General features: G+C 46.2%; 5 protein-coding genes across 7 annotated transcripts; 2 read left to right on the top strand and 3 right to left on the bottom strand.

Annotated features, from left to right (window-relative positions):
• Positions 1 to 29,480: 29,480 nt before the first annotated feature.
• On the bottom strand, positions 29,481 to 58,126 carry MISP (mitotic spindle positioning). The gene is made up of 5 exons (XM_078154180.1): positions 55,380 to 58,126; positions 36,347 to 38,567; positions 34,756 to 34,889; positions 34,429 to 34,467; positions 29,481 to 33,526 (listed from the first exon to the last, which is right to left on the bottom strand). The coding sequence occupies exons 2-5, from the start codon at positions 38,433 to 38,435 to the stop codon at positions 33,437 to 33,439; spliced, it is 2,352 nt and encodes a 783-aa protein (XP_078010306.1). The 5' UTR covers positions 38,436 to 38,567; positions 55,380 to 58,126; the 3' UTR covers positions 29,481 to 33,436.
• A 475-nt stretch (positions 58,127 to 58,601) lies between these two features.
• Positions 58,602 to 89,783, bottom strand: PALM (paralemmin). Of its 2 annotated transcripts, XM_021008955.2 has the most exons (9): positions 89,328 to 89,782; positions 73,804 to 73,852; positions 71,192 to 71,272; positions 70,538 to 70,668; positions 68,413 to 68,554; positions 67,412 to 67,433; positions 66,698 to 66,757; positions 64,280 to 64,411; positions 58,602 to 62,712 (listed from the first exon to the last, which is right to left on the bottom strand). In XM_021008955.2, the coding sequence occupies exons 1-9, from the start codon at positions 89,330 to 89,332 to the stop codon at positions 62,180 to 62,182; spliced, it is 1,155 nt and encodes a 384-aa protein (XP_020864614.1). In that variant the 5' UTR covers positions 89,333 to 89,782; the 3' UTR covers positions 58,602 to 62,179. The 2 variants fall into 2 exon arrangements, with proteins under 2 accessions (XP_020864614.1, XP_020864613.1); XM_021008954.2 differs by lacking the exon at positions 64,280 to 64,411 and having other exon boundaries at positions 89,328 to 89,783.
• Positions 89,784 to 110,268: 20,485 nt separating this feature from the next.
• On the top strand, positions 110,269 to 115,040 carry LOC110223498 (serine protease 57-like). The gene is given in 6 exon segments (XM_021009078.2): positions 110,269 to 110,419; positions 112,729 to 112,803; positions 112,806 to 112,881; positions 113,367 to 113,511; positions 113,782 to 114,045; positions 114,657 to 115,040. Coding segments are annotated over 6 exon segments (780 nt in total). The 5' UTR covers positions 110,269 to 110,352; the 3' UTR covers positions 114,810 to 115,040.
• Positions 115,041 to 115,785: 745 nt separating this feature from the next.
• Positions 115,786 to 122,576, top strand: LOC110223497 (serine protease 57-like). 2 transcript variants are annotated; one of them, XM_021009076.2, is made up of 6 exons: positions 115,786 to 116,118; positions 116,652 to 116,841; positions 119,820 to 119,964; positions 120,871 to 121,131; positions 121,509 to 121,584; positions 122,254 to 122,341. In XM_021009076.2, exons 1-6 carry the CDS (start codon positions 116,058 to 116,060, stop codon positions 122,256 to 122,258), a joined length of 738 nt encoding a protein of 245 aa, XP_020864735.1. In that variant the 5' UTR covers positions 115,786 to 116,057; the 3' UTR covers positions 122,259 to 122,341. The 2 variants fall into 2 exon arrangements, with proteins under 2 accessions (XP_020864735.1, XP_020864734.1); XM_021009075.2 differs by lacking the exon at positions 121,509 to 121,584 and having other exon boundaries at positions 115,790 to 116,118; positions 122,254 to 122,576.
• A 1,141-nt stretch (positions 122,577 to 123,717) lies between these two features.
• On the bottom strand, positions 123,718 to 137,988 carry FSTL3 (follistatin like 3). Its single transcript, XM_021009094.2, has 5 exons — positions 137,751 to 137,988; positions 134,528 to 134,713; positions 125,838 to 126,053; positions 124,999 to 125,226; positions 123,718 to 124,785 (listed from the first exon to the last, which is right to left on the bottom strand). The coding sequence occupies exons 1-5, from the start codon at positions 137,815 to 137,817 to the stop codon at positions 124,733 to 124,735; spliced, it is 750 nt and encodes a 249-aa protein (XP_020864753.1). The 5' UTR covers positions 137,818 to 137,988; the 3' UTR covers positions 123,718 to 124,732.
• Positions 137,989 to 142,128: the final 4,140 nt, after the last annotated feature.

Below are 142,128 nucleotides of genomic sequence, written 5' to 3'. Positions count from 1 at the left end.
GTGGCTATAAAACCATGCATAAACCATGCATACTCTTTGACTTAGCAATACCAGTACTAGGTCTGTATCCCAAAAGAAATGGAAAAAAAAAGACAAAAAGGAAAAGGACCTGTGTGTATAACAGTATTTAGCAACTCATTTCTGGGGGCAAAGAACTGGAAATCGAGGGGATGCCCATCAATTGGGGAATGGCTGAAAAAGTCGTGGCATGTGATTATGATGGCACAGTTCTATAAGAAATGATGAGCAGGAGGCTCTCAGAAACACCTGAAAAGACCTGCACGGGCTGATGTAAAGTGAGATGTACTGTGTACAAAGTAACAGCAATATTGTAGGATGATCAGCTGTGAATGACTTAGCTATTCTTAGCAATCCAAGACAGCTCTGAAGGACTTATGATGAAAAATGCTATCCATTCCCAGAGAAAGAACTGATGGTGTCTGAATAAATTGAAGCATGCTTTTTTTCTTTATTTTTCTTGAGGTTTTTTTTGGTCTGTGTTTTCTTTCGCAACAAGACCATCATGGATATGTTTTGCATGACTATGCATGTATAAATTATATTTAACAGCTTGCTTTCTCAATGGCGTGATAGAGAGGAAGCAAGGGAGAGAATTTGGAAGTCAAAGTTTTATAAACGTATGTTAAAAATTGTTTTTATGTGTAACTGGGGTAAAATAAATAAATTTTAAAAAAAAAGAAATCTAGAAAAACAAAAACAAAGTGCAGGTCTGACCATGTCACCCTTACCCCCCCCACTCTACCCTCCTCCTCCCCCTACATTCCAGAGGTTCCCTATTACCTCCAGTATCAAATATAAAATCTTCTGTTGAGCTTTTAAAATCATAATCTGACATGCTCCTATCTTTCTAGCCTTCTTACACTTTACTCACTTCCCATGTCCTCTGTGATCCTATGGCACTGAGCCTCTTTGCTTTTTCTCATACAAGACCCTTCATCTACTAACTCCAGACAGTTTCACTACCTTTTTCTTATTCCTAGAATTCTCTTGTTCCTCATCTCTGGCTTCCCTGACTTCCTTCAAGTCTCAGCTAAAATCTCACCATCTGCAAGAAACCTTTCCAGATCTGCCTGTATCACTAAGGCCTTCCTTCCAGATTACTTCCAATTTAACGGGTCAATAGCCTGTCTGAACATAGTTGTTTGCATCTTGTCTCTCCCGTTGGACTGCGAATCCTTTGAAGCCAGGGACCATCTTGCCTTGCTTTTTCTCTCCAGTACTTAATGCAGTGCCTGGCTTCATAAATGCTCGTTCACTGACTACGAGTAAGACAGCGACAGGGGAAGTGCACTCCTATCCACTGGCCTTACTACCATGAGGGCAAAGATAATAATAATAAAAATAGCTAGCATTTGTACAGTCCTTTAAGGTTTACAAAGCACTGTTACGTATATCATCTCATTTTATCCTTACAGCAACCTTAGGAGGTAAGTGTATATGTGTGTGCGTGTATGTGTATGGACACACACATGTGCCCACATATGCCTCAGTTTACCCAGAATACGACCAAGATGAGAGATCTAAGTTTTCTCAAACAAGATTAGCTTTTGCAGAGGCAACTGGAATATTATTAAATACTGTGGATCATGCTATAAGTATCATATCCTCTGAGTGTTCTGAGACTAGATGCATTTCCACAGAGAGCCAGGCTGTGTAGGAAGCCAAATGTTCTCAGAGAGTGTGTCTCCAACCACAAATGTCTTGTTATCTCAATGTTATATGGTCGAGGAGGCCTTTTTATCTCCTCCTCCTTCCTGGAAGTGAGAGGTATCCAGCCATTATCCATAATACACATTTTCCAAATGCATCAATCAACTGGGTGGATATTTTTCCCCTCCCTTACACACCCCCATGCACATAGGATCCTCAGGGATTGGTCAGGTGAGGTGAGGGGAGTAATGGAGAGGAGGAGTGGAGGTGGGTGAGGGAACTAAGGGAAGGGAGGGAGTGAAGTGCAGGTGACCCTTAAACTGCCCATGGCACCCTCTCTTGACTCTGGGGAACAGGGAACTCAACCTGCCTCCGTAGGTGGCCATTATTAACCCCTTTTCCATAAGGAAACTAAGGCTTACTAGTCAAGTAACTTGCCCAAGGTCATATAGCTAATAAATATAGTTTGAACTCAGGTCTTCCTGATTTTAGGTCTATTACTCTATCCATTGTGCTCTAAGAGATAGCAGAACTATATGGTACAAGAGAGAGATCCAGAATGGGATGACTGCACTGGAGCTCAACACAGGGAGATTGAAAATCGCCTAAGAGAGCCCTGAGTATTCCCTTCCATTCCTCCCCCAAACACACACACGCACACTTAGCCTCGAGACAGGCCTTTCCCTGAGGAATTTCACTACTGGGACCTTACCAGCTGAGCACTGCAGCAAAGGATGTCAGGAGCCAGCTATGGAGAGGAGCAGGCAGGACGGTGCCCAGAGAGGACAATGCCCAGGACAGAGGAAGAGCCAATGTAGGAAGAGGTGACAATGAGCAACCTTGTGGTGCCACTTGCTGGGCCCCCAAAAGCCTCAGGAAGAGCCATTTTTTGAGGGGCCACACTAGAGGAAACACCTGCGGGAAATCCAACCTATAAATGGCTGAAACTATATAGACCTCTGGGAATCTACTGTAATATTCCATTAGCTTCATGTTTGGCAGTCCATTCCCCAGCTGGTGGGCACTAACTGTGGTTTCTTAGCTATTCCCAAAAGTGCTGCTATGAATATTTTCAGGGGATATAGGACTTTTTTTTTTTCTGTCTTTGGCCTCTTTGGTCAAAAACTTTTGGTCAAAAAAAAACTGTGGGTACTTCATTAAAAAAAAAAAAACAACCAACAACTATCTCATGGCTGTTTTCATGTCACTCACTAAATGAAGCCAGGGTCCAAACTTGCAGAAATTCTAAGACTAGGCAGGGTATGGGAGTCATCAGTTACCGTCCTGCTTACTTGTGTGGCAATAAGGTGAGGTGCGGTAGGGAGAGTGTAAGAGCTGGCATCAGGAAGACCAGAGTCTGAAACATGTCTTAGATACTTACTAGCTATTCGACCCTGGGCAAGTCACACTGAATCTCTCCCAGCCTCACTTCCCTCCCCTGTAAAATGGGATTAATAACAATACCTCCTCAACAGGGTTATTGGGAAAATCGAATGAAATAACACATATGAAGAGCTTTGTGAACCTTAAAGCCCTGTACAAATGCCAGCTGTTATCATTCACGGCAAATCCTGGGAAATCTCTAGGATCCTCAGTGCATATGACTGGAGACAATGAGCTTTGTCTGTTACAGGCAAGGTCTGTCTCTGTGGGAACTGGAATACTTTCTGCCCTTAGATTCTGCCTGGAAGATTCCTCTCCTGCTATATAGAATGTATGTCATATTCTACAGGTGTTTTCAAATATTACCAGCAAATAAGAGTTCTTGTTTTTCATGAGCTCTGGTGTGACCCATTGGGTTTCCCTGATCTGTAAATAAACCTGTTCTTTCCTTGAGCTTCACCAACCATGAGTTTGCAAAAGAAGTTGATGAAAGTAGAGTGGACGATGTCAGATGTCTGCTTAGGGGAATGAGCCAAAGTGAGAAATCTCCTAAAATGTACTTGGGACCTTCATATTATGTAAGAACAGGAGGATACAGGAGCCTGCTTGAACTATTCTCTAGAGCCCATGGTTAAATTTTCAAGGTGAGCGTTGACACCTTGGAAATCAGCAAATACTATAAATCGGGATTTTTAAAAATTGATTATAAATCAATAAATAAAGCATTGAGTAATAAATAATCAGTAAAGAAAGTAATTGAGAAAATGTTAATAACATGAATTAACTTAGAAGTGCATCATGTGAACATTTTTTTTTCAGAGAGAGGTTGTCTAACTTTTATTATCACAATTTATGTGAGAGCTGGAAGAAGCTTTACAAACCATCTGCTTCAGCGTTTAATTTCATAGATAAGGAAACCTCCACCTTCAAAAGGGGAAGGGGCTTGGCTTATCTCTCTGACTCTAAAATTTCTATGTCCATATCTCTGAACTCAAATAGCTTTCATTATCGTTCTCATTTCAGCTTTCAATTATAAATTTTGATTATAAATTTTTTATTGTAAATTTGATTATATGCTTATGTATGAAACTGTAGTCTATTCTTAATGTATTTTATGAAGTTTGAAAGATATTTAGATTTCCCCATAAACTTGTTGATGGGGATGGGATCTGAACCCCTAAAAGGAAAAGATCATGTCTTTGGGATCTGGACCCCAAAAAGGAAAAGCCCTACACTTTTCCATGTGGCCAAATCTCTGGCCTTCCCCTGAATGTATAATCCTATCAACGGGCCTTTCATTATTGCCTATGCCCAATCTCCCAATTCTCTGTTACCCTTAATCCTACCTAAGCTCCATTCTCCCTTGGCCACCTGGTCCAGGTCTCTGGCATTGTTACCTCACAGCCACCCCAGACTACTTGGCCACTCCTAGATCCCTCCCACATTCTTTCTGTATATAAGGTCCATCTGGCCTCCATTAAGGTGCTCTGATTCTTAAGATCTAGCCCCCTTGCATTAGCAATACAAATGCTTAGATTCCTTAAGATTCTGGCTAATATGGCAGATTTGGATTCTTTAAATCTCACCGACCCCTGATCAATGTTCTAATAAACCTTATCTTTGGCTGAAAGAAGGCTTGGGTCAAATTCATTCCGTCAGGATCTGCATGTTGTGATTTTGGGGTCCCAGCACCTATAAACCTCAACATTGTGACAAATATCTCAAGTTTGGGCCATTTAACAAAAATTACAGCTCTGGCATGCCAATGCCTTACCTACCTGTCTCAGTTTCCATAATGGGGGTTTCAGACAGAAAGATTTGTAATGGTCTATCCAGCCCTTATACCCTATTCCCTAGGCCATCTTCTAGTGCTTGATAATCTTATGTTGCTTTTTTTTTTTTAGTGAGGCAATCGGGGTTAAGTGACTTGCCCAAAGTCACACAGCTAGTACCTGTCAAGTGTTTGGTCTGAGGCTGGATTTGAACTCAGGTCCTTCTGACATCAGGGCCGGTGCTCTATCCACTGTGCCACCTAGCTGCTCTGATAATCTTATATTTCTCAAATTCCAATCCAACCCCGTTGGGCCTGGAGGAGTAGGGAGGAGACGAAAAGGTTTCAGAAATAGTCCTTAAACAATGAATGTACCATGATGTGTGTTGGTTCCAGCTCTTGGACGTTCCTGGAATGTTTGGAAACAGTTGCACACCACAGTGCCAGTACTATCTAGCAGGAGTGAACTCTCCCAATCAGAATCAAAGGACAGAAAGAAGAAACTGACCTTGCCTTGCTTGTAACAAATAAAGCCCATTGTCTTCCTACTATATCAGGCCTCCTGGAAGCTTTGCAAGATTTGCTGTGAAATAACCAGACAATAATGGGCAAGTCTCTAGACCAGGCCTTGGGATTTCTTCGCGTTCATCAGGTGACTTTGGTGAGTTATCTTTAAATTGATTAGAATGAGATTATTATTATTTTTTTTTAGTGAAAAATTCCCCACTGTGAAGCTGAGACACCGAAGAAGTCAAAGCTAGACCTTGAGTCAGGAAGACCTGAGTTCAAATGTGGCCTCAGACAGTTAAAAGTCAGGAAGACCTGAGTCAGCAAGTCACTTAATCTCTCTCTGACTCAGTTTCCTCACCTGTAAGGTGAGGAGAATAATAGCACCTACCTTCTAGGATTGTTGTAAGGATCAAACGAGATAATTATTTTAAAGTGCTTAAGGTACGGTGTAGTAGGCACTATATAAATGTTAGTTATTATTATTATTATTATTATTATTGCAACTTTCTTCTGACTCCATGTGTTTTCACTGGCTGTCCTCCATAGCTGGAATTCTCTTGCCTATTGGCCTCTGTCTCTTGGCTTTCCCAGCTTCCTTTAATTCTTACTTAAAGTCCTATCTTCTGCTAGAAGCCTTTTGAGATTTGCCTTAATCTTCTTACCTTTCCTTCTGTGATTATCTCTGATTTATCTGGTCTATGTCTTATTTCCACATATTTGTTTGCATGTTGTCTCATCCATTAGATCATAAGTTCCTTGAGGGCAGAGATTCTTGTATTTCCCCTCCCCTGCCCAGGTAAATAGTTAAAGCTTATTGCGTTGCCCTGACTTGATACCTAAAGATAGACTGAAGGAATGGAGGGAAGGGAATAATAACTATCTTCAAGTATTTCAAGGACAGTTATATGGAAAGAAAGATTTGACGTATGACAGTAGGAGCAAAGGACAGAAATAGGAGCAGTGAGGCAAAACAGATTTGGCATTAACATAAGGAAGGCATTTCTTTTTTTTCCCTTTTTTTTGGGTCTAGGCAATGGAGGTAAGTGACTTGCCCAGGGTCACACAGCTAGTAAGTGTTAGCTGTATGAGGTCAGATTCGAACTCAGATCCTCCCGACTTCAGGGCCGGTGCTCTATCCACTGTTCCACTTAGGTGTCCCTGGGAAGGCATTTCCAATACTGTGCATTATCCCACTGTAGAATGGTCTATCTCAGGTAAGTAGGAAGATCCCCATCACTGAAGGTGTGTAAGAAGGAAGTGGATGAATTCCGATTAACTACAATGGGAAGAAGATGCCTTCAGATCTGAAATTCTACAGTTTTACATTTTGTACTCAAACTGCCAATAGTTGAGCAAAGAAAGAGTCTTTGTCCTTATCCAAATAGTTAGTGTTGCTAGGAACTTTTCTCCAAAGTGGCCTTGAAATTTTTTTCTCACTTGCTCATTGCATCCAATGAAGGTCATGTCATGCTTCCTGTTTGCATGAACTGTGGGCATTGCAAGTGTCTTTGTATCAATGTTGTGCAGAAAATGTTAGCTGTAGCAATAAAAGAAGAAAAAGAAATTGAAGGAATTAGAATAGTCTATAAGGAAACAAAACTATCACTCTTTGTGGATATGATGGTATACTTTAGAGAATATTCAAGAATCAACTAAAAAACTGGTTGAATTAACAACTTTAGCAAAGCTGCAGGATATAAAATAAAACCACATAAATCATAAGCATTTCTATATATTACCAACAAAGTTCAGCAGCAAGAGATAGAGAAATATCATTTAAAATAACTGTAGATGGGTCAGCTACAGGGTGCAGTGGCTAGAGCTCCAGCCTTGGAGTCAGGAAGACCTGAGTTCAGATCCGGCCTCAGACACTTGACACTTGTTGTGTGACCCTGGACAAGTCACTTAGCCTCAATTGCCTCACCAAAAAGCAAAAAAAAATAAATAAGATATCATATATAATTATATCTTATTTGTAATATATAATGACAATATAAATATAAATTTACATATAATTTATTATATATTAACAGTATAAATATAACCATATAAAGTTGACAATATGAAATATTTGGGAGTCTACCTGCCAAGACAAACCCAGGAACTATATGGACAGAGTTGCAAAACAACTCTTGGCACAAAGAAACTCACATCTAAACAATTGGGAAAACGTCAATTGCTCATGGGTAGGCGAAGCCAACATAATAAAAATGACAATTGTTCCCAAATTAATTTACGTATTCAGTGCCATACCAATCACACTACCAAAAAATGTATTTTATAGAGCTAGGAACTCTCTAATTGATTCCAGTCTAGAGTTTATTAGCATTTGAGCGCCCTCTGGTGGCATCAGTTGAGCCGGGCTTTTCACCTAATCAAAGGCACATTAGCAAGTAATCATAAAATCTCAGAACCAGAAGACCCGAGAGGTTATCCGGTCCAACCCGGATCACGTCTATAAAATTCCACAAGTGGGATCATCATGCCTCTGCTTAAAGATCCTCAAAGAGAAGAGATGCAGTCCGTTCCACTTTTATACAGTTTTCATCGGTAGGGAGTTTTTTTTCCCTTTTGTTAAGCTGAAATTCACCCGCGATTCTTCCCCACGCTGTTCCTCCTTCTGCCCTCTGGGGGCCAAGCAGAACAAGTTGAATCCTTCCGTGGAATCGCAGATTCACAGAATGAGAAGGGATCTCTGAAATCACCTACATAAACCTGGCGCTGACTAGCAATCCCCATATCTTTAGGGCTGTGGGAAGAGTGCCCAACTTGGAGTTCTCGGACCAGAGTTCCAACCCCAACTCCGCAGCTTACTTCCTACTTGACTTCAGCAAGTCACTTAACCTCTCTCTGCCTCAGTTTCCTCAGCTGCAAAATGGGAGTTGTTGGACCAAATGCCATCTATCCAGCTCTACCAGCTGAAAAGAGGCAGCGGCAGACTTGGAGTGAAGAAGTTCTGGGTTCAAATCCCATTCCTGGTACAGTCAACCCTCAACAATCAGGTGTTTAACTTTTGAGACTTCAAGCATTCTCATGATTTTATTGGCAAATTCATTTTCACTTTGCAATTGACAACAGACACAGTAGAGGGGGAAAAAATGAGAGGCGAGCCGTGTGCAAGTTTGTGGAGCGGTTGGTATCACTCTGCATGCATTCGTTGCATATTTTCATTGTTTGCCTTTAAAACTCAAGTTTTGTGTTGCAATTATGCCCCCAAAGCACACTGCAAGTCCTTTGGGCTCTAAGGCCAAGCATGCAAAGTCAGTGATGTGACTTAGTGAGAAAATGCAGGTGTTAGATGAATGTCTGCAGCTTCTATTGACCTAATCAACCAGCTGCTAGAGTTATTGAGGTTGTGATCCCATCATTGATTGATCACATAGCCTAAGGTTAAAAGTCAACTCTGATATGTTTCCATACTCCAAGACCATTAAGGATCTCAAATAGTCCACAAATGTTATTGAGGGATTATTTCAAGCTGGTCCATTCTTCACAATCTCCAACGCCATCCACCAGCCATAAAGGACAGTGTTGGAGGTGATGCTGAGACCTCAACAGTCTCTGTCTTCTGACAACAGTAACTAAAGTCCTAGCAACTTCTCCCTTGGTTTTCAGAGGGCGGCCAAGGTAGAGAGATTTACAAAATGTAGTATACAGTACAATACCCTTGTACCACCATCTGACACAGTGGAAGGTTAAGATTCAGGTTTTTAAATGTTTTAGTTTTTAAATTTTTGTTGCTGTACAGTATTTATGGTGCTGTAGATTTTATGTGCTATGAAAAATGAATATTGTCTGAAATACATTTTTTAAATTGCTATATGAGCGCAAAAGTTCACAGAATTCTAAGGAATTACTAGAGAGAAAAATGTTTTGCATGTTACCAGTTTTATTTTGTGTGCTTCACCTTATGGGTTATCTCATGATTATTATGTTAGGAAAAGTACATATTATCAGAATTAATTTTTTTAATGTAAAGAATTGCATGCAGAAAAGTGTATTTGCAGCAATCTGTAGTGGAAGATTACTGTTTCTCATGGTCACGGAAACCTAACCCGCTATTTCCCGTAGGCTTGATGTGTCAACATTGGCTTGAGTTTTGAGCAATTTTCTAAGAATGTTACCCCTGTGAAAGTTAAGGATTAACTGTACCTGTTAGGTAGGTGGTGCACTATTTAACCTTTCTGAGCTTCAGTATCCTCATCTGTAAAATGAGGATGATGATATCACCTTCATAGGTGACCATGACTAGACCTGCAAGTTTGTAGCCTCTAAATCAATCAGTCAATTTATTAGGTGCTTCCTGTGTGCCAGGTACTTTGTGCTAAGAACTGGTTATATAAAGAAAGACAAAAGATAGCCCTTCCCCCCCTTTCGAGAGTTTAAATTCTTTTTTTTTCTTAAAGATTATTATTGATATATTTTGTTTTTAGATCACCTACATTTCTTTCTATATCTTTCTCCCTTCTGGAGAGCCATTCCCTCTTTAATTTATATACATACATAACATAATGCATATATATACATATATTTATATTTGTATATATTCTAAAGATGGAGAAAAAATTTCTGCAAAACCAATTAACATGTAAAAAAAAATCTGGTGTTATGTGTAACAGGCCCCCACTTCTGTAAGAGAGCAAGAGGTGGCATAGGTACCCACATCTCTTCTTTGGGACTAAACTTGCTTGTTGAGGGTGGTGGTGGTCCTTCTTTCTCGAAGAGGACCAATGACATAATGAGGGTGAGGTCTTGACTTGGTGCACAAAGTCATCAGCCTCACTCCCTCCTCCAGAGTCCTTGAAGTCCAGTGGCAAGACAAAGGTCAAGATGGCCCAGGATGCAGCGGGTGACTTTGGCCGTCCTAAATTAAGATCCTAGGTCTCAGTTTGTCTGAGGCCACACCCATTCAAGATGAAGGCTTGGGTAAGAACTGAGACAAAAGATGGCTCAATTTACCCTCACAGAGATATCAGTCTGGGAGGGAAAGAGTTTCTGGCCGGAACAGAAAACAATTGCTATTTATGCTCATTAAGGAGGCTAGAGTTGGAACTAGTAAGGGCCATTCAATGAAAGTCAAAGTGATTTGGATTTTAAGGTGGAGTCAAGTAGCTCCATTTAAAATACAATGGGCTTTTAAAAGTCTCTATTTCAAGAAATCAAAAATGAAAACGAACCTGACAAAAAGTAAATTTTCCTCAGCTTTTTTTAAAAATAAGTAATAAAATGAAGAGAGAAGGAGGAGGAGGAGAAGGAGGGGAAGGGGAAGAAGACATAATAGCAGCATTTCCCATTATATGTCATCATGATTCTCTCAGCAGCAGACTTCCCAGACTTCCATGTGGGGAAGAGCATTGGATATCAGTCCTCTGCTACATAAACAATATATCAAAAAAGACTGACATTGCATGCAGTACATCACACTGACGGTCCCATCTGCAAAGAGTCTGGGAAAGGAATCATCTTTACATCTCTCCTTTGGTTGGGGCCAAGGTCGGCCATTACAATTTCATGGCATTTAGTGTTAGTCATTTTTTGTGTTGTTTTTTTAATTTACACACGGCTGTGCATATTGTTTACCTTTCTGGCTTTGCTTCCGTGTATTCATCTTCTTTGTCTTTTCTTTTTTTGTTTTTGTTTTTGCTTTAGGCAATGGGGGTTTTCTTGACAGAGGTACTGGAGTGGTTTGCTACTTCCTTCTCCAGCTCATTTTACAGATGAGGAAACTGAGGCAAACAAGGTTAAGTGATTTGTCCAGGGTCACACAGCTAGTAGGTGTCCGAGGCCAGATTTGATCTTGGAAAGATGAGTCTTCCTAGGCCTAGCACTGTATCCACTGTGCCACCTACCTGCATAGAATGCCTGGAAGGGAATAAAGTTTAAGGAGACTGGAAAGATGGGAAGGGGCCAGACAGGCTGTGAAAGACTTTAAATGTCAAAAAAAGTGACTTAATTTATTTGTTAATTCATTTTATTATGAACTTAAAAAAATAAATAAAATGGGTATTTCCATATACATAATATATGGGAAAAGAGACTCTTACTTGAAACACAGGATCTTTATTATATACAGTTTGCTTTTCTTTTAAAATATATAAAAATATTAAATATATAACTAGTAAATAGTTAAAATATATAAAATATAAAAAACCTCTGGCTTTCACAGTTGTCCTGCTTTTCTGTGATTCTTTCTGATCTTCCTTCTGTTGTCTTCCGGGTATTTTTAATAAAAATATCTCATCCCTCTTCTTCTCTTCTTTCTTTCATCTTAGCCCTACTTCTGTCTTCTCCCCACAAGACCTCCAAATTGGGAAAATAAACAAATAAACACCCAGAGCCCTTGTAAAAACTATTCAGTCAAGTAAAACAAATTCCCCACAGGTTATGTCTGCAAACCTATGTCTTGTGCTACATCACTTCTCTGTAGGGAGGTGGGTAGAACGCTTCATTATCAGCCCTCAGGAATCATGCTTGCTCTCTGCATTGGAGAGAATCCTCCAAGTTTTCAAAGGTCAGGCAATAACTCGATAACTGATTCTTGACTTTCTTTAGGACACTAGTTTTCTTTCAAAGCTCAGCTCAGGATGGTAGGGCTCTTTTCCTCAATTTTCCTGTTTTTGTGTTTATTTGTATACTTGTCATATCTGGTGTGAGTTCCTTGGAGGCAAGGATTTTTGTCTTTTTGTCTTTAAATATCCAGTACTTTGGGCAGCTAGGTGGCACAGTAGGTAGAACACTGGGATTAGAATCAGGAAGACTCATCTTTATGAGTTCAAATCCAGCTGCAGACAATTACTAGCCATGTGACCCTGTGCAAGGCACTTAACCTTCTTTGCCTCAGTTTCCTCATCTGTAAAATGAGCTGGAGAAGGAAATGGAAAACTACTTCAGTATCTTTGCCAAGAAAACCCCAAATAGGGTCATGAAGGGTCAGATGTGACTGAAAAATGACTCAACAATGACAATCCTGTACCTTGGGGCAACTGATAAGGAGCTGGTCTTGGAGTCAGAAAAATCTGGATTCAAGTCCAATCTCTGATACAGGCCAACTGCGTGCCTCTGGGCAAGTCACTTTCCTTTTCAGTGCCCTGAGGCAAGTCTTCTAGCCTCTAAGTTATAGAGCGGAAGCCTATATGCAATGCTGTCAGGTGTTTCCTCACCTGGGAGTTCCCCTGAGCTCCTCCTTAGCAGTGGTTTCTTCTAAGTACCAAGTGTCTAAAAGCCTGGCTTAGACCTCATTTTACTTGAACTCTATGCAGCTTTTGGCCTAGTTAGTCATTCCTTCCTACTGAACACATCCTCTTGACCTTCTATTGCACTACTCTCTCCTGGCTCTTCTACCCCTTCGCCCACTTCCTAGTTGCCTTTGCTGGAGACTCCTTTGCTCAGCTCTTTCTCATCTGCTAAATATGGGCATCCCTCAAGACTCCATCTTGGACCTCTTTCTCTCCACCCTGTACTCTCTTGGTGGTCACATCTGCCCCCAGGGCTCATTTATCATCTCTATGCAGATAACTTCCAATCTATCCACCTGGCCCTAATCTTACTCCTGGACTCTGATCTCACATCATCAACTGCCTTCTAGATCTTTCCAGTTGGACTAGCTGTTGATATCAAACTCAGCTTGTTAAAAATAAAGCTTCCCCCCTAAATCCATTCAAACTTCCCTTTTCCTGTCAAGGGCATCACTATCCTATTAGACCAGGAATTTGTTTTGGGGTTGTTGTTTTTTTTGCTTTTTGGTGAGGCAATTGGGGTTAAGTGACTTGCCCAGGGTCACACAGCTAGTAAGTGTCAAGTGTCAGAGGCCAGATTTGTAGACCAGGAATTCTTAACCTGAGGTCCAAGAACTTGCTTTTAAGAATATTTTTGGGGCAGCTAGGTGGTGCAGTGGATAGAGCACTGGCCCTGGAGTCAGGAAGACCTGAGTTCAAATCTGGCCTCAGACCAAACACTTGACACTTACTAGCTGTGTGACCCTGGGCAAGTCACTTAACCCCAATTGCCTTAAAACAAATTAAATTAAATTTAAAAAGAAGAATATTTTCACCACTCATATTATTTTAATATTTATTGCCTTATTTAAAACAAGATTCTTGAGTATTTACTAACCACAGGATGATAGCAAGTTCTTTGAAATTAATGTCCTATCTTCTAACTTCCTATAGCACCCAAAATAATTCTTAATTTGAATTAGCCATTCAATAAATATTTATTTGAATTTGTTGGGAAAAAAAGAATATTTTCATAACTGTATTTCAATCTAATTGGTTTCATTTGTAATTCTATATATTTTATTTATGTATTTAAAAACATTATTCTAAGAAAGGATCTCTAGGCCTCACCAGACTGCCAAAATGATGCACAAAAAGGTTTAGAATCCCAGTTCCAGACACCCAGATTTGCAGCCTTGGAGACATTCTAGACTCCTCTCTTTCCGTTACTCCTCATAGCCCATCAGCCTTCCAAGTTTTATATATTCTCCCTCCACAGCATTACTAGCACCCTCAGGGCCTTCTCTAGTTGTCCTGATCTATATCTCTCTAGACCCAGATGGCTCTGGAGGAGAAAGTGAGGCTGGTGACCTTTCAGAGCCCTCCCTCACTCAAATCAAAGTCAATTGCAAGTCATGTCATCATCTCCCTGATGTCATGGTCCTCTTCAAGAATGAAGGACAAGCACAAAAACTAGCATCTGCTCTCTTCTCTTCACTTACAAAGCCATAATCCTGCTTGGTCATCACCTTTCGTTTCTTTTTCATTTTTTGGAGGTAATCAAGGTTAAGTGACTTGTCCAGAGTCACACAGTTAGTAAGTGTCTGAGGCTGGATTTGAACTCAGGTCCTCCTCACTCCAGGGCCAGTGCTCTATCCACTGTGCCACCTGTCACCTATTCCAGTACCCTTCTAATTGGTCTCCTTACTTCTAGTCTCCCTTTCCAATCCATTCTCCATTGCCAACTTAATATTCCTAAATAATAATAATAATAAAATTCCTAAATAATAGTAAAACTCCATCCATGTCATCAACTTAATATTCCTAAAATGCAGGTCTGACCATATTATTCTCTTGATGAAAAATCACTGGTGGCTCCCTATTGCCCCAAGATAAACTGAACCGCAGTCGGTATTTGAAGTCTATCACAATCTGGCTCCAACCTAGCTTCCCAGATTTATTGCATACTCTTCCCCTTCATCCTCTCTCTGTTTCAGCCAAACTAACATACTAGCTGTTCCAGGAATTTGACATTCCAGTCTCCTGTTTCCAGGCCTTTGCCCAGGCATGACTGGAATGCACTAATTTCCTCATCTCTGCCCTTAAGATCACTAGTTTCTTTCCAGGCTCAGTTCAAGTATTGCCTTCTAAATAAAGCCTTTCCTGACGACTCTGGCTGTGACTGGTTTCCTTTACTCAAACCATATTGTATCTGCTTGTAAGTATACACACTCCTTGTAATGTATGCTCCTTCAAGGCAGGGGCTGTTTCACGTCTGTCTTTCTATCCTCAGCAACAAGCCATGGACTTGCATGAAGTAGGCACTTACTTTTTCATTTTTAAATATATTTTGATTTATTTTGTTAAATATTTCCCAATTACAAGTAAAAAAAAATTAACATTAATTTAAAAAATTTTGAGTTCCAAATTCTACCTTTCCCTCTCACTCCTCCCCCCACCCATTGAAAAGGCAAACAATATGATATTGATTATACATGAGAAGTCATACAATACATATTTCCATGTTAGTTACGTTGCAAAAGAAAACACACACATAAGAAAAATAAAGAAAATATATAAAAAATAAATTAAATGAAGAAATAAAGGGAAAAAGTGTGCTTCAATCTGCCCTTAGAGTTCATTAGAAATTTACTTTGAATTGAATTGAAAAGCTGATGGTCTCTTGGTATGCCTTAATAATAATTTCCTCCTTCCAAATGTGTAGAAAATGGGAAGGGGATTGTTGCTGTAGAGCTGATTCTCATGAAAAAGAAGAACTGGTTTCTGGGGAGGAAATTGTAAGAACTTTGGAAGATGATGAACATACCAGCTTAGAATTTATAACAGGGGAGAGGAAAGCAAAACAAAATCTGACGTCACCCTAGTTTGAGAAGGAAAGATTTGAAAGGGATCACGGATCTAAAACACGAAGGTAACTCAGGGACCCTAAGGTTCTAGCACCCTTCTTTTATAGATGAGGAAACGGAGGCACAGAGTGGTTAAATGACTTCAAGTCTAGCACCGAAGGGATAGGAAGCTTTAAGAGTAGAATTCTGAAGACTCAAAGTAACAGAATTAGGGTTAGAATGTCACTGTGATAATTTTCCAGCCAGGGGTTTTAGTTAGCTGAGTATAATATCTGAACTGTTTACCTTGTGATGCTTTTACCTGAGTCATCAGTCCAATCTACCTCCCTGGGTCTTAATCTTCCAATCAATATTAAGTCACCACATGGAGCCCTTAGGGTGAGCCCTGGGCATTCAGGAATAAGGACCAGGTGCTGTTCATTTAGCACTGAGTCCTCATCTGCTATTCAAACCATTCAACACCAGAGGGTGCTTTGGGGTAACGCTCTTTAATTCTCAGAGTCCGCTGTCTGTCTCTCCTTAGCTCCACCCCTTGAGTGGGTGGTAACACTTGTCTCTAAGGGTTCGGTGTAAATTTATTCAGATCATGGCTCACTAGGCAGGCACCCATCCTACTGGCCCCTTGTATTTGTTGCATCACGGGCTGGATTTCCATTAATTGAATCATGCACATACATTAAGCACACAGGTAGCATATGTCCCAAGCATATCTACTAAGCATACATTCAAGCTTTAATTACGTTAGACTTTGATCGGCACTTAGGGGGTGTCTAAAACAAATCTCATCTCTGTGAAACTGGAGGGGCCCTGGAATCTTCCGCTGGGGAATTAAGTAATGACATATTGGAAGTGTGACTGCCCAAGCACATACTTGGAGCAGGGACAAATCCAAGCAAGAGGTCAGATGACTGGTCATATAACTTAAACCTTCCACCCTTTCCCCTTCTTCTGGTTTTTATTGTTTTGTTTTGAGAGGCAGACTAGCAGCTTGCCATTCCATTTCATTTGATGATGCCAGGAGCAGAGAGCAAGAGAGAGGGAGCTGCTGGTGAGGCAAGCAGCCGCTGCTGGCTTCCACAGATCCAGTGAAGTCTGAGCTTTGGGTGAGGAAGAACCAGCTGGATCAGAGCCTGCAAAGGCAGAGCTAAAACCAAAGTACTGTGGGAGTGAGACAAATCAGTGAGCAAAAGTGGACCGGCAGCTCTGAGGAGCTAGATGCTCCTGGAGGGCAGGTTCTGGGTTTTTTGGTTTGTTTGTTTTTATCCCTATAACTTCGAACAGTGCCTGGCACGGTTGTTCAGTCATTTCAGTTGTGTCCGGCTCTTTGTGACCCCATTTGGGGTTTTCTTGGCAAAGATACTGGAGAGGTTTGCCATTTCCTTCTTTAGCTCATTTTATGGATGAGGAAACCGAGGCACAATGGATTAAATGACTTGCCCAGGGTCACACAGCTGACAAGTGTCTGAGGCCAGATTGGAACTCGGGAAGATGAGTCCTCCTGGACTTCAGGCCCAGCACTCTACGCAAAGAGCAGGTCCTTAATAAAAGTTTATTGACTTGAATTGAATGACATCTCAGTAGCTGGTAAGATCAGCTGGGAGACAGTTATCAACCCTAACAGTTTCTTCCTATTTCTCCATCATTTGAAGAGCAGTCCCTGTGGTTCCAAATATTCCACCCATTCCTTGGTCTTTCTCAGGACCTGCAAGTGTGGGAGGGCGTTCGGGTGGGGGAGGGAGGGGGACACAAATCAGCAAAGTATCCCAAAAGAGGAGTGCCTGACAAGGTTTTTTGATTTTTTTACTTTAAGACTACCTATAAGTGTGTGTTGGGGGTGGGTGGGTAAGGGATGCCATTGAATGTCAATGCTCATGCCTAATGTCCATGTAGAGGTGAGCCTCCTTCTAGAAACGTGTGATGGAGGAGGTCTTATCCCTCCCTACGTCAGAGTGTTTGGAAGTATACTCTAATTGTTTCCCGTTGGCTTACTGTGTGATTACAAAAAACCTTTTATGGACTGCTGAGCCAGAACCGAATATGCAAACAAGAGTCTCAACCATAAAAACCCTCTTGCCCAGACGTGAACAAGGCAAGAACTGCAGTGAGCTGCTAGATGCAGGAGCCCCCTCCCCTCACCTGGCCACCATGAGGCCAAGAACTCATGGTGCCTCCACGTCTTCTATTTCTGTTATGCTTGCCTGATCTTAGAGGTATGAGCATTGGATAGGAAATGGACCAGGTTATGACCTTGTGAGCTTCAAAAGTTTGGAAATGTTAAACCAGAAGCAGTAACAGCAGAGTCCAGCGAGGAGGTATCCCTGAGTAGCAAATTGCTTGGCGCAGGTCAGAAGAGAATCAACCCAGCTAAGACATCATGTCCTACAAGCAAGAGAGTGACTATCCATTGACTGTACCACATCCAAAAGTGAACTGGGTGGGGACTCCTCAAAGACAGAAAGGGACTCTGGAGGCCAGGAAACTTTTTTTTTTTTGCAAGCCCTTTATGTTTGAGTTCCCTGTCCCTGGGACTGACTGGGGATAGATGTCAGTTTCGGAGGTTGCACTTTGGTCCTGACTATACCTTCTTAGTAAACATACTTTTGTGAAATCCAAGTGGTGTCAATTAATTTGGGGGGGAACACCCTGGATAGGGTCCTATGAACAACAGTACTGGAGAATGCCTTCTCTCAAACCCTCAGTTACCCCCCTGAGGGGAGTATTAGCCCGCACGAGAAAATATCACTTAGTAGATGCTTAATAAATGCTTATTGATTACTTGTAAAGCACTTTGCACATGGGACCAAATTTGCCCTACTTTGGGATTTTGATGGGAGAAAGCAAGGTAGTGGCAGGTGTATTAGGAAGCATTTCTAAAGTGCCTTCAATGTGCCAGGCACTGTACTGAGCACTTCACAAGTATCTCTTTTGAGCCTCATAATAACTCTGGGAGGTAGGCACTCTGGTTATTACTTCTATTTTACAGTTATTATTCTTTTTTTGGGGGGGATTTTTGGTGAGGCCATCGGGGTTAAGTGGTTTTCCCAGGGTCACACAACTAGTAAGTGTTAAGTGTCTGAGGCTGGATTTGAACTCAGGTCCTCCTGATTCAAAGGCCAGAGCTCTATTCGCTGCACCACCTAGCTGCCACTACAGTTATTATTTTGCTCAACTGAGGCAAACAGATTAAAGTGACTTACCCATGGTCACACAGCTAGTAAATATCTGAGATCACATTTGAATACAGGTCTTCTTAACTACAAAACCAGCTGTTTGTCCACTGAGCCACCTGGGAGTTCCTGATTAATTGAGTTCCTCTCCCAATCCACTTGAAATTATAGTATGTAAGGGGCAAGTAACAGAAACAATGGGGTATAAGGTTTTACCCCTTTGGGCCTTTAATCAACTATATTTGTATGATTTAAAGGCCAGGTAACAGATAATGAGATATAATGGTGTCCTCCCTGATTGGCTCATTTATACCTCATAAAGAATGTGTTACTTTCAGACATAGAATAATCCATTTGATTTGAAAGGACTGGACGATTTGGCCAGAGACTAGCAGAGATAATGGACATGCCCCTTGATTGGGGGTAGCTTCAGAGAGAGTTTAAAAGCAGCTGGCAGAGTCGGTCAGCCAGGTATGGAGAAAGATATCTTTTGGAGAGTCCAGCAAAAAAAGGGAGGAGATTTCTCTCTCTTAGACAATGGCACCTTCCAGTGCTGGAGGAGAAGGCACTTTGGTAAGACAAGGGAGTTAGAAAGGCTGGGAGAGAAAGGGACCGAAAAATGCTAATGAGGTGAGAAGGTGCTAATGAGGTGAGAAGGTATTAAGGGGGTGAGAAGGAAAGTGACAGCGTTAGTGGGTCAATATTCCCCAAAGCAATTTGCCTCTGGAGTTCTTCTGGGGAGCTTCTAACAAGAATGACAAAAGACTGAGCTCATTTCCAGCAAGTATGGAGAGCAGGGGGAATTTTGCGATGACCTTCTTAGATTATTCAATGTTTATGTTTTTGCCAAAGTCAAGTAAATGACTGTCACCTGAGACTGTCACTACCATGAAGCTGGTGACAGTGTCGGACTTGCAGTCAGGAAAACCTGGGTTCTAATCCTATCTCTGATAGTTATTGTCACTGGGATTATGGCAAGCGATTTAGAATCTATGAAATTCCATAATTTCATCAACGCATCCAGGAAAGATGTGTGATGTGTCAGGGGACTATAGATGTGGAAACTTTCTCCACCCAAACAGAGAAGATCTGCAGCCCTTCTTAAGGACTTAATAGACAAGTTCTAGGAAGTTGTCCAAAGGTACATATATGTAGGTTGTGACTTCTCAGTCTAGTTGTAAGCATTTGCTTTTCTTGTGAAAAAAAGAGAGAGATGCTTGGTAAATGATGGTACGTTACTCAGACTGCTTAAATTGCCAGTCCCAAGGAGCAGTCTTTAACAGACCAATGTAAGCTGGAAAAGAGGTCCCTACAAAAAAAGGAAAATGATAAATGTTGGAGAAGACGTGGGAAAATTGAGATACCGAGGCATTGTTGGTGGAGTTGTGAACTGATGTAACCATTCTGGAGAGCAATTTGGAATTATGCTCAAAGGGCAACCAAACTGCGCATACCCTTTGACCCAGCAATACCACTACTAGGTGTGTACCCCAAAGAGATCCTAAAAAAAGGAAAAAGGACCTACATGTGCAAAAACATTTACAGCAGCTATTTTTTGTGGTGGCAAAGAATTGGAAATTGAGGGGATGGATGCCCATCGACTGGGGAATGGCTGAACAAGTTGTGGTAGATGAGCGTAATAGAATACTATTGTGCAATAAGAAATGATGAGTAGGCCGGTTTCAGAAAAACCTGGAGAGACTTGTATGAACTGATGCAAATTAAAATGAACAGAGCCAGGAAAAACATTGTACACAGTAACAGCAACATTGTGCGATGATCAACTATGAACGACTTCACTCTTCTCAGCAATGCAATGATCCAAGACAATCCCAAAGGATTCATCATGGGAAATGCTATCCACATGCAGAAAAAGAACTGACGGAGTCTAAATGCAGATTGCAGCACATTATTTTCACCTTTTTTTGTGGTTCTTTTCTTTTAGTCTGTTTTTTTCTTTTACAACTGTGTCTAATATTGAAATATGTTTTACATGATTGCACATATATAACCTATATCAAATGACTTACCATTTTAGGAAGAGGGGAGGGGCAAGGAGGGAGGGAGAAAAATTTGGAACTCAAAATCTTGTAAAAATGAATGTTAGAAGTTGTCTTTAAGGGGCAGCTAGGTGGTGCCGTGGATAGAGCACTGGCCCTGAAGTCAGGAGGACCTGAGTTCAAATCCAGCCTCAGACCAAACACTTGACACTAGCTGTGTGGCCTCGGGCAAGTCACTTAACCCCAATTGCCTAAAAAAAAAATTGTCTTTATATGTAATTGAAAAAGAAATACTATAAGAAAAAGAAGAGAGGTCCCTAGAGGACTGCCTGGGCTCTGTGCTACTTAGCATTTTAAAAATGCTAACAGAAAAACGATTTGAGTGAATGCATAGGCCAAGTTGATCAAATTTGTAGATGATACAAAATTGAAAGGAATATAGCTAACCCCTTGAATGACCAAGTCAGGGTTCACAAAGATCTTGACAGGCTAAACATTGGATCAAATCTAATAAAGATAAATGCAAAGTCTACACTTAGGCAGGTAGGTAGCACAGTGGATAGAGTGCTGGGCCTGGGGCCAGGAAGACCTGAATTCAAATCTGACCTTACTAGCTGTGTGACCCTAGGCAAGTCACTTTTCACTTGAGACTGTTTGCCTTAGTTTCCTCATCTGTAAAATGAGCTGGATAAGAAAATAGCAAACCACTCCAGTATCTTTGTCAAGAAAACCCCAAATGGGGGTGATGAAGAGTCAGACACAACAGCACAACAGCCACACTTAGGCTCCAAGAAGTGACCTCATGAACAGAAGACAAGAGAGTTATAGCTAGGTAAGAGTTTGTCTAAAGAAGATCTGGGGGTTTTAGTAAGCCACAAGCTCAACATAACGTTGTAAGTCAATGGGATGATATGGATACCGTCCAAAAGGTAATATGATCTGAAGCTATATTAAGAGGAGCACGGTGTCCAAGACTAGGGAAGTTACAGTCTTGAGCTCTGCTCTGGTTGGGCCATGTCGGCAGTGTTGTGTTTACTTCTGGGCACCCTATTTTGGGAAGGTCTTTAATAAGGAAGGCAGTCACAGGCAGTGTGCTAGGTGTTTTGCAATGACTGTCTGGTTTGATCCTCACAGTCTTGGGAGGGAGGTGCTGTTATGATCTCCATTTTAAAGCTTAAGGAAAATGAGGTCAGAGGTTAAGTGTCAAGCCCAGGGTCACACAGCTAGTAAGTATATGAGGCTAGATTTGAACTGAATTCTGCTTGACTCTAGGCCCGGCAATCAGTCCACTAGCTGGGAACTGGAAACCAAGATGGTGAGGAGGAGTCTTGGGAGAACAGTGGAGGGAACTTGTAATGTTCACCTTGGAGAAGACTTAGAAAGTACATGATGGCTGTCTTCAATGTATATAAAGGGCTGTCATGTACAAAAGCAATCAGACTTGTTCTTGGGTACAGGAGGGTAGAATGAGCAGCGATCGGTAGCAGTAGAAAAGAGGCAAAGCTGGGCTTGATGTTGGGAAAACATTCCAGAATGATTCGAGCCAGCCACCATTACTCAGCAACCTGTCTTCCTTTGAGGTTCATGTTGTCCAAATTTATTACCAAGTCCAGCAGTTATCTATAGACCCTAAGACATGCTCCTTCTTTTCTCCCTCTCTCCTTTCCCCCTTTCCTTCCTTCTTTTCTTCTTTTCTTCCTCCCTCCTTTCCTCTCTCTTTTCTTTCTTTCTTTCTTTCTTTCTTTCTTTCTTTCTTTCTTTCTTTCTTTCTTTCTTTCTTTCTCTCTCTCTCTCTCTCTTCTCTCTCTCTCTCTCTCTCTTTCTTTCTTTCTTTCTTTCTTTCTTCCTTCCTTCCTTCTTTTCCTCCCCACCTTACTCTCTCCTTTCTTTCTTGCCTCTCTTCCTCCCTCCTTCCCTCCCTTCTTTCTTTCTTCTCTCTCTTCCTCTTTCCCTTCCTTCCTCCTTTCCTCCCTCAATGAGTACCTGACTTAGAGCCTTTCTCTCTACTCCAATTCCCACCCTTGAACAAACAGATTGATGCTCCCTCAAATACTCTAATTTCCCAACTCCTCAATCTACTCAACTCCCACGATTGACTCTTCTCTTGCACCTCAAAAATATACTATATATATTTTTTCCCAAAAGGCAGAAATTAAGATCTCTATTTCAAAATCTGAGTTATGGTTGACCCCTTTACCAAGTACTAATGGTCACTTGCCACACCCACACCAAATTATCTGTTCATCCAGTTAATAGAGTCTGGCCATCAGATGGTCATATATGTCATCACACACACATGTACCACTTCCATGGATTAACTAATTCTGAAATTCCTTTATCTTACCATGACATTTTTGTCATCCTTTCTCTCCCTACACCTTATAACTTATATAGCCCATCCTTACCATGATCTCCACCCCTCAATTCTTTCCTAAGCCATCACTGGTGACACTCTCCTCCCTTTCCTATCTTGAACCCTTTTTGACCTCTTGTCAACCTTAGGCACTGTTGATAACAACATCAATAACAATAATAATAGCTAACATTTATGTAGCACCTACTATGTACCAGGCACTGTACTAAGTACTTTACATGTATTATCTCATTTTATCGTTGCCTACCACCTTCTTCTCTTGAATATTCTCTTCTCTGTGTTTTTGTGATATTTCTCTCTCCTAGTTCTCCTCTTACCTTTCTGATCACTCCTTCTCAGTCCCCTTTGCTAGATTTTCATCCAGGTTATACCCACTAGCTGTGGGTGTCCCCTAAGGCTCTGTCTTGGGCTCTCTTCTCTTTTCACTTTATACTATCTCACTTTATCTCACCAGCTCCCATTGGTCCAATGATCATATCTATGTAATGCATCTCATTATATAACATGGTCTTTGCTTGGAAGGTCATCTCTCAAAGAGGAATGCTTATATCTTAGCCCCTTGCTGATAGGACACAAGGAACTCTTCTGATAAGGACCTAAACTAAGGCTGCCTTCTGGTGATTCATTGGTGGGGGCTCAAGGGGATGCATTTTTCTATCTGTGACCTGTAAGAGAGAATTCTAAAAGTTTGACCCTTTTCATCCTAAGAACCTGGACCACAGGTACTTTTTTTGAGTATGATGGGGGTCTTGGGGATATGTCCAGACTGCTTGTGATGCTGCTTTGGGAAGAATTGTGATGATGGATAAGGGGCCAGCATGATATTGGAGAAACTAAAGCACATGTAGACCAGAGCTGGTTTAGGTCAGCTAAGTGTATAGAGAAGGGGAGATTCTCCAATTGGTTTTAGAAGCGTTCAGAAAGGCCTGTTAACTTTGGCTATTGCCTCTTGGCCGCCTTTTGCCTCTGTCTGATGATATGATGGCATCCCACAAGAGGCTGTGCTGTAAAGACAATGAGGCCTTCTTCTCTGCTGAGACCATATGGTCCTCTGAGAAACGGAGTCTCCTTAGCATATTTCATTCATTCTCCATTTTAGAATCTCTGACTATGGAGGTTTCAAAAGCTAAGAGAACAAATCACCCTAATCTGGACATCAGAATCCAGTCCATATTTGTAGGCAATGCTGTATTGATGCCCCAAGGAGCAGTCTTTGGGAGTGACCTTTGGAACCTCATGTTAGCAGAGGGACTCATTCAGCAGTGATGCCAACTTTGGCCATGAACTTGGAAGGACCAATGGTATATGGAAACCGAGCTAACTTTCAAGCTTAATTTTTCTCCCTGCACCACCCTCCATTGACCAAGGTGGTGTGATGGGGTTTGGGTGGAATGTTTGTATATCTGTTCTTTCTATGTATTTGAAGTAAATATCCTTTTGTAAAAGTTACTCAGTGTTAAGTGGTTGAATGGGATGGGGGTGTTAGTCATTGGTCCCCTTAAAATCAGGGGAACATAGTTGGTGCAAGCTTGAGCTGATATCAGTAGAGAAGAGATACCCACAATCCCTCCACATATTCTGGAGACCTAAGGGGAAATACAGTCCTGAGAGAGTGGAACCATAGTGTCCACATTACATGAGCATAAGTCAGAGACTAGTAATCCTAAGAATGAAAAGGGGAGGTGAGGAATAACCTGATGGATAACCCTAAATTCAAGAGTTTCCAATTTTTAGAGTTCCTGAATTTAAGAATCTGACACTGAGGGGCAGTTAAGTGGTGCAGTGGATAGAGCATGGGCCCTGGAGTCAGGAGGACCTGAGTTCACATGTGGCCTCATAACATAACACTTACTAGCTGTGTGACTCTGGACAGTCACTTAACCCCAATTGCCTCACACACACACACAAAAAGAATACGACACTAACCTCTCAGAGAATTTCTCAGTAATGTGTAATATCAGAAGAAAGAGAACTTTCTCACAGATGGAAGTTTTGAAGTCATGCCAAGAGAAACCAGGATATCTTGATCTTGCTAACCCTCCATGACATTTCTGTGAGTTGTTCAGATGGTGCTGGTCTGAGATAGATGTGAAATATTTGTTCAGCAGTCCCGCAAAAGTTCTTTACCTTCAGAAGGGCCTCTAAATGTATCTAAAGCCCTGCTTAAGTGATCCATGCTTACGTATTTGTTCATGGTATCGGTTGTGGGGGGCAGAGAAGCCCTTTGCATTTTAGGCATTTTCTATGGTGGAGGAAGGAAAGGCTACTGCATACTTGATACTCATATTGTACATTGAGTGCCTGGGTAGGGGTACACACTATTGCTCACTTTTGAGGAAACCTAAACGTGAACCATTTTTGTTGTCGTTCTTCAGTTGTTTCAATCATGTCTGACTCTTTGTGACCCCATTTGGGGTTTTCTCGACAAAGATTCTGGAGTGCTTTGCCATTTCCTTCTCCAGCTCATTTTACAGATAAGGAAACTTAGGCAAACAGGATTAAGTTGACTTCTCCAGGCTCACACAACTAGTACATGTCTGAGGCCAGATTTTAACTTAGGTCTTCCTAACTCCAGACCCAGCTCTCTATCCACTGTGCCACCTAGCTGTCCTAAAACATGAGCCATACCTAAGTTTTATTTTAGAGATATGGATTAATTCAGGTAAGGACAATGAGCCAAAGAGAAAAACTGACCACTGTGGGGTCAACCTCTAGGATCCAACCAGAGGTATTTGGGACCTTGGCCATGTGCATGTGTAAATATTATGTATTCATATGTATGTACACATATAAATATATGTGTATTATGTATATGTGTAAATATATGTATGTATGTATGTGTGTATATATACATATAGAGGCATTAATAGATGTGGAAAGGGAAGGAAGGGAATAGGCATTTATATAATGCCAACTATGTGCCTGGCACTGTGCTAAATGATTTTTACAAATATTATCTCATTAGATAGGTAGATGGATGGGTGAGTGGATAGACAGATATTGAAATAGAGGAGCCTAATCCTTCCCCTGAACTCTAGTCTCACATTTCCTTTTTCTTTTCGTTTTTTTTTTTTTTGGTGGGAGGGCTAGGTAATGGGGTTAAATGACTTGCCCAGGGTCACACAGCTAGTGAGTGTTTTGTGTCTGAGGCCGGATTTGAACTCAGATCCTCCTGACTTGAGGGCCCATGCTCTATCCACTGCGCCACCTAGCTTCCCTTAGTCCCACATTTTCAACTGTCTGTTGGACATCTACATGTGTATGCCATAAGCATCTCAAACATGTTAAAGACAGAACTCAATATTCCCCCCATCCCTGCCCAATCCATCCTTCTTCCAAATTTCCTTGTTTCTATTGAGAATACCACCATCTTATCAGGCACCCTAATTCAAAATCACGGAGTCATGCTTGACTCTTCGATCACCCTCAGCCCCCATATCCAATTATCTTCCAAGTTTTATCATTTTTATCTCTAAAACATCTGTCTCCGTCTTGACTTTCTTTTTACATGACCTCTACCCTAGTTTAGGCCACTATCGCCTCTTATGTGGACAATAGCCTCCTAAATGGTCTTTCCATCCCATTCTTCAAATAGCTCCCAAAGATCTGACCAAAAATCTCTCCTGGCTTCCTTTTGCTTCTAAAATAAAATGCAAAATCTTCAGTCACAACCAGTGTATACTCCCATTTCCCTTTCCAGACGTTTCATATTACTCTCCCCTTCCTGAGCTCTTCATTCCAGTAAACCTGGCTTGCATACGTGACATTCCCCTTCCATCTTTGTGCCTTAACATAGATGGATTCCATTCCATCCAGAAAGTATTCCCTTTTTGCCTTTGTTCAATATAATTCCTGTTGCTGTTTAGTTGTTTTCAGTCATTCTTTGTGATCCTTTTGGGGTCTTCTCAGCAAAGATACTGGAGTGGTTTGCCATTTCCTTTTCCAGCTCATTTGACAGATGAGGAAACAGAGGCAAACAGGGTTAAGTGATTTGCCCAGGGAAACACAGATAGTAAATGTTTGATTCCAGGCCCAGTGTTCTATCCACTGCGCCATTTAGAAATTCCTAGCTTCCACCAAAACACAGCTAAGGAAGATAAAGCGTGGCTTTGTGGAGACAATGCTGGACTTAGGAATAACTGGGTTTAAATGCCACCTCTGATACTTACTAGTCTTGTGACCTTGGATAAGTCCATTAATCTCTCTGTGTTTCAGTTTCCTCATCGGTAAAATGAAGGGCCTGGATTCAGTGGCCTGTAAGGTCTCTTCCATGAGCCTGAGAGATGTCATCTCTAACAAATGGGCTTTCCTGACTTCTGCCCCTGGCCCACCTTCCACCTCCCAGTTGTGAGTGCTTACTCATTCCTGAAATTACTTTATATTTTATAGCTATATATATACTGCTACACTTATTTATCTCCATATATTCTATTCATCCAATGGAATAGAAACTCCCTGAGGACAGGACTGGTTTTTTTTTTTCTTTGTGTCCCTCGTGCCTAGCCCCCAGCCTCACACAAAGCAGCCAGGTAGAAAATATTTATTGACGTGAATTGAAGCGCCCCAGGGCCAAGGACTCCAGTTGGCATGATCCTTAGTGGGAGCTGGTCTGCCTTTGATACCCAGCCTCCCCCTCAGTGGGACCCCCATGATTGGGCCCACTTCTTTGCATTCTGTTTCTAAGGAGGGCCACGCCTGTCTCCTCCGCCCCGGCCTTCCAAGGTCTATTTTGGAACTTATCACATGGGGGCTCCTTGTATTCTGTCAAAATTCTTTAAATAGCTCCCAGCAAGGCCCTGACTGCCAGGAGAGAGACATGAGACTCGTCGGAGGCATTTGCCAGGGCCAGAAGGAGGCATTTTGCAAGCTGTTTCTGAAGGGTTTAATTAATGCCAACTCTGAGATAGGGCTGCCCGCCCATCTGGGGAGGGGCGCCCACATGAGGCACTGGCATCCCAGCCCCCACTCAGAAATGCTCCTCAGGAGCAGCTTCAGAGACCCACCAACCGGTGAGGAAGAGTCGCACAGATAGGACAGAATAAAGAAGCTGGGCTGGCAGGGTCAGGAGACCTGTGTTCAAGTCCCCACACTCCCCAGCTAGGTGACTTCCCAAAGCAGGGCACAGGGACCTTCTGTTTCCTAATCTGTAAAATGGGGAAGAGAAACTAAGGCCTCACAGCCTCACTCCCAAGGCTGCGTAGATCAGATGAGATCAGAGGAGCATGATGAATGACCAAGATAGAAATCAATCTACCAGCCAGCAAGCATTGATTAAGCTCCTACTGTGTGCTAACACAAAGAATGAAGTAGCCCAGAAAGGTTACTGCCCTGATAAGCAGGCACCAGCAGAGAGTGGGTACTCAATAAATATTTAAATCATTTCATTTCACAAGCATTGTGTGACCCTGGGCATTCGGTAAAACTCTTAGTGCATCGGGCAACTAAGTCTAAGGTTCAGAAAAGGCTCACAGGAATGCAGGTCTGGTACAGGAAGGGTACCACAGGCCATCTAAACCAACGCCCTGAATTTTATTGATGAGGACACTTGGACCCAACTAGTAGAAAGAGCCCTTGGCCGTGGAGTCAGAAGATGTGAGTTCAAATCTCACTTTGATGCTCACTGCCTGAGTGACCTTGGGCAAGTCACTGGATCTCAGTTTTCTCATTTATAAAATAAGGGGATGGGGCCCCCTTGGAGCTCTAGAGCTATGATCCCGGCTCTCCCTCTCATAGATGCTGGGTTTGTAGGGCATCGTATCTGCTAGAAAGTAAGTTCCTTGGGAGCAAGAAGTATTTCTCATTTCTGTCTTTGCATCTAGTCCCTTTTATTTATTTATTATTATTATTTTTTGGCTCGGCAATGAGGTTAAGTGACTTGCCCAGGGTCACACAGCTAGTAAGTGTTATGTGTCTGAGGTCACATTTGAACTCAGGTCCTCCTGAATCCAGGGCTGGTGCTCAATCCACCGCACCACCTAGCTGCCCGGATCTGGTCGCTTTTAGAGGGGGCACTTCATTGTTTGCACAATTGAACTGAAATGGCCACAAAGTGGCAGCACAAGAAACTTCTGGCTTCAGACATTAGCCCCAAGATCTTAAGGAGGGGAGGCAGTCAGCGGTCAGGAGTCAGTTTCAAATTCTGTATCGTCCTTTGATGACTCTGCTTACTTGGATAGAAAGAACCCACCAATAGAGCCCAAGTGAAGGCAACGTTTTTAAAAATGTTTTAATTTTTTTTGAGGCAATCAGGGTTAAGTGATTTGCCCAGGGTCACACAGCTAATAAGTGTCTGAGGTCAGATTTGAACTCAGATCCTCCTGACTCCAGACTCAGTGCTCTATCCACTATATCATCTAGCTGCCCTCACCTTTTAAATAGTGACTTTGAAAACCAGAAGGTGGGCACTTAGCCTCCCTTAGTTAAAAATCTTATACAAAGCTCACCTCCTCCAGGGCTCCTTCTGTGATTGTTCTCATGGGTCTTTGCCAGAGTTACTACAATTAGACGTGACCTTTTGGATAGTGGAAGGCCATGTCTTCCCTTCCCAGCTCCAGGAAGGGCTTAGGCCCTGGCTATCTCCTAGGAACACGGCTCCTTCCTCTTCCCACCCAGTCCCTGACCCGGGACATTGCCAGAATGATTGGCAGACCATGGCAGATAGAACAGAATATCTCCAAAGGAAAATGTGACCATTTTAGTTTATTTTTTTCTTTTAAAAAAGACAGTATTTGGCCTTTAGAAGGAGGAAACATGTATAAAGATGAGACACCTATGTGCTTCCCAAGGTAGCATTCTAGGCTCAGAACCCTGTCCTGCCTTTCCCACCATGGAGGGTTATTAGAATCACAACATGTCAAAACTGGGAGGGCTCTTGGAACATGGAATGTCAGAGCTGGGAGGGTCTTTAGAACAGGGAATGTCAGATCTGGGAGGGTCTTTAGAACACAGGATGTCAGAGCTGGGAGGGCCCTTAGAACAGAGAATGTCAGAGCTGGGAGGGCCCTTAGAACAGGGAATGTCAGAGCTAGGAAGGCCTTTAGAACACAGGATGTCAGGGCTGGGAGGACACTAAGACACAGAACGTCAGAGCTGGGAGGGCCCTTAGAAACCAGAATATCAGAGCTGAGAGGCCTTTAGAATATAGGATGCTAGAGCTGGGAGGGCCCTTAGAACACAGCGTGTCAGAGCTAGACAGGATCTCAGGATGTAGAATGTTGGAAGGCCCTTAGAGAACATCTAATACAACTCTCTTGTTTTACAGAGGGGGAAACTGAGGACCAGGGAGTAGAAGGGACTTCAATGGCTCAATAAATATTTAAGCTCGCACAGGGAATCAGTGACAGAAGCAGTATAAGAACTCCAGGCTCCTCATTCCAAGGTCTTCGCATTGCCCTGTGGGGCTCCTCAGTCCAGGGAAGAGACCTTTTCCAACCATTATCTGTTCCAGGCTGTTTCCTGCTGAGAGACAAAGGGGCAGCCCCCATCTCCACTACTGTTGGAAAATCCTGAACAATGACGGTCTGTTTTCCCTGGGAACAATGCCGGTGCCCTGTTCCAGTCCCTTGCCTTTGATCTCTCACACTCTAAAGGGACCAGGCCCCAGCCGACCCCACAGTCTGTGTCCTGGCCTGGCCTCTGTCCTGTCTCAGTCGGAGAGCTCCAAAGGATGATTTGTAACTGTGTCTCCCCCCAAGACAGGCAGACAGAGGGTAGGAGCTATGTCTCCATCCTTGAGCCAAATTAAATCTGCAAAAATCTTTGGAAGCTCCCCGTTTGGCCTCTTTGTTCAAATATAGACTTCTCACCCTGGCATTTAAAGCCCACCATAACGTGGCTCCTCCCTACTCAGTTTACTCTTCCATAAAATGAAGGTGCTGGAGTAAATGGCCTCTGAGCCCTTCCAATCTTGGATCTAGGTCCCCCTCACCCTAAGGTAACTTGCCAGATTTATTCCATGTTACTCTTCTTCTTGGACTTTCTCCTCGAGTCAAAACAGCCTGCTAGCTGTTCCTGTTCCATCTCACATGTGTGTACCATTACATAGCTGTCTCCCTACCCTCATGCCCCACAATGTCTGGAATATACCGCCTCCTCACCTCTACCTGGTAGAAACCTTTGTTGTTGTTGTTAAGTCTTTTTCTAGTTGTGTCTGACTCGCCATGACCTCATTTGGAGTTTTCTTGCCAGAGATACTGGAGTGGTTTGCCATTTCCCTCTCTAGTTCATTTTACAGGTGAGGAACTAAGGCAAACAGGGTGAAGTGACTTCAACCATAAAAAGTATGGAGTTTCATTAGTTAGCCTCAAAATTCCAAAGCATACAGGGATTTGATTAGATATCTTACATAATAAGATAATCATTTGATAATTATCATTAAGATAATCTAATCATTTGATTTGATATCTTACATAGTAAGCACTTTATACATATTTGTTGAATTCAGATCTTCGCTAATCAAGGAGAGGTTAATAGCAGAATTCTGGAGTGTTGAGGAAAAAAATAGATCCTCAAGATGAACTAATTCAATCCATCAACAAGGATTTCTAAGCACCTACTATATGCCTGGCACTGTGGATAAAACAGACAAAAATAAAATGGTCCCTGCCTCAAGAAACTTGCATTCTGTTGAGCATGATGGACTGTATACAGGATACTGCACCCAATTCTGGCTACCATACTTAGGAAGGACATTGACTGATACAAACAAGAGTGACCAGGACAGTTCAAGTGACTAGAGCCCATGTGCTGTACAAAAAGATTGGTTAATGTACCTGGGGATGGCTGGCCTAAGAGAAGAAAAGACTGAGGCATGGGGATGGACATGACAGCTGCTTTTCACTATCCAAAGGGCTGTCGAGTAGAAGAGCTCAGCTTTGTTCTTCTTGGCTCCTGAGGGTAGAACCAGGAGCACCAGAGAGAAGGGGCAGAGAAGCCAGTTTGCCATAAGGTTAGCTGTAAGAAAGAACTTTCTAACAATCAGAGCTGTCCTGAGATGGAATGAGCTGCAGCAGGGTCCCCTTCCCTGGGGGAATTCCCCAAGTGGAATTTGGATAACTGCTTGTCTTGGACTTTGGAGAGAGGATTCCTTTCTCAGTGTGGCATGGGTTAGATGGCATCAGAGCACCTTCTGCACTCAGATTCTAGGATTCCAGAAGCGATCCTGACCTACCTGATTGGTCCTGACTCTGCCTCACTTAAAACCAATTTGCTTGAAAGTCAAGACATCACTCCGTGATGTCATTGGTCCTCTTTGAAAATGAAGGATGAACAACAACACCTTATCCTATTAGCTTTAGGACATGTAAGGAAACTAGAAGATGGGGAGATGTATGAAGGCACTGGTAGATGGCATGCAGCTCCCTACACAGAAAATGTAGAGCTGGGAGGGCTCTTAGAACATGGAATGTCAGAGTCAGGAGGGCCCTTAGAACATGGAATTTCAGAACTCAGAGGACCCTTAGAACATGGAAAGCTAGGGCCGGGGGGATCTTGGAATGTAGAATGTCAGAGCTGGGAGGGCCCTTGGAGCAAAGTATAAGCGCCTGAAGGGATTTTAGAACATGGAATGTCAGAGCTAAGAGGGACTATAGGGAGTATTTAGTACAACTTTTACATTTTATAGATGAGGAAACCAAAGACCAGAGAGCAAAAGAGATTTGCTCAAGGTCACACAGCAAGTCAGCGGCAGAGCATAACTAGAGCCCAGTGGAACCAAAGGTTGTAGGCAATCCTCTGTGCAAAGAGGAAATCAACAGGCATTTTATTCCTTCAACTTAAAAAAAAAAAGTGAAAAAACTCAACTGCAAGGAAAAAAATGAATATATATATATATATATATATATATGTGTGTGTGTGTGTATACACACATACACACACACATACACGTATATCTGTTCCTTCTGATTTCAGCACCTGATTTTTAAAAAATTATATTTTTTCAAATTACATGTAATAACAATTTTTAACATTCATTTTTTTAAAGAATGTTTTTACTTTTTTCTCATTTCCATGTAAAAACAACTTTTAACATTTGTTTATAATGTTTGAGCTCCAGATTCCCTCCCTTCCCCTCCCCCTCCTTGAGAAGGTAAGCACTTTGATACAGATTACACATGTACAATTATTTAACAATCACTTTTTAAAATTTTGAGCTCCAAATTCTCTCTCCGCTCCCCTCTCCTTTCCCCCATGAGAAGGCAGGCAATTTGATATAGATTATACATGTGTAGTCATGCAAAACATATTTCCATATTATCGCCACCTGATTTTAGCTTCTTTGATTATATAAAAACAAGTCTCCAAGGAGGAAAATCTTTACATGCCTTCAACTCCCTCCACCAGCCACTTGCTGATTGATGGTAGGATCTTGTTTTAGGATAGGGAGGGATAGTCAGGTGGGGAGAGAAGGCCTGGGCGCCATTTTCCCCCTAGCTCTACGCTGGCTATCGCTTAGCGTGTGCCTGGCCTAGACTTGGGGGCTCAGTCTTCCTCCTCACTGGCATATATTCCAGCTTCCCAGCGAGTAGCTATAGCATTCTTATGTCGGGTCACCTTTGTGGCTTCCACAATCTGCAAGAGAGAGGACGGAAGAGCAGAGTCAGTGAGAGGGGGAAGGTTAGCATTTGGGGTAGAGGAGGAGGGGAGAAAGGAGTCCTCAACCTAGCACAGGGCCTGGTTCATAGTAGGCACTTAGTAAATGCCTTAATAAGAGGCTAGAAGAGTAATAACAATAACAGTAATAATAACAATGATAATAAAAATATGAACTTCTCCACAAGCCAGGGAAGGGAAGAGGCCGGTGCTAGAAACCGCACAGAAGGAGCCAAGATATCTGAGTCTGCAATCTTGGATTGATTCTTGAATTGTTGAGTTCAAAGGACCTTTAATGACCCAGTCTAAGTCCCACATATTAAAGAGGTGCAGAAAATTGTTTATTATTGCACAGTAAGTTTGGGGCTGGTATTTAAATGCCAGGGTCCTGCTTCCCAGCTCAGGGTTCCTTCCACCAATTCAGGTCATCTCCTTCAGTCTGTGGCCTGATCGGTCCTCACACGGGGAGGTCGGGCCCTCTTACTGCCTTCTATAATGTTGATGTAGTAGAAAGGTACTAGATTTGGAGCTGAGAAGATCTGAGTTCCAATCCCAGTTCCACTACTTGCTGGCTCAGTGATCTTAGGCAAGTTACTTTCTCTCTCCATGCGTTTCCCGCTTTTTTGTGAAATGGAATTTAGTCATTTTTAATCCCTTCTAATCCTAAATACAATGATTCTCTGTGACTCTAGGCTCTGAAAGCTGAGGGAGAGATTGATTAGAAGAATGAAAGGGGCAAAGGTCCATTACTGGAGAAACTGTCCTTAAAGTCAAAGGGAAGCTGGTGGATGAATCTTGGTACTCCAACCCAAGGCAGCACCCTGGTCTCTGTTCCCTTCTCCCATAGCCTAGGTACTACACCAGTGGAGAGTGAGACTTACCTCTGTGTTAACAGCATCAGATGTGTCCAGGCCTGCATACTGTAGGGGAGACAAACAGAGGTTTCAGGCCCAGGGAGATGTCCCTCAGCCCTGAGGGGGCTCTTGGTTTCCCCAGACTCTCCTCTCCCCAGAGCCATCCCCATGGCACAGACAGATGGTTGACCAGGTGGTAGGTCAGCAAGAAACCCCAGCTCTGAGCCTTTCCCTCAACTCCTTTCAGCACAGATGCTGGCAAGCTAAGAAAGAAGCCTTGTGGTTGCACACTGGAAGCAATTCTCAAGCCAGAGAGGTAAAGCAGGGAAAAGCCTCTCCTTGCTTACAACTTACCCCTCCATCCCTCTTCGTCCTCCAGCGCACACCTTGTCCGGGTGTCTGCTCTGTCACCTTCCACACCAAGCCTGAGTGGAAGTGGACAGGGGAGAAGGTGGGCGTTTCAGACACAGAGTAGCTTCCTGTGATACCTGCAGCAGACACGTAGGAGGAACTGAGATTAGCCAAGATCTCAAAGTACTGTTGTAGGCAGATTTCTCCCTTTTCACCCTACACCTCTCTCGAGTTGATCCTCTGGGAATGAGGCCAAAATAATAACACTAGTTCTCCTTTCTGCAGTATTTTAAGGTTTACAAAGCATCCCTTTTCTAGCAATCCAGTGGTGTAAACTGAGTCTAGGAGAAGGGAAGTGATTTGCCTAGGGTCATACATTTAGCAAGTAGACCCTGAGAGGCGAGGACAGCTTCCTGTCTTCAAGTCTACTCCAAGGAAGGAAGGAAGAAAGGAAGGAAGGAAGGAGGGAGGAAAGAAGAAAGTATTTATTAAGCTCCTATTATGTTCCAGGCACTGTGTTAAACAACTGACAGATATTATCTCTTTTCGTCTTCATAACAACTTGTGAGGTAGGTGTTATTATTATCCCATTTACAGTTGAGGAAACTGAAGCAGACAAAAGTTAAGTGGCTTGCCCAGGGTCACAAAGTTGGTAAGGTCATATTTGAACTTACGTCTTCCTAACTCTAAGCAGAGTGGTCTATCCACTGTGCCATCTAACTGCCTCCTCATCCACTTTGTCATTATTCAGTTGTGTCTGACTCTCTGTGACCCGTTCAGGGTTTTCTTGGCAAACACACTGGAGTAGCTTGCCATTTCCTTCTCCAGCTCATTTTACAAATGACGAAACTGAGACTAACAGGGTTAAGTGACTTGCACAGGGTCACACAGCTAGTAAGTATCTGAGATTGGATTTGAACTCAGGAAGATGAGTCTTCCTGACTCCAAGCCTGGCACTCTATCCACTGTGCCACCTAGCGAAGGAAAACTCATAGTTGGTCTTACCCTTTTACTCCTACACAAACCCTCCTAACCAGTCTCAGGAGAAATTGGTTTTACAGAAGGGGGAAACAGAGGCACAGAGAGATGCAGCTGCCTACCTGGACTCAGACAGGCTCTCCTAACACAGTCTTGGGAAAGGCTGATTTTTCTGAAGGGAAGTAGAGGAGCTGAGAGAGAGAGGCAGGACCTTACTTGGGCTCCTATAGTTTATACATGAAAGGGCCCCTAACAGAATCCAGGGATGCTGTCTCCTGTTGCACGTTTCCATGGGCACACGCACACACAGACACTAAGCCCAGACATCTCCCTTCCCAAGCCTGAGAACAAGAATGTCACAAAACTAAAGTGACCGGGCACAAGGCACTCTAGGTGTTTGAAGTTGAGAGGAAACAATGAAAAGTGAGCCGGGAACCCACAGAACTCAGGAAAACAGAGAATGTGAAGGAAACAGGAAATGGGGGGTAGCTGAAATGCAGGGGAAAGGCAGAAACCAGAGTGAAAAGTTAGGGGATAAAAGGAGTTCCTGATGGGGAAGGTTCAGGCCTGGGGGATGATGCCTAATGCTTTACTGGGAACAAGGCCTGCTCCTCACCTGAAGCCATAGATGAGTACCTAGAATTTGGATTTTCCCATTCGAATGACTGGTCCAGCTCTGTAGCAGGGGAGAAGACTTCTGGGAACATGGCATTCCTGCGCTCTTCCTCCAGTTCCCTCTCCCGTTGCAGGACACTTTGGATCTCCATCTCCAGAAGGCTCGAGGACTGGGACTTCAGAGGCTTGATGTGGATGGCCACCTCTTCAACACGGCCCTTGGGCTCCCAGGCACGGTCCTGCTGGGGAACATTCACCTCCTCTGATTCAGGGGAGCAGCTGACCTTGGCCTTCATGGGCTGTAAACAGAAGTAGCTTCGAGGCACCACACCCTGGCTAGCATTGGCAGCATCCTGCTGCTGAGCATCCCAGGCCTTTCGAGTGGACTCTTGGTGTGGTGACCTCCACGCCTCCTGCCTTTGAATGGTGGAGGCCTGCAACTTCCATGGCTGTTCCCTGATCTGCTCCCCATCCCAGGATGCCTTCTGTGAGGAGGGTGGAGGTGTGGCCACACCTTCCTCCTGCCCGGAGCCCATAGTGTGGTACCCGGAGCCCAGTGAGGAAGCCTGTTTGTAGGAAGAATAAGATGGGAATTCCATCTTAGCGCTATGTGGGCCCAGGTAAGGCTGGTAGGCCTCCAATGGAATGCGATTAATCTTCCTTCCTTCCAGGGTGGCCTCCACTGGGTGGGTGTCTGAAGTCAGACTCAGAATGGAGTCAGAGCTCTGCACTCGTCTCATCTCGGGGGCTTCTTTGGGGATCTCTGAGTCTCTGGCCAACTGACATGGTGTAGAGGCTCTAGTGGCATCATTGGTGGGCTCAGAGCGCCCAACCTGCCGGCGGTAGTCTTCCTCACGCTTTGTGTCCAGGGCTATCTCTCTCTGTATGTACAAGGATGATGGCCGCCCCATCTCCTTCACTTTCTTGGGGGTGGAAGTGATCAGGGTTATGTTGGACAACAGCGGCCTGGCCGGGACCTCCACCAGCTCATCCCGGCTGCCTGATCGCTGCAGCCCCCGCTGCTGCCGGAGATCGGCCTCCCGCTCCTGAGCCCGCCGGATCTCTCTCTCAATGGGTGTCTCCTTTGGCCCCTCATCAGGAAGAACCGATTCTGGTGACATCTCCTCAGAGCCCAGGGCTTGGGCACCATCAACAGATGCCCAGGATAACTGGCTCACAGAGCGGCTATAGGAGGTCGGGGCCAGAGCCAGGCCGGGCCTAGCTCCCTCAGCACCGTCCTTCCCCTGGCCTGTGATGGAACCGTTGGTCAGGCCAACCCTACTAGACCAACAGGATCTGGAGCTTTGGCCAACATTAGCCGGGCCTACTTCGGGTGATGCCCTTGTGCTCTGCATGGTCCTTCCCATGGGCTTCTGAGGGGGTTGGGAGTTCAAGGTCAACTTCTCTAAATTCATGAACTGCTTGCGGGCAGCCAGGAAGTTAATCTGTTCGGTATCTATGACATTCTCAGAGTCAGAGGCTGAGGTGGGGGAGGGGTCCTGGCCAAAGTAGATCTTATCCAGCTCCTCTTGGGAGCTCCAGCGAGTGGCCACCGTGGTGCTCCTCTTCACCACCTGGCCCCGGATGACCGCCTCTCGCTCCCGTTCTAAATCCTTCCTCCTCTTTGGAAAGACGTCTTCACCAGGGCCCAGGTGGTACAGCTGCTGTTCCTTCTCCTCGTCCTCTCCAGAGTACAACTTCCCAGGGTGCCGCTCCTCTGGGCAAGCTCGGAGGGTGTAGGTAGGTCCTGTCTCCACCACCTCTAACTGGGACTTTTGCTCCCAAGAAGGGTTCCACTGGTTGACACTATAGTTTTCAATCAGGACATGCTGCGTCTCCTTGACCAGGTGGGGCATGGGGACAGTTTCCTGAGTGACAGTCATCATCCTCAGGCCTGACGTCTCCTCTGGGCCAAATATGAAGCTTTGGCCACCAGAATTCATTCTAACAAAGTCCTCGTCCCAGCCCGGAGACACCGACTCTACTTGAACAACGTCAAAGGTGTAGTGGCTTTCCTGGTCACTTGGCAGGTCACTGACCTTGGATGAGTGGGGAATGCTTAAGATGGGGTACCTGGTCACTCGGTCCATCTTGTTAGGAGCTTCTGTGTCTGCCGGTTCCTCCCAAGTGCCTAGACCCTTTTCAAGGCTGGCGTTTTCTCTCACTTCTGGGGTGGTCCAAGGACTCTCTCTGTCTAGAAGGGATGGATGGCTCTGAGCTCCCTGTGTGACCAGAGGAAGAGGAAATCATTTGTAGGAACATAACATATGGGGACACTCGTGCCTTTTTAAAACACCCACCCCATTCACAGAACCACCAAATGCCAGAGTTGCAAGGGCCTTGAGAATCCAGATGAGTTTGTATTTTATACTAGACTTGAAACTATCTTAGGACTTGGATAGAGCACTGGCCTTACAGTCAGGAGGACTTGAGTTCAAATCTGGCCTCAGACCACATACTTGACACTTACTAGCTGTGTGACTCTAGGCAAGTCACTTAACCCTAAGTGCCTCAAAAAAAAAAATATATATATATATATACACACACACACAGCTAGATATATATACATATATATGCATACATACATATATATACATACAGCTATATATCTATATCTATATCTATCTGTCTATCTGTCTATCTATCTATCTATCTATTTATCTATATATCTTAGGACCTAGAATGTCAGAGCTGGGAGGGCCCTTGGAACAAAAGATGTCCGAGCTGGGAGGGACATTAGGACACAAAAGGTCAGGGCTGGCCAGGCTCCTAATCCAGTCATCTGATCTCAATGCCAAGGTGTAAAGGTCCTGTCCTTACCACCATAGCAAGATTTCTCACCTTTTCGAATGAGTCCTTCATCTCCCCATTCTGACTGTAACCTGGTTCACTCATTATCTATAGCATTTTAGTATGTTCTTTGGAACCCCTGCCCTATTTCTCCCCATGCTCATACTTTCCAAACTACATTCCTCCTCTCTCCTTGCTTTTCACTCAAACTTTCCTGGTTCCATCCTGAGGACACCACACCCCAATGGCAGCAGCTCTCCCCAGTGGCGGCCATGCCTATGCCTGACTCAGAGCACCAGGAGGATGGGCAGACTCACCCCTCCTTTGGCCCTGCTGCCTCCAGACCTTCTCTCTACCACCATTCCTCAGTCACCTTCCCACTTTTTAAATCCATTCAATCCATTTTGATTAAACTCCTCATTCCCTTTCCCTGCCCTCCAAAACTTCTACTGGTTCTCCTTTTTTCTCTGTGGCCAGATAATAAACATCTGCCTCTGTCTGGCTTTGAAAGCCTTTCACAATCTGACCATGGTCCACCTTTCCAGATTTATCCCTCATATGATCCCCTATGTTTAGGGAGGCTTCAGCTAAGTCAAGTCACATCAACAAGCTTTTATTAAGCACCTACTGTATGCCAGGCCTGCTGCTAAGCACTGGGGCTACCAAAAAAAAAAAAAGAAAAGAAAAATTAAAAAAAAAAGAAAGAAAAGAAAAGAAAAAGGCAAAAGACAAGACAAAGTCCTCATTTGCCACGCTTCACTTTACTCCCTGGCCATCTTGCCATCTTTCTGCCAACTGTCATGCCAATACTCTCCCCCTCACCCACAGCTGTCCAGATCTGGAGTCATACTTAAATCAGTCTTGCCAATACTTAAATCAGTCTTGCCACTGCTGCTGAGAAGAGTGTGTTAATCTACTCTTCTATGGCTCCACTCACCATCCCTGTAACTTTCTGAAACAAAAAGCCTCTCTGTCAAAGGGCTGCACTTGAGGACCTAGAGGGCCACAGATTCTCCACCTCTGCTTTAGTACTTGCATCCCCAGCACTTAGCATGATGTCCTTAACAATGCTTTTTCTTTCATTTATTCATTTATTCAGACTCTTCCCAGTGGTTCATTGTATGTTATGTTCCCTCTCCCATCTTCCCCTTCCATGCCTTTTTCCAGATGTCCTCCATGCTCTGTCTCCTTACCTCCACCTCATAGAACACCGCCCCCACTCCCTTCGAGGTCTGTCCCTTCCTACAAGAAGTATAGCTGGGTCCCTCCATTGCTAGTGTCCTGGTTTCTCTCTCTCCGACACTACTTTGCATATGTTTTGTTTACATGTATCTGTGTTCATCTTGTTTTCCCCCAATAGAACAAGAGGGCAAGCATGGTTTTGGTTTTGCATTTGTATACCCAGTGACTAGCACAGTGCTGGGTACATATTTTGGAAGAATGAAGCTTTGTTGCTGTGGTAGAAGCATCTCTTTTAATTCATTCTCCCAACATTTTCAATGAGTCCAACATCTTCTTATTCGTGATCTCTACCCCATCCCAAGACTCCTCTCCCCAGTGATTTCAATATTCACACCTGGCCCCTCCACCTCTCAATTACTCAACCTCTTGGTCTCCAATGACCTCTTCTTCTTTCTCCACCCCCCCTTCCCACCATAACCATCCTGTGAATCTTCATACCTTGGTAACCCACAATCCAGTTTCTCTACTCCTACATCAAAGCTATTGGACAAAACACAAAACACATTGATCTGACCTACTCCAGACTCATGACTGGACCCTGACTTCTCTTATCAATCCTTCTGTTCTACATTTATTGCCTCCTTTATCTCATTGCCAGGCAACAGTAACAACAATAACAACAGCCAGTATTTCTACAGCATTTGAAGATTTGCAAGCATTTTATAAACATTATCTCATTTAATCCTCACTACAAACCTGAGAGGCAGATTGTATGAGTAGTCCCATTTACATATGAGGAAACAGACTGAGAGGTTAACTGACTTGCGCAGGGTCTGAAGTAGGACTTGGAATTCATGTCTTCCTGAATCCAAGTCCAGTGCTCTATCCACTATGCCAACCCTCTTGCCCAACAAGCATTTATTAATCAATTTGAGAGAAATGATTATTTCTCTCATATTAATAACCAATTACTAATTGAGATTGAGAGTTTCCCTTTTCTATTTCCTCATTCAGAAATCAGCCCTTTGTAGGTTACCCCTGAAAAACAGGGCTGATGATGAGATTGGGTTTAACGTTCTCTTCAATCTTGTTTGAGACCCCATCCAACTGGGGAAGTTTAGCAAAAAGAGTAAAAAGAATCCAATCTAGATAAATTCTGGCCCATTGTGTTTTATTCAGGCAAGCTTTGGGGAGGAGGATAGATTCCCTTGCCCTAGATTGTCTGGAGTTGGGGTGGTCTGGGAGCAAGAGTGACATAATCAGTCAGGTTCCCCAGCCCCTCATTAAAATAGGTCTACCTCTCATTATAATATTCATTTTCTCATTAATTGTTAACCAGTCAGAGTTGATTGCTGCCTGTCAGGAACACCCACTCTTCCAAGAGAATATAGGCATTGATTCATCTTTGGTTTACAAGAGAAGGCCAAATGACATCCTTTTATTAATGTTTGCTGGCCATAATTAATAAAATGATAGCCCCAAAATTATGTCTTTCAAAGTTTGTATACATCATGAATATCAATCAATAAACATTTATTAAGCACTTACTATATATTAGGCACTGTGCTAAGTGCTGGGGATACAAAAAGAAGCAAAAGACGGTCCCTGCCCTCAAGGAGCTTACAATCTAAATAGTCCAAACAAATATATACAAAGCAAGCCAATCTATATACAGGATAAATAGGAAATAAATAACATAGGAAATGTACTAGAATTAGAGGGTTGGGGAAGGCTTCCTATAGAAGGTGGAATTTTGGTTGGGACTTAAAAGGAAGCCAGAGAGCCAGAGTGAAGGAGGAAGAGCAATCCAAGCATGGAGGACAGCAGAGAGAATGCCCAGAGCTGAGAGATGGAGGGTCTTGTTCATGGAACAACCAGGAGACCAGTGTCATGAGATCTAAGAGTATGTGTTGGAGAGTCAAGTGTAGGAAGACTGGAGGGTAGGAGGGAGCTAGGGTATGAAGGGCTTTCAATGCCAGGCAGAGTGTTTTGTATTTGTTCCTGGGGGCACTAGGAAGCCCTGGAGTTTACTGAGTAAGGTGGTGACATGATCAAATGTGCCTTAGAAAAATCACTTTAGTGGTTGAATGGAGGATGGATGGAGTGGGGAGAGATTTGAGGCAGGTAGGACCCCTCCACACACACAGACTCTTGCAATAATCCAGGAGTGAAGTGATGAGGGTCTGTAGTAGGGGGTGGCAGTGTTAGAGGAGAGAAGGGGACATATTCGAGAGATGCTGCAAAGGCAAACTCAGCAGGTTTTGTTAACAGCTTGAATATGAGAGGTGAGAGATAGTGAAGAGTCTAGGACAACTCACACTTTGTGAGTCTGAGGGACTGAGAAGATGGTGTTGCCCTCTACAGTAAGTAATATGGAGGATTGCAATGGAGGACTTAGAGAGAAAGATGATGAGTTCAGTTTTGGACCCATTGTGTTTGAGATGTCTACTGGACATCCAGTTATGGATGTCTGAAAGGCAGTTGGGGATTTGAGATTGGAGGTCAGCAGGGATTAGGGCAGCGAAGGTAGATTTGAGAATCACCAACACAGAGATGGTAATTAAATCCATGGGAGCTGATGAGATTACCAACTGAAGTAGTACAGAAGAGCAGTCTGGGACAGAATGCTGAGGGATACCTCTAGTTAAAGGATGTGATCTGGAAGAGAATCCAGCAAAGGAAACAGAGAAGGAGTCGTCAGATACGTAGGAGGAGAATCAGGAGAGAGTGTTCTGAAACCTAGAAAGAGGACAGCATCACAAAGGAGAGACTGACCCACAGTGTCAAAGGCTGCAGAAAGGTTGAGGAGAATGAGGATTGAGAAAAGGTTATTGGACTTGGCATCTAAGAGATCATTAGTAACTTTGGAGGGAGCAGTTCCAGTGGTGATGAGGTCGGATGTTAAGAGGAGAGTGAGAGGAGGGAAAGTGGAAGGTCCTATTGTAGATGGCCTTTTCGACATTCTTTTTTTTTTTTTTTGGTGAGGCAATTGGGGTTAAGTGACTTGCCCAGAGTCACACAGCTAGTGAGTGTTGTGTGTCTGAGACCAGATTTGAACTCAGGCCCTCCTGACTTCAGGGCCAGTACTCTATCCACTGCTCCACTCAGCTGCCACAAAGGGCAAAAGAGATATAGGATGATAGTTAGCAGGGACAGAGGAATTAAGTAAGGGTAGACATGTTTTTACTATTACTGTTTAATCATTTCAGTCATGTCCAACTCCATTTGGGATTTTCTTGGCAAAGATACTGGAATGGTTTGCTATTTCCTTCTCCAGCTCATTTTACAGATGAGGAAACGGAGGCAAATAGGATTAAGTGACTTGGCCAGGTCACACAGCTAGTAAGTATCTGAGGCCAGATTGGAATTCAGGTCTTCCTGACTCCAGGCCCAGTGTCCTATCCACTGTGCTACCTAGCTGCCCCATATTTTTAGGCAGTAGGAAATGAGCTACTAGACAGGGAGAGATTCAAAATTAGTGAAAGAGTAGGGATGGCAGAAGGGGCAATCTGTTGGAGGAAATGGGATGGAATGGAATCACTTGAACAAACTGCCTGGTAACCTTGGTAAGGAGTAAGGCCACTTCACCACATGAGAGAAGGGTGGAGGAGGAGAGAGAGGAAGAAGGCACCTGAGTGATGGGAGATGAGGAAGAAAGGATAAGAGGAAATTCATGGTGAATGGTCTCAATTTCTTCTGTAAAACATGAGGCAAGTTTCCCCACCAAAAGAGTCAGGAGAGGGAGAGCCCTGTGCTGTTTGAGGAGGGATGTGAAGGTTTGGAAGAGCCACTGTGGAGAGTGGGAGAGTGAGTTGATAAGGGAGGTATAATAGGATTGCCTGGTTGAGGCTGTGAAACATAAATTTATACTGAGCCCAGTTAGAACCGTTGAGGGGATTATCTCCACTTTTGTTCAGCAGCACATGTGTAGCCATAAAGGTGACAAACGGTGGGAGGGATCCTAGGCTGAGCCTTGGCTGGGCGAGGGCTAGGAATTCAAGAGAGGAGCACAGTGTAGAATTGAATTGGTCCACCAAGGGGTCAAGATGTGGAGAAGAAGAGAATGTGCAGTGCAAGGGAGATGACTGGGAGAGAATTGAGAGGTCATGGGATTAGAGGTCACAGGGCAGATGAAGAGTAGAGTTTTGTAAAGGAAGGCTGAGGGAGAGGCGAAAAGCCAATAGATGGTGATCTGATAAGGGGATTTCAGAAAACTTCAACATGGAGGCAGCACATTTGTGAGTGATGGCAAGATCTAGGGTATGACCATCTTTGTGTGTGGCTAATGTGGGTTGGAGGAATAGGTCATGGAAAGTGAGTAGGTTGAGGAACTGAATAGTTAGGGTATTTGAAGGAGAATCAATATGTATGTAGAAATCCCTTAGTATGAAGATGTGTAGCTAGGGGGTGCAGGGCATGGAGTCAGGAGGACCTGAGTTTAAATCCAGTCTCAGATACTTACTAGCTGTGTGACCCTGGGCAAGTCACCTAACCCTGTTTGCCTCAGTTTCCTAATCTGTAAAATGAACTGGAGAAGGAAATGCCAAACCACTCCAGTATCTTTGCCATGAAAACCCCAAATTGGATCCCAAAGAGTCAGACACAACTGAAAACGACTAAACAAGAACAACGTGCCCAGTACTTAGCGAAATGCTTTACAAATATTACTTCATTTGATCCTTACAACTCTGCTATTATTATCTTCATTTTACAGCTGAGGAAAGTGAGGCAGAAAGAGATTAAATGAAATGCCAAATATCACCGTTATTAAGTGTTTGAAACAGAATTTGAAGTCCGCTCAATCCTGACTCCAGGCCCAGCGTTCTATCCACATCAGATCAGAAAAGGGAGGCCTATATCAGAGATGTTGAGAAAGTAAAATTGATAGGACTTAACAATAGATTGGACATGAAGAGTGAGAGAGGGAAGTGAGAAGAGAAGGATGACACTTGGGTTGGGAGCTTGAGGGACTGGGAGGATGGTGGTTCTCTGAATAATAATATAGGAGTTAAGAAAAGGAGATTTTGAGGGAAAGATAATGAATTCTGTCTTGAACATGTTGGATTTAAGTTGTCTATAGGACATCCAGTTTTGAGATGTTGGAGATTCAAGATTTGAGGTCAGAAGAGAAGTTGTTCTTTGGCTATTTTCAGTCACGTCCAATTCTTTGTGACCCCATTTGGGGTTTCCTTGGCAAAGATAATGGAGTGGTTTGCCATTTCCTTTTCCAGCTCATTTTACAGCTGAGGAAACTGAGGCAAACAGGGTTAAGTGACTTGCCCAGGGTCACACAGCTAGTATTTGAAGGCCAGACTTGAACTCAGGTCTTCCTGACTCCAGGCTCCAGATTACTTTAAGGGGTCATCTGTTGGAGAAGATGGGATGGAATGAGGTCACTTACACATTTTAAGGAGTTTGCCTTGGCTGACTTTCCAGGAGAGTAAGGGTTGAAGGAGAAGATGGTGAAGGAAGGCACCTGAGTGATGTAAGCTGAGGAAGAGGGGAGAAGTGGGAGCTCTCAGTAAATGAAATGGGAGGCAAGGTTTTCAGTAGAGAGGGGAGGGAGAGGGGGCTGCCCTGGGAGGTTTGAGAAGGGATGAAAAGGTCTGGAAAAGATTCTGCAGTGTGTGAGTGGGATGGTGAATCCATTAGGGAGCGGGAAAAAGATTTCCTTGTTGTGGTAAGGGTCCTATTGAGATTCTGCAACATAAAGAGAGAAACTGAAGATTAGTGGGACAGTCAGGGTGGCAAAAGGGGCAATCAGCTGCAGAAGACAGGATGCAGTGGTCCCTTCCAGCCTTAGGTCTAAAACTCTCAAATAAAAGTCACTAGTCCAGGGGCAGCTAGTTGGCACAGTGGATAGAGCACCAGCCTGAAGTCAGGAGGACAAGTTCAAATCCAGCCTCTGACCAAACACTTGACACTTACTAGCTGTGTGACCCTGGGCAAGTCACTTAACCCCAACTGCCTGGAAAAAAAAGTCACTAGTCCTAACCTCATTTCTGTGTCGAGGCCTGCTGTTCCAAATCCCAGAGAGTTAATTCCACCTGGATGTACTGTAGGTTCTTCTAAGTCAATATGTCTAGAAGGGAATGCATTCTCTCTTCCCTCCTTTTGAATTCATAACCTTGAGGTTTATCTTTGAGTTTTCTCTCTTCACCTCTCACATCCCCACCCACCCACCTCAGATTGTGAGCTCTCCAAGGGTGGGGACTCTCTTTTCCTATTCTATGTATCTTCAGGGCTTAGCACAGAGCCTGGGACATGGTAAGAGCTTAATAAATATTTATTGACCAGCTGACTGGCAGTGACCAAGTCTTATTGACTCTAACTCCATAATATTTCTCCCATCTGTCCCTTCCTTTCTATGGATACCATCACCACTCCACTTCAGACCCTTATTACCTCCTACCTGGGTGTGTCCCTCATTCCAATTCAACCTTTATAACGGGGCCATCATCTTTCTTATGCATACATCTAGTCCACTCACAGTCACTCCTCTGCCTCAGAAATGGTCAGCAGCTCTCTATTGTCTCCTGGGTACAATTTGACAGGGGAGAAGGCATTACTAAGGGGACTCTTGTGCGGTAATGCAGGATGACAGTTTTTTAAAAAAAGCATCTCTTGGGGCAGCTAGGTGGCACAGTGAATAGAACATCAGCCTTGGAGTCAGGAGGACCCGAGTTCAAATCCAGTCTCCGACCAGACACTTGATACTTACTAGCTGTGTGACCCTGGGCAAGTCACTTAACCCCAATTGCCTCACCAAAAAAAAAAAAGCATCTCTAATTTGGAATAGCATCTCTGAGAGCCATAAGGCTCACTAGTGGTAGGCTGCCACTGCCACTGCCTCTGCCCCTGGCCCTAGACACATCCCTTCTTCCTAGCCCACCATGTTCACATTGGAGATCCATATCCCCTGCCTGTTCAGCCAGGGCACCACTGATACTCCCCAGGGACTTCAGAGATGGATAATAGAATCATGGGACCTCAAAGGACTTGGCGCGTTCCTATAGGCCCTCCTCATTTTTTTTTATCAGTTCTGAATTTTTTATTAGTGTAAAAAAAATCAAGGCAAAATATTAATATATTTTGGATATAAATTCACAAACAACAGCACTCTTCATACTGTACTAAAGAGGTCTCTCATATTTGGTAATATGCAAAGGCATGGAAGCATCTTTCCCTCCCTTAGACCAATATGAAATATTTTGGCCATCAATGAGTTTCAACTTTAAATGCCTATGTTTTTCAATCCATATATCACAGAAATTCACATACAGGTTACAACTTGAAACACAATATAGAAGAACTCTATTGTCCACCATAATTGGGGGAAATGACAAAATTTTTTGAAGTCATAGAATTTTTACATTAACATAAACCCAAATATGGAAGATTGATTTAACTGAATAAACCCTCTCCTTTTTAATAAAGGAAAGATCACAGAAGGTTCCAGGGAAGTTAAATGAATTACTCAAAGTCAAAGGGACAGTAAGAAGCAGAAATGAGATTTGAAACCAGGTCCTCTGAATCCCAAAACAAGGCTCTTTCTACTGTTCCATAATGCCTCCTCATAGGGCAGGGCAATCAATCAGACAACTCCCCAGATAGGGAAGTGACTAAGGATGCAGATATTCTTCACATCAAAAGGAGGTGTGATGTGGTTAGAATACTAGCTAGCTTTCATAGAGCTGCAAAGTGCTTTACAAGTGTCATCTCTTTTAGAAGATGTTGACCAAATCCAACGTCAGTCAGTCTTTCGGAGGGTCATCTCTCTTCCCCTTCTTCCTCCTTCATGAGGTTCCAACAACCACCCAGGCTACATCCATGGTGGTATCCTTCATTGCCCCTGTTTCCATCCCTGGGTGGCTTGGGTTAGGTCTTAAGAAGCCAGAGGTAAAATATATCTAATGCTTGACTGAACATTGATTTAAAAAAAACAAAACCCTCCTTAAATCTCCAGATTACAGAAGCAAATTAAGACAGCTCTAGAGAAGAGAAATCATTTACCCAAGGGCATATAGAGAACTTATGAGAGAGCCAGGACTAGAATCCAGGTCTCCTCACTCCCACTTCTGTTCCTTTCCACCTTGAATGGTGGAGCCTTGGGTATAACCTTATACATAAGTGTGAACCTTATCTTACCTTGGCCCTGTTCCAGAGCCTCTCGGGGACATTGCCCTGTTAGAGACAGGGAGGTGTGATGATGTAAAGCCCTACTTTATTTTTCACTCCGCAACCTCACCTGTAGTTTTGTCCAGAACCTAATTATGACTCGCCAACTTGTCTTCTTTCTCCAAGGTCTGCACTACTGCTCTCTATACCTGCTAAGCATGAAAATAAGCTAATTTGTGCCAACAGAGGGTACCAGTGGAAATCGGCCCTCCCTTTCTCCCATGCCTGCCCCTCCATTTTACAGATGGAGACAGAAGGCTTGAGCAGGAAAGCAGAGATAAGAATGACTAAAACTTACATCTATATAGCTGTTTGAGTTTTTAAAGTGAGTTTTAAAGTCTCCTTCCCATCTTGATCCTTCCCTCCTTTTCTTATCCATCTGTCTGTCTCTCTCATTCAATCCTCAAAATAATCTTGGGAGAGAGGGAATAAGAATTGAGGTGGTGGAACTGGGAAGAGAAACTCTTCTCTGGGTCTCAGTTTACCTCCCAAGGATGAATGACTATAGTTGGAGATCTCTGGTGTCCCCACACAACTGCCCCTGCCCTCCTTCTTTGTTCTTCCTCCCACACAGGAGCAGAAGACTTGAGGATCCTGAGAGACAGGGCAGGAGCCAACAGACCTAGATTCTTTTCCAGCTTTGCCCAACTCAATATGTGACTGTAGACAACTCAGTTCTCCAGTGTGAGTTTGTTTCTCCATCTGTCAAATGGTGCCAGGGTTAGAAATCTGTCTCTTTCCTTTCCAGCTTACCCAAAGCCACAGTTGACTACTTTTTGCAGTCTAAGAGTAAGACTTGGCATGTATTCCTATTCAAGTCCATTATACTAGACTTGGCCCATCATCCTAAGCTGTTGAGACTTTTTTGGATTCTGACTAAGTCTTCCTTTGGTCTCTGCAAATTTGATAAGGATGCCATCTATACCTTTATATAATTAATTGACAAAAAATGTTAACTAACACATGGCTAGAGCCAGAGCCTTAGGACTTTCCACTAGAGACATACCATGAGGTTGATACTAATCCATTAATAATTTTGGCCCAACCAGTTCCATAACTCTGAATCCACCAAGCCACCATCTAGTCAATTTCCAGCCCATATCTCTCCACTTTTACTGCAAGGTTATCATGGGAGTTTGTCAAATGTCTCAGTTATGTCTATTGTATTTTCCTTACCTACCAGATCAGTAACCAGATTAGAATTAAATTATCAAATGAGATAATATCTATAAAGCACTTAGTGTAGTTCACAGCACACAGTAGGCCCTTAATAAATACTTGTGTCCTTCCCCTTCTTCAGAAAACAAAACAAGGTTTGCTTACTATGTTGTTGTTGTCCAGTTGTATCTGACTCTTGTGACCCCATTTGGGATTTTCTTGGCAAACATACTGAAGTGATTCTCCAGCTCATTTTACAGATGAGGAAAGTGAGGTAAACAGCGTTAAGTGACTTGCCCAGGGTTACAGCTGGTAAGTGTCTGAGGCCAGATTTGAACTCAGAAAGATGCATCTTCCTGACTCTCTAGGTCCAGTTCTCTGTCCACCATGGCACCACTTAGCTGTCCACTGCTTAGTATGACTTGTTCTTAATGAACCTATATAGGGTCCTGATGACTGCCACTTAAAAAAAAATACACAAAACTTTTTCAAATTCCAGCATAGACTCTAGCTCTGAGTAAGCTCTTCTAAAATCACACCCAGTTTCTCATCACCCAGGGTCAAGTCCAGGGTTGAAGCAACTACAGAGGCCAAGGAGGTCTGCAATAGAGTAGATGGAGTCCAAGGTGTGAGTAATAAGAAAAAAAACTTCCTGGAGGAATTGCTACATGAGTCAGACTATTAAAAAGAAAGAATTTCTGTAACTGAGAAAGAAACTGATAGTGGGGAAACCCTGAATGAACACAACACCCCATATCTCTGCCTTTGTACAGGCTGTCCCCAGTGCCCTTCCTTCTCTCCTCTGTCTCTTGGCATCTCTGACTTATTTCAAGACCTGGCTCAAGCTCCCACCTTCAACGGCAAGCCTTTTCCTGGTCTACAGGAAAGAAAGGAGGGAGGAGAACAGGAAGGAAGGAAGAAAGGAAGGAAAAAAGGAGGATGAAAGAAGGGAAGGAGGGAAAGAGGGGAAAAGAGGGGCAGCTAGGTGGTGCAGTGAATAGAGCTCTGGCCTTGGAGTCAAGGGGATCTGAGTTCAAATCCAGCCTCAGACACTTAACACTTACTAGCTGTGTGAGACCCTGGGCAAATCACTTAACCCTGATTGCCTCACAAAAAAAAAAAGAGGGAATAAGAAAGGAGGTAGAAAGGGAGGGAAGGAGCGAAGGAAGGAGGAGAGGAGGAAGAGAGGAAGGAGGAAGAAGGAAGGACGAAGGGGGAAAGAAGAAGGAAGAAAGAAGGGAAGGAGGGAGGGAGGGAATAAGGAAGGAGGAGGAGGGAAGGGAAGGAGGGAGTGAAAGGAGGGAGGGAGGAAGCAAGGAAGAAAGAAAGAAGGAGGAAGAGAGGAAGGAGGTAAGAAGGAAGGGAGGGAGTGAAGGAGGAAAGAAGGAGGAAGGAGGAAGAAGGAAAGGAAGGGGTAAAAGAGGAAGAAAGGAGGATGGAAAGAAGGAGGAAGGAAGGAAACAAGCATTATTAAGAGCCTACTATGTGCTAGGTACTATGCTAAGCACTCTACAAACATTATCTCATTTATCTTTACAGCAAGCCTCAGGCGCAGGTGTTATTGTGATCCCCACTTTGCAGCTGAGGAGACTTGTCCATAGTCACACAGCTAGTAATAAGTACTTGGGGTTGGATCTGAATTCAGGTCTTCCCCACTCCAGGCTCAGCACTCTATCCACTGTGCCCCCCAGTTACCAATGGTGCTATCCATCCCCTAAAATGCCTTTCTATTCAATATATATAGAGAGAGATATATACGTGTGTGTGATATTATATATGTGTTATATATGTTATACTGTATATACTTATATATACTTTTTGTTTGTTTGTTTTTTTTTGCTGAGGAAATTGGGGGTAAGTGACTTGCCCAGGGACAAATAGCTAGGAAGCATCAAGCGTCTGAGGCCAGATTTGAACTGAGGTCCTCCTGACCCTAGGGCCGACGCTCTCTCCACTGCACGCCACCTACCCACCTCTATATACTGCTGTATACATGTTGTCTCCCTCCGTTAGAATGTAAGCTCCTCGAAGGCAGGGACTATTTCACGTTTGCCATTGTATCCCTGGCACTTTAGCAGAGTGAAGGGCACATAGCGGTCACTTAATAAATGCTTGTGGATTGATGGGTTGATGGACTAATGCCTGCTCTGTACTTGGCCCTTGCCTGGGCTCGGTTACACTGAGCAGGAGACACAGGTATCAGCCTTGGCCCTTGCCCTCAGGGATCTGAGTGGAACCATGCCCTTCCTTGTGGGAAGCAATATTCAGCAAGTTCCAGAATCCCAGAATCTGAAAATAGAAAGGGTCCCTAGCACCCTTCTGTCCAATCCTAAATACCAAAGGAATCCCTGCTAGGACACACCCAATACATGGTTTTACAGCCTCTGTCTGAAGACCTTGAAGGAAGGAGAACTCACCTCTCAAGGCAAGTCATCTCCTTTCTAGAAAGAACTACTTGTTAAATGAGAGTGAGGTCAAGGCCTAGTTGCCCTAGATCCTCTCTTACTGATACTGGGTCTGACAAGTATTTATGGCCCAAGGGCCATATTTCCAAATCTTTATCTCTCCCTTGAAACTGGCCACCATCCAGGAAGGGTCAAAGGTCTCTTGGGAAGCCATACCAGGATGCCAACAAGTGCCACCACCCAGAGAAACTCTATATAGCCATGGCCTCTCCCTCCCACCTCTCGCCCTGCCCCCCCCCAAGACATAACCTTGGAACCAAGAAGAATAAACACACTAGAGATCCACCCAAAGACTCATCTTGGAAACTAAATGGCCTTGGATGTGGGATCAGCCCATTGGAATTCATCCTCTAATGTCTTCCTAGTCAGTCCAGGACCTCCTCTCCTCCCAAACCTGCTTTAAGTTTCACCTCTTCAAAATCGAAAACAAAAACAAAAAAAAGCTTCACCTCTTCCAGGAGGCCCTAGATTGAAAGCCGGAATGGAACTTGGAGGAAGGCTTATCAAGGAAGAGAATGAGGCCCAGAGAGGTTAATTTACTTGTCTAATTGCACAGCTAGTCAGTGACAGCGCTGGGATTTGAATGGAGTTCATCTGATGCTCTTGGGGGCTAGGTGGTGCAGTGGATAGAACAGCAGCCCTGGAGTCAGGAGGACCTGAGTTCAAGTCTGGCCTTAGACACTTACTAGCTGTGTGACCCTGGGCAAGTCATTTAACCCTGACTGCTTTCCACCACCACCCCACACACAAAATCTAACGTTCTTTTTCACTAAGTATTTTCCTTCTCCCCAAAGGATACCAATACTTCCTTCTACTGACTCCTGCTGAGGTATCTTTGAAAGAACAGTGAACAAGAAAATCTTTATTTTTCAAAAAGAAAAATTAGAAGAACACTGCGGGGAGGGAGACAGAGAAGAGAGAAAAGGGAAAAATGGATTTGAAATCAGAAAACCTAGTTTGAATTCTCAGTCTAAATCTACTTGTATGACTTTGGACAAATCCTTCAATCTCAAAGTATCTCAGTTTTCTCTCTCTGAAATGAGGGGATTGTATGCCTGCTCTTTTTTCTTTTTTTTTTTTTAAGGCAAACAGGATTAAGTGACTTGCCCAGGGTCACACAGCTAATATGTGTCTAAGGCCAAATTTGAACTCAGGTCTTTCTGACTCTAGGGCCGGCACTCCATCTACTGCACCACTTAGCTGCCCCATGTCCACTCTTTTTTAAAAATTTAATTTTTTTAATGAACAAGCATTTAATTTTCTCCTTATCCCCCTCCCCCATTTGTGGGGGAGGAAGGAAAAATAAAACCCTTTAAAAATGAAGGGATTGTACCACAAAATCTACATTTCTTTTTAGTTCCAAAAGCTATGATTCATCACATTAACCCCAGACCTCAGTCCCAACCCCAGACCAGTCCTTAGCCCTGACCCTGACTGTGTCTTGACTCCAAGCCCCTCAGAATCTCTCTCTCTCCTCTCTCTCTCTCCTCTCTCTCTCTCTCTCTCTCTCTCTCTCTCTCTCTCTCTCTAAGCTGCAAGACTTTGGATAACTCACTGTGGCCTTTACCTTTTGCTAAAGCTTACAACAGATTGGCAACCCCAACCTGGTTTCTCAAGGACAAGGCCCTGCATTTATGGAGACATCATTCCAGCCACCAGAGGTTGCTGCTCAACCAGAGTGAGTACCAGTTCACAAATCTGGCCAAAATTTCACGGACCATCTCCCCCTGCCTTGCCTGGCTCACCTCACCAAGTCCAAGGAGGGATCCTGCCTACAGGCCTATATGTTTACTAGTGAAGACTGAGGCCAGGAGAGGGCATGAAGGGTATGGGGGGATGAGTATGGATTTAGGAGCAGCTGGGCTATGCTGATAAGCTACTGCCCAGAAGACAAGAAGGAATTCCAAGAACCCTTTGCCCCTTCTGGCCCCCAGTGAAAGGGAAGTCTCAGTTTCTTCATCTTTAAATGGGCAAATCCTACTAGATGACTTTTAAGGTCCCTTTCAACACTTACATTGTGTCTTCTTTGTTTTAATGTCTTTTGAGTTTTTAGATTTTTTTTAAACTCTGACATTGTGTGTTCTGTGTCTTGAGAGATCTTTACAGCTCTAATATTTTGTAGCCTATGTTCTAAACTTCCTCCCAGCTCTGACATTCAGTGTTTTAAAGTCACACTCTCAGCGCTGCTATTTTGTGTCCTAAACATCCTTTCAGCTTAGACATTCAGTATCCTATCACAGCAAATCCCACAGTCTGAAGGGCCCTCAGAGGCCTTCTGGGTCAACCTGTATCTGCATGAGGTTTTCCACTAGAACCTATCCACTAAACAGACATCCAGGATCTATCTGATGGAAGGCCATTGGTGAAGGGGACTCCATATTTTGAAGCAGCCTGATCCACTTTGAGATATTTCTCCCTGTTGGGAAGTTTTTCGTCATGTAAAGTGGATAGGGAGTTTCTGGCCTCAGAGCTCAGACAACTCCAGGACAGCCTGATGGGGAAGGAGGCAGGGGGGCAGAGGAGAGACATGTAAATCCTGCCCAGACCATACAAATGCTCAGCCAGAACAGTATGGTACAGTGGATAGAGCCCTGGACTTAGAAATCAGATGACCTGGGGTCTAGTCCCACATCCGGTACTTACTACCTCTGTGATCAAGCCCCTTCCCCACGCTGGGACTAAATTTCTTCAACTGTAGAATTAAAAGGGTTGGGCTAGACAATGCCTGATATCCTTTTCATTTGGAAGTCTATGACCTTACGAATCACGTACTCCCACTTACACGTCCAAGGACAGCCCCATACAAACTCTCCTATTTACACAGTGTACTGTCTTCTTCTACACCCTTCCCATACAATCTCACACTCAGAAATGTGTTTATGCAGATGCACTCTCCAAATGCACCCTCCCCCACACAAAGGAACACATTTACACTCACAGTCAGAAAAACCGGTTCACTCCATGCACAGAATTAGGAAGTTTAGAACTGGAAAGGACATTTAGCAATCACGAACTCCAACCCTTCAGGTACACAAAGATGTACGCGCGAGTGCGCACACACACACACACACACACACACACATTCTCTCACAGAAACACACAAAGAAAATCTATATACTACTAGCCATACAAAGACAATCATACGATCTCACCCTCACAGGCACACACAGAAACAATCACGCAGACCTCACCCCACCCCCTCCATCTCTCCATAGCCCCATTCCTCCAGGGCCCCCTTCTCCCCTTCAGAAACTCACTTACCGTCCCTGAGCTGGGTCCTTCTGCTTCTAAGACACCGCTGGCTCAACTTCCCTAGGCAGAAATGACCAAATGACCGCTCCCAACTTGGCCCAGCCCCAACCCACCTCCCTGGGCCCCGCCCAGCTGCTCAGGTTGCCAGGGAGGGGAGCAGGTGTGGCCTGGGAGCTTGGTTCCCCGGTTCCCTGGCCCTGCCCCCCTCAAGGGCTCCTGAAACAAAGTCCAGGTCCCGTTGGGCAGGAGGGGCCAGAAAGATGATATCTTCCCCCCTACTTCAGGTGGGCAGAATTCAAGGGCTGGGGCGGACAGAATACCCAATGCCAAGGCTTCCCAGCGGCTGGGGCCCTGTGGGGTCAGCCCTTGCCCCTGTAGGCCCCAGGCGATTTTATCCTCTCTCCTGCCTCCAGCTTTGAAGAACAGGGTTTATTCATAGCCTCTCAGGGGCTGAATAATACTTAGAAATTGCTGGGATCACATATTCTGAGCTAGAAGGAGTCTCAGAAATCATGTAGTAAAACGTCCTGATTTTATAGATGAGGAAGTAGAGGACCCAGAGAGAAGGGGATTTACTCAAAGAAACTCTGACTCAAAAGCTCTCGAAAATCCAGGGTCTTTTGAGTCCCAGAATCACAGACCCAGGAGGACCTTAAACAATGGAATCCCGACCTAGATCCCTGCACCAGAATTCCCTTGAAACCCCTGACAAATGACCCTGCAACCTCTACTTGAATACCCCTAGTGATGGGGAACTCACTACCACATGAGGCACCCCATTCCACTTTTGGATATCTCGAATTCTTTGTAAGCTCTGTCTTATGAGCCTACATATTCCTCTTCTATCCATTTCTCATGAGTTTGTCTGCTGAGGCCAGACAGAACAAGTCTGAGCCTTTCCTACAAGTGTTTCCTTAGATACTTGAAAAGAGATTATGTTCCTTCCAGACTAAGCCTCTCTACCCATCCAGTGGACCTGCCTTCCCCTCTGTGGACCTGAGTCCCTCCTTTCCCACTCAAAGCCACCTTCTTTCTCTCTAACCCTCTGTCTGTGACACTCATCTGGATTCCTGCAGGTCCCTCCTGGACCAGCAGAGAGGACAGGGACTCCAGCTGACTTTGGAGACTCCTAGAAGCCAACACTGGGGTGGGGGAAAGAAGACTCGGGGACAGGGAAGTGTAATTATTCTAATTTTATAAAGGAGGTCCAAAAAGAAGGGATTGTAGTCACTCAGCAAGTGATCAGCACAGACAGGCCTTCCCACTTCTAGAGGTCTGAGCATGGGGAGTGTAGGGTTCAAGGAATCCAGGCGGCAGAAGGGATCGTGATTTTGTGGCTGGTGGATGGTAGTGAATAAGGTATGGGGGGGGGAAACAGTGGGGCTCCTACCTGGATCCTGATCATGGTGCAGAGCACCTGCCACGGACGGGGGTAGCTCAACTTTGAGGGGAAACGGCTTGGGCTGGGTCTAGATCAGGTCAGGGCCAGTGGGCACCCAGGGCCCAGGGATCAGTCTGGAGGAAGGGGACAAAGAAGAATCCAGGGTCTGTTTTCCATACCTTCTCTCATTGTCTTTTCACAACATCCCCACAAGGGAAGAAGGGAATGAGAAGTAGATCCCCCCTTTGCACTCTCCATGACCAACCCTTTCTGAACTGTCCACTCCTTCCCCATTCTGGTTCTTTATATTTAAATGTTTCCACTGGTTTCTGGTTTGTGGACAGGTGCAGTTACCCTCATTTCACAGATAAGGAAAACTTAGGTGTTGAGAAGTCGCTCTGTAAGCTATAAAAAAAAATGTGACACTAATAACAATAGCGAACATTTACATAGCACTTACTATATGCCAGGCATTATGCTAAGCACTTCACAATTATCTTATTGGATCAGGACTCCTGACTCCCACCAATGGGGGCTCTTTCCTACATCCAGTATTACCTCCTCAAACACCTTCCATCACCACCAATCCTTGATCCTTATGCCACGTGTAGTATCCCAATGATCTAGGATGGGAGGAATGACCAAACAATCTGGGGAGACCCAGAATAAAGGGACCGGATCCCAAGGGGATGCCTAGATTCCCAAAGCAAGAAGGAACCTGATAGGCTGACTTTGTCCAGCCCTTCTGCAAACAGGCATCCACCTCACCACTCTGGGCCTGTTTCCTCATTTGGATAACCAAGTGGATGGACCAGCTGACCTCCAAGGTCCTGCATAGCTTTAAATCTATGGCCCTTTAATCCTAAATCTCAGTACAATTCACTCTTCCCTCACCCAATGCCCTTAGCTCTGCCCCCAGTCCCACCAGCTCAAGTCTAACCAAGACCCTCCCCCTTTGGTTCTGCCATCTTCTCTTCCATCATGGCCAGGACACCTTCTCTAAAAGCCAGCTGCTTAGAGGGATCCTCAGAAATGTTTTCGGCCAGATTTTCTCCACCAGCTTGGCCCTTGCCCATTTTCTTCCCTATATAACTCCACCGGCACCGTTCTCCTTCAAAACAGGAACTGAGGCATTCCTTTCCCTATAGCAACAGGTGAGAGTAAATCCTGGGCAAGAAAGCTACAAGGAAGGAGCTGGGGGAAAGGGACAAGGACAGAACCCCGTCTGGAACTCAGACACTGCCCATGGATGGGGCAGGGAAGCCCCAGGGAGAAAATGTCCCCCACCTGGAATCTCCAGACAATATTGATGAATAACTTAGGCAAAGTTAACAAAAAAATCAGGAAAGATCCTATTCTTCTCCCGACCCCTACCTCACTGCCCCGCCCTGACCCCCTGCCAAATCCTCCCAGGCCCCCGACTCTTCACCCTGGGCCCCATACTCAGCCCTTCTAATTCAGGTGAAGGTTTGCTTTGCACAGGGGAAGTGGGGCTGGAATTCATGGCTCAGGTCTAGACTCACCTCTTCCCAGACTGGGCATAAGCTGGGGCCATTCTAGGAGCCCCATACCTGTACCCAGCTCCCACTTGGAAAAGTGAGACCCCAAAATGGCCTGGAAGAAACTTCCCCTTGGGATCCTGGAAGTTAGTAGGGCCTAAAGGGCCCCATGGATCTTGCATCAGCAGCTATAGCCGTCAGCCACGTCTTTTTATGACTTAATCACCCAGGCTTCATGTGGACACACCCACCAGCATGGGGCCCCAGGTGCCAGCTGCCCAGGGTGCTGCCTCCTCCAGGAAGCTCCTCCAGATTTTTAACCCTCCCCAAGAAAGAGATCAGGGAAGCTGGTAGGGGCAAGCTGTTCACACTGTTTATTTGCATCTCCAAAGGGGGAGGAAGGAGAGTTTTGTGGGGTGGTTTTGTCTTTACAAACAGTGAGCAGAATTCATAAGGGCCTTTTCACTGAAAGAGGGCAGAGAGAAGGAAGGACACTTACGGGAGGCACAGAGTTGGGGCAGACCTGGGGAGGGGGAGAATCAGCTGGAATGACAGAATAGGCAAAGGAGGGAGGTGTGAAGGTGCCCACACCTTTCCTCCCTGCTCTGGTCTGTGGGCTGAGATGGAGTAGTGGAAAGGCATTGTGGGGATGCTGTACCCCTCCCATATCAGGGGCAAGGGCAGGGACCTGCCTGGAGGGAGCCCACCCCCACTGGGCCCCAGGGGTCTGTTTCAAGACATGGCCCACAGGGTCTCTGGCTCATGGCACTGAGCTGGGGGCAGGGAGAGGTCTTGGGAATTCAAAGCCAACATAGATTTGGGGACATGAGTGTGCACACGTGCATGTATGTGTATACGTTGTATGTGTGTGAAGAGGGCACCCAAAATCATTCCCACAGACAACTCTGGGTTAAAGAAATGGCTCCAAGCAGTTGGGGGTGGGGATATTTCTAGCATATATATCCAGAATTAGGGGGAGGGGTGGCAGCAGTCAGGGAAATGTTAGATCAAAATAAGAGGAAATCATATCTATTTTCATACTGAAAAACTGCCACACAAGTATCCTGGGTACATACATAATTTCATATTTAATATTTTGGAGGGAAAAATATCACTAGCATTGAAATCCTTATGTTACCCCTATTCATACCACATGGGACACCAGTTAGGACTGCCAAAAGCAGGGTGGTTAAGGATGGCCTCTAACCTTCCATGACCCAATAACCCTGTCAAAAAAGGAAAGGAGAGGCTGGCAGGACTTCATCTTAGTGGACTCATGCTGGCTCCTGGTGATCACCATTTACTTCCATTTCTAAATACTTCCAATTCCCTAGAATAAAATTTTCCTGGGCACTGACATCTAGCTCAGTAGGCCTGTAGCTTTTAGAATTCACAAAATGGGAACTACTTGACCATGGGGTCATGGGTGTGAAAGAAGTGCTCTTCCTGGTAGTGATTAACTTGAGCAATCACAAGGGCAGGGAGGGAGTCTTTGTCCCCAAACTCCTTGGTCCACTAAAAGAATGACCACAGGCCAGCCTAGACTGGCCTTCATAAACCAAACCCTGATCCAGAAGCAAGCCAGGGAGAGCCGGCCTCACTTCAGCAAGGACATGAAAGTGGGCCAGGCTACTCCAGGGGGAGGGGCTCACAAAGAGCCCAGCTCCCACAGCTGGGCCTGGGCCCCGGACCCAGCTCCAAGACTTTGGGTCTTTCTAGACCATCCTGGGCTAGAGGCAAGGGTGTATCCTTTTCTTCCCCACCAAGCCCAAACTGGCCAGCAAAGCAGACAGGAGAAGTTGGCATAGGAGAGGGAAAGAGGAGTCTCTTGGCAGCTCCAAATCAAGTCCCCTCCTACCCTGGGCCTGGCTCAGCCAAAGAGAGAAGCACCAGATGGAGAAGGCCCAGGGGATCAAGGTGGGGAGAGAGCACGATCAGCTAGGAGGAAGCATGCTAGGGTTACCCACAGCAACAGACGGCCTTGGGTCTACCTTGGGCGAGGTTGAGTGCCTCTGGTGGGGAAGTCACCCGACCTTTCTGCAACTGCATTCCCCTCTGTAAAGCAAGGGGTTCCAAGGTCTCCAAGGGCCACTGCTGTGATTCTGTAGGGGCACCTGCTGCCCACAGGTGGGAAGAGGGCCTTGCCCCTTGCCACCCCATGTCCCGACTGCATCTGGCTCACCCTAATCTGGTCCCAGGGGGAAGCTAGCATTTGAGGGCAAGTTTGGTCCAGACTGACCATCTCAATAGCCTAGCCCTGGGAGGCTTAGGTCTTGTCCCCACTTTGGGAAATGGAACATGGAGGTCTAGACTCACCAGCAGGTTCTAGACCTGGCCTCTGTACCTGACGAAGGCCTCAGAGTTCAGAGCAGCATCTCCAACAATGTCCCTACATTCTAGAGCAAAAGTTCACCAAGCAAAACTCAAGACAGCAAGGGCTTTGGGAGTCCTTCTGCTGAGGGCAAGGAAAGGAGCCCCAGTTTTCACTGAACCAAAGCCCATCATCCATGCCAGGAGTGTGTCCAGGGAAGAACTGTCTTCCCCTCCACCCCCACCCTGGAGCTGAGGCCTCATCCACACAGTCTCATATATCCAATTCTGGTTCTCCATCCCAACCTCCCTCTTCTCAGAGGGTTAGAGGTTCACAAGCGCCAGAAAGGAGGAAAGTTCTGCTTTCCCACAGCCCTCCCTGAGTCATCACAAATAAGCAGGGCCAAAAACAACTAGCTCCTAGGGAGAGCTGGGGGACCCTGGGAGAAAACACCCACACTGGGAAGTTCTTAATCCATTCACAGGCACAGAGCCAGGGAGGTACAAAATCCCAACAGGGTTTACTCATCCCCAGGAGGACAGGGACCACCACTTGGATCCAGTTCAATACTTCAATGACATCCCTCACCTCCCAAAGACAGGTGGGAGAACAGGGCCAGAAACTCAACCCATCCATCCTCTTCAAAGGACAGGACCAAAGATCTAGAGCCGGAAGGGACCTTCAAGGCCATCTTATCCAACACCCTCATTTTACAGATGAGGAAACTGAGGCCAAGAGAAGTGACCTGCCCAAGGTCACAGAGAATAAGTAGCAGAGCTGGGCTGTGAACCCAGGCCCTCTGCCTCTGAATCCAGCGCTCACTCGACTGGACCACACTTCAGGACAGAAAAGGAGACTTTGTCGTTGACTCCTTCTGCAGGCTCACATTCCCCACCCCACCCCCCCGCTGGCGTGGGAAGCGGGCACAGGCTGGAGGCAGGGACTCGGGAGGGCCGCCGCTGCTGCTCCATCAGCAAGGCAGGGTTGTGAACCCTTTACAAACCGCACAGTCCTCGTTCTTGTTTAAGAAGGGGGGGAGGGAGGGAAGAGTACATCTGTGTGTTTGCAAATGAGTTTAGGGGACGGCGGCTAGGTTGGGTATGTGTCGCTTGGATTGATATCTCTGTCTATCTGAATGTCCGTGTGTCCGTATGGATGCACTTGTCTGACTGTGTATCTGGAGTGCTTCCCTGTGTGTGTGTGTGTGTTGTAGGTCTGTGTAATCTGGTCCTGGGTCCCTGCATACAATATTTCTCAGTGTCACCAAATATCATGTGTGTTTCTGGAACAGTGTGCATCATCATTCTGAGTTGTGTCTGGGTGACTGGGCATCATCGATCTGGATGTGTCTCTGTGTATGCACATGGGTGCAAGTGTGTTTATTTCTGAGTATGGGTGTGTGGGTGTTGTTAGGAGTACGTTAAGGGTTGCAAGAGAAACAGGTATAAGGTCTGATTTTCTGTTTCATAAAGGGATTTTCATGTCAATAAAATCTGGCGTGTGTGTGTGTGTGTGTGTGTGTGAAGACGCTGGGCCTTGGCAGTATGGCCAGCATGGGCACGGCACAGAGTGGCTCGAAGGCGGTGTCAGGGCCAGGGGACAACGGGTCCTGGGGGCCTCACATTACAGAACAGCATCGACAACGATGTTTCTTCATATCCAGGTCTTTGTCTGCGCTGGCTGTGACGTCTACTGGAGGGCTCTGGAGATCTGGCTTCTCCCCAACCTGGTTCTCTTCCTTGCCGTCTGGGGCAGCGGTGACCGCAGCGGCCGATGGCTCCTGGGCGCTCCCGTTGGGCGGGGCCGGGTCCTCGATCACCACCAGCTCAGCCTTGATGGTATCCTGTAAGCCCAGGACTTTCTTGGTCTCGGCCTCGTCCTCCACATTCTGGTAGCCCATGAAGATCATGGTGACTGGCTGCTCCTGGCTGGCCTCGGTGCCCGAGGCCTCCCCCGGCTGTGCCTGTACTCCGGTGATCTCCCGCCGGGGGGTGGACCTGGCCACCTCGGGCGTCCCCCGGGCTTCGGAAGCTGCTGTCACCGTCACCTCGCTCAGCGTCACCTCATCTGCTTTATGGATCAGCTCGTCCACCTCTGAGGAGCTCAACTGGTGGACGCCATTCTCCGTGGTGCCGTCCACTGCGTGAACCACTGTGGGGGGCAAGAAGGAAAAAAGGAAGGGGAGAGACAAGATACGAGACTGTGAGACTGAGTGATCTTGGGAAGGAGGGCTGAACAGAGCTGCAGCCAGTGTTTGAGCCGGGAATACTGATTCTGCCCTATGGTAATAGGCAAAGGTGACCCTCGGGGCTCAAGAGCTGAACTTGGATCTAGGACCATTACATCTCTCCCTCTTAATGTAATCAGTAAGGGTCACTCTGTGGAGGCCAAGAGCTTTGACCTCATACTTGAGAGAACTACTTCTTTCCCTCCTACGCTAAGTAACTGGACCTGGGAGGAATGATGCTCTTCTCTCTGCGGTGGCCGGTAAGGGTGACTCTGGGGAACAGAGAGGTACCTGAAGGGTGGACAAAACTCTAATTTGGATACTCCTCCTTTTTCCTGCCTTGGGTCCTTGCACAAGACCCATCCCTCCTCTAGGCATCACTTTCCACAATGTAAAATGAGCAAGTTGAACCCAAGGGTCCTTGCTTTGATTCTAACACCCGTCTCCCCTCAACTGTGAACAAGATCCCCTAAAGAACTGGAAAGCCCCAAAGGCTTGGAAGCTAAGGAATCTTTTTGAGAACTTTGACCTCAGAATTTAAAATCACTTTCACCACAACTCTCTGGCCATGGCCCCTTTTTACAGATAAGAGAGGTATAGAGGAGGCAGGTGACATCCCCAAAGTCAGACAGCCAGTTCAGTAGGGCAGCTGGGGTGGAATCTCCCTGGCATCTAGCCCCGTGTTCTTTCTCGGCTCATGGACAGACAGTGTCGAGTTCCTGCAGCATCAGCAGCCTGGGAGCGAGGTCCTGATGGGGGGCCCCCAGCCTGAGCCTCCTCTGAATAGAACCAGGCAGGGCCAGGCCAGGGGGAGGGGTAGCTGCTGCTCTGACCACTGGGTGGCACCATTGCTCCACCCAATCTGGGCACTGGGCTGGCATGGGGTGAGGGTGAGGCCAGGGCACCAGGCAGGAGTGGGTGAAGAGACACTCAGGCTGCCAAGAGGCTGCAGTAGGGTCAGGGATCCTGCCAGCCCACGGCTGCCATGGAGACGGATCACCTTTCTGTCACCAAGCAACCTGGGTCCAGTTTGGCTGGCTCTGAATCCCCTAGGAACAGTGTCCAGATTATTGGTGGGAGGGCCCTCCGGTGGAAGTAGAGGGGGGAGGGGGGAATCCAGAAGCCTCCTTCAAGAGAAGCATCAGAAGGGAGCCCATGAGCTGTGTGCCCTTGGCCAAGATGGTTCCACTCTCTGGGCCTCATATCCCCCAATATAAAATAGGAGGTTAATGGACCGTATGCTCTGAGGTGCCTCCTAGTTCTAATATTCTTTGGTCACTAACACTCCCAGGGCACCAGTGCCCTTCAGCTAGGTGTCCTGGACTTGGAGATTTCAATCCCAGGCTGTGTAGACTGTGAACCAAGACAGGTTGTCAGGGGCTGCTGAGAGAAGAACCCCCAGGTGTAGGGGATCCTCCGCCCCTGGAGGGCTGGGTCCTCGCTCCTCCAGGCTGCATCAGGGCCTCATCCCGAGGGAGGCTGGCGGCCTACCTTTCATCTCGTCCTCATACACCTTCACCCCCTGCAGAAAGGGCTCCTGAGGGGGCAGGGTGGTGCTGGACAGAACCTTCGTCTCCCCAGTCACCCTATCCTTCTCCACGGTTATCTCCACAGAGTACATGGCTGAGACATAAAGGGGGACAGGAATTACCACACGAGCATCCCAGGCCCCAGCCCCGACCTTGGGCCAAGCAGAAGCGAGCAAAAGAGCAAGGCAGGTGGGCAGGTGAGCAGGTGAGCAGAAAAGAGAGGGTCAAGCAGAGGCAACAGTGCGCTGGCCGCACAGGGCAACGCTCCACTGCACAGGAAGGAGCTAGGAGTCGCCAACCCGGGCTAGAAATCCTGGCTCAGCTGGGTGACCTCAGGCAAATCCCTCCCCTCTCTGAGTCTCAGTTTCCCCCAACAAGGTGTCGGGCCTTCAGATTCCCTTCCAGCTGCTGCCCCTTCTTCAACACAGGCCATGCTGCGGACTGGATTTGGAGTGAGAAGACATGGGTTTGAATCTTAACAGTCCAATTGGTGTGACCTTGGGTCACTTCCCCTTACTGAACCCCAGTTCCTCTATCTGTTACCCTAAATGGTCTTTACATCCCATTCACCCTTAAATACGAAGATTATATGATATATGAGAGTAATATGGGCCTGGCTTCAGAGTAAGGGAGATGTGGGTGCATGACTAGCCTTGACATCTGCTTTTAGTTCTGGCCTCTGGGCCAAGCAGAACAATTCTAAGCCCTTTTCCATATGATGGCCTCTCAAAGACTCCAAGACAGCTGTCACTTCTCCAATGCCCACCACTCATAGTCTTTTCCTCAGGCTAATGATTCCCAACTCCTTCACCCAATCCTCTTCCAACATTTCCCTTGCCCCCAATCATCCAGATCACCCTCTTCTGTTTAGTAATGTCCTTCCTAACACATCAATCCATTGATCAATCAATCAGTATTTATTAAGACTTACTATGTGCCAGGAACTGTAGTAAGAGGTGAAAGAGTCTCTGCCCATAAGGAGCTTACAGTCTAATGAGGTGCTAAGATAAAGTCTTACAGCTAAACCCAGAGCTCTTGGCTGTCTGACCAGGGAAGAGGAGAACGGGGTTATCACCTACCAGGCTCTGGCCTTCTTGGGGGCCCCATCACACTACTGTTGCACTATGCTGTTCACTGGCCCGCCGGAATTCTCCTAGGAATTACTATGCCTAGTCATGCCTCCGCCAATCACTTAGGCAGTTATTTTTTCTTTTAAACACAAATGTAGGACTTATTATTTATTCTTATTACATTCTATCTTATTATATCTAGTCCACTCTTCTGGCCAATTGAGATCCTTTGTACCTCAAGAGTTATGCACCAATGGTTTATAGCCAGTCTCCACTCCTAAGGCTAACAATGGAGACACTCCCTCTATAGCCTTGCCTTCTCCCCTTTCCAAGGTGACTCTTCTGCTCTGGCCAAGTGAGTTTCCTACATGAAAGGCTCACAGCATAGTCTGGCCTCCAAACACTTATACTCTTCTCAATTGGGTGCCAACTCTCCCTTCTTCAGAACCCACACAGGATGGATCGCATGCTGTGTTAACAGGAACTCCCCCAGCTTGCCCGCAAATGTCTGCTGTCACCCCAGGACCTGGGGCTCAGAAAACTCACTCCTCCTGCACCCTGCTGTCTTCAATGTTCCCTCTGCTGGAAGAATGAACTGGTTCCCCTGAGATCAGGCCACACAGGGCTGGGGCCTGCAGGGGTGAGAGTGTCACAGGCAGGAGGGGAAGCGAATGATCCAGACAGCTGCAGGCACTCGGGACCCAGAAGCAGCGAGGCAGAGTTGGGTTAGGGCCACCATGCGAGTGAGAGCCCACTCCTCTAAGGAGGGGAGGGTGGCGTTGGAGGGGCAGCCAAAGCAGACGGGCCAGCCCGTGAGAGTGGCAGACAGAGTCTCCCATGTGGAGAGACCCAGGGCCCTGAGCAGAGGGACCTGGGAAGGCCTCAGTCTGGACATTCTGTTGCAGTAGTGTGACCTGAGGAGTCCTCCGAGAACTCTAGACCAGGCTTTCAGAGCAAAGTCCTTCCAGCCCAGATATGGGCTAGGCCCCCAGCCAGCTCTCAGCAGCCCCCAGCCCCTACTAACCCCAGATGATGAAAAATCACCAATAATCTAAAACGCCATCCCCTACTCCAGTATTACTGCCACAATGGGATGGTTTCATTAGGCCATAACAGGCTAGTTAGCATGTCATCTTCTGCCTAGATAATCCATACTCCCAGATAACTGAAAGTTGGCTGAATGTCACAGACAGCGATGGAGCGTGAGACAGGAAGGTGGCTCTAGAGGACAATGGACCCTTCCCTGGCAGCAGGGGCTGGCCCAAAGGCCTCCTAGGGGTGCAGAAGGGGGAAAGAGGTTTACCACCCACCTGCCTTCATCATCTCAGTGCCTTCCACCACCTTCATGGGGCTGCTGGTGACTTTCTTCTCTGCTCAGGAAGAAGCAAAATCAGGGGACATGAGTGAGAGACAGAACCTAGCCCTGCCCCAAGAATACATTCTCCAGATGAAAAATCCCATGTCACAAACCGAAACCGAGACCCAGACACAAGGAACTTGCTCAGAAAGATATTATCCTAGGGTTTAGAGCTGGGAGAGGCCATAGGAATCATTTTCAATTTTCAGATAGGGCCCAGAGAAGGGAAAGCATTTCCCCAAATTCATACAGAGACCAGACTTGGATCAGTCTCCATACCCCACACCCAGGGCTCTTTCCACTACCTAGGCCGACTCTTTTAGGGACAGAAGCAATGGGGTGTGGGAAGACTGGAGGAGAGAAGAGACCCTGAGCTGCAATACATTTAGGGAGCCTGGGAGTCAAGAGGCTGAGTTCTAGTACCAGCTCTCACTTTCCTTCCCTGGCTCTTTATTTCCCCATATGAAAAAATGAAGGGGTTAAGGAGGATCTCTGAGCAACCTTTTAGTTTTCACCATCTGCTATTCTGAGTTTCTCCAAAGGAACCAGGCTTGGGCAGCCAGAAAGGGACCCCTCCAGCAGTTTCTCCTACATCCCCACCTCTCACCACCAGAGGGCACCACCATCATCCCCACCTAAATGTTCTCAATGTAACCCTGGCACTTACCTCTGGGTGAGGCCACTGGGGTCTGCAAGTGAAAACAGGGAAAAGGTCACCCTGAGGTTCCAATGGCCTGGTCCCCCAGCCTCCCACAGACCTAACCCGGGCAGGCTGGGTCTTCCCCATTACCCAGAACCCCTCCCCTCCACCTGCACAGGTGCCCCGCATTAGCCAGAAAAAGAAAAATTGAGGGGAATCCAGGGACAAATTGGAAACCCAATTATTAGATTTCCAACGTGAGCATTTACATCTCAGAAATCAGCAAACGTGAGTTTATTGTTTTATTGACTGTCGAGATTTAAAGTCATGGAGAAAATGTTTAAAAAGACTAAAAGTCAAAGTATGTCCTACGTACATTTTTTTAAACTCTTGGAGAACTAGTTGTTAAACATTTACAATGCACTCCTGCAAGGGGGACCTGGAGGGGGTGCAGAGTATCAACTCAACATAACTTAGGAGAAGCCTCTGTCCCTCACTGAGCTTCTTCCTCCACCTCTAAAATGGAGCCAATCTCCAAAGCCCCTTTGGGCCCTGATGTTCTGGATCCCAGTGGATCAGGTGGTAGAGGGCCCACAAAAAGTGGGTTTAGTCACGGAGGGTGTTGAGGTAGGGCCAGGCTCCTGGGAACAGGATCCCAAGGGGAAGAGATGGGAGGCCAGGGGAGGAAGGAGAGGGAGGAGCAGAGGGTCCAGGAGACCCTGCCTTTGTTCCAGGAAGGCCAGGTGTGTCCTGGACTGGCTGACAGAGGTCAATGGAGCCATCTTAGGGAGGAAACTGCCTGGGATGGCCAACATCCGGCTGCTACTGGGAGGGAGAAGGAAAGGGACACAGGGATGCTAAAGCTTGGTTCCATTCACTCCCTCCAGGAAGTCCTCCCAAACTGACACTCTCCCCCTCTTCAAGTCCCTCTAGATCTTAAAACTTCAAGATTCCCCCTCGATTGGATGTGCCTTGAGGCGGTCAATGTCTCTAACCCCACTAGAGCCAGCTTGCAGCAGGGACCTCACCTTCTGGGAATTAAGGATCTTCTCTTCCTTTCTCTCCTCCTTCACAGGGCTTGGGGCTGGGACCTGGGCCGGGACCACCACATTCTCCCTGGTAGCTGGGACAGAGTCCTCCGTCTCCAGAATCTCTAGCTCAGTCTCCAACCTAGGGCAGGACAGAATCCTTGCTGAAGACTTGGTCACTGATTCACTGGGTGCCTTTGGGCAAGTCCCTTCCCCTCTCAGGGCCTCAGTTTCCCCATCAGTAAAATGGATTGATGATCTCTAAGCACTCCTCTAGTTCTGACATCTGTGAGTAATAGAGTATATAATTTAACCTCTTAGCTCATTAGCAAAATAAGAGTAATTGTCTTTTACCTAACCAGTCACTGAAGATCTGGGAGGATGCTCAGAGATCATCTAGTTCTCATTTTATAGATATGGAAACTAAGTCAGACAGGAAGTGACACTTCCCCTAGGATCACATAGCTGGAGTCTGGATTAGAACTTAGGTCTTGTGATGCCCAGCCTGAGTCTCTTTCCACATAAAAGTTGCCGGGGTGGGGGGGCAGGGAGGGGGCTGGGGGGAGGGTTAGAGCTAGGAAAGGGAGAGTTGCGGAGGGGGGAGAGGGAGGAGGACCTCAGGGAAATCCGCAGAAAGAAGAGTTCCAAAGACCTGCCAATGACCACACCCTTTCTCCTAGAGTGACGGGCTAACCAGACCATAGACACCCATTTCCCAAGCACAATAAATCTCTGGAAAGAATAACTCACAGGACCCAGGTTTTCCCACTGTCCACTACCCCTCCCTTTCCCCAACATCCCCCCCCCAAAAAGCCAAACACAGCTGGCTTGGGTGAAGTAGTGAGCCCATGGGGTGTGGCTTCCTTCTGGCCTGAGCCAGAGGTCCCTCAGCCCCCCCAGGTGACCACACCCTTCCCACAGCCAGGCACAGAACTACAGAGGATCTCAAAGCACTCTAGAGCTAGGTAAGGAACAGGTGGGCACTGCCCCATCTTGGACCTAGGAAAGACTCGTTAGAGGGATACAAAAGGCTGAAAACCTTGGTGAAGGGGTCTGGGACTGTGGGGGTGTCATGGGGCCTCCTCCTCCATATTCTCACTATTCAGCTAGGTTTTTTTCCTTAGTTTTTTTTTTTAAAGGCAATTGGGGTTAAGTGACGGTGCTCCATCCACTGCGCCACCTAGCTGCTCCTATTCAGCTAGTTTTCAGGAGTCATGGGGAGCATCCAGCCGTCCCCTTCTGATGGAGCCAAGTGAGGGAGAAGGGAAGGAAAAGAGCACATAAGAACCTATGTGCCAGGCACTGTGTTAAGTGCTTTACAAATATCTCTGTGAAAAGTTACCATGTCCAAATGTCATATGGGAAGACCTGGGTTCCAGGCCTGGCCCTGCCCTGACTCACTGTCTCTTCCCTCCCAGGGCTCAGCTGCCCTCTAATGTAAAATGAGGGGCTTGAACGGAATAAGTCCTCAGCCTGGATTCTGGGGGAGGAGGGAAACAACCACGGGAAGTCGTCTCCTTCTCTGCAGATGGCGGCTCCCTTCCCAGCAGGATCTGAGGCCCCAGCCCGGATGTCCCCCCCGGCTGGACTGAGGCTTTGTCCTAGCCAGGACTGAAAGTGAATCTTCTTCCTGATCCCCTCCCCCTCCCCAGGCTTTTGGCTTGGGCTCAGTCTCTGGCTTCTGTGGAGTAGAGAGAGAGTGAGTCCACCAGCTAATGTTGGGCTGGGCCAGGAACCAGGGAATCCCCCCTGGGATTGCATTCCCAGCACCTCTCAACCTGACGGATGCCCATCCCCCTGGCTAGCCCCAGCAGCTGAGGCAAAGGCCTAATCTCCCCACTCAGACCAGGGACTTCTCAAAGGCAAGAGCCAGTGCCACATTTATTTTTACATACACTTGTACATGAGTACACATATCGTCCTCTATTCAAGTATAAGCTCCCAGAGGTCAGGGCCTGTTTCATTTTTGTCTTTGTATTCTCAGTGCTTAGCATAGTACCTGGTACCTAGCAGGTGCTTAATAAATGCTTACACCTGAATGACAGCGATGGGATCAGACCCAGCCCCTCCTCCATACCACCCACCACCACCAAGACTTGACCAGACAGAAGCCCTGCCTCCCCACCTCAGGATAGAATCCTCCAGCTGTTTGACCTTCTGCTCGTCCTCCTGCATTTGCTTCTTCATCACTTCATCCTCCTGGGAATCGGTGGAGGGGGCCCCCTCCAGCAGCCATCGCTCCCGAAGGGCCTTGGACTGTGGAGGGCAGATGGGGGCGGGTAGTGATGTCTCCCACCACAAAGCCCAGGCTTAAACATTGAGCAACTCATAGGATCAGAGGGAGAGGGGCTGAATCCCTGAACTCCCAGGGAGCTCCTTCCTCCCTTGTCAATGCAGGCTGGTACCTTCTCTGCAATTTATAAGTCTTAGAGCACAGAGAAGTTAGGTGACTTGACCAGGATCACACAGTACGTACCAAAGGTGGGAAAGGGGATCTTAGATTTAGAGGTGGAAGGAACATTAAAAGATCCAGTCAAACTCCCTCATTTTACAGATAAGGAAACCGAGGCAGAGAAGGGTTAAGTGATCCCAGATCACACAGGTGACAAATGGCAGAGTTGGGGTTGGAACCCAGAGGCAGAGCCAAATTTAAGAGCTTACTTAGTCTCCTCCTTCAGAGAGCATCTCCCATGGACCATATTAAAGGAAACTGCTGCCCTTCTTCCAGATCCTAACTAAAGGGGAGGCTGCGGGCGCAGTCACCCACAGGGACAGGTACCTTTAAATGCTGCACCTGCCTCCGGTCATCTTCCAACTGCCGCCGCTTATTCTCGATCTCCGTTTGCCTCTTTCTCTTCTCCTAAGGGACAGGTGTGAAGGGAGAGTCAGTCGCCAAAAAGGGCTTCCAACCATCTTATTCTTCCACATGCCTTGAATCTCAAAACTCCTCACTTAGAGGGATCCATGGCTAGGATGAGAGCTAGCAGAGCTGAGTTGCAATACCACCAATCACCAGCAGGTGTCATTATCTACCAATGGATCTTGAACCTGAACCTTCTCTGAAACTCCAGGTTTAATCACACCCATTAGGAAAGATTCAGTCAGAATCTCAGAGTCAATAAGGCCTTAGAGGCCATCTATTCCAACCCTCTTTTTTTTTTTAATTTAAATTTTAAATTTAACTTTTTTACTTGCAAAAAAAATCGGTTTTCTCTCCTCACTCCTATCCCCATTGTAAAGAAAAAAGAAAACTGAAACTCTTATTACCAATATGCATAGTCAAGCAAAACAAAAAAACAAATACCTACATTGTCAGTATCTTTAAAATGCGTCTCAGTATGGCCACCATCTCTCGATTAAGGAAGCCGGTAGTGCCCAATCCTCTCATTTTATAAATAGAGTACAGAGAAGGAAAGAGGTGGTATCCCACTGACAAGGTGAGGATGAAGCAAAGCTAAGATTGTCCCTTTGGGGGCAGCTAGGTGGCAAAGTGCATAGAGCACTGGCCCTGAAGTCAGGAGGACCTGAGTTCAAATCTGACCTCAGACCAAACACTTGACACTTACTAGCTGTGTGACCCTGGGCAAGTCACTTAACCCCAATTGCCTAAAAATTTAAAAAAATTAAGATTGTCCCTCTGGCCTCCCAAGTCATAGACAAGACAGCGTCTTGGCAGCATGGCACGTGGCCTACTTGAAAATGGATGGAGTCAGGAGGCCAGTGCTCTAGGTCTTCATCTAGGGGCTGGGGAACCTGTGACCTTCTAAATCCCTAAGTGCAGCCTTTTGACTGAATCCAAACTGGATTCAGGGCAAAGGTTCCCCACCCCTGGTCTAGTCCAACTACTTCACTGCCTGACCCTGGGTAAGTCCTTGTCCCTCTCTGAGGCTCACTTTTAAATCAGAGATTTTTTTTCTTTCCTTTCCTTCCTTCCTTCCTTCCTTCCTTCCTTCCTTCCTTCCTTTTTGGTGAGGCAATCAGGGTGAAGTAACTTGCCCAGGATCACACAACTAGGAAGTGTCAAGTGTCTGAGGCAGGATTTGAACTCAGGTCTTCCTGACTCCAAGGCTGGAACTCTCTCCACTGCGCCTAAATCAGAGATTTATCATTGGATTCAGAGCTGTTATCACTTCGTCCAACCCCATCATTTTAACATGAGATGAAAGTGAGTCCCAGAGGTAAGGTGATTTATCCAAGGTCACATAGCTGCTAAGTGGCCCAGCCAGGATTCAAACCCACCAGGTTCCTTGACTCTAAATCCAACACTTCTGCATTAGACTATTGTCCAAGTTGCACCATGACTGCTCAGCCATGGAAAGGGCTTTTTCATTTTTAACCACACCAGTGATTTCATTCAGGTAAGGAATTTCCAAGAGAAGCTTCCTCTAGCAACACAGGGAGTCACACTGATAGTTTTTTTCTAATATCTGCCTAAATTGTGAGGGATTTTATTTATTTATTTATTTATTAGGCAACTGGGGTTAAGTGACTTGCCCAGGGTCACACAGCTAGTAAGTGTCAAGTGTTTGGTCTGAGGCCACATTTGAACTCAGGTCCTCCTGACTTCAGGGCCAGTGCTCTAGCCACTGCGCCACCTAGCTGCCCCAACACTGATAGTTTTTGACTGCTGCTGAGAGCACTGAGGTTAAGGGACCGACCCAGCGTCACACAACCTGTATATGTCACAGACAGGTCCTGATCCCAAAGCTAGCCATCTATCAACTATGCCATATTGCATCTTGTTGTCATCAGGAATAAATGGAGTCATGGATGGGAAAGTTTTCTAAAATGCAAAGAGGTCCATAAGTACAATACTCATTACTATTAATTAACTTTTATCACAGATTCTAATAACAAATATTGAATTATTTTTATTATTGCAACATGAAAATTCTCCGCCAATGCATCCCTGCAGTGTGGAGGTGACCCTGAGTTCCTGAAGTTTTTGCCAACGAAGCTTGAGCTCTGGCAGGTTGTCCCAGGCTGGAAAGGCTTTGAGGATGAGCCCAATATCAACGGATGACATGATGACAGAATTAGCTTAGAATTAGCTTAGAAGCTAAACGTGGAGAGAAACTCATCATCGGTCCTGAGACCTGGCCTCGAGGAGATCCGGCTTTTTACAAATGAGGAAACTAAGGCCCCAGGAGGTCAAAGGATTATAGGATCATAGATGTAGAAGGACCTCAGGGATCACCTATTCCAACCCTCTCCCCCCATTTTACAGATGGGGAAACTGAAGCCCAGAGAAATTAAATGACTTGACTAAGGTCACACATGTAGATGATTTTTCTTTTGTTTCTCTCACAAGTGAGACACCCCCCACTTCCAGCTTATTCCAGCTTCATTAAGCCCCTGTTAGATTAGGGGGAATGACGTCATGGTACTCACCGCAATGGCCTGAAGCCTTTCCTGTTGGAAGGTGGTCTCTACAGAGACTCTGTTAAGAAAAAAAAAAGGAGCATGAAGTCATAAATAGGCCCTTTCCCCCTTTCCCAAAGGCAGGGGTCCTCTCTCCTTCCTGCAGACCAGAGTGTCCCTGTCACCAAGCAGAACAAGGCCAAGATGTTCACAAGGTTCCCCAAGGTGACCTAACCTCTCTGCTGCTCCCACAACTTGCTTCCCCTCTCCCTTCAAATGCTACCTCCTCCAGGAAGCTCTCCCAGACCGATTTGGTAGTTTCCAGTCTTTACCTCCTCCTCGCACCCCTTTGGCCTTCCTCTTGCCCCTAAGACAGGAACGCAGAGCATCAGCAGTGAAGCCAAGGTTGACATAAGGAGGATACCTCCGTTTCCCATAATAGAACAGAACCAAGTCATCCCTGCTGGAGCCCTCCTCTATCTGCAAAGTGCTTTGAGATCCTCAGACATTAATCCCCAATAAGCCCAGGACTGCTTAGAACAGCAACACCCCCAGGGAGCGACTTTCTGATGAGCAGGGGAAATGCTGAGTGGTTGGGCTGGGAAATTCTGGGTAGGAGCCAGGGACCCTAATCCTCCCGTGTTGTGTCTAGTCCCCTGACCACCCCAGGCAGACAGACCGTCCTAGGGCTCACATCAGCACAGAGGGCAGCACTGCCCTACCACCTGATTCTTGCTCCCCCCACTCCCACAGCAAAACGATCACCACTGCCTCCCACCTCTCCCTGCCCCTGGTGCCCTTGGAGCTGAAATTACAGTCGGGCCTGAGGTTATCAAATGCTTCTCTTCCAAGGAAGAGATTTGTCCCTAAATTTGTACCTCCCCTGGACTCAGGCGTGAGATAGAGGTGAGAAATTGAAGCACTGGGGCAGTTCTTTGGTTAGAACAAGAGAAGAGAACTCTAGATCCAGTGTGGCATAATAAAAAACAAAACCAAAAACAAATAAATGCTGTATTTAGGGTCATAGAGCACGGGGTCAAAGCCTGGGTGTCAGAAGGCCTGGGTTTCACAGAGCTGGAAGAGAACTCAGGTGTTATCTGACCCAACCTCATCATTTTACAGTCTCTTGCTTTGCTCCAAAGGTGATGGGATATGATGACCTTGGACAAGTCTCTTCTCTCTAGGTCTCAGTTTCCTTGACTGTAAAATGAGTCATTTGGACCTGATGCCCTGGATCCTGTGATCTGCCCTTCTTTCAGCTCCAGTGGGGCCCCAAAATCTGGAGAGGCCCAGGCTAAAAGCCCAAAGACCTGAGTTTTCCTATTACTGGCAGAGCTTTCCAGGTGGCAAAGGACAGTTCCCTCAAACCAATCCTGTGGGGTGAGGAATGTCACAAGGATTATCATTCATATTATGACAGATGGGGGAACTGAGACTCAGAAAGACCTTAAAAACCAAATAATGCTACCCCCTCATTTTAAAGACAGGGAAACAAAGGGGAAATAGTTTGCCCAAAGTCATGCATCAATTTAGAAGCAAAGCTAGGACCCTCCAGGAGGTCAGATGACCTCCTATAATCCCTTCCGGCTCTAAATCTATGTTCCCCAAGTCCAGAGAACCTCAGATCTCCTAACAACCTGCTCATCCATCAGAAATCGATAAACCCTGTCCTCTTCAGGTCTTCTGCATTTTGATGGCTTTCAATTTCCAAGTAAAAGTTCCTATTTAAACACCAGAAACCTGTCCAGGTTGAACTAAGTGAATATAGCTGTGTCTCCCCATATGCCCCCAACAAGGCCAAGACCTACATAATTAGAGGCTGACGGTTGGTCCCATTCAAACACCCTCTAAATTCTCTTTCCATTACATGGAAAGGAAAACAGACCCAGCAGCAGAAATCCTGAGGTTAGGAAGAGCTAGACTATCCCCGGGGCTGGGTCCTCTGTAAGGAGGAGCCCCAAAGGGAGACGTATTCACAGTGAAGAGAGAAGGGAACAAGCATTTGTACAGCATCTACTATTGCCAGACACTATATTACTCACCTCATAAATAGTATTTCATTTGATCCTTACAACAACCCAGGGAGGGAGATGCTGTTCTCCCCCATTTTACAGTTGAGAAAATGGAGGCAGACAGAAGTGAAGTGACTTGCCCAAGATCACACAGTCTGAGGCTGGATTTGAACTCAGGTCCTCCTGACTCCAGGTTCAGCACTCTACCCACTGCCCCACATAGCCGCTTCAACAAGCTGGCTAGACACCAGGGATTCCCGGTTCCTCTTCTGACCTGACTGTACTCTCTAGTTGGTAGCCCCACGCAACTTAATCTCAAGTTTCCTTCAGTCAGTTCTGGGACACCAACTGACCACCAGAGTCACCCACTGAGTCACCAGCAAGGGAATGAGCTCCATAGCCCAAGATACCCGAGCAAGACATCCTCATACCCCAACCTGAGCCTCAGTCTCTGAGACACTCTGAACCTGGGATCCAGGGCACCTGGACTCCAGCCTTGATTCTCTCCCTAACTTAATGTATGACCTTGGGTGAGTCAATTCCCCTACCTGGTGTGTGATGTCTAAGGCCTCTGACATTACATGTTCTAAAGGCCCTCTGGGCTCTGACATCCTGGGGTTCTAAGGGTCCTCCCACATCTGTAGTTCTATTTTCTGAGGGCCCCCCCCCCCGGTCTGCCCTTCTTTGTTCTAAGGGCCCTCCCAGCTCAGCTATCCTGTGCTATAAGGGCCCTCCCAGCTCTGGCCTTCTCTGTTCTAAGGGCCCTCCCAGCTCAGCTATCCTGTGTTCTAAGGGCCCTCCCAGCTCAGCTATCCTGTGTTCTAAGGGCCCTCCAGCTCAGCTATCCTGTGCTCTAAGGGCCCTCCCAGCTCAACTATCCTGTGTTCCAAGGGCCCTCCCAGGTCTGACTTTCTCTGTTCTAAGGGCCCTTTCAGCTCAGCTATCCTGTGTTCTAAGGGCCCTCCCAGCTCAGCTATCCTGTGTTCTAAGGGCCCTCCCAGCTCAGCTATCCTGTGTTCTAAGGGCCCTCCCAGCTCAGCTATCCTGTGTTCTAACGGCCCTCCCAGCTCTGACCTTCTCTGTTCTAAGGGCCTTTTCCCAGATCCAACCTTCTCTAGTCCAAGGGCCCCCCAACTCTGACCTTCTCTGCTCCCAGGTGTCCCCCCCAGCTCTGCCCTATGTTCTCTAGGTCCCCCAGCTCTACAGATCTGAGTCTAGGAGTGTAGGTAATAAGGCCAGGGAGAATGCTGTTTAAGGAAGAGCTGACCTGAGTGGAGAAGCCACTGCCCCAGTAGGTCAGGCTCCACCAGATTTTCAAGTAGCCACTCCTTTGGAGGGATGAGCTGTTTCTCTGGTTAACTGCTTAGTGAGGGGTCAAGTAGAAGAAAGAATGACAGGATCAGTGAAAAGGTGAGAAAACCTGAGGGCTGAGCTCAAAACTGGAGTAATAAAGGCCTTCAGAGCAGGTGGGGCCCACGGGCCAGGAAAAGACCCTCAGCCTCAAAGCTGGGTCCAGCCAGGACCCCAGGGTCTAGCCCCCAACTTCAGAGTCGGCCAGGTCCCCAAAGTCCAGGCCCCAACTTCACAGTCAACCAGGCATGCAGTCCATCCTGATTAGGTCAGCTCCCAAGAGTCCAACCCCCAGCCTCAGAGCCTGCCAGGCTCCCCAGTCCCCCAGCTCTCCACCCTGCCCATCCCCAGGGAAGCTGCTGATCAGTGATTTATCCGGGGGCCTCCCTCTGGGAGGCGGGTGCCCTGGCAACACCACCATTGCCATGACAACGGCGATTACCCAGGCGCGGGGGAGAGGGAGCAGCCCACAGTGAAGGTGGGGGGATGGGTTAGCCTCAGGACCCGCCCCACAGCTGCTCCCCCAGCCTCCACCCAGCCCCGCCCACATTCCCTCCCCCCAGCAAAGAGAAAGTCAAGGAGCTGGAGAAGAAGAATCGCTTCTCCCAGCAGGGTACACTCCCCTCTCAGGCCACTCCAGAGCAGCTCCCTGGCCTGAACCCAGCCACCCTGAACTGGAAGGGTCCAGGTCTGGGATCAAAGGCTGGTGAACTTGGGGGCAAGTCCCCCTTATAAGCTAAGCCTCAGTTTATTCAAAGTTCACCTCCTTCCAAGAAGTCTCCAGAGCTTAGCAGGAGGGGGGTCCCAAGGGGCAGAGATGGGCTCCCTGGGCTGCTCCCCGTGGTCCTAGCCAGAGGGTGGATGGAGCATGATAAATATTGAAAGAATGAATGAACGAATGAATGAATGAGGAGCTCCAGTCCACCAGCTGAAGACCCAGTTTAGTCTTTAGTGAAGAATTTCCTAGTCTGTAAAAGGAGGGGCTTGGAGCAGTCGCCTCTAAGGACCCTGTAGACTGGGAGCTGTTTTTGCCTTTCTTTATATCCCCAGCACTTAGCACACAGTAGGTGATAATAAACTCTGTGGACTTTGAAGGTCCCAGCAGGCTCTTAAATCTCTCTGATCCTATTATTTTTACTCAGTGAAAGTCCCTGGAACGGAGGGAGGGCCAGGGCTGACCGATGATTCCAAATTGACCGCCGCCCAGAAAGGTTGTGTAATGAGCCCAAGGTCACTCAGCTGGGTGGGTGGGGACTGGAAGGGGCTATTCTGGCAGAAGTCAGTCTGGTTCAGACCAGCCGCAAGCCCAGGAGGGAGCCAGGCTGCCCTGCCCTGAGCCAGCCCCTCATACAGAGAGGCTGGCTCTGCCGTGGGGTAGAAAGGACTCTGGGCAGGGGGTGGGGGAGAATCTGGACACATTCCTATGTTAATTATTGAGAGGAAGCAGCTGCCTCGACCTGGGATAGACCTGACTGAGGAGGCTGGGGATAGGGGTGAGGAATGCTACGGGGCAGCTCTCTGCTAGGCTGAGAAGCCCAAGCTCTAACCAGAGGGCAAGAGCCGGCCGCTCAATTCTCTTTCCTGGCAGGGAAACCCAGGAGTCCCAGTGCCCAAAGCCTTGCACTGACATCCACCGTTACAGAGAACTTTCCCCAAGAAGGATCTCCCTGATTTCAAGAGTTGGGAACTAACTCTGCTTTGGAAGGCCAGGGACTTCACATGTGGCTGACGGGACCTTAGGGAGCCCTTTAGCCCAGACACTGTGGTCTGCTTTAAAATGCTTTGATACTGTATTTCAATTTTGCTAGTTTCTTTTGTAATCTTATGTATGTCATTTTATGCACCTCTGGAAGAGGTCCACAAGCTTCACCAGAATGACTATCAAAGGGCCCAGGACACAAAAGGTTGAATGTCTGGGCTAATACAACCCTCTCATTTTACAGATGGGAAAATTGAGGCCCAGAAAGGGACAATGATTTGCCCAGTACCTAAATGGTAGAGCCAGATTTTAAATCCAGGTTCAGATGGGGATGTTCTTGACTAGGGACTGAGTGGGTCTCTGGCCGGTGGGGTGGGATCTGTATTTCATTCATTCATTCATTCATTCATTCATTCATTCATTCATTCTACACTAATTTATCAGACTCTTTCTTTTGGCAAGATCCAAGAGCAAGAGGGTAAACTAAAGCCCATTCCTGCCCCCTAGCCAGGAGCTCTGGATAAACTAGGAAGACTTTCTGGAGGAGGTAAGCCTTGAGGAAACTTTTTTAAGGCTTCTAGAAAAGGGCAGGGATTTGCACAACTTCATCTACAATGAAGCCAGAATAATCCCTGCCCTTCATTCCACTAAGCCTCCCAGCCCAAAGCCTATAATTGGATAATTGTTGTTGTTCAGTTGTTTTCAGACATGTCCAACTCTACCTGACCCTTTTTGGGGTTTTCTTGGCAAAGACACTGGAATGGTTTGCCATTTCCTTCTCCAGTTCATTTTACTGATGAGGAAACTGAGGCAAATGGGGTTAAGTGACTTGCCCAGGGTCACATAGCTAGTAAGTGTCTGAGGCCAGATTTGAACTTATGAAGAGGAATCTTCCCAATCCAGGCCTGGTGCTCTATGCACTATGGCACCACCTCGCCACCCCAACAGAATATTTACAGGTGAGGAAAGCACAGACCTCGAGGGGAAAGGCCTTATCCAAGGTCACCGTGCTTGGTACAGTGAAAAGAGTCAGAGAATCTGGGTTCATATCCCTCCTATGATGCTTACTGTTAACTTGTATCACTTAGCCTGTGTAGGCCTCAGTTTTCTCACAGGTAAAATGAGGGAGCTCTACTCAATGGTCTTTGAGGCTCCTTCCAACTCTAGATCCACAGTCCTATTTATCTCAGGTTAGAACCTCAGCTCCTCAGTTAACAAACATTTATTAAGCCCCTACTGCATGCTCTCTTTCCTTGCCGGTGTCTTCCTGCTGCTTTCTCCACAGCCCAGGACCTGGGTGTACAGGAATCACTTTAGAAGAACCTCCAGAAGAGGCCACTTCCTGGCATTCAAGGTATTCTACAGCCAATCATTCCCTGGGAGACTATTGGAAGTCTGTGTCTCACTTTACCGATCTGTAAATGTACTTTGATCTAGGGGGAAAGGTACCCCAGAGCTCAGTACACATGTGACCTTAGACAAGTCAACTTACTTTCCTGGACCTCAAGTTTCTTCATCAGTAAAATAAGAGTTGGTGGACTATGATTTGGTTCTAGACCTGTTGCTCTAAGACTCCAAAGACAGAACGTATGTGACGTACTTTGCAAACCTCACAGCAGTATCTGGATGTCTGCTCTTAGGATTATCATCCTACCCTCTGACCCAGCAATACCATGACTAGGCATGCTCCCCAAGATGATCAGGGAAAATGGAAAGGAACCTACATGGTCTAAAATATTTATAGCAGCTCTCTCTGTAGTGGCAAAGAACTGGAAATTGTGGGATGCCCATCAATTGGGGAATGGCTAAAGAAATAGTGGTATATGCTCATGACGGAATATTACTCTGCTATAAGAAATGATGAGCTCAATGATTTTAGAAACGCATGGAGAGACCTCCATGAAATAAGCAGAACCAAGAGAATATTTCATACACAACAGTATTGTTTTAAGAATGACTTTGGGAAAAAAAGACTTTGAGCTGTGTGACCCTCAGCAGGTCACTTAACCCTGACTGCCTCACCAAAAAGCAAACTAATAATAATAATAATAATAATAATAACTTTGAGCAACCAAGACATTCTGACTCTTACCAATACCAGATTAATCTCAAAGATTCTATGAAAGAAGATGCTGTTTGAATCCAGAAAGTAATATTATGGCATAGGAAATGATGGGTGGGTTGATTTAGAAAGACATGGAAAGACAGATTTATGAAGAAGATGCTATCTACCTCAAGAGAAACAGACGATGGGAGGCAGCTAGGTGGCACAGTGGATAGAGCACCAGCCCTGGAGGCAGGAGGACCTGAGTTCAAATCCGGCTCAGACACTTTACACTTGCTAGTTGTGTAACCCTGGACAAGTCACTTAACCCCACTGCCTAGCCAAAAAAAAAAAAGACTACAGGAGGAAATAAAGCATAGTATGGTCTTACATAAATGTGTGTGTGTGTGTGTGTGTGTGTGTATATATATGTATACATATATGTGTGTGTATATATATATATGTATGTATGTATCTATGTGTGTACCCTGAATTGTGTATGCTTAACTGTAGCCTTCTTTGGGAGGTGATGGAGGGGAAAAAAACAAAGTAGAAAGTGCACAGCAGAAAACAAGAAAACCAACAGGGAACTAGAGAAAAGCTGAGCAGGAATAGTTATTATACAGGTCTTCTTGAAATGGAAATTCCCTATTTCATACTGAATCCTCTCTTACAGCCTGCTGCGTACACAGCCATTTTTCTTTTCTTCTCATTTTGTATTGAAGGGTAAAATTTTTAAAAATGTTTACAAAAAAATGTATCACCCTACATTTATCTCCATGGGCAGCTAGGTGGCGCCATAACGCTCAGGGCACAGGCACTGAAGTCTGAAGACTCCTTTGCTTGAGTTCAAATCTGAAGCCTCAAACACTCACTAGCTATGTGACCCTGGGCAAGTCACTTAACCCCGGAGTCAGGGTTAACTTCCTGACTCTAGGTCCTGGGCTCTGGCACCAGGCCAAGAATGGGTCATAAAGAGTTGGACACAACTGAAATGTTTGCCTTATCACATATTTTTCTCCACCACCCTTTTCATTGTGGCAAAACAGGAGGACCCTCTCAGCCCCACCAGCTCACTGTCTTTATTCAAACTCTTTCCTGTGCTTGGAATGCCTTTCCCCCTCCTCTGATTACTACCTGGCCTTTAAAATCTAGGGTTAATGTCACCTCCACCAGGAAGCCTTCCATGATTGCCTCTTAGGTAATAACCTTCTCCTAGGACCTTGAATAACTTTCCCCTAGGACCTCACATAGCATTTTGAATTTCAGTGATGCATTTATTATGTAATGTTATGTATCATAATTATCTGTGTCATGTATCTCTCAAATAGCCTTGTGATAACCAGGCGGGCTGGTAGAGAAGAGTCCTGAGGAATCTTAATGCTGATTATACCACATGAAATCACAGAAAGTTAATGTTGGAGATCAGGGAGAGAAATTCAGTACAACCTTGGACACAGGGTCCCAGATCTAGAGCAGAAGGCGCCTCAGGGGGTCAGCTTGTTCAACCCCCTTATTTGACAGATAGGAACCTCTGGGGCCCAGAGGGGGGGAAGGACTGCCCTAGGGTCATAATAACTAATAACAATAGCTAACATGTATATTTATATTATAAACTATAATATAAATTATAAATTTTATATTATATTTATTTTTATGTGGTTTATCTATTTGGTTATATTTATACATAACATTTATATTGCGCTTACTCTGTGCCAGGCACTGTGCTAAGCACTTCAGTTATCATCTTATTTGATTTTCATAACAACCCTGGGAGGTAGGTGCTAATATTGTTCCCATTTTACAGATAAGAAAACTGAGGCAAATAAAAATTAAGTGAGTTGTTCAGAGTCACACATCTAGCGTATGGGAGGCTGGATTTAAACTCGGTTCTAGGGGCAGCTAGGTGGCGCAATGGATAGAGCATTGGCCCTGAAGTCAGGAGGACCTGAATTCAAATCCAGCCTCAGATGAAACACTTGACACTTACTAGCTGTGTGACCCTGGGCAAGTCACTTAACCCCAACTGCCTAAAAAAAAAAATTTAAAAATAAATAAAAATAAACTCAGCTCTACCTGAGTCCAGGCCCATTTACACCTGAGACATCCTGCCACCAAGGCATACACTCTGTGCCCTCCACCATGCTGGCCCTAAGGCTCTAGTAAGCTCCTTGAAGGCAAGAACTGTGTTATTTTTGGTTTTGTAGGCCCAGTGCCCGGCACATAGTAGGTACTTAAGGAGCAGAAAGTAGTAGTCCCCTGAAGGCAGTGGGTCACAGACTTATCTCTTCTTTGTCCTGTTCTCTATCCTCAGAGGCCAGAAGCCTCACGGCTGGCCTACTGCAGTCGCCTCCCAACCCTCCGGTCTCCAATCCCTCTCCAGCCAGACTCCCTGCACAGTCCCCTAAGCGACGCTTCCACCTTTCTGTCCGTGTCCCCACCTTACCAAAAAACTCTCTAACTCTCCACTGCAGCTGGGATGAAATACAAACTCTCCTGTCTAGAGTTCAAAGCCCACCTGCCCTGGCTTCAGCTGACCTTTCCAAACTGTTACACATTAACTAGCCTTTTTGCTATTTCAGTACAGGAGGGAGGGCTCCACCTCCTGTCTCCAAGCACCAGCTGTGTCCCTTGGAATATACACTTTCTCCTTACCCAGGACCCTTAGAACCCGGAGCTTCTTTCAAAACTTGGTTCAAACACCTCAGCCTGCAGGAAGCCTGGCCCCGGATGCCCTCAGACCTCTTCCATCCCTTCCAAATTACCTTGTATTTTTACTTTATATAATCTGCCCTTTACTTATATGGATGCATTCTCTCTCCAATACAGGCACCTAATTAAATAGCCAAATGTTGATCATTTGAAGAGTAACTTGGACTGATCTGACCAGACTCTCTGACAGGAGATCACCAGCTTCTGTGATAAGGCACTCCCTTGGACTCAAGGCAACTAGCTCCTCCATAGCCCATGTGGCCTGCCTGTGGTGGCCGCCTGAAGATACTATTTTCCTCAGTCTCTTATCCATTCAAAAAATATGTATTAAGCATCTACTACTGATACTATGCTCTAGAAAGGGCAGCTAGTGGTACAGGGGATAAAACGCCAGGCCCAGAGTCAGAAGACTCCTCTTCGTGAGTTTAAACCTGGCCTCAGACACTTAGTAGCTGTGTGACCCTGGGCAAGTCACTTAACCCTGTTTGCCTCAGTTTCCTCATCTGTAAAAATGAGCTGGAGAAGGAAATGGCAAACCACTCCAGTATCTTTGCCAAGAAAACTCCAAAGGGGGTCATAAGAGCATCAGACCATTAAAAACTGACAACAATTGACAATATACTCCAAATGAGCAGCTAAGTGGCACAGTGGAGAGTACTGGACATGAAATCAGGAAAGCCTGAGTTCTGATGCTTCCTCAGACTCACTAGTTGGGCTACCCAAGGCAAATCACTTAACAGCTCTCAGTCTCAGTTTCCTTATCTGTAAAATGGAAGTAATAACCAGTACCTCCCTCCCCAGGGTTGTTGTGAGAATCAAAGGAGGTAAAGTGCTGGGCAAACCTATTCAAATGCTAGCTATTATTACTAGGTAGACAAAACCCAGAAAGGTCCCTGCCTTCAAACCCCACAGGTCATCCAGGGGTTGGCTGGACTGTTAGATGATTTCTAAGGGCTCTTTTGGCTTTCATTTGCCTTGAGTCTATGCAGTTCAACAAATATTCAGGCTCAGGGTGAGATTATAGAGAAATAGTCCCAGACATCCAAAAGCTCTACTAGAGATAAGACAATACAGATAACCCTTAATATACAATATTTCAAAATAAGTGTGTAGAGAAGCTCTTCTTTATTTCAAACTAAAATCTTATCCCTTTAGTAACCTCTCCCTAGGTTATTCTTAATAATGCACCCTAGCACATGGGTACATACACAGACACATAGCCAGACAGACATACATACACACACACACACACACACACACACACACACACACACAAGGTTATACTCAAAAAGCTCTATTATTCTTCTTTCACTTCAGATAGGTGAAGATAGCCAATCACTTCCCTCCCACCTCTTCCCTCTTCCACTCTACCAATCAAAGAGTATTTAAGCACCAATAGTTTGTCAGGCACAGTGCTAGGACCTGAGGATACAAAGACAAGAATAAAATCCTACTAGCCCTCAAGGTGCTTACATCCTTTTTGGAGGATGCAGAATCATAGATAAGTAAATAGAGGTACACACATACACACACACACACACACACACACACACACACACACAAAATTCATAGCAGTGGAGTGTAGAGCAGAGGCATTAGTAAATTGTAGGGTGTAGGAAAGGCTTATTGTAGGAGGTGGCAGAAGATGAGCCTCGAAGGGAGCTAGGGATTTTAAGAGGCCAAGCAAGTCAACAAGCATTTATTTGGGGCCTATTATGTGCCAAGCACTAAGCTAAGTGCTGAGGATGCAAAGAAAAGCACAAGCATGAGGGGGGATGGGGAACAATTCTGACCTAAAGACTAAACATTCCTGTTATACAGGTGAGAAAACTGAGACCCTGAAAGATCAGGTGGCTTGCCCAGGGTTACAAAGCAGGACAGGGGCAGATTTTAAAACCCAAATTCCCCAATTCTCAATCCACGATGCATCATCTGGTTGTCCCCCCCCACCCCCACCCCCCACCCCAGCCCTGGTTACCATGTACCTATATGTCCAATTGTTGCCCCCTTTATAGTGTAAATCCCTTGAGGGTAGCAACTGTTTCACTTTTATTTCTGCAAGCCTAGTGCCTAACAGTGCCTAGTACCTAGCAAGTGCCCAATAAATGCTCGATGATTGATGCATAAAGCATCCAATGATAAAATAGCCAAACTTTATATAGAGCTTTAGAGGTAGAGGGGTAGGGACTGGTTCTGGGATTTTATTGGCATAGGCAACTTCCAAAAGAGAAAACTCCCATTGCAAATACAGGTTTAGCTTAAAACATTGAGAATTCAGTGACTTGCCCTGGGTCACAAAGCCAGGAAGTATATAGCAGGGGAAGGACTTGATTTCCCCACCCCTTCTCCCACCCTCCCTTCTTAGCCCCTAGGCCACCTCAAATTCCACTCTGCCATACAGGCTTTCATATTCATATATTTCCACATATTTTACTTCAAGGTTTATAAAATGCTTTCCATAGGATTACGGATGTGACTGGTAGCAACTAATTCCCCCAATAATAATAACTATTAGCAATGCCCCTGGCACTATGGAGCTAGCTCTAGGATCCCAAGATCCCCTTATCTTTTGTGGTCATGGGACATGCTCAGAGCTGTGCTTCAATGAATGAATGAAAGGCTCCAAGCCCATGTCTCTGGCTGATCCCATTTCTTCTATCTCCTATGATAGGCACTCAATATTCCTCTCACCTCTGCTGGTTGAAATCTCTAACTTTCTTTCCAGACCCAGCTCAAATGTCATACACACCAAGAAAGCCTTCCAGCATTGCTACCCCTATGTTTCCTGCAACCGGGCCGGCAGTGACCCCTCCTTCCCGAAATGGTCTCACCATCTCTGGACAGTAAGCCCCCTACACACAGGAATGAGGTTTTAATAGATCTTTGCTGGTCCATCTTCTCTTCACCCAACACTGAAATACCCTTCCTAAAGCATGTCAGTATCTTATTCCAAAACTTCGAGGGCTCTCTGATACCTCCAGACCAGCATCCAAACTGCTCAGCTGAGCAGTGAATGTCTTTCAAACTCTCAATCCAATCTACCTTGTCTAGCCTTTTTTTTTTTTAATTTGGCTCCCATTCACACACTAAGGTCTGGCCAAACCAGATGGATGCCTCCCAGATTTCATTCTACCCTCAAGTCTCTGTTCAAAGAGGTAGACCAGCCCCCTTGGAGGAATGGCCTTCCTCCCCATTTTCACCTGTTGAAATCTTTCTCTTCCTCCAATGCCTAGTTCAGATGCCACCTGCCAACTTCTCCTTGAAGACTTCTCTGATGCCACCCTGCCCTCCACCTGAAAGCATTCTCTCCTCTTCAAACTTTCCTGGAGTTCTTTGTCTGGGTCTCCTTTTGACTTGTGTGCATTTGGAATCCCCCCTTATTAGACTATAAGCTCCCAGAAGGCAAGGTTGGGGCTGAACCTGGTCTCATTGGCTGGAATGGAAATATAGACACTTCATAAATATTGAATGTAACTAAATTTGCATCCCAGCAAAGGGCTCAGCTCGGGGGACTGGGCTAAGGTGGTGGTGATGGGGGGGGGTCTATACCAAATTCTCTGTAGGTCTCAGCTCAGCCATACATTAAGACCTCTGGCTGACTTTTTGCAGCAAGCCCTGAGGTAAACAAGGGAGGAAAAGATGAGACTGGGTTGGGCTGCTCTCTCCTTCCAGGGCCCCAAGGCTCAGGGCTGGGTTCCCTCTGGGATAGGGCTTTGTCTGCTTGTCAGGAGTTTCTAAAGCAAAAGGGGCCAAGTTTCAGGCCAAGCCAAGGGTGGGGCCTCCTCAGTCATGGGGTAAGAGGGCTAGAGAAGGTTCCTAGAATCACCAACTCAGATCTGGAAAGGAACTCAGAGATATGGAAGCTCATTTTACAGAGAGAGAAACTGAGGCCCTGACTGAAAAAAGATCACCCAGAAATTCAGGGGCAGGGCAAGGCAGAACTCACATTTGTGGACGTCCCAGTTATAGCACTACTCTCAGAGATTTAGGTTTGCTGGGATGGGACTATGATTTAGCCAGAGATCCCAAAGCACCTTTCTAAAACTGGGAGCTCAACGCACCACATATCTCAGGCTATAAGTTCTTAGAGCAATGCCCAGAGGCACTGCGCAGGGGAGCATGCCCCAACTCAGCTTCCTAGGGAGCAGTGCCACCACCCAAACTGGAAAGGGGCTGGCCTGTTGTTCTCTAAGTAGAAATACTAGTGGAGAGAGACAAGGAAAGAGAACTAACCCATTGGAGGGGATGGGGAAGCTAGCATCCCTCTTGACCTCAGTTTCTTTCTCTGTAAAATGTGAGTTGCACTAAATAGCTTCTGAGGGTTCCTTCAAGCTCTGAAATCTATAAGTCTCAATTCAAATCTCACCTTCTACAAGAAGACTTTTCCCAGTCTCCCCCCCCCCCAAGTGCCTTCTTTGGAGATGACCTGACACCCCACCACCCCCACGGGCATAGTTATATTCATGTTGTCTTCTCCCATTAGGATGTGAGCTCCTTGAGGGAAAAGCCTACGTTTTTGCTTTTCTTTGAATCCCTGGTGCTTAGCACTGTGCCTGGCACAAAGTGGGTACTTAATATTGTTGACTGACAGAATGGGGTAGGGGGAGAGTGGGAAGCGATTAGCCCACGGCTCTATGTGAAAGCATGAGGGAGTTAGCCAATGGCTCTCTTAGCAGTGATGAGGAGGTGGGTATCACTCTATGAGGAAGGATGGGGAAGAGGCTGCCCATGAATTAACAAGCATTTTACTCCAGAGAGGAATCCGGGCTGGGGGAAGGGTCAGGGTATGTTGCGGTGAAGGGGAGAGGAGTGGTGTGTTAGCCTATGGCACTTTGAGGAGGCAGGAAAAGGGGAGAGGAGCTCCTGACTTTATGGTCAGAGCTTTCAGAAAGGGAACTAGCTTTAGACTCTAGGAGGAAGGATGGGGAGGAGTAAGACATAGCTTAATGGGGAAGGGTGAGAATGGAGATGGGGATGGAGATGGGGATGGAGATGATGAGGATGGAGATGGGGTTGAGAATGGGGGGGGCAGGTATCTTGGCTTGAAAGGCCTAAGACTGAAGAAGCTCCAAGCCTCCCCTTCCCCAAGAGCCATTAAGGCCCTGCTGTCTAGTCTCTCTGCTTTTCTGAGCACCTGTGCCTGGTGGGGGACCAGGGGGAAGGGGCGGGGGGGGGGGTGGCCACAGGCCCTGCCCTTGAGTATTAAGAAGGATGTGGCCCACAGTAGAGTCTAGCTCCCTCCATCGATTTCCCCACCTTTAAGCAGCATCTTCCAGGAGCATAGGCGAGAGAAGGGCTGTAACCAGGAGGCCAGGCCCACCACCACCTGCGGGATGCCTTCCAACTCAAGCTCTCCAAGCCCCTCATCCCCCCCACCCCCGCCAGAGGTGCAATGGGGGCAGCCGACAAGGGGTGGGGCTAGCCATTGACAGCCTCAGCCCCAAGAAGCAGACACAGGTTATTATACCAGGCCCTTTCACTACTGAGGGAGAGTGAGGGGCCCCCAAGCCTGGAGCCTCAGACTCCAGGTTTCTAAACCTTCAGTCTGCAGACCGACCCCTGGTTCCTGGACCCTCCACCCCAAAGCGCCCGATCTCCGGTTCCAGATCTTTAGCTACCGGATCCTCAGACACCCCCCCCAGCCCTAAGATACCCCAGGCCCTGGACCCCCAAAGCCCAGATCCTCCAGTCTTTTACACCTCCAGCTCCCCAACACCCCCAGACCCCGGCTACTCACTCCATGGTTCCCGCAGTCCGGGCGTCTGAGGCTGGCAAGAGGAGGAGGAGGAGGAGGATAAGAAGGAGGGGGAGGAGGAGGCAGCGGCGGCCAGGGAGGGGCTGGGGGAGGGTGGGGCGAAGGGGGAGCAGCCTCGGGGCTGAGGGCTGGGCCCCCGGGGCGGGGGCGGCGGCCGGGCCCAGGTGGACAGCGGCGGGGAGGAGCCAGAGCCGAGATCTCCTGGCTCCCGAGGTGCCCCCCGCGCCCGCAACGCCCTCACTCCCCGCCGGCTAGCGCAGGGGCACGGGGCTGGTCCGGGCTGCGGGGCGCGGGGGCGGGGGCAGGCGGAGGCTTCGAGGCATCGCAGCCGGGAGAGGAGAAGAGGGAGGGGAGGAGAAGGAACGGTGTTATTGTCCGGGGCGGGCGGAGGCACGGAACGAGGGAGCTAGCGAGCGCGCGCGGAGGAGGGCTGAGCTGCGGTGGGCTGGGCTGGGCTGGGCTGGGGCTGGGGCTGGGCCGGAGCCCGGGAGCGGTACGACGCCGCCTCCTACCGGCTATCGGTCATCACTACAACCTGCCCACTCCCCACCCCAGCCCCTACCCCTCAAAGCGCCCTCCCACCCCCATCCCATGGAAAGACTTTCCTCTGGTATAAGAGCCAGCAAATGTCGCCTTGTACCCAGGTACCAGAGAGCCGGGCCCCAGTGGGAGCGAGCCTGGGGATAAGCTCATCTCTGCAGGACATTACAGAGGAGGGAAACTGAGGCCCAAAATGGGAAAAGGGACTTAGCGAAAGGGGAGCAAGGAATTATAAAATCTCTGAAACTCTGAGACTTCAGAGGGTCCAACTTGTATCCAAACATCAATCTCCTTAATATCTCCTGGCACTGACTTGCTGTGTCATCTTTGCTGCCTCAGTTTCCTCAACTGTAAGATGAAGAGGTCACAACCAACGTGGGAATTTGTTTTATTAGATTACTCATATTTGTTGCAGAGGCTTTGTTTTTCTTGTTTCCAGTATGGGTGGAGTAGTAAGAGGCAAGCGTAGATGGGGATTGGGTAGCAAAATGAAAAGACGGTAATTGAGGCATCCTTTCTTTTCTTTTCTTTTTTTAATGGAGAGAAAAGAACAGAAAGAAGGAAATTTTTGCTTTACAAATATTAACTCATTTGATCCTGAAACAACCTTGGATGCTATTATCACCATCCCTGTTCTAAAGATAAGGAAGCTGAGGCAGACCAAGGTTAAATGACTTGCCCAGATAGTAAGTATCTTAGTCAGATAATAAGTATCTGAGGGCACAGTTGAACTCAAGTCTTCCTGACTCTAGGTCTACCTAGACAGGGTACCACTGTACAACAAGCTACTTCATTTGGGGTTTGTGTTCCGAATAAAAAGCAAGAATAATTTTAAAATTAACTAAAAGGAGGCAGTGGGTCTTTAAGGAACTTCCATTAGACATCTCTTAGTGCCCCCCTCTCTCTGACACTGCCACCATCCAGATGTAGCCTCATGCCTGAACAATGATAACAGCTTGCTAGCTGGTTTCCCTGCCTCAATTCTCTCTGCACTCCAGTCCATCCTCCACATAGTCACCAAATTGATCTTCTCAGATCACAGCTCTGACCATGTCACCCTCAAATGTTTACTCAGATAAACTCCAGTGGCTCCCTATCACTTCCAGGATCAAGTGTTTTCTTTCTTTCTTTTTTTATTAATTTATTTTAATTTATCAACAATCACTTCCACAAACCTTTGAGTTTTAGATTTTTCTCCCCCTCCCCCCCAAGACAGTGTGCAATCTGATATAGGCTATATGTATACCTTCCTATTAAAAATTTTCACATTAGTGATGTTGTAAGGAAGAATTAGAACCAATAGAAGGAACCACAAGAAAGAGAAAACAAAGCAAAACAGAAGAAAAAAATAGCAAATAGTATGCTTCGATCTGCATTCAAACTCCACAGTTCTTTCTTTGGATGTGGATAGCATTTTCCATCATGAGGCCTCTGGAGATGTCTAAGATCTTTGCATTACTGAGAAGAGCTAATTCTATCAAAATCAGCACAATGTGGCTGTCACTGTGTACAACGTTCTCCTGATTCTGCTCACTTCACTCAGCATCAGTCTGTGCAAGTCTTTCTAGGTTTTTCTGAAGTCTGCCTGCTCATCATTTCTCATAGCACAATAGTATTCCATTACATTCATATACCACAACTTGTTCAGCCATTCCCCAATTGATGGGAATTCACTCCATTTCCAATTCTTTGCCACCACAAAAAGAGCTGCTATAAATATTTTTGTACCTGTGGGTCCTTTTCCCATTCGTATGATTTCTTTGGGATATAGCCCTAGAAGTGCTATTGCTGGATCAAAGGGTATGCACATTTTTATAGCCCTTTGGGCATAGTTCCAAATTGCTCTCCAAAATGGTTGGATCATTTCACAACTCCACCGACAATGCATTCATGCTCCAATTTTCCCACATCTTCTCTAACATTTATCATTTTCCTGTTTTGTCATGTTGGCTAATCTGATAGACATGATATGGTACCTCAGAGTCATTTTGATTTGCATTTCTCTAATCAATAGTGATTTAGAGCATTTTTTCATATGACTATAGATGGCTTTAATGTCTTCATCTGAGAATTGCCTGTTCATATCCTTTGACCATTTATCAATTGGGGAATGACTTGTATTCTTATAAATTTGACTTAATTCTCTATATATTTTAGAAATGGTTGTAAAAATTCTTTCCCATCACTTGACACTTACTAACTGGGTGAGATGGGAGAGTCACTTAACCCTGATTGCCTCACCAAAAAAAAATCTTTCCCAATTTTCTACTTTACTTCTAATCTTGGTTGCATTGGCTTTGTTTGTACAAAAACTTTTCAATTTAATGTAATCAAAATTATCCATTTTGCATTTCATAATGTTCCCTATCTCCTGTTTGGTCATGAATTCTTTTGTTCTCCATAAATCTGATAGATGAACTATTCTTTGCTCTCCCAGTTTGCTTATAATATCAGCCTTTATATCTAAATCATGAACCCATTTTGACTTTATTTAGGTATATGGTTTAAGATGTTGATCTGTGCCTAGTTTCTGCCATGCTCTTTTCCAGTTTTCCCAGCAGTTTTTGTCAAATAGTGAGTTCTTATCCCAGAAGCTGGAGTCTTTGGGTTTATCAAATAGTAGATTACTATGGTCATTGACTAGTGTTTCTTGTATACCTAACCTATTCCACTGATCCACCACTCTATTTCTTTTCTTTTTCTTTTTTTTTGGCAAGGCAATTGACTTGCCCCAAGTCATACAGCTAGTGTCAAGTGTCTAGTCTGAGACTGGATTTTCCTGCTGGCTCCAGGGCTGGTGCTTTATCCATTGCGCCACCTAGCTGCCCCCACCACTCTATTTCTTACCCAGTACCAAGTAGTTTTGATGACTGCTGCTTTATAATACAATTTAAGATCTGGAACAGCTAGGCCACCTTCCCCTGCATTTCTTTTCATTAGTTCCCTTGATATTATGGACCTTCTGTTCTTCCAAATGAATCTTGTTATTATTTTTTCTAACTCTATAAAATAATTTCTTGGTAGTTTGATTGGTATGGCACTGAATAAGTAAATTAGTTTAGGTCTTTTTTAAAATAGTATTTTTTTTCCTGTTACATGTAAAGACAATTTTTGACATTCATTTTTTAAAATAAAATTTTGAGTTCCAAATTTTCTCTCTCCCTCCCTTCCCTCTCCCCTCCCCAAGATGATAAGCAATCTGATATAGGTTATACGTGGGTAACCATGTAAAACATATTTCCATATTGGTCATGTTGTGAAAGAAGAAACAGTTTGCAAAAAAAAAATGCAGTTTGCAAAAAGAAAAAACCATGAACAAAAATAAAGAAAGTGAAAATAGTATGCTTTATCTGCATTTAGTTTCCATTGGTTCTTTCTCTGGATGTGGATGGCATTTTCCATCATGAGTCCTTTTCAATTGTCTTGGATCATTGCATTGCTGAAAAGAGCTAAGCCAATCATAGTTGATCATCTCATCTCATAATGCTATGTACATTGTTCTCCTGGTTCTGCTTACTTTACTAAGTCTTTCCAGGTTTTTCTGAAACCTGCCTGCTTGTCATTTTTTATAGCACAATAGTATTCCATTACATTCATAAACCAAAACTTGTTCAGCCATTCCCCAACTGATGGGCATCCTCTCAATTTCCAGTTCTTTGCCACCACAAAACAGAGCTGCTATAAATATTTTTGTACATGTAGGTCCTTTCCCCTCTTTTATGATCTCTTTAGAATACAGTAGTGGTATTGCTGGATCAAAGAGTATTCACAGTTTGATTACCCTTTGGGCATAGTTCCAAATTGTTCTCCAGAATGGTAGGATCAGCTCACAACTCCACCAACAATGCATTAGTATCCCAATTTTCCCACACGAGATCAAATGTTTTCACTGACCCCACAGCTGGAATTCTTTCCCTCATCTCTATCTCCCTTGGCTTCCTTCCCATCCCAGCTAAAATCCAACCTTCTGAAGAAGCCTTACCCAGTCCCCCTTAATGCCAATGCCTGCCCTGTATCTATCTTCTTTGCATATAGTTGTTTGCATGCTGCTGTCCCCAATAGACTCTGGGCTATTTGAGGTCAAGGACTGGTTTTTGCCCTTCTTTATATCCAACTTCCTGCCCCACCCCCATTGCTACTAGCTCTGACCGGGAGGGCCAGATAGAGCAAGTGTAATCCTTTTTCTCTGTAACAGCTCTTCAAATACTTGGAAACCACTGTTATGCCCCACCTAAGTCTGGGGAGGGGGGAGTGGAGGGAGAGAATGGTGGAATGAAGATAATCATAATAATACTAGTAATTAATAAGCTAGCCATGACCTGGGGCCTAGAATTATTCATCAGAAGGTCACTTTCTTTCAGGGATTGACAGATGACAAATCCCATTATTAAACATACAGAACTCAAAATATCCGAGAGAACTCAACCAGCAGACTGTACCATTGTCAGACCATTGCCACAGACAAAACTGTTGTCCATACTTGCCTCAATATAGCATTGATCCATAAGGACAAAAACAAAATTTTTCCCAGATATCACCATGCCAAATACTCATCATCTCCAAGGGGTTGTTATTCAGTCATTTTTTAGTCATGTCCAGCTCTTTGTGACCCAATTTGGAGTTTTCTTGGCAAAGATACTGGAATGGTTTGCCATTTCCTTCTCCAGCTCGTTTTACAAATGAGGAAACTGACATAAACAGGGTGAAGTGACTTGGCCAGGGTCACACAGCTATTAAGTGTCTGAGGCCAGATTTGAGCTCAGGTCTACCTGACTTCAAGTTCCATGGAGTGAAAAGCTTCACAACAGAGAGACCTAGCAGGGTCACTCAAAATCCTGTCGGAATAGTCTGGGGTTCAAGGATGAGAAAGGTACTTCATCAGAGCCTACAGAAGAAGAATTTATATCCTGATTCTTTGATTTAACTACAAAAAGCGGTTGGTTTAATGTATTAAATAAGGACAATAATTATGATTTTTAGCTATTAGATATAAACATAGGAATATTAGGATTGATTTAAATTATATAGAATTAATATAAGATGATATTAATAGAATTAATATTCAAATATTAGATATAAAAGAGAAATAGCAAGATCACAACATATCTCAAGACCACTTCTATCAAAACCAGTCATTCCATAAACATTTATTAGGTCAGGCCCACTAGAAGAGGCAGCTAGCTGATGAAGTGGATAGAGTGCTGGGCCTGGAGTCAGGAAGACTCCTCTGGAATGACAGGTCCGCTTCTTATCCTTATTATAAAAAATTTACAGACATTATCTCATTTGAACTTCATAACAACCTTATGAGGTAGGTATTACAGATGTAATAATTCTCATTTTACAGACAATGAGACAGACTCAAACATCTAAGGGACTTGCCCGTGGTTATGAGGCTAATAATGATTAACTTTTGTAAAACACTTTCACTTTAAGGGCAACAGAGCACTTTCTACATATGATTTCATTTGATCCTCACAGAATTCCTGGGAGATAAGGGCCGTTATTATCCCCATTTTACAGATGAGGAAACTGAGACAGGGAGAGGTTAAGTGACCCAGGTCTTCATGCCTCCAGGTCTGGTAGTCTATTCATTGCACCACCCAGCTGCTATCACTATAAAATGAATTCGTTAAATTAATTGATCTCTAAGGTCAATTTATAGCCTATAATATCAATTGATGACCTACAAGGTCTCTTAAATCTATGATCTTATGATTCTGTGTAGTCTGACTCTGGGACCATCATCCCCCTAGTTTTGGACACTATGGCTGTTATAAAGCAGACTAAGATCGAATTGGGAATTTTGGTTGTTTTATCACGTTATTGGTTCATACTGAGTTTGAGGCTTGTTAAAAACCCATTGGTCTTTTTCCAATTCAATTTAATTCAACACAAATGTATTAAGTGCCTCCTATGTGAAGAACGTCCTTCTCACTGGGAATGATACAGAAGTTTTGATGAGATTACTGTCCTTAAAGTCCTTAAAAATCTGAAGATCATGAAAGGTGTGATTTCAGAGAAACCTGGGAAGAATTGTATGAACTGACGTAGAGTGAAGCGAACAGAAGAGAACAATTTATAGGATGACAACAATATTGTAAAGGCAAACAATTTTGAAACACTTAGGAACTCTGATTAATGTAATGACCAACCCCTATTCCAGAGGAATACACACACATACACACATATACATATATATTTGAAATAACATATAGGGAAATATAGATAGCTATGCCTATCTATATGTTATTCAGTTATTTTCAGTCATGTTCAACTTTTTGTGACCCCGTTTGAGGTTTTCTTGGCAAACCTCAGGAAGATAAGTCTTCCTGACTCTGGGCCTGGTACCCTATCCACTGCAACACCTAGCTGGTAAATGTTTAGACATGGTCTAATAACCATGTGATCCTTAGTATCCTCTGTCTTCGTCACTGCAAAGGCCCTCACATAACTAAAGGCAGATTTGTATTTATTCTCATTTCATGAGTCTCCATGGCCAAAGAATTCATCGTCAGATTTCTGGTCTACTGGTAGATAAAGAGATTCTCTCCTCTTGGCTAGCTTGGTCTTCAGCAAGCTGCTCTGCTGCTGAACAGGTGCCTTTCCAGGACAGACCTTGCCAGAATTGATTCTCTGCTAGCATGACCTCCAAGAACTCAAGGTCATCTCCATACTACAATGAGGTATCCTGGGAGAACTTTCATGCTGTATCTTAGCTATCTGATATCTTCATATCCCAGTATCCCTTCCTCTGAAAGGCGTCCCCTGATCTCCCCAGTTATGGGTGAGCTCTCCCTCACTTTTAAAACGAATTTGTGTCTGTTTTGAATTTACTTGCCTGTAGGCTAACAGCTCAGTGGCTAGAACACTGGCCCTGAAGTCAGGAGGACCTGAGTTCAAATCTGGCCTCAGACCAAACACTTGACACTTACTAGCTGTGTGACCCTGGGCAAGTCACTTAACCTCAATTGCCTAAAAGCAAAACACAACAAACAAACAAACAAAAAAGAAAGATCTAAGTTCAAATCCAGCCTCAGACACTTACTAGCTAGCTATCTGACCCTGAACAAGCCACTTAACCTTGTTTGCCTCAGTTTCCTCATCTGTAAAATGAGCTGGAGAAGGAAATGGCAAACCACTACAGTATCTTTGCCAAGAAAACCCCAAATGAGGTCACAAAGAGTCGGACACAACTGAAAAAATGACTGAACAACAAATATTTACTTAATCATTGGTGCTCTAAATGTGAGATTCTAGGAGTCAGAAAACCTGACTTCATATCCTGCCTGAGACTAATTGTGCGAGCATGGACAAGTCACTTGATGTTGATTTGCCTCAGTTTTCTCATCTGTAAAATGGGGATAGCACCCACCTCTCAGAGTTATTGTGAGGATCAAGTGAAATAAGATTTGTGAAAAGCACTTTGCAAACGTTAGTGTTATATAAATGCTAGATATTATTGTCACTACGATTGTTATTCTGTGACTGACAAGTAGATGCACTACTGAAGGAATACATCGTATCAGTCTCAACACTCTTGCTATAAATCAACGGGTTCTTACTTTGGGTCCAAGGATGGATTTCAGGGAACCCACGATTTTGGTTGAGAAAAAAATTACATCTTTATTTTCACTAACTTGAAACTGAAATTCAGCCTTTATTTCAAGTATTTTAAAACATTTTTCTGAGAAGAAGTCAAAAGCCCTCACTGGACAGCCAAGGAAGTCCATGACTGAAAAAAGTCCAGAAGCTCTGTTATAAACAGACCCAGGAAATAAACGATGGCTCCCTGAAACGATGGATGAGGGTGGTTGGAAAGCTGGTTTGATCATGAATCCAAAGGCATCAGGCAATATCAGTTCCTGGGATACTTAATTAGCTTCTGTTGGGATGCTCGTGATAAATACTTGGAAAAAGATTCCCATGAAAATAATTTCAGCTTACATGCCAACATCTGTTGGAATGGAGGAAGAAGCAGAAAAATCACATAAAGAACTTGATAATTTCCTCATAATTAAATTGACATCTTTCAAAGTTGTTTGTTTTTGTGATCAGTGCAATGATTGTCCATGATTGCAGAGGATTGATGAAATATTTTATCCACATCCTGACTGAGAGGTGATAGATAGACGGTACTGCACCGTAGGTGACATTTCGTCATTGGTCAACAGTAACAAATATGCATAGTCAAACAAAACAAATTTCCTCAATAGTTGTATATGTACATATTGCATATACATGTATGTATGTGTATGTATATTGTATGCACACACATGGGACCATTGAGGAAATTCATTTTGTTTGACTAGACATATTTATTATAGCTAGCTGGTATAGTCGATAGAGCTCTAGGCCATTTGTCAGGAAGACCTGTGTTCAAATCCAGCTTCAGACATTCAGCTGTGTGAACTGTGGCAAATAAGTTAACTTCTATTTGTCTCGGTTTTCTCAATTGTAAAATGGGGGTAATAATAATACCTGTCTTCCAGGGTTGTTTTTAGAATCAAATGAAATATCTATGAAACTCTTAGCACAGTGCCTAGCATGTGCTATCGTTCAGTCATTTTTCAGTTGTGTTCAGTTCTTTGTGACCTTGTTTAGGGTTTTCTTGGCAAAGATACTGGAGTGGTTTGCCATTTCTTTCTCCAGCTCATCTTACAGATGAGGAAAACTGAGTTAAGTTAACTTGCCCAGGGTCACATAGCTAGCTAGCTAGTAAGTATCTGAGGCTGGATTTGAATTCAGGAAGATGAGTCTTCCTGGCGCCAGGCCCAGTGTTCTACCCAATGTGCCACTTAACTATCCTTGGCATATAGTAATAAATATAATATTAATAAAAATAATAATGACTTCAATATTTGTTCTCCATCCCGCCTTTTTTTTCCAGTGGGTAGGAGGTGGTAGAAAGAGAAAATCATTTTTTTTCACATAATAAAGAAACACTTCTTTTAAACGTGTGGGGGGGAAGGAGTAAGAGAAGCTTGATTACTGGTGTGGACTGTTGCATGCACTTTCAGGTAAGGTTATGATTAATAGTTTTGCTTAATTGTTTTACTTTGTTGCCAGAGAGCTCTCACAATTGGATGGGGTAAAAAATGTCAACAAAATTTTTAAACTTTTGAAAAAGAAATCATTTACTCAACAAGTAGTTTAATAGAGACTTTAATTCAAAGATGGGCATTTTTGCAGAAGGGACAGAAAATATTGGAAGATATTGTTCAGGAGTAAGAAATGAAAGAGGCGAAAGGCTTGCAGATGGCACTGAAGCCTTGTGCCCACGTATCATGAATCCCCCTCTATGTATATGTGATTTCCCCTACGCTTGAGAATAGGAATTGTTTCTTTTTTTTGTTTTTTTACACCCCCCAAGTGCCTAGCACCGTGCCTGGCATATAGTAGACACTTAATAAATGCTCGTCGATTGATTTGGTCCAAGAAGAGAGTCAGAGGCACTAACTGTGGCAAGCAGTAAATAACGTAACGAAAAATGAAACTGATTATATTTTAATAGGCAGGAAACAAGTATGGCGTCATCATTTCCGAACGGGCTGTTTGTGGGCAAATAATTCCACTGGCTTTTTTTAAAGTCAAGAATAAAATCAATACCAAATTAGAAGAAAGACTAAAAATGAGAAACTATGGTGGGTAACTGAGACAACTCGAATGTGACTTTTCTTAAAAATACATTTTTATTTTTAATTTTTGGCCTTACTGTTGCCCTTTTTAAAAAAATATATATAGCCTAAATTTGGGGGCAGCTAGATGTCCCAGTGGATAGAGTGTAGGGGCCTGGAGTCAGGGAGTATCATCTTCCCGAGTCCAAATCTGGCCTCAGATACCAGCTGTGTGACCCTGGACAAGGCACTTCACTCTGCCTCAGTTTCCTCATCTGTAAAATGAGCTGGAAAAGGAAATGACAAACCACTCCAGGACTCTGCCAAGAAAACTCCAAAATGGGTCATGAAGAATCAGGCACAACTGAAAAAAAAATGACTCAATAACAACAAAATTCATAAAGGATATATGCAAGCATATGGCAAAAGATCTTCCTTTCAGTTTCTCTAGCCTCTAGAAATAGTAAGAAATAAACATTTCTCTAGTTTCAACACCCTTTCCAGACTAGTCCTCTTAGAAAGGTGGGTAGGGTCACGAACAAAAGTCCTTTCTTAAGGAAACTGGATTAAGGGTGGAGACCTAATTTAGGACAAAAGTAGTCTTGTCTTGTCTTGACTATTAGCTTCCCATCCCCTGAAGCAATAGGCCTGCTACCCACTCAAGGAAGTGCCCTCTTTTCAGTTTGGAGGGATGTGCCCTCTTCCACGCAGAAAGGATTATGATATTGATCATAGGGAGGAGCCCCTTTTTATCCTAGAAGGGGAGAGGTCAAAGAAAGAATGGGGTAGTTCTAGTTCCAGATGAAATGACTGTTATTATTTACTATTCTGGAATGTTCTCCTGTTGTTGTCAGCCTTGTCTGACTCTTCAGGACCCTATTTAGGGTGTTCTTGGCAAAGACACTGGAGCCTTTCTCCACTCATTTTACAGATGAGGAAACTGAGGCAAACAGAGTTAAGTGACTTGCCCAGGGTCACACAGGTAATATCTGAGGCTAGATTTGAGTTCAGGAAGATGAGTCTTTCTGACTCCAGGCCCAGAGTTCTATTTACTATGCCACCAAGCTGCACCAATGTTAACATAATTGAAAAAAAACCATCGTGAACATGACTAATATCGAAATATGTTTTACATGATTGCACATATATAAACCTATGTAAAATTGCTTACCATCTTAGGGAGGAGGGAGAGAGAAAAATTTGGAACTCAAATCTTACAAGAAAAAGAATATTAAAAATTGTCTTTACATCATAAAAAAATATTGTGACTTCTTCTAGCTTCCTAGAGGCAGCCAGAGGACACAGAGCACTGGGCCTGGAATCAGGAAGATCTGAGTTCAAATCCAACCTCTGACACTTACTAGCTGTGTGACCCTGGGCAAGTCACTTTACCTCTGCCTCAGTTTCCTCATCTGTAAAATGGGGATAATAATAGTACCTGCTTCCCAGGGTTGTTGTGAGAATCAAGAGATAATGTTTGTAAAGATCCCAGGCACATAATAGGAGCTTAAGAAATGCTTGTCCCCTTCCTTTCTTCTTCTTCTTGTTCAAGATATCTATAAATGTTAATTTATCAACCAGCATTAATTAAACAAGCACCTACTATGTGCTAAGTAACCAGACTTACAAGAGAAGCAAAAACAGTCTCTGCCCTCCAGGAGCTCCAAACCAATGAGGAAGACAATATAGGAAAAATGTTACCATATGTTGTCTTGGGGGTAGAGAGATGTCCATGGGCACGGGGGACAAAGCCAGTTTGAACATTTCTCTCTCAAAACTAGAAATACCTACATTGAGAAGAATGTTAGATGAATAAAAATTGTTTCTGGCAGACTCCTGCCTAAAAATACAGAGTGCTGTGGCAGAGGAAGGCGTCTGGTGCTTTGAAAGGCGGACCTCTTGTATAGGAATTATGGGAGCACAGGCATGATAGTTACACAAGATGGGAAGCCGTGGATGGGCTTTAATCTGGGCCATTAGAGGAAGGAGCTTCATTGAGGGGATCACAGATCCATCCATGCATCAATAACTTCACCTTGAGTTGCTGTCCCAGGTGCCTCATTGCTCCCATCTTATATTGGGACAGCTGATTTTCTTTTAACCCAAGAATACTCCTTTAGGTCGAAACCTATTCAATTTTATTTTGTCAATTTCAGCCCAGAGGGATTAAGTTGTCTGAATCATTTTGTGACTTTCACTCTATGCTTTGGTATAGATCCCTGAGTCCAGGGGAATGTCAGTCACTCAGTCACCAAACATTCATTTAAGCACCTACTATGTGCCAGTCACCAAGCCTAGTATTAGGAATACAGACAAAGGCAGAGCAAACAAGTAAACAAACAAACAAACAAACAAACAAAAAGTTCTGTGGGTTCGGGACTCCCTTCCTTTTCCTCCAACTATTGCTTCCCTCTTCAGCATCTGGCTATTGTAGGAAAGTGGTGGGGGCGGGGGGAAGAGGGAGAAGGGGAGGGTAATCTAGACTTGTAATTTCATGGTTTAGAGAACTCCCCTCGAGGAAATGTCCTCTACTGATGTGGATCAGCAATTCTACTGTAATTCAGCATCTTAGTAAATTGCCCTGAGCACTTAGAGATTAAACAAATAGATCGCAAGGCTGAAGTGTTTCAGAAGCAGGGCATGAATCCAGGTATTTTGGCCAAAGTCAGCCCTCTATAAACAATAAAATAATAATAATAATAATAATAATAATAATGATGATGATGATAAAAGCAATATTCTCCACAGCTCTGCAGCCCCACTCCACCCCACCCCGAGCTTCCCAGCTCCCTCGGTCCTCCCTCCCAGGAGTCTGAGGAGCTTGAGGATGAGGAGACCACAGAGAACCTTTCAGGAGAGGCAAGATGCCTGAGTCCTTTTTCCTGATAGCACCAATGTGCTTCCTTGTGCAAATCCCCTTCCCTCTCTGGTTCTCAGTTTTCCCATCCAGAAAATGGAGGGAATCTTCCAGGATTATAAAGATTCAAAGAGGAATGAACTTGGGAATTTTAAAATAATAACAATTTTAAAAAGAAAATAATAACTAAGATGCAGAGAAGGAACTTGCCCAGAATCACAAAATGATTCAAGAGCAGAACTAAGGCCAGTGTGCCCCCATCCCTTGGTTTCTCTCATCTAGCACACACCAATGATCTGTAGGTTGTGTCCCCCTAGGATAGAGGCTGTGACACATTTTGTAGCAGAGGAAGTCCATTAGAAAAATTCTATGATGTATTTAAAGTTATTTAATAACAATGTGTTATTAATAATTAATTATTGCTACTAATATAATTGATAATAACAAATGCTAGCCATTATTATTAGGGGCTAGGTGGCACAGTGGATAGATTGCTGGGCCCAGAGTCAGGGAAGATTCATCTTCCTGAGTTAGAATCTGGCCTCAAACACTTATTAGCTGTGTCACCCTGGGCAAGTCACTTAACCCTGTTTGCCTCAGTTTCCTCATCTGTCAAATGAGCTGGAGAAGGAACTGGCAAACTGCTCCAACATCTATCTTTGCCAAGAAAACTCCAAAGAGGGTCACAACGAGTCAGACAGGACTGAAAAACAACTGAACGAAGCCATGATCGTTACTTTGTAGGGCTCTTCAGCGACTACATCAAATAAGCCAGATTCCTTCTATGTGAAATGGTAATAAAAATCACTCCCCTGCTCGAGAGGTTCCAGTGGCTGCCTGTCATCTTCAGGATAAGACACAAACTGATCTATTTGGCATTTAAAGCCCATTATCATTTGGTCCCAGCCCATCTTTTCACACTGGTTTCATACTACTTCCCTTAAACTAGGTGCCCCAGTGCTGAGAGCCTAGAGTCAGCAAGACCTGAATTCAAATTTGACTTGAGACACTTCCTAGCTCTGTGATCCTGAGCAAGTCACTTTACCTCTGCCTGCTTCAGTTTCCTTGACGGTAATGGGTACAATAATAGCACCTCTTTCCTAGGGTTGTTATGAGGATCAAATGAGGTAATATTTACAAAGCTCCTGGTATATAATATGTGCTATGTGAGTGTTATTATCATTATTATTCACACACTCTCGATTCCAGCGCAAACTGGCCTTCCTGCTCATATCGTTTGGGATTGCTGGGAACCCTGAAGTGGCAGGATACAGGGTGGCATCGGCCTGGAATGAATTCATGCACTTGAACCTTCTTCCAGTCAGGGGGCAAATTTCATTGTAACATCAGTAGAACCTGGCAGGTGTTTTTTTTTTTTTGGTTTGGTTTGGGTTTTTTTGGTGAGGCAAAGGGGGTTAAGGTTTTTTGTTTTGTTTTGTTTTTTTGGTGAGGCAATAAGGGTTAAGTGACTTGCCCAGGGTCACACAGCTAGTAAGTATTAAGTATTGAAAGTTGGATTTGAACTCAGGTCCTCCTGACTCCAAGGCTGGAGCTCTATCCGCTGTGCCATCTAGTTGCCCCCAGGGTTCCTCATGAACCTGCAACTTAAATGGGGGGGGGGTACAGATGTGGGAAGAGACTGATGCTTGTATACAAAACGGACAGTGAAAGGATCTTAAGGAGTCTGGGGTGGGCCAGGTGCAAAGAATTAAATAAATAAATAAACAAATAATTAATTAATTAATTAGTAGGCCAATTAGATGATCTAGTTGGGATTAAGAAGGGACCTGTGTATGCAAGTAGTCTGGGGTGGGCCAAGTAAGACTGTGAAAGTAATGTCAAGGAAGCTCATTAGGTGATCCAGGTGGGCTGGGTTGGACCAAGTGCCCAGTGAGCTGGGCTGCTGGAATATGTGGGAAAGTTCATGGACTGGGTTGCTTTCAAAGACATGGTCTTTTCCTTTCAGGGGTTCTGGTCTCATCACCCATTATTGCTATTCTCAAGGGGAGAGTTCATCTTCTGGCTCCATGTCTTTGTACAGACTGTCTGTCCCCCATGCCAAGCATGCTTCCCCCTCCCCAGTTCTGTCTAGCTCCTTTGAAAGCTCACAGCTCTTGGGCTACTACCTCCAACACCAGGCCTCTTTGCATCCTATTGGTTGCTGGTGCTCTCCATGCCCCTAACACTCTCCTCCCTTCAAAATTGTTGTTCAGTCATGTCTGACTCTTCAAGACCCCATTTGGGGTTTTCTTGGCAAAGATACTGGAGTAGTTTGCCATTTCCTTCTCCAGTTCATTTTACAGATGAGGAAACTGAGGCAAATGGGGTTAAGTGACTTGCCCAGGGTCACACAGCTAGTAAGTGTTTAAGGTCAAATTTGAATTCAGGTCTTCCTGATTCCAGGCCTGGCTGGACCCCCTAGCTGCCCATCAAAATTACTCTCTGTTTATTTACTTATTTATCTACCTTAGAGGTGTCACACTCAGCCAGCAAAATTCAGAGTCAAGTGGCCCTTAGGGATCTGTTTCTATTTGAGTGTGTCATTACTGGTCTATCTGTTGTTTCTCCCCACCTACCACCCACCCCAATCCTCAGTGGAAGCTTCTTGAGGAAAGGAACTGATTTCTCTTTTCTTTGTATCTCTAGCAACCCTCACTGTGCCTGGAACTTAGTAGATATTCAATCAATCCTTTTGGAATGGGGAAGAACCTTAGAAATAGATCATCTAGTGAAGTCCAACCCTCATTTTACAGAGAGGAAAACTGAGGCCCAGAAGGGTCAAGTGACTTTTGAGTAGAAAGTAGCCCAGGTAGGATTTGAACCCAGGTCTTGTGACTCTGAAGTCTGTTACCCTGTTGTGTTATTCTGAATCCTAGCTCAAGTCTTCCTTGCCCTCCACCACTTCCTCCTCCAGGGAAAGTTTAAATATTTCACAGGCTTTAAAGGACCATAGAAATGTGTTACTATTTTGACAAAAGCCCCAGGTGGGGTTAGTCTCCCCTTCCAGTCCCAGATCTTTCCTTTTTTATCTCCTTCCATCTTTCAAGTTCCTGCCCAAGTCTTAATCTCCTGGAGGCCTTTCCTGACTGCCCCAGTCTCCAGAGAGTTCTCCCGATTCCAAACTCCAAACAGCCTTAACCATCTGTCTTCCTCTGGAAACAGGAAGGAGGCTTGTTTCCTCCTCTGTCTCCCCTGCAGTGCAGGGGGGTGGGGGGTAGACCACTTCCTTTGGGGTAGGGTATTGTTTCTAGAAGCACCCTTAACCTCAAAACATCAGAATTGGAGGAGAGTATAGAACCTAGCTGCGTTTCCACCACACTGGGCCATTTCACAAGTGGGGAAACTGAGGAACAGAGGAGGAAAAAGATGAACATAGGAACGCAGGTCTAGAGCTGGAAGGGACCTTAGTGACCAGCTAGCCCACTCCTCTCATTTTATAGGGAAGGAGACTTGTCCAACGTGACCTAGCAAGTCAGTGGCAGGTGGGGATTAAATTCCATTTCCTGATTCCTTGCCTAGGGCTCTGAAAGGAGGCACAGGACAGGTGAGTTTTGATTGGGACCAGTTGTATCTTCCACTTCTTCCCTGGACCTAATTAATGAGATTAGAATGACTTCTAAGGATCTCCTCCTCCTCCTTCTTCTCCTCCTCTTCTTCTTCTTTCTCCTTCTCCTCCTCCTCTTCTTTTTCCTCCTTCTCCTCCTCTTCTTCTTCTTCTTCCTCCTCTTCTTCTCTTCTTCTTCTCCTCCTCCCCTCTTCTTCTTCTTCTTCTCCTCCTCCTCCTCTTCTTCTTCCTCCTTCTCCTCTTCTTCTTCTTCTTCCTCCTCCTCCTCCTCTTCTTCTTCTTCTTCCTCCTCCTCCTCTTCTTCTTCTTCTTCCTCCTCCTCCTCTTCTTCTTCCTCCTCCTCCTCCTCTTCTTCTTCTTCTTCCTCCTCCTCCTTCTCCAAGGACCTTCAAACCTTCCTTCCTTCTTAAGAGAGTCCAGGAGGAGTAGCTGGCAGACTCGAAAACCGCAGGGACAAGGGAAATAGTATCTCTGGGGCTACAGAGAAATTCAGGGCATGTCCTTCCCATCTCTAGCCCTCCACTTCAGTTTAACACATTAAAAAGAAGGCTGTTTTGGGAGTCTGACCACCTGGTTTCAAATTTCAGTCATTTTTCAGTCATGTCCGACTCTTCATTATCTCATTTGGGGTTTTCTTGGCAAAGATACTTGGAATGGCTTGCCATTTCCCTCTCCAGCTCATTTGACAGATGAGGAAACTGAGGAAAACAGGGTTAAATAACTTGCCCAGGGTCACACAGCTAATAAGTGTTTGAGGCCAGATTCTAACTCAGGAAGATGAGTCTTCCTGACTCCAGGCCCGCTGTTCTATGCACAATGGTGCCACCTGTTGCTTACACTTTGGGCAAGCCATTTAACCTCTAGGGAGCCTTTAATTTCCTCCTCTGGGAAAATGAGAGGAGCTAGGTGGCCCCAATGTCGCTCCCGTCTCCAAATCCACGGTCCTATCATCTAACACTAAGATTTTTTTTAATCTCTAAATCTATGCTCCAATGATATCTACGATTTCTTCCCTCTCTCAGTCTATATTTCTGCCATCCCTAAATCTCAGATCTCTTGATCTCTAAGTAAGATTTCTCCCCACTTGAGTGATGTTTCTATGACTCCCTGAAGTTTACAAAACACTTCCTACACACGATCACCTTTGAGCCTCACAACCTTGGGAGGTAGGGACCACAGGTGATGTTCTCCCATTTTGCAAATGAAGAAACGATCTCAGAAAAAGTTAAACCCATAGTTGAATAAGCAGGGGTCAGAAGTGGAATTTGAATCCAGAGCTTGCAGATTCCAAGCCCAGCACTCCTTCCACTGTGCCGCAGGGTCGATGGGGTAAACCCCCTTGCTTCTGCTGTGGTCTCTGCTAGTGCAATGAGCTCGAGATCCTGAGATCCCACCATTTCCCCATTTCCCCAACGGCGGGGCGGCCAGCTGCTTCCTCTAACGGACCAATTCAGGAAATCCAAGAGGCCTCCTGAAGGGGAAGGAAAGGAAGGGGATTGCACCAATCAGTTTCTTAGAAACTTCTTCGACCAGCCAAAACCTGGCCTTTCTCCTCTCTGCCCTTTACCCTTTTTGGAAAGGACCCTAGAACTCATCTAGTCCACCAATCAACCCTGCTTTCTGCCATTTTGATGATATAGAATAAATTCAGCGATTTTTAAACTGCGAGTCGCTGAAGATGAAGATGACACAGATGAAGAAACTGAGGACCAGAAAGGTGCATGGTCAGACAGTGAGCCAGGGCAGAGCTGGGACTAGAACTTAGGTCTCCTGACTCCTAGACCAGAGTTCTTCTATGCATTGGCCTGACCCAGCTTGTGAAGGCATCGAATGCCAGGATGAATAACCTGTATTTTAACCTAAGGATGTTGGGGCCCTAGCCATGGCTGTGGCTGGTGTTTCTAGAATGTTGAAAGGCAGAGGAAATAGGGACCGTGCGCTTCTTTCCCAAGGATTTCCATCCTCAGGACTTGGATTTGGGGCAATCCCCAAACTTCCTCCTCTCCTCCCTGAAATACCCTGCCTAAAAGCCACTGGTAGGTGGAACAGGTGGGGATGCCGACTCCCAGGAGAAGGGGCCATTAGCACAGCAATAAAGGTCGTAGTATCACAGACTTAGCTGAAGAGGACCCCTTAAAATGAGGGGCCAACCCCTTCATTTTAAAGATGGGAAATCTGAGACACAGAAAAGTGAAGTGATGGAAGTGATTGTTGATAAATCAAAATAAATTAATGAAAAAAAAAGTGAAGTGACCCACCCTAAGATTGTCGTTGTTCAATCATGACCCCATGGACCTTTGTCCATGGGGTTTTGTTTTTCACAAAGATACTGGGGTTGTTTGACATTTCCTTTAAGTAACTTGCCCAAGAGGACACTGCTAGGAAGTTTCTGAGGTTGGATTTGAACTCAGGTCTTCCTGACTCCTGACACCCTATCCACTGAGCCACCTGGCTGCCTTGATGGCTACTTTAGGCTATACAGATATTATGGGAATGGGATTCAAACCCAGGCCCTATGACAGAGTTCGACAAGATTTTCATTGAATTAAAATATCATTTTCCATCTTGGAATCACAAGCTGTCAGGGTTTTTTTGTTCGTTTTTGCTAGGCAATGGGGTTAAGTGACTTGCCCAGGGTCACACAGCTAGTAAGTATTATGTGTCTGAGGCCCGATTTGAACTCGGGTCCTTCTGAATCCAGGGCCAGTGCTCTATCCACTGCACCACCTAGCTGCCCACATCCAGCAGGGTTTGTTTTTGTTGGGTTTTTTTTTTTTAGGCACTTAGGGCTAATTGACTTGCCCAGGGTCACACGGCTAGTAAGTGTCAAGTGTTTAGTCTGAGGCCAGATTTGAACTCAGGTCCTCCTGACTTCAGTGCCGGTGCTCTATCCACTGCGCCACTTAGCTGCCCCCGAATCACAAGCTGTCAGCAAGAGTCTCAAGCACAGTCAATGAAGAACAGTATACTGTTGGGTTAGACAGCTTCTCTCAGATTTGGAAGGAATTTTGCAGAGGGGGAAGCATCACCAGAGAAGGGAAGGGACTTGCTTAAGGAAACACAGCGATTTAGGGTCAGACCTAGAACTGGAACTTGTCTCATTATTCTCAGGCCCAAGTGACTCCTCCATGCCCAAAGCTCCCATGGGAGATTCTGGGCAGTGGCTGGGCACTGAAGCACATCCTATTGGGCTCTAGGCTCTGTAGAGAGGCCCAGGGAACTCTAGACTCTGACATGGGGCCTGGAGGGATTTTGAGAACTGCAGTCTCTTCTGGGAGAGGAAGGGCACTGAGTCAGCTCTGGACACTGAAGAGGGAGGCTCCTTTAGAGCTCCAGACATTGCAGTGGGTTCTAGGAGATTAAGGAAACAGAACTGGGAGGTTTTCCCCATTTTCCAGATGGGGAAACTGAGGTCCAGAAAGGGTGCAGTATTTTTTTCAATGAGTTAAGTTCTAGGGGTCTCCTGGTGCTAGATTAAGGTCTTGGCACTGAAGCAGGTCTTTTGGGCTCTGGGTCACTTTCTGGAGTTCTGGACTCCAGGCATCAAGAAACATTCCAAGGAACGTCAGATGCTGGGGCTGATCAAGGAGTGCTCTGGACACTCTGGTGGATAGGTTCCCAAGAGGCTCTGAGGCTGAGTTAGATTATGAGGAGCTTCAAGCATTAGGAGGGTCCTGGGGGACTCTGGGCATTGACATAGGTGGGTCCCAGGGGGCTGTAGATTGAGATAGAACTTGAAGGGAGAATAGTAATACTGAAGTTGACACTAAGGAACTCTAGGGACTGGCATAGTTTATGGGATGTTCCCAGGACTGAGGTGGAAACTAGGGAGTTCTGGGCATTGGGGAGAGTCCTGGGGGATTCTGGGAACTGGGCAGATTCCAGAGTCTAGGGTAGGTTCTGGGACGTTCCTAGAACTGGTGTACAGTAAGGGACTCCAGACAACTTCCAGTTGGATCCTTGGGAATGCTCTGGGTGCTAGGAAGGACCCCAGGGGACTGTGGATATTTTAGTGGGTCACACAGAACTCTGAGCCTGAGATGGGTGTTTGGGAGTCCCTGGTCACTAACCCAGATTCAAGGGTGCTTAGGCCATTGAATTAAGTCTTAAGGAGCTCTGAGAACTGAAGCAAGTTTTTAGGGGCTCTGGGTGCTGTCTGGTTCCAGACCCCTTTGGCAGCCCCTGGGGGGCCGTTGGGAGGTGATGACATACCCCACATTTCACAAGCCAAACCAGAGAGAGGGAAGAAGTGGAGAAGGGAGATCAGGAAGGAGCCTAGGCCAGAGAGATGGCATGGACAGACTCCTTCTCCCCCCCCCCAATAACTGTCCCCCAACCCCTGCTTCCTGCCCGACACACATTACTTAACTGGAGCCTTCCCTGGCCCAGTCCTACACCAAGGCATCAGCAAGGACCCTGGGAAGCAGCATGAAGTTCCCTGGGATCTCCATGCTCCTGTCTTGGGTGGCAACCCTGGGCCAGCTGACCTCCTCAGGTAATGGACTTCCCCTGCCCCAAAGTACCCCTAGCCCCTGTCCTAGGGGGACGCAGCTCCCAGATATCAGGGGGGTGGATAGATGAAAAGCCAAGAGATGGAGGCACTGGCCTCAACTCTGCGCTTGAATCACCATGTGACCCTGACCAAGTCCCTTCTCTCTGGGCCTCAGTTTCTCCATCTGGAGAGGGAGAGAGGCTCAACTAGGAGGCTTATCAGATATAAGGAAAAAGGGGGAAAGAAGAGTTCCTATTGGCTAATTGCAATTCCGTGAACAACATCCCATCTTTTACTGGCTTTTAGCCAGCTTTTTACTTGGCTCTCCCTCCCACCCTACAAATTACCTCCAATACGTATCGTCCCTTCCCCTGCCCTCCACTCACTAAACCGGCAAAGGCCATTTCCCTTTCGGTTTTTAGCACCATGCTTTGCATATCACCGAAGGAATGAATGCTTTTTGGGTTGAATTGAGGAAGTGCTTGAGAGAGGGCTCTCTTCTTTCCCCAGGGCTTAAGCCCTTTAGAGCTCAGGGGTTGGATAGGCTTGTGGGGACCAGCCACCCCTCAGGCTCTTAGAGACAATTCTTCCCTTCCACCCACCACCAAACACTAGCCCAAGCCAAGCTTCCTCTTCCCAGGGATCTAACCCCTTTCTCTCTCTCTCTCCCGGGCTCCTTTTTTTCTGGGGATGAGGCATGTCTGTCCCAGCCTCAGTTCCAATCCAGACATTTTTCACTGGCTCTCTCATGCCAGGACTTCTCTCTCTCCTCATCTCTGCTTTCTGGCATCCTTGGCTTCCTTCAGGAAGCTTTTGCAAGTCCCCCTTAAAGCCAGGGCCTTCCCCCTGTTGATTATCTCCAATTTGTCCTGTATATACCTCATTTGTACATTGTTTGTTGATGCTGAGTTGTTTCATTCCTGTCCTACTCTTTGTGGCTCCATTTGGGGTTTTCCATTTTACAGATGAGGAAACTGAGGCAAACAGGGTTAAGTGACTTGCCCAGGATCACACAGCCAGGAAGTGTCTGAGGTCGGAGTTGAATCAGGACTTCCTAACTCCAGGCTGAGCACTGTATCCACCGTGCCACCTAAGTGCCCTTTTGTTTGTAGGTAGCTGTTTGCACATTGCCTCCCTCATTAGACTGAGCTTCTCAAGGCCAGGGATTGTCTTTTGCCTTTCTTCTGTATCCCTACTGCTTAGTCAGTGCCTAGCACATAGTAGGTGCTTGATAAACGGCTTGTTGACCAACAGTCCTAGTACCTAGTCATCTTTGCCTCTGCCTCTGCCTCAGTTCCTATCTCTGGTGTAATTAATTTATCTCTTTTATTTTTATTACACACTAGTTCTCCTCTGGACCTATTCCAATTTGTTAATGTCCTCTCTCTAAAATGTGTCCTCTATCTGTGGATATCCATGAATGCATGGGTGTGTGTGTGTGTGTGTGTGTGTGTGTGTGTGTGTGTGTGTGTGTGTGATTCAACAAACATTTATAGAGTGCATACTACGTGCCAGGCACTGTGCTGAGTGCTAGAGATACCTAGACAAAGCTCAAACAATCCCTGCCCTCAAAGAGCACACATTTGAGAGGGAGGGAAGCGACATGTACATAGATAAAATGAATATCTATAGAGTGAATACAAAGTAGTTTATGGCATCTGAGAGAGCATTAACAACGGGTGAGATCAGAAAAGGTTTCCCCTACGAGTCATATGAATCCCACCGAAGGGAGGTGAAGAGGGAGGCTCTTCCAGGCAGAGTGTCCAGGGAGTGCCCGCCCAGGCAAGAGGGAACAGTGCCCTTGTGTGAAGCGCAGGTAGACACTGAGAGACAGCCGAGGCAGAGACACAAGATGGAATGTAGGCATGGGAAATGATGTGGCTTCAGTCTAGAAAGACGGGTTGGAGTCAGATTGTCAACCCCAGAGACGAGTTTGTCTTTTATCTTAGAAGCAATAGGAAACCATTGACATTTCTTGAGCAGTGTCTTCCTGTCTGTCACTGTTTCCATCCCTGCCCCTGGGTCTGAGAAAACAGTGGGGCCTGATTTCAGCCTGATTTCTTGAGATGTTGAAGGCTAGATTACTTTGGAAGGTGGTGGCCCTGGCCTCGGGCTCCCCATTCCAATCAGCCTTGACAGTTTCCACCACTGGTGATCCACCTACCCAGAACCCCTTGACAGGACCCTGTGATAATATTGACTGCACTCAGGAGTGCCCTAGGAATGAAAGTACCTTCTGGAGACAGTATATCCCCCAGATCTGGGATGTGGAACTCGATGAAGCAGGCTCAGACACTTGTCTCTGTCCCCAGGGACTCACCAAGGCCGAATTGTGGGGGGTCGAGAAGCAACACCCCACTCCTACCCATTTGCAGTCTCCATCCAGTACCGGGTGAGCACATCTGCGGGGGGTCCCTCATCCGACCCCAGTGGGTGCTCACAGCTGCCCACTGCGAGGTTTCCAAGTGAGTCCAGCCCCGAGAACCACCCCTTTCCTGACCTCTGTACCCTGCTAGAAGTACCAGCTTCAAGGGCTCCCCCAGCCACATCAGCTCTCCCAGGGTGCCCACTGAAATCACAGGACAGTGCACACTAGTTTGGGACTGAGTTCTAGTCCTATGACCGCGGGCAAGTCCCTGGGCCTCGATTTCCCTTTCCATCAAATACAAAAAGGAGAAAGGGAAAGGAAATGCAGGATGGAAAGAAGCCCTGGCTAGGATGCAGGAGACCGAGGTTCTTTTCCTTCAGACTCACTCTGCGATCTTGGCTAGATGCCTTGCTTTGGAGGGTTTCAGTTTTCCCAGCTGCTAACTGGCAGTCCTGTGGGGGTATGCAGCAGGAGAGGTCCCAGGGTAGGGGGTGGAATACTGAGACCACTGGAGAGGGAGTAGAGGAAGGATCCCCCATCCCCTAGAACCTAACATCTCTCCTTCCCTCCCTGGGGTTGTAGGGACCCAGCTGCCTTCCAGATAGTCCTGGGTGCCCACTCACTGATTACTCCAGAGTCAACCCAGCAGATATTTGGGATCCTTCGGGCTGTCCCTTATCCACTCTATGATGCCCAGGCTGACACCAACGACCTACAGCTGCTCAAGGTGAGCCCTGGAAACCCAGAACTACCCAGCTCTTTGAAGCCAGTGAGGCAGTCTGAGGCCTGGGGAGCAGGAGAGAGGGAGGGCTTGGCCCCTGCTCCCAGGGCCTTTGGGGAAGGGGAGAGTACAGTGGAGTCCCAGAATTTTGTAACAAGTCTCTGAATCTTTCCTTGTCTTTGTTTTTGTGTCTTATTACCCCTTCCTCTTTTTCTGTTACTGTCCCTAAACCTATCTCTGTCCCTCTTCTCTATCCCTGTCCCATGTCCCCTGCAGCTCAATGGCAGTGCACTGGTGACACGCTCAGTGAGGCCAATCAGCCTTCCTGGGTGGAATACATTGGTTCGCCCAGGGACTCGGTGCTTAGTATGCGGCTGGGGGGACATCCCGGGTCGGGATGATCCCACGACTGTACTCATGGAGACATCTGTAGTGGTGCAGGCCCGGCAGGCCTGCAACAGCTCCTGGAGGGGAAACATCAACCAGGACATGGTCTGCGCCTCTGGCCCCAAGAAAAGCCAGCTACGGGGCGTATGTGGGGTGAGGCTTCTGAGCAATGGGAAGATGGGAGGCAGGAGGATGGTGTTCTAGCCCCCCCTCACTTATGGAGAGCAACCTCGGGCAAGTTCCTTCCTTTGTCTGGGTCCCAGTTTCTCCGCCTTTCAAAAGCTCACCCTTCTGTGTCTGTCTCTCAGGCCCCATCTCTCTGTGTATGTGTTTCTCTCTCTCCTCTCTCTCTCTCTCTCTGTCTCTCTCTCTCTGTCTCTCTCTCTGTCTCTGTCTCTGTCTCTCTCTCTCTCTCTCCCTCTTCCCTCCTCTCTCTCTCTCTCTCCTCTCCTCTCCTCTCCTCTCCTCTCCTCTCCTCTCCTCTCCTCTCCTCTCCTCTCCTCTCCTCTCCTCTCTCCTCTCCTCTCCTCTCCTCTCCTCTCCTCTCCTCTCCTCTCCTCTCTCTCCTCTCTCTCTCCTCTCCTCTCCCTCCTCTCTCTCCTCTTCTCTCTCTCTCTCTCTCTCTCTCTCTCTCTCTCTCTCTCTCTCTCTCTCTCTCTCTCTCTCTCTCTCTCTCTCTTTCTCTCCTCTCTCCACCCCCCCATAGTCTCTCAATATTTACTTAACCTTATTCTGCCCTCATACTGTCCCCTCTTGCTTGGCAGGGGGACTCCGGGGGACCACTCATCTGCCATGGGAGGCTTCGAGGTGTGGTGTCCTTCTCCTCCAGAATCTGTGGGGATCCACGCTACCCTGATGTCTATGCTCGTGTCTCCACCTTTGTGGGCTGGATCTATGACGTGTTGCAGCATTATTGATCTCACTGGCAGCGTCCAGTACACACCAAGTCAGGACTTTGGGGCCCTGAGGGTCCACCTGATCCAGCCTCTTCCCCCTGCAATCTCAAACGGGGAAAACCTAGTCCAAGAGAGAGGAAGGGACCTTCCTCTGACTGGTCCACTGAGCTGGACCAGTAGTGGGGACTTGACTGGGTTTTCTTGTTTTACAAGAGGAATTTAATTTTGAATAAAGGCTCTTTCCCAACCTCATCCTTCTTCCTCCAATCAGTATAGCTCAATATGGTCACCTACCCTTACCAAAGCCTGAGGAGAGAGGCCAGGAAAGGCTTACCCTTCCCATTTCACAGATTAAGGAACGGGACCAGATTAAGTGAGTCTATGGCAAAGCTGAGCCCCCAAACCAGATCTTCTGATGCTCCACTCACGACCCCACAGACCTAGTCCCAACCTTAGGGAGGTGGAGGCCAAGCAAGGATTACCCTACCCATTTCACAGATGAAGAAACTGAGGGCCAGAGAGGGGAAAGGACTTGCCCAAGGTCACTTAGTGAGTCAGTGGTGAAGATGGGTCTTGAAAACAGATCTTATGCTCTGTTCGTGACCTGATGCTTTCTAATGTGGTCCTTATTTCTCTGGCAATTCAAGCTTTCCACCTATAATAGATACTCTTCCTCCTCTCCCTACTGCCCAACTTTGGAACATGCTCAGGGAACAATCCTAGTGACCACTTGGAAGGAGAGAGGCATCTACCTCACATTTAATGTCTAAAAGGTGCTTTGAAATCATAAAAGGGGTGTCAGATTGTGGCTGGGACCCCTTGCTGCTTGTAGATGGGCTCAACCAGGTAGGTCTCTGGGTTCTGGAGGGGGCCTCCATTGGACCCTGAGCTCTTGTGGGCTGGCTCTCCTCCTTTCTGTGGCTTTGCCCCCCTCCCCCCACTAGAATTCTTAGATAGATGGCCCACTCACAATCCGAAGACTTAACTGTGGAATTCTGGAATGTTAGTGTCTGAAGGGTCCTTAGAGCTCAGCTGATACATGACACCCCCCTCCTCCCTTTATAGATGGAGAAACCAAGAAACAGGGACTGGAAGAGGCTTTCCCCTGGGTCACACAGCCAGTCAGGTTTCTTCAAAGGGCAGGAGACATCGGCTGGGGTGGGGCACCCTAACCACAGGGTTAGGCCCTCCTCTCCTTCCTGAACCTCGTTCCCTTGTCCCTTCCTCCACCAAGCCAGAACTACAGCTAGTAGGAGCTGAGGAGGGGAAATGGGGCCGGGCTGGTCCAGACTTCTGGCACTGAGTCTACTGTTTCCCATAGACCCCCTAGGTAAGCAGGAGCTCCCAGGATTTGGGGAACCCTGGGACAGGAGTACCCTTGGTCCTCCACCCCATCTTTCCTTCCCTTCCCCTTACATCTGGCTCCCTTCCCTTTATCTCTTCTCCTCCATCTCCTTCTCCCTCTCCGTGGCTCCAAGCCTTTCCTTATCTGTCTTTCATCCCTCATTCTGTCCCTATCCCTGCCTCTTCCCCAACCTCACTCCCTTCCCTGTAATCATCTCATCCCTGCCTCTGACCTCATCTTCCCTTGTACCCAGCCCATCATGCTCCCTGACCCCAATCTCCATCCCCAACCTCATCTCTCGCTGTCCCTGTTTCCTTCTCTGTCCCAGGCATCCATTGTCTGCTCCCAATTCTCTCTGCCGCCTTCGACACTCTTACTGTTTCTTTTCCTTCTTCACCTGGGATCGGGAAGCAAGAAATCCAGCTTCTCTTTCCACCTCTTCCTCTGTCTTCTTTGGTCCTTTGCAAAGAGTCCTGATTCCTCACCCCTCTGTGTTCCCGTCCCCTGGCCCTTCACAGGTATCCTAGCCTTCCTCCTTGGCTGGGGGCTCCCCGGCTGTAAGGGCAGTCGCATTATTGGGGGCCGGGAGGCGAAGCCACACTCCAGGCCCTACATGGCTTCTGTGCGCTTTTTGGGTGAACACCACTGCGGAGGGGTGCTCTTCATGGCCCAGTGGGTGCTGACAGCGGCCCACTGCTTCTTCAACAAGTAAGAGGAACCTTCTCACTCCAGCTCCTGGGCCCCCTCTGGGAAGGATCCAACTAATCTCCCCAGGGCTTTCCCTTTTAACCCCTTTTTAACCTTTCCAGAGATTTGCCGCAACTATCTTTTAGACTCATAGATTGTCAAAGCTAAAAGGAATCCCACAAAACACAGAGTTACATCTCATTTTACAGATGGGAAAACTGAGGTCCAGAGAGGGAAAGAAGTTGGCCTAAAGCCATCCAGTAAAAATAGTGGCAGTGTCAGGACAAGACTTTAGAATATAAAACCCAGAAATAACTTACCAGGAGGAGGTTCTGGATTTCTTCTTGAGCCCTTCACATAATAATTTTTAATAGCACTTCAAAGTATGAGAATCCCTTTACATACATTATCTCATTTGAGCTCAATGATGACAATGCTTTGTTAGTTACTGCAGGTATGAGCACCATTTTACAGAGGAGGAAACAGAAGCTCAGACTCGGCCAGAGTCTCGAAAGGAAAGACAACACTTTCATACATTTCTTTTTTTTTTTGTTTTGGCTAGGCAATGGGGTCAAGTGACTTGCCCAGGGTCACACAGCTAGTAAGCGTTATGTGTCTGAGGCTGGATTTGAACTCGAGTCCTCCTGAATCCAGGGCCGGTGCTCTATCCACTGCACCACCTAGCTGCCCTGAGAACACTTTCATATAAAGAAAGCTTTTTCCTTATCCTACCACTTACTAACTTAAATGACTGTGTAAGCCAAAGTGACTTCAGTAAGGTTTTTCTAAGTCAGCTTCTTTACCTGTGAAAGAGATATTAACTTTCTCACTCCCTGCCTGATAGAGGTGGAACAAATATAGGTCATATTTAGAGCTTAGGCAGACCGTGCCATTTACCAAGCCCAACTCCCTCATTTGACGGATGGGGAAATTGAGGTTCAGAAAGTCCAGGGTTAACCCCTGTGCCCACCCTCCTCAAATTCTTTGACCTCTTCTCAGAATACCATGAGCCCAGGATTTAGCAATCTTTGGCAAGTTAAGACACAAGGATTAACCCCATTGTTAGGGTCACAGAATAATAGATTTAGAAGCTATCTAGGTGGCGCAGTGGATAGAGCACTGGCCCTGGATTTGGGAGGACTCAAGTTCAAATCCAGCCTCAGACACATAATGCTTACTAGCTGTGTGACCCTGGGCAAGTCACTTAACCCCAATTGCCTCCCCCCCAAAAAAAGCCATCTAATCCAAATCACCCACTTTACAGATGAAGAAACTGAGGTCCAGTGAGATTTGCCCACAGCCAGATGAAATTAGAACCCATGTTTTCTTGGTTCCAAATCTAATGCTCCATCCACTTTGTCACGCTTGGAGTGTGACACCAGGGGTTGGCTGGAGGGAAATAGATTGGAATTCAGCAATGTCTGAGGTCCCTTTCTGCTCTAGAGCCTCTGATCCTCCACAGCAGATTTTCAAAATGTGGACTAGTGGGTAGAGTGTCAGACTTAAGGTCAGAAAGAAAAAAATTCCAGCTCTTGAGACTTACAAGCTGTGGGACCTCAGGGAAATCATTTCACTTTCACAAGACTCAGTTTCATCATCTGTAAAACAACAGGGTTAATAATAACCAGCTTGTAGATCTTCTTGAGAGCAAGGACTGTTTTTTATTTATTTATTTATTTGCTTTTCTTTCTTTCTTTCTTTCTTTCTTTCTTTCTTTCTTTCTTTCTTTCTTTCTTTCTTTCTTCTTTCTTTCTTTCTTCTTTCTTTCTCCTTTTCTTTCTTTTTCTTTTCCGGTTTTTTTGGGTTTTTGTTTTTGCTTTTCTTTCTTTTCTTTTCTGTTTTTTTGTTTGTTTTTTTATTTTTTTCTTTTTGCTTCTCTTTATATTCCCAGAGCTTAGTGAAGAGCCTGGCATATAGTAGGTGCATAATAAATGCTTGTTGACTGACAGACTAATAACTATAGAACTTACCTCCCACTTTTGTTGTGAAACTCAAGTGAGATAATGCCTATAAAAATATTTTACAAACCTGAAAGTGCTAACAAATGTCAGTTGTTTTTGGCAGGCATACCAACGCATACCCTCGTCTTTCATTCTTGTATAGTCTTACATCTGTCTAGATCAGGAATTTTTAACCATTTTGTGACCTTGTTCCCTTTCGAAGTCCAGTGAAGCCTATGGATGGTCCCCTTTTCAGAAAAAAATGTTTTTAAGTACGTGGAATTAAATCCAGAGGATTATGTTGTTTAGTCCTTTTTCGGACCCCTTTTGGGGTTTTCTTGGCAGAGATACTGGAGTGGTTTGCCATTTCCTTCTCCAGCTCATTTTTCAGAAGAGGAAACTGAGGCAAATAGGGTGAAGTGACTTGCCCAGGATCATACAGCTAGTATGTGAGGTTAGATTTGAACTCAGGAATAGGACTTCCTGACTCCACACCTGACACTCTACACACTTTGGCACCACCTAGTGCCTACAGAGGATTATAAAGGAAACCAGTTTTATTGAAATAGTTAATCATATTTTTTAAAAACAAGTTCACGGCCCTGAGGTTAAGAATTCCATGCTCCAGATCCCCTCCAAGACTCTTGTCCTTACCATCTGAACCCCAGGAAAGAGCCTGGGTGGGTGGGGGGAATTAGGGACATGAAGACCTGAGTTCAAATCCTAACTCCATCATTCACAAGTTGTTATAAATGAGCCCGTGAAGCCCCTCCCTAGCTAGAGCAAGGCTTAGTTCCGGGCCCTATAATGAAACTACGGTCCTATGTGACCTTGAGCAAGTCATTTCCTTCTTTGAGCCTCAACTTCCTCATCTAGAAAATAGAGATATTTCTGTTTGCACTCCCTCCCTCCCAAGTGCTTTGTAGACAAGAAAAAAGAGAAGTAGAATTCTGAGTTAGGGCCCTGGTACCTAGACTGGCTCTCCCCAGAGGGCTGGGTCCCCCAGAGGCCTTCTCTGAGGGGAGCAGATTGGACAAGTATCCCCCTTTCTCAACACAGAGACAGCAGCCATGCCCTGGTAGTGCTGGGTGCCCACTCCCCCAGCGACCCCGAGCCTACTCAGCAGGTGTTCAGAATACAGCGCTCAATTTTGCACCCGTACTATGACCCCGTGAGCCATCAGAATGACATTTGCCTACTGAAGGTAAGCTAAAGAAGGGGAGGTGTTCTCTCTGCCCCTTCCCCTTCTCCTTCCTGGTATCCAGAGTTTTTTGTCATTTTCACACATACGCAGAATGTTGGGGCTAGAAGGAATCCTGGCACACAGAACCATAGCGAGTCTGAGCTGGAAAGGTGCTTAGAGATCATAAAATCCAATTCCCTTTGGTTTGAATATAGGGAAGCTGGGCCCCAGAGAAGGAAAGAGACTTTCTCAAGGTCACAAAGCAAGTGGCTATAGGAACAGGTATTACTTAGCCCAGAAGGCTGTAGGCAGAGGGAGGGGCTTCATAAATGGGTACCTCTCAGCAGAGGCAGGGGTTTGTAGAGTGGCCAGCTTGTTATAAGTGGAAGAATAATGAACCCCGAGTATGGAGAGACTCGGGTTTGGTTCCTGCTCCCCACCCTGGCACCCTGACGGTGAGTCCAGTCAAGATCATCTTTCATAGCCTCAGTTTTCCAGTCTGTCCTCCAGCACTGCAATGCTGTGATCTCATCAACATGGATATTGCTTTCAAAGATGCTTCTCGTAACACATCCATGCCTGTCCGTCCATCCTATGCAATTCTCCTATGTGCCCTCCCATGAGTTCACTACAAAGGGTCCATTCATGGTGCTGAGGGCCTTCTTTGAATCTAATTGTGATAAGAATACCCCTAGACTCTGTCTTTGGGGGTCAAGTGGGATACTGTCTGCAATTTAAGCTCTTTTCAAATATTATAATCCTGCATAAACACCAGCTATTATTACAACAGGAGGTATTTAAACTAGAATTCAGGAGATTTTTCCTGTTGCCTAGGGAGTGGCCGGTGCTCTGTTGTGGGGGGAGTGTTGTGGATATGACCCTGTGGCTAGCTTCCTGATCGGCAAGCCACCTGTCTCTGCTCCCCAGCTAAATCGCAAGGCTGTCCTCAGCTCCTCAGTGGGACTGCTGAAGCTGCCCAGGGAGGGTGTCGACCCTGAGCAGGGCACAAAGTGCCTGGTGTCAGGCTGGGGCTCTCTGTCTGACTTCGGGGAGTCGCCGCAGGGCCTGATGGAGACGGACGTGAGTGTACTGGGTCGGGAGAGCTGTAACAGATCCTGGAAAGGCCAGGTCAGCAGCAAGATGGTTTGTGCCAACAGTGGGAGCTGGAAACACAACGGCTTCTGCACGGTGAGTGACCCGCCAGGTTCCTAAAGGTCACTGAGTCCAGCTATCCCCCTAGCTCCTGGAAAAGAAGGCCTAGCCCAGGGAGTCTTTGCCCTATTGTCCTATATGAACTGTAGAATCAGAAATCTAGAATTTGAAGGAACCTCAAAGGTCAACTAGGAGGAGAGCGAGCACCAGGAAAGTAAGGTGACTTGCCCACACAGCTAGCATCATAGGTGAGATTTGGACCCAGGTTCTTTGATTCTATGTGGGCAAGCTAGGGGGCTCAAAGAGGCACTCGTCTTGAGGGCCTTCCCACTCCCCCACTGGCCACTTCCACATATGGTCCTGCCTGATGGTAGATGTACTGCTCAGCTCTCTTCTCCTTCTTACTCCCTTAGGACTCTCTGAAGCTGGCCAATCTTGGTCCTGAGACAAGGGAAAAGGTGGAAGAGACAGAAACAGAAGAGATAGAGGGTGGGACTCCAAAACAAGAGAACACTGGATTTGGGCCTAGCCTGGTTGACTCTCATTTTCCTCTGCTGTAAAATGAGGCAATAGCACTTGATAGAAGTGACCTTTTTAGTGTCCTGAACCCCTTTGGCAATCTGGTGAAGTCTGTGGATCTTTCTCACAATAATGATTTTTAAAAAAATCTTATTTGAAGGAAATGCCCAATTTTAGTTAGAGGTTAGTGAAAATGAAGACGTAATTTTTTTTCCATCCAAGTTCACACATTCCATTGAAATCTATCCACAGGAGGGGGGATCCTAGGTCAAGAACCCCTAGACTAGATCCTTGGACCTCAAGTTAAGAATCCCTGGACTAGATTATCTCTCTAAAGTTGTTCCCAGCTCCTCATCTATGATTTTGTGAGGTATCATTCCCATTTTACAGATCAGGGCACTCGAGGGCCACAGAACTTTAGAACTAGAAGGGGTCTCATTGATCACTGAATCCAATCCACTCATTTTACCAAGAAGGAAACTGAGCCCCAAAGAGAGGGAAGGACTTTGATAAGGGCCAGAGCTAAGACTAGCCCCCACAGCCCCCGGCCAGGTGGGGGCTTACATGGAGTAGAGCCAGTTGCCAACGTGGGACCCCCAGGATCAGCACTCTAACCATCAGGACCCTTCTCCCTGCCAGGCTGACTCTGGAGGACCCCTGATCTGTGGAGAAGCAGCCCAAGGCATTGTCTCCTTCTCCGGCACCTGGTGTGGAGACCCCAGCACCCCAGATGTCTACACACTCGTCTCTGCCTACATCTCTTGGATCCAGTGTGTGATCCAGGAATCCAAATAGGCTCCACTGTTACCCCTTTGACCCCTCCCCACCCTAGCCTCAGATATGGCTCCTGGCCTGAAGCAAACAAGATACTAAAGATAAGTGTATGTAAATTATATGTTAATTGTATGCAGATTATATGCAGGGCACTCCCTCCATGCCAATAAAATCATGCAGGGAGCTAACGGCCTGGCTTCTGACTTTCCCAATTTTCTCCTCCTTTGGAGAATATCCCAAGCTGCTGTTATCCAGGACCTTTCCACCCTCCCCCATCTCCCCACCTCAACCCTCATGGCTTTGACACCTGGAAACACCTGGAAACACCTGGATTGTGGGTCTAGCAGTGATGGCAATTACTACTTCCCAGCTCCAGCTACCCACATGTCTGTCTTCCCTACTTTCTTTTCTTTTTTTTTTATTAATTTATTTTGGTTTATCAACGATCACCACTTCCTTCCCACCACCCTCCCCAAGACAGCACACAATCTGATACAGGCTATACATACACATTCCTATTAAACATATTTTCATGTTAGTCATGTTGTAAGGAAGAATTAGAACCAATAGGAGGAACCACCAGAAAGAGGAAACAAAACTCAACAGAAGAAAAAAAAAATTAGCCAATAATATACTTTGATTTTCATTCAAACTCCATAGTTCCTTCTTTGGATGTGGATAGCATTTTCCATCACAAGGCCTTTGGAGATGTCTTCCCTGCTTTCTGCTCTCTTCCTACTTCTGTTTCTTTCCCACCTGCTTTTTTTTCTTCATTCCCTGTCTCTTTGCCTCTACCATTCCTTCTCTCTCTCTCTCTCTCTCTCTCTCTCTCTCTCTCTCTCTCTGTCTCTCTGTCTCTCTCTCTCTCTCTCCTCTCTCTCTCTCTCTCTCTCGTTCCTTCCTTTCTTATCTTTGTCTCTCTTATTGTCTTTCCCCTTCTCTATCTCCCTCTCCTGTCCTGTGTGTCCCTCTCTGTCTGCCCCATCCATCCTCATTCCCATTTCTCCATATTCTCCAGCCTGCCACCAGGTGGCAGCCCTCAGCTAGATCATCCCATTCCCCTGTATCTGATTCCTGGTCAGTGTCCCCTTCCCTGCACCCTCCTCCAGGAACTCAGCCCAGAAATGGGCAAGATCGCACACTGGAAGTCCTGTTGAGACTGTCAACACAAACCCCATCATTTTGCACATGGGGAACCTGAACCAGACGGGTGGTGATTTGTCTGAGTGGACGCTGCCAGTCCCGGAACCCCAGCCTCTTACCTCCCCCGCCCCGCCCCCCGCCTGGGACTCCACCCAGCCCCCATGCTCAGAATGAGAACAAGAGAACTTCATTTATACCGATCTTTTTACTTTCCAAAGGAAATCACCAACATTCCCACGATCCTCAGGCAGGGTGAAGTGCTCTTGTTTGGATTTGAAAAAGGGAGAAACTGAGGACCAGAGAAGGGAAGGGATTTACCCAAAGTCACACAGTGAACTTTGAGGACCCTGAGCCGCCTCCCTCCCCCAAGAAAGGAGAAAGGAGAACAGATAATTGGCACTTGGGTGGGGAAGGCGATACCTTCCCTCCAGTACAGGGGCCTTTCTAAGGACAGTCTGACTTTGTGGGAAGAATTTGGCTTGGGAACTTTGAGTCTCAGGATAAAATGGGGCCAAGGGTTGAAGCTGGGGATCCCTCTCCCAAGACAAGTCATGGAAGGCCTATGGCATGGAGGGCACCATATGGAACCTGGCTTCCTCTACCCCCAACCCCAACACACACACCCCTTTTATCTCCAAGTTGGGAGCATCATTACACGTTTTGGGATTGGGGTCCCCCAAACCACTCGAACTCAAGAGCCGGGTAGATCTCTGCCCCTTATTCTAGGAGGAAGGGGAGAGGGGGAACATACATACATGGATTCCACCCTCTGCACAGCCCTTAGGGCCCAGAATTGCATCAGTAGGGTCATTAAGCGGGAGGGATTGTGAAACCCCGGCTGGGAGTCTGTCTCTGACCCTCTCTGCGGCTCCCTTGATGGCCCCGTGGAATGTCGAAACATACGCCCCGCCCCTCCCCCCTCACAGAGCTGCCAGCCACCCCCCCCTCCCTGAGATTAGCTCGCCTTCTTTGGGACCCTCCAAGGTATTCGCCATTTCCATCCCCCTCCCACCAGTACCGCGGCTCATGGCAGCTCCGGTCAGGCTGTAATAATCCTCCCAATTTCTCCCTTCCTCAACAAGGGTCTCTGGGAGTTGTCTAGAAGAGAGAACACAGCTGGAGGCTGGGGGGCCATAAATATGCCTCCCTCTTCATAATAAATAGGGTTGCCTTGGCTCTGTGCAGGACCTGCGGCGTCGCCTCATACGGAGTTATCCTCCACCTCGGCCAAAAGCCCAGCCAACGTGGTGCTGACTGCAAGGAGAGAGAGGAGGGAGGAGACTCAGGGAGCTGAGGAGGCGCAGGGTCTCCCCGTAAGGCTGACGACTCCCCGAGGATAGGACCATGTGTCCCCACTAGGGCTGAATCTCCCCCCCTCAGACCTGGGGCTTCCTGAGGACAGAGGCTAATTAGGCCTGGTGGCTCCGGGGCCCTCCCCGACCCTGAGTCCCCGGCCAGGAAACCTACCTGTGCAACTCCCAGAGTGCCGAACACCAATGGATCTGCCCAGGAAGCAGGTTGCCTGACGAAGGTGGCAGGAAGAGGCATAGGTGACGTTGTTGTTCCCACACAGCTGCTGGTTGGGGCTCGAGGGCATAGGGCAGGGGGCAGAGCGACAGATGACACAGTGGGCACTGCCAGTTTGGTCCACCACACATGTATGAGTCCCTGGACACACCACGAGTGAGCAGCTCTCTGAGGGGGAAGTAGGCATCAGAGGAGTTGGGTCAGTAAGGGGATGGAGGGCTAAGCCAGAGGATGAGGGGTCAGTGAGGGGATGGTGGGCTGGGTAAAGGCAATGGGTGCTCTGTGAGGGGGATGGAGGGCTGAGTAAGGGAGATGAGGGGTCAGTGAGGGGATGGTGGGCTGGGTAAAGGCAATGGTGAAGAGGTTGGGAGGTCAGTGGGGGATGGGAGGTCAATAAGGAAGAATGAAGGGTTCAGTGAAGAGTATAGCAGACAAAGATGATAATAGCTAGCATTTACATATCACCTTAAGGTTTGCAGAGTGCTTTACAAATATCTTATTTGATCCTTACAATGACTCTGTGAGGTAGATGCTATTATCCGCATGACAAAATTGAGACAGAAGTGATGTGACTTGCTAGTAGTCACACACAGCTAGTAGTAAGGGTCGAGGTAAGATCTGAACTCGGGTCTTCCTGACTCCAGGTCCAGTGCATTATCCACCCTGACACCTCCCTGGCTTAATGGGGGGGAGGGATCTCAGTGAGAAGAATGGAGCTTTCTGCCAATGGGATAAGGCGAGAGAGAGGTGGGTGAGCAGAGATGAGGCTGGTGTCTCACTTTTGCAGTGCCCCTGGTACATGACGCCCAGGTCTGGGTGCCCCTGACACTTGATCGTCCGCAGCTCACACTCGTCCCTGTAGGTGACCCCATCAGAGCCACAGACTTGCAGCTGCATAGGAAGTCCAGAGCAGTCCGGGGCACAGGCGCAGTGGGGCCGTCCGCTGTGCATCTTGCACACCTTGCCTGGACCACAGTCCACTCCCTCACAGGTCTCTGGAGACAGAGGGAGACAGAATGAGCTTGGCAGAAGCAGTATGGCCCATCCTAGCACGCCAAACTGAAAAACAAAAAAGCGACGTTCAAATCCTTCCTGAAACAAATCACAGATAATTTAATGCTGAGAATAATTTTAAACCACAGGCTGTACCTGTAGTTTCATTGACTTTGGGAGTGCACTCTCTACAACCAAATCTTAGTTGCCTAGAGACCCCAGAGGGGCAGCTTTCTAACCACCACCCCACACTACCCTCTCTAGTCACTGATAGTCCAAAAATCATGGCTAATCTAGAAACACATACTTGTATAAAAACAGATACAATAGAGAAGCACAATCTAACCAACGACAAATAATAATAGGTGAATTTTTTAAAATGTGGATCTCCCCAAACAAGTTCCCTCTTTCCTTCTCAAAATGAAAGAATAGGGGGCAGCTAGGTGGCACAGTAAATAGAGCTCTAGCCTTGGAGTCAGGAGGACCTGAGTTCAAATCCAGCCTCAGACACTTGACACTTACTAGCTGTGTGACCCTGGACAAGTCACTTAACCCACTATTGCCTCACCAAAAAAAAAAAATCAAAATGAAAGAATAATATTAAAAGCTGATACTTCTATGGTGCTTTGAGATATGCAAAGTCATTTACATGTTTCATTCATTTGTTCTTCATATCATCCCTGGCAGGTAGATACTAAAAGTGTTATTATAATAATTTTATTGATGAAGGAACCAAGGCTTGGAAAGGTCAAGGGATTTACCAGGAAGGCTAACAAATAGGAGGGGCAGCTGGGTGGACCAGGGGATAGAGTGCCATGTCTAGAATCAGGAAGACTAGTTCAAATGTGGCCTCAGACACACTAGCTGTGAGACCCTGGGAAAGTCATTTAACCCTGTTTGCCTCAGTTTCCTCATCTGTAAAATAAGCTGGTGAAGGAAATGGCAAACTGCTCCAGTATCTCTGCTCAGGAAAACCCCAAATTGGGGCAGCTAGATGGCACAGTGGATAGAGCTCCAGCCTTGGAGTCAGGAGGACCTGAGTTCAAATCTGACCTCAGACACTTGACACTTACTAGCTGTGTGACCCTGGGCAAGTCACTGACCCCAATTGCCTCACAAAAAAAAGAAAGAAGACCCCCAAATAGGGTCATGAAGAGTTGGACACAACTGAAATGACTGAACAACAACAGTAAGTGTTGGGGGTGGTATTCAAACTCAGGTCTTCTTGACTCTAGTTTCATCTCTACATCTATTTGTCTCAGGAGATAAGCATTAAGTGCTAAGTAAGATAAAGAAAGATAAAAACAGTACTTGCTCTTAAAGAGCTTATATTCTTTACATATGTATATATATATATATATATATAGGATTACATATTTCCCAATTACTTATAAAAACATTTTAAAACAATCATTCTTTAAGCTTCTGAGTTCCAAATTCTCTCTCTCCCTCCAGAAGGCAAGCAATTTGATATCAGTAATACATGTGAAGTCATGCAAAACATATTTCCATATTAGCCATGTTTGGAGCTTACATTCTTATTCTGATGGGAGAGACAACATGTAAATTGGTAGATGCAAGATATGTAGAGTAGGTAGAAGGTTTCTCTAGGGGAGGAGGGAACTAGGGGCATGGAAGATGAGGAAAGGTCACCTGCAGAAAGTGAGATTTTAGCTTAGTCTTGAAGGAAGCAAGGGAAATCAGCAGGCTGGAATGAGGGGATAGAGAATGCCAGGTATGGGGGGTAGCTAGTGCAGAGAGGGGACATGGAGGGTCAGGCTGAGGAACTGCAAGTAAGCCAATGTAGATGGACCATGGGACAGATAGGAGGAGTCAAGTGTAAGAACACTAGCAAGGTAGGAAGGAGCCAAATTATGCTAAATTTGAAATATCAGATCCTGGAGGTAATAGGGAGCCATGAGAGCTCATGGGGGGAGGTGGGGTATGACATCAGCAGCCCTAAACTTTAGAAAAATCATTTTGGCAACTGAATGGAGGATGGATTGGATGGGAAGAGAGTTGAGGCAGGAAGATCAGTGGGAAGGCTATTATAAAAGTTCTGGAGAGGGTTGAGGTCCTGATCTGGGGTTGTGGCTGTGGGAGAAGAGCTAGGTGGTGCAGTGGATATAGCCCTGTGATCAGGAAGACCTGAATTCAAATCCAACCTCAGACACTTACTAACTGCATGACCCTGAGCAAGTCACTTAGCCCTGTTTGTCTCAGTTTCCTTATCTATAAAATGGATAATAATACGTCTACTTTGCAGGGTTGTTGTGAGGATCAAATTAAATAATAATTGTAAAGTGCTCGGCACATAGTAAATGCAATATAAATGTTAGCTATAATTAGGAACTATGCCCAAAGGGCTATAAAACTGTGTATACCCTTTGATCCAGCAAGACCACTGTTAGGTCTGTATTCCAAAGAGATCAAAAAAGGAGAGAGGATCTATTTGTATAAAATTATTTATGGTGGCTCTTTTTGTGGTGGCTAAGAATTGGAAACCAAGGGGATGTCCATCAACTGGGGAAAGGCTGAACAAGCTTTGGTATATGATTATGATGGAGTATTACTGTGCTATAAGAAATGACAAGTAGGATGATTCCAGAAAACACCTGGGAAGATTTACATGAACTGATGCAAAGTGAAGTGAGCAGAACCAAGGACATCGTACCCAGTAACGGCAATACTGTAGGATGAAGAATTGTGAATGACTTAGCCATTCTTAGCAATACAAAGATCCAAGAGAATCCCAAAGGACTTATGATGAAACACGCTATGTGCCTCCAGAGAAAGGACTGGTATTGTCTGAATACAGATTGAAGCATGCTGCTTTTTTGCTTTTTTTTGTTTGTTTAAGTCTTCTCGTACAAAATGGATAATATGGAAATGTTCTACATGATTGCACATGTATAACCTATATCAAATTGCTTACCTTTTCGGGGGGGGAGGGAGGGAGCGATAGAATTTGGAACTCAAAACTTTTAAAAAATGTTAAAAATTGTTTTAATATGTAATTGTGGGAATAAAATATTATTTAAAAATAAATGTTAGCTATCATTAAGGTAGAAATGACAAAATCTGGCAATGGTTTCAATATGTTGAGTAAGAGTGAGGAGTTATGGACAACGAGGTTGTGAGCCTAAGTGACCAGGAGGATGGTGATGCCTTAACAATAATAAAGAAGTTTAGAGCGGTGGAAGGTTTTTAAGGGAAAGATACTGAGTTCTGTCTTGGATATGTTGACTTTGATATACTTATGGTACTCTGTGGCACGGGGGATAGAATGTTGGGCCTGGAGTCAGGGAGACTCATCTTCTTGGGTTCAAATCTGGCCTCAGACACTCACTAGCTGTGTGACCTTGGGCAAGTCACTTCACCCTGTTTGCCTCAGTTTCCTCATCTGTAAAATGAGCTGGAGAAGGAAATGGCAAACCACTGCAGCATATCTTTGCCAAGAAAATCCCAAACGGGGTCATGGAGAGTCAGACATTACCGAACAATAACAAACAGTTCATCTGGTTCAAGGTGTCACAGAAGCAGTTGGTTATGTGTGACGGTAGTTCAGAAGAGAGCTTGGGTACACACATACGACCATCATCTGCTTAGAAGTGATCACTAAACTTATGGAAGGTGATGAAAATCACTGTGAGACAGCAGAGATTAAAAAGAGAAGACAGCCTTGAAGGACACCCAAGTTTAGTGGGCATGACCTAGAGGATCCAATCAAGGAGATGGAAGAGTGATCAGAAAGACAGCTGGAGAACCAGGAGGAAACCGAGTCACAAAGACCTCAAAAGGTGAGAGTATCCAGCAGAAGGCGATGGACCTTGTCAAAGCCTGCAGAGAGGTCAAGAAGAATGACAATGAAGAAAAGATCATTCAGTTTGGCAATCAAGAGGTCATTGGTAACCCTGGAGAGAGCAACTTCAATTGAATGGTCAGGTTGGAGGCCAGCTTGCTGAGAGTTTAGAATAGAGAGAGGAGAAGAGAGGGTGCCAATGAGCGTAGACAGCTCTCTTAAGGAGTCTGGCCATGAAGGATGCAAGAGATTTGGAGGGATGGTCAGATCAAGAGGGGATCGTTTCAGGATTCAGAAGGGTTGGGCATGTTTAGAGGTAGCAGGAGACAGGAAGCGACTAAAGATGGCAATTGGGGCAATTTGTTGGAAATGCTGGGAGAGGATGGGATCAAGGGTGCTCGTAGAGGGGCTGGCCTTGGCAAGGAGAAGGGCCACCGCTTTATCCAAGACTGGAATGATGGAGGAGATAGTGGAGGAAGATGTCTGAATGATGTGAAATGAGGAGCAGGGCAAAGAGGGAGCCCTCCCCACTGATCTCAATTTGGTGTGGGGCAGTAGGAGGTGAGGTACTCAGGAGAGAGGGTGAGTGGAGAAGGCGCTGTGGGAAGCTTGAGGAAAGACAAGAATAATCAGGATCAATTAGAAATTAAATTTTTGTTTTGCTGCAGTGAGGACTTGGTTGAGATTGGATAACATTATAATAGACCTGGCTGCCTTGAAAAGAACATACACTCCTTGAGGGCAGGGACCATTTCACTTTTGTCTTCGTATCTAACTGTGTGGCACGTGGTAGATGCTTAATAAATTCTTGTTGACTGACTAGTTGGCTGCCTGTGATTTTCAAGCAATCTAACATGTTCAGTGTGTTATGATGTACCTAGCTGGTGCAGGGGTCAGGAGTCAGGAAGACCTGAGTTCAAATCCAGCCTCAGATACTTACTAGCTGTGTGACCCTTAGCAAGCCACTTCACTTCCGTTTGCCTCCGTTTTCTCATCTGTAGAAGGGATAATAATAGCACCTACCTCCCAGGGTTGTTATGAGGATCAAATGAGACCATATTTGTATTGGTTTTTTTTTTTTTTAGGCAATTGAGGTTAAGTGACTTGCCCAGGGTCACACAACTGGTAAATGTCAAGTGTATAGTCTGAGGCTGGATTTGAACTCAGGTCCTCCTGACTTCAGGGCAGTGCTCTATCCACTGTGCCACTTAGCTGCCCCAAATTTGTCTTGTTTTATTTATTTTTTAGGCAAGAGATCATATTTGTAAGGACCTTAGCACAGTAACCTGGCACACAGTAGGTGTTTAATAAATATTATCAGCCCTCCCTCCCTCATGGAGGGGTAACAGCGCAGATACCCCACCCACAAAGTATTAATTGATAAGTAGATAATAGAAAAGTAGATGTCTGCTAACATTAGTGAATCGAAAATACGGGGTGCTTTTTTTTTCACTTGAGTGTCAGCATCCTGTAATGATTAAAAGGGCTAACCTCACAAGCAAGGAGGGGTCAGGTCCTGCCTCTGGCTTATGCGCTCATGCTGTGTGACCTTAGTAAGACAATTAGCCTCTCTGAGTGATGGGTCAAAAGCAAGAATTGAATCCAGATCTTCCTGACTCCCAAGGCTAGCCCTTTATCTCCTAACTCTGTGCTACCTGGCTTTGTATTAGCTCAGAGTTAGCCAGTGGCCCCAGAAGCTCTCTCAGTCTAGAAATCCCTGAGCAGCTGCTGATCGGCATTAGTAGAGGGGGTTTTCTCACCAGCGAACTCTCTACACTGGTAAAAAAAAAAACAATCTAGAGCAAAGATTTATTAAAGTCTTTTTAGGACGTATAATAATAATAATAGCTGTTGTAGGTAAGCATTTATATGGTGCTTCAGGGTTTTCAAAATCCTTTATAAATATGACTTCACTTTTATCTTTACAATAACTTTGGGAAGTATGGGTGCTATTATTGTTTGTTTTTTACTAATGGAGAAACTGAGGCAGATAGAAGTTAAGTGACCTGCCCAAGGTAACACAGTTGTTAAATATCTGAGACTGGATTTGAATTTAGGTCTATCTATGCCTATCTATAGCCGCCTCTGACAAATTCAGAGGTGAGGCACCTTGGAGTTAGGAGGTAGAGAGCTAGCTTTGGGAGTCATGAAGACCTGGGTTCAAGTCCTGCCTGCAAAACCATGATTTGTGTAACTGTGGGCAAATTCCTTAACCTCCCTTAAATGAGCAATTCCCTGAAACTATAAACTACAGATGAATTTATGCTCATCTGTCAACATGTGGACGTCAGTGGACAGAGTCCAGGTAGAGAAAGTTTCTACATTGGAAGTTTCTCCTGACCGATGAAATTAAGCACTGTTTTTTGGTCTTTCTTTGTAGCCCGGTTCATATCATGGGCCCAACACATTGTTGTCGTTATTCAGTTATTTCCAACTCTTTGTGAACCCATTTTTGGGGTTTTCTTGGCAAAGATGTTGGAGTGGTTTGCCATTTCCTTCCCCATTCCCCAACTCTTTTTTGGGGGGGGTGAGGAGGGCAATCGAGGTTAAGTGACTTGCCCAGGATCACACAGCTAGCCAGTGTCTGAGGTCAGATTTGAACTCAGATCTACCACCTAGCTTCCCCCAGTTCATTTTACAGATGAGGAAACTGAGGCAAAAAGGGGTTAAGTGCTTGCTCAGGGTTACCCAGCCGGTAAGTGGCTGAGGCCAGATTGGAACTCAGGAAGATGAGTCTTCCTGACTCCAGGCCTGGTGCTCTATCCATTTCATCACCCAGCTGTCCATCGGATGCATCGTTGGTGATTAATAAGTGTTTGTTGATTGACAGTCTATATCAGTCAAATAGGCAGCCAGCAGGCTATATCTGGCCAGAATCAGATTAAAATATAATTGGGAAATATTTAACAAAAGTACACAAAAATAAAATAAAGTAGAGATAATGTTACATTTTAAAACTAAATTAATAAGCCCCCTCAGGGACCTTTGTGTACATTAGTAGTCTGTGTCTTTTTGAAGCTGACACCACTGGTCTACACGATACAAAAGGTGGATATTACCAAACAGCAAATACTGGGAAACATAATTCATGACATTGAATAATGTAGCAAAACAACAAATAAATTTCCCACAAAAAACAAAAACAAAAAACAAAAAACCTCCTAATTAATCAAAAAATCATTCTGGGGCAGATTTTTTTGTTTTATTTTGTTTTTTGCTGTGGGCACTGGATTATGCAGCTCTGTGGTTAAAGGAGGGGGCAGTGGGGATCAGGGGTTAGCCTCTAACCAGGGACGGAATGTTTCTCTGCTCCAGTTTCACTGGACTGAATGGAGGCTGACCCTTGATTTTGGCCCTGAAAGCCTGGCACACTGATAACTGAGTCAGACAGGAGAAGGCCAGTGTCCTCCTTTTATTTCGATTTCCCTGACTGCCTGCCCATTTCTGAGAGGTGAAAGATCTCTATAGCCCCAAGTGCCCAGTCCCTACGACTAGGGATATTGCATACTGAAATTCACTTTAATTAATTCGACCTTTATTAAGTACCTATAAGGTGCAAGGCACTGTGGGGGGTTGAACTCAATGATAATTGCAGCTCACGTTTCTGTGGTGCCCATTATTAGCACTATTTTACAGATGGGGAAACTGAGACACACGGCCGTGAAGTGATTTGTCAAAGGTCATCCCCGATAGTAAGTGTTGGAGCTGAGACTTGCCACCGGGTCTCCGGACTTCCATTCAGGGGCTCTTGCCACTGCACTTTAGCCTAGACAGTCCAGCATGGTGGAAAGAGTGCTGGCAGCAGAGCCAGAAGAACTGAGTTCGAATCTCTGCTCTGCTACTTACTGTGTAACCCTGAGCAAATCAGGGTTCACTTTTTGGAGTCTGAAGAACGAAGGCATTGGATTAGGTGGCCTTAGCGCTGGATCTATGACCTATGAGCCTTTCATTTCAGAGATGGGAAAACGGGGGTCCTAGCTGGGGAAGGTCATGTTGGCTAGGATCGAAACTCCCCACCACAGCCCCTGCCCCTGCCCCAATGGTTATTTCCAGGGTCCTCCGGAGCCCCCTCTCCCACCCTTCTGAGTTCCCTGAGGGTTCCTGAGGCTGACTGAGGGGAGGGGCCTCCTGCTCCTCACATGTGGGTTGCACCTGGCCACCAGCTCCCACACATCTGGCAGAGCCCGGCCACACACAGCTGGAGGCTCTCCCAGTCTAGATTTGGACTGGAGAAAAGAGAGTCCCCGCCTACGCCCCCCTCCTTGCCCCACCTCCATCCCCAGCCCCGGAGGACCCTGGAGGATCCATCTTCAAACTTCCAGCTGGAGCCTGGCCCTGTCTTATCCCAAAGCCACCTGTGTTCTCCCTCCTTCCTCTTCCCCTCCCCTTCCCTCCCCTCCCGCCTCTATCCCTATTCCCAAAAGCCACCCCCAGATAGGAAGTGAGCAGGAACAGAAAAAGGAGGGAGGGAGGCAAGAGCGGGGGCCCAGAGAGGGAGAGTGTTTTCCCAGAGACCACCCAGCCAGGCAGAGCTGGGATTAATCACCATCCCCAACCACCGAGCCTCGGCGGCTGCCACTTCCAACATCTGGGAGGCTAGCTCCCCCCCTTCTCCCCCCACTCTGCCTCCCATGGGGGCACAGCTGGGAAGTGACCAGCTCAAGGGGCTCCTACCTTTGCAGGGGTGACAGGTCACCAGGCCCAGGAAGCCCAGTAGGCTGATTTTGTTGCCCTGATGGGTGTAATTCGACCAGGCGGTATCTACATTCCCCGCAGAGCAGCACTCCTCCCAGCTCACACCTGCCCTCAGGATCAGGCTGCACTGAGCCTCTCGGCCCTGGCGAAGCCAGCATATGCCACCTGGAGCCAGAGAGACATGGGATCAGAGGATTTACAACCGGGAAGGGACCTTGCCGACCATCTACCTCTTTATTTTATAGATAAAGAAGCTAAGGGTTAGAGAAGGGAATGCACTTGGCCAAGGTCACACAGTCAGTGGAGTGGTGGCAGAGCAGAAATTCAAACCCAGGTCTTCTGACTCCAAATTCAATTCTTGGGCATTAGAACCCAGCCCATCCAGGATTTGGGGTCAGCAAGGGTCTTTGGAGCATGGAAGCAATAAGAAATACCAAGGACAATCAGTCCCAAGCCAGCCAGCCAGTCAGCCAATTAACATTCATTAAGTGCCTACTATGTGTCAGGTATTATACTTAGTGCTGGAGATTCAAAACTAAGGGGCCAGCCAGGTGAACCAGTGGGATAGGCCACTGGCCCTGGAGTCAGGAGGAGACGAGTTCAAATGTGACCTCAGACACATACTAGCTGTGTGAGCCTGGGCAAGTCACTTTACCTCATTGCCTAAAAACAAAACAAAACAAAACAAAAAGGCAAAAAACAGTCCCTGCTTCAAGAAGCTCACAATCTAATGGGAGAGGGTGCCCCATGTATGCCCCAAATCTCTTCTTCTGAACCCTCTTCCTGAAGATCTCAAGGTACCAGAGGATACCTCTTCCCTGGCTGAGACCTCATTTTGGGACAAGGAGATGGTGGAGCAGTGACTTCAGCCTCTGGAGCTGAGGGACATACCTTTTCCTTCACCTCCCCAGGACTCAAAAATCACTTAATCACTCCTGAATCAGGAGGAAGCTGCCTGAGGCTGGAGCCAGGTCTGGGACCTCGGCTGGGATTGGGACCAGTGTCTTAGCACCATAAAAACAGGGGCTTAGGGTGGGGCAGGGGGAGGGGGAGGGAATCTGAGGGCCAGAGCTTAAAGCTAGGGCAGTGGCCTTGGGGTCTAGGGGACAGAATGCAACCCCAGCTCGAGATCCTTGCTCCTCACCCAGTTTGTGCTCCTGCCCACCTCCTGCCCCCCCTCAACCTCTTAGTCACCCAAGCCTTCCGGGAACATTCCCCTAGCATGAGCTCATGAGTCTCCCCAGTACAGTCACCACACTGGGAGCCCTGGAGGGGGGGTAGGCTTTCAGTCACTGGGGGATAGGGTGCGGGTAGGGATGGGAAAGATGGTTCTTGGCTGGAGACGTCAGCAAAACACACCCCACCCATCCCACTATCCAGCTTGGGAATACGAAGCTCACTCCTGGTCTTTGGGGGTACCTGGAGTGTCCCTTATTATCCTGAGGAGAGGATATGGAGTCTGGAATTAGCCGTTTGGGCGTCAGGAGAGCTGGGTTCTAGTCTTTACGCTTCCTAGAGAGTTACTATGTGACATAACTGAGCCTCAGTTTTGTCATCTATCTGTTGGGAGGGGGTGGGGGAAGATACATGCCATGTCCTGGATGGTCTTTCATCCCCCATCCTGGCCATAGCAAATGCAAGGAAATGGGGTCCTCATTTTTCTAGGATTTGCACAGCGCTAGGTGGGAGAGACCCTGGGTTATATTCAGAGGGTAGAACTCCTGGGGTGAACAGGACCTGATGTCCAGTCCTTGACCATAGGAATGAGAAGCTGGACTGCTCTCAGCTAAGAGAAAGGACAGCAAAGAAGAGGCATAACAGAATGAGGGGCTGAGTAGACTCAAGGGGGCTTAGCAGATAGAGGCACTGAGGTGCTGCCAAGGCTTAGCTGTAGGGTAGGAAATTTGCAAAGCTCCTGGTCTCTCCCTACCCTCTATCCCTAGGACATTAGCCGCCATATTCTACACATCTTCCCCTCTTCTGGGCCTGTTAGGGGGGGCTCTGCCTACCAGGAGCCAGACCAAATCCATATTAGTCCTAATGGAGAAGCCATAGAATCCCACAAAGGTAGGTAGTGAGGATCCCAGGCTGCCCCCAGCTGCTCATCTCCCATCCCACCGCAGGACTACCTCTGATACAGCTGGACTGCCTTCCTCCCCCAAATCTAAGCAATGATCTCTGGGCTCAGACAATACAGGCTTGAGACCACTGGCAAAGGAGGTAGGGACTTAAGGTCTAAGGTTAAAAGGGGCCAAGGATTAGGAATTTGGGGTCCATGGGGATAGGATTGCACCAGGGGTCTGGGTATGAGGGTATTGGGTGTGGGGTTGCAAAGGATTGATGATTCAGGGGCTTAGAGTTTGGGGGTCAAGGTTTTGGGGGGCAGAATTAGAGCTTTGGGGTCCCTAGGGATGGTGAGCATCAGAAGTCTAGTTATGAGGGGCTCAGGGATCTGGGGGTTCAGGGTGTTGGGGGCCCAGGATCTAAAGATTTTTGAGACTAGGATGTTGGGATCTGAGGGCTCTGGGGACCAGGGCATTAAATGACAAAGGATTAGGCATCTAGGTTTGGGGGGAGTATGGTGATCAAGGGCCTGGATTCAAGGGGGCTTGGGAGTCCACAATATTGGGAAATTAAGGTTCTGTGGCATCAAATGTCCAGGGTCTGGGGGATCTAGAGGCCAAGGTGCTGGGGGCACAAGGAATCTTGTAGCCTGAAATTCAAGCGTCCAGAGACCAGGTAGTGGAATGGTCATGGGTTCAGGTCCAACTGAGTCAAGGGACTGGCAGGGTGGGGTGTTTGGAGTTCTAGGGCCGAGGTATTGGGTTTCCAAGATCTGAGAGTTCTGGAGGCCAGGGTATTGGGCATCCCCGGCTTCTGGGAGGTGCGTTATTGAGGGACTGAGGATTAAGGAGATGGAATGATCAGAGATCTGGGCAAAGGGGGCCAGGAGTCCAGGGACCCAGGGAGCCTGGGTCTGGAGAGTCAGAAGCCAAAGATCTGGGAATCTGGAGGCCAGGGACTTCAGGGGTCCAAGGTTCTGGTGTCCCAGACGTCCAGGGGATGGGGTAGTTGGGGAGCCAGGGGAATGGTATGATCATGGTGCTGGATAGCCCAAGGGGCCAAGGGGGTTACAGATCGGGGGCTGAGAGGGTGATAGGGAGGGGTGTTAGCGACCTGGGATATGGGGGAGGTCACTTACCCTGGCCAGATTCGGCTTGGGCTGTCGGCCAGGAGAGCACCCCCAGGAGCAGGAACCACAGCGGCATGGCTGAAGGAGTGGGGGAGAACGCGGGTCCCTGAGGGGCAGGGAGCAGGTGGAGGGCGGGGGGGCACCCGCAGGTGGCGGGGCCTGTTGGGGGGCTCAAGGCTCAGCCGCCTCCCCAGGACTGTGGAGCTGACTTCAAGCCCCAGTTTCAGCCTCTCTCTATATAAAGACTTTTCCCTCCTGCTCAGTGGAGGAACAAGGGAGGGGTGGGCGGGGCCTGAGCCTGGGCCAGGGGGAGGGTGAGTGTGTGCGAGTGTGTGTGAGTGTGTGTGTGAGATTGGAATTGTGTGTGTACGAAGATGTTCTTGGATGGGTCTGTGGGGCGGCGTGTGTGTATGTGTGCATCAGAGTGAGTGTGTGAGTGTGAGACACCGTGTGTGAGTGTGTATGTGTGTGTGTCAGGGTGAGCACGAGAATTTAACAGTGTATAAGTGTGCTCCTCGATGCAGCAGTGAGACTGTGCTCATGTGTGGTTGCGTGTGACCTCCTGTAAGAGTGTAACCGTGTGTAGGGGTGTGTGTGTGTCAGAGTGTACCTGCGTGTGAATGAGTGTGAACTTGGTATTGTGAGCATGTGTGAGAGGGTTATGGTGTGTGAGTGTGCAGGCGAATGGGCATATGTACATGTCCATGAGAGTCTGGTATGTGTCTCTGTCTCTGTCTCGCCTTTATCTCTCTTCCTTATATTTCTGATCCCTCTGTCTCTGTCCCCCGGGGAGTGTGTCTCTGTCTCTGCCCCCTCAGTGTCTCTGTTTTTTTGTGTTCTGTATGTCTCTCCGTCTCCCTGCAGTCTGTGTCTCCATCATCTCTGCCGGGTCACACATGTTGACTTATCTCACTATTTCAAGTTTCCAGACAGCTCGTGTGTGTAAGGCGGTAACTGCGCACACGTGTGTTGTGCATGTTACTGTGCGTGCATGTCAGTGAGATCATGTGTGAGGATGTAAGTCTGTTAGTGCTACCGTGTGATATGGCTGTGTGTGTCAGTATATGAGTGTGTCTCTGTGTGTAAAGAGAGAAATATCTACAAAAGAATTTGAGAAAGGATGGAAGGGGGTTGTTGGAGAAGATCCAGACAGGCTTCCTGTAGGAGGTGAACTGACCCTAGAATGAAAATAGACTCCATGAGGCTGAGATGAGGAGAGAGTACATTCCAGACTCGGAAAACCAGCCCAGGCAAAGTCCCAGAGAAAGGAGACAGCAGAGTGTATGATGTCTGTCATTTCCGTGATTCCGTGGGCGCCTTGGTGTATTGTGTGGGTACTTTCTGAGTGTGTGGTTAGTGTATCTGTGGCTTCTTAAGGGTCCCCCATCCCTATCCAGACCCCGTTGCCTCATCCCAAGGGAGGGAGGGAAAGGAGGAAATGAGGGAAGGGAGTGGGACTGATGCCCCTTTTTCCTTCTGGCCCCCCCGGGTCCCGCTCCTCTGGGTCTCCAGCCTGAGGACGGCAGACTTATTCAGCCCTCCAGATACGTGCTTTCCTCCCGTCCTGGGCAGAACACAGGCCACTAGCCGCTGTCCTTGGAAGGAGGGATGGAGAGGGAGGGACCTGGGCCGGGGCAGGGGCTGGGGCTGGGACTGGGGCTGGGGCTGGAGCAGGGCCCAGAGTGGGACTGGCGGGGACACACCCCTGTCTGAGCCTGCTGGGGAGGGGCCTGTGGGCCTGGAGCTGTTTGGAAATTTGAGATGGTTGAGTCAATATGTGTGACCCAGCAGAGACAACAGAGACACAGATTGGGAAGAGACAGAGAGAGATGCAGAGCAGAAAGAAACAGAGACTCAAAGGGGGGAGACAGAGAGACAAGGACAGAAAGAAACAGAGACACGGAGCGGGCAGAGACAGAGACATACACCTGAAAGAACGGAGAGAGAAGGATTGGAAATGTGAAAGGGAGTGAGACAGAGACAGAATGGGGGGAGCACAGAGAGACACAGAAAAGAGACAGAGGAGAGAGAGACAAGAGACACAGAGAGGGCAGAGGCAGAGACCTGGAGGAAACAGAGTCACAGAGAAGAGAGACAGAGACAGAGATGGAGTAGGGAGAGAGAGGACAAAGAGAGATCCAGAGTGGGGAGAGACAGAGAGGAAGACAGACTTATTTTCTGGGTGACCCAGGACAGGTACCCACCCCTCTGAGCCTCAGTTTCCCCATCCTTACAATAAGATGGCTGGACTCTCTATTCTTCAGCTCTGATAGTCCAGGAATCGCTGATTTTATTTACATGGAAGAGAAACACAGTTTCTCACTTTCATGGCCTAGATAGGGAGAGAGAGATTCTCTCATGTGCGGGCCAACTCCCATCCCCCTTCACTATCTAGCTCCCATCTGGACTGCCTGGCCTTTCTCAGGGCTGGACCCGTGCCTTAGACCGAGGTCACTGAGCTGGCGCCACGGTCTGGGCCAGGGCAGAGACCTTGGTTCTGGTCTCCCTCCCTCCTGCCTCAGCGCTGCCCCTGGTTCTGGGGACTTGTGCCCGGAAGGCATCTGGGGCGATACTGGGGCGGGGGAGAGGAAGAGCTACTTGTCGGCCCTTTTCTGCCGAGTCTGGAATAGCAAGGGTTTGAGTCCTAATGAAGATGGTCAGGAGACGTAGCCAGGGGGCCTCAGCCAGTTATCCTGAGCTGTTCTGATACTTGGGCCTCATCCCTGGATAGCTGAGGTTTGCCTTGGATACGAAGTCTGAGCATCTGTCACTGAGACTGAACCCCAGAGTCTTGTGCTGAGCCCTGGACACTCAATCTGAGTCCCTGATCCCAGGCTTGCACCCTGGGCATTGGGCCTAAGCCTCTTTACTCAATCTGAGTCTCTGATCCTAGGCTTGAACCCTGGGCACTGGGCCTAAGCCTCTTTACTCAATCTGAGTCTCTGATCCTAGGCTTGAACCCTGGGCACTGGGCCTGAGTCCTTGATATTAATCTCTGAATCTGAGGCTGAACCCTAGATATTGGGCCAGCGCCCTAGATTCAGGGCCGACCGGCCGGTTGGCTAGCCCTGGGGAAAGAGATGTTTCCTTCTTCCCTGACCTCTCTCTCCATCCTGGGTTGCTTATGAATCTTCATATAGAAAGGGCCCCGGCCAGGGCAGTGGGTAGGAAAGACCTAGGGACCTTCGTTTCTCACTAGAATGGGCTGGGAAGGAGAGTGAGAAGAGAGAGACTGGTTTTCCCCTCCCTTTATCCTTAAGGAGAGGGCTGTCTCCTGTCTGCTGTCTCCTTCTAGTCCTGGGATGGATCCTCATCCTCCACTATCTGAGAAATGCTAAAGGACAGGTTGACCCCACTAGCCCCTTCCCTGCTCTGCAAGGGGCTTCCAGAAGAAGGTAAGAACTGCCAATCAGTTCAAGCTTTTTTTTCCTCTGGTGGAGAAATTGAAGGTGTCAACTAAAGAGATGATAACAAGAGATTACAATTACTTTAGGTTTACAAAGCACTCTCCTCTCAACAGCCCTGGCAGCCCCAAAGGGTAGATTCTTAGCATCATGGGATTCACAGCTCTAAGGGACCTAGTCCACTCTTCCCTTCCTGCTCCCCTTGCACCTTCTTTTTACAGGTGAGGAAACTGAGGTCCAAAGCAGTACAGCGACTTTGTCCAAGTGGGTCTAACCATCCCCATTAAATAAATGAGGAAACTGAGGACAGGAAAGGGATTTGCCCAAGGACATAAACTGAATTAGAGGGCAGAGCCAGGATTAGAATATAAGTCTCTTGGGTAACTAGGTGGCACAGTGGATAGAGTGCCAGCTCTGGAGTCAGGAGGAACTGAGTTCAGATCCTGCCTTAGACACTAGCTGTGTGACTCTGGGCAAGTCATTTAACCTCGAATGCCTAAAAAAAAAAGTCATATCTCTTGTCATCCACCCTAGATGCTCCTTCCCAGGATCTCTAAGGAGAGAGAGGGAAATGAGTGGTTGTGTAGTCTCATTCCAAAATATGGTGCCCCTTCCCTCTGGTGTCCTTGAGAAGCTACTCAGGCAAAAGGTACAGTGGAAAGAGCATTGGCTCTGGAGTCAAGAGGACCTAGGTTCAAATCTCATCTCTGATACTATTTGTATGACCTTGGGCAAATCATTTAAGCACTCTGGGCCTCAGTTTCTTCATCTGTAACATGACATCTGGGTTAGATTGTCTTGGCAGTCCCTTCCAGGTCTTGGGCCTCACTTTCTTCCATAAAATGAATGGTGGAGTAGGCCCCCTCTAAAATTCTGCTGTTGCTCAGTCACATCCTACCCTTCGTGACCCCCTTTGGGGTCTTCTCGGCAAAGATACTAGAGTAGTTTGCCATTTCCTTCTCATTTTTCAGATGAGGAAACTG

This window comes from Phascolarctos cinereus, unplaced genomic scaffold, assembly GCF_003287225.1.
Source record: "Phascolarctos cinereus isolate Bilbo 61053 unplaced genomic scaffold, phaCin_HiC Scaffold_4;HRSCAF=312, whole genome shotgun sequence".
In the NCBI taxonomy this organism is placed as follows: Eukaryota; Metazoa; Chordata; class Mammalia; order Diprotodontia; family Phascolarctidae; genus Phascolarctos; species Phascolarctos cinereus.
This window is presented reverse-complemented; position numbering and strand designations above follow the sequence as displayed.

Excerpts from the sequence above, each read along its gene's own strand:
- MISP (XM_078154180.1), bottom strand. The coding sequence starts at position 38,435 with ATGGACCGAGTGACCAGGTACCCCATCTTAAGCATTCCCCACTCATCC. Across the intron at positions 34,468-34,755 it reads GGACGAAGAGGGATGGAGGG|TATGCAGGCCTGGACACATC; the intron begins GTAAGTTGTAAG and ends TCTCCCCTACAG. Across the intron at positions 33,527-34,428 it reads CTGATGCTGTTAACACAGAG|ATTGTGGAAGCCACAAAGGT; the intron begins GTAAGTCTCACT and ends TCTCTCTTGCAG.
- FSTL3 (XM_021009094.2), bottom strand. The coding sequence starts at position 137,817 with ATGCCGCTGTGGTTCCTGCTCCTGGGGGTGCTCTCCTGGCCGACAGCC. Across the intron at positions 125,227-125,837 it reads GTACCAGGGGCACTGCAAAA|AGAGCTGCTCACTCGTGGTG; the intron begins GTGAGACACCAG and ends CTTCCCCCTCAG. Across the intron at positions 124,786-124,998 it reads GCACTCTGGGAGTTGCACAG|TCAGCACCACGTTGGCTGGG; the intron begins GTAGGTTTCCTG and ends CTCTCCTTGCAG.
- LOC110223497 (XM_021009075.2), top strand. The coding sequence starts at position 116,058 with ATGGGGCCGGGCTGGTCCAGACTTCTGGCACTGAGTCTACTGTTTCCC. Across the intron at positions 116,842-119,819 it reads GCCCACTGCTTCTTCAACAA|AGACAGCAGCCATGCCCTGG; the intron begins GTAAGAGGAACC and ends TTCTCAACACAG. Across the intron at positions 121,132-122,253 it reads AACACAACGGCTTCTGCACG|GCTGACTCTGGAGGACCCCT; the intron begins GTGAGTGACCCG and ends TCTCCCTGCCAG.
- PALM (XM_021008955.2), bottom strand. Across the intron at positions 68,555-70,537 it reads CTGGAGGATTCTATCCTGAG|GTTGGAGACTGAGCTAGAGA; the intron begins GTGGGGAGGCAG and ends GTCCTGCCCTAG. Across the intron at positions 66,758-67,411 it reads CCCAGTGGCCTCACCCAGAG|AGAAGAAAGTCACCAGCAGC; the intron begins GTAAGTGCCAGG and ends CTTCCTGAGCAG.